Source organism: Nicotiana tomentosiformis, chromosome 6 (assembly GCF_000390325.3).
Source record: "Nicotiana tomentosiformis chromosome 6, ASM39032v3, whole genome shotgun sequence".
NCBI classification, from domain to species: Eukaryota; Viridiplantae; Streptophyta; class Magnoliopsida; order Solanales; family Solanaceae; genus Nicotiana; species Nicotiana tomentosiformis.
The window spans coordinates 120,114,627-120,258,805 of NC_090817.1; the positions used below are offsets into that span (position 1 = coordinate 120,114,627).

The 144,179-nt window shown below is 38.3% G+C and overlaps 4 protein-coding genes and 1 non-coding gene across 7 annotated transcripts; 1 reads left to right on the top strand and 4 right to left on the bottom strand.

Moving 5' to 3' along the window:
• The first annotated feature begins 221 nt into the window (after positions 1-221).
• On the top strand, positions 222-46,188 carry LOC117281176 (FHA domain-containing protein PS1). Its single transcript, XM_070177750.1, has 9 exons — positions 222-717; positions 13,392-16,495; positions 16,686-16,801; positions 23,010-23,136; positions 34,061-34,127; positions 41,968-42,034; positions 42,618-42,690; positions 45,549-45,620; positions 45,721-46,188. The coding sequence occupies exons 1-2, from the start codon at positions 411-413 to the stop codon at positions 13,628-13,630; spliced, it is 546 nt and encodes a 181-aa protein (XP_070033851.1). The 5' UTR covers positions 222-410; the 3' UTR covers positions 13,631-16,495; positions 16,686-16,801; positions 23,010-23,136; positions 34,061-34,127; positions 41,968-42,034; positions 42,618-42,690; positions 45,549-45,620; positions 45,721-46,188.
• A 226-nt stretch (positions 46,189-46,414) lies between these two features.
• Positions 46,415-53,061, bottom strand: LOC104115175 (uncharacterized). The gene is made up of 9 exons (XM_009625758.4): positions 52,883-53,061; positions 52,593-52,714; positions 51,510-52,010; positions 48,585-50,851; positions 48,233-48,502; positions 48,077-48,157; positions 47,056-47,167; positions 46,894-46,960; positions 46,415-46,708 (listed from the first exon to the last, which is right to left on the bottom strand). The coding sequence occupies exons 2-9, from the start codon at positions 52,702-52,704 to the stop codon at positions 46,612-46,614; spliced, it is 3,507 nt and encodes a 1,168-aa protein (XP_009624053.1). The 5' UTR covers positions 52,705-52,714; positions 52,883-53,061; the 3' UTR covers positions 46,415-46,611.
• A 1,834-nt stretch (positions 53,062-54,895) lies between these two features.
• TRNAP-UGG (transfer RNA proline (anticodon UGG)) lies at positions 54,896-54,967 on the bottom strand. Its single transcript has one exon. It is a non-coding gene; the product is annotated as a tRNA-Pro (tRNA).
• A 4,653-nt stretch (positions 54,968-59,620) lies between these two features.
• LOC104115174 (uncharacterized) lies at positions 59,621-67,011 on the bottom strand. The gene is made up of 2 exons (XM_070177751.1): positions 66,876-67,011; positions 59,621-63,258 (listed from the first exon to the last, which is right to left on the bottom strand). Exon 2 carries the CDS (start codon positions 63,136-63,138, stop codon positions 59,935-59,937), a length of 3,204 nt encoding a protein of 1,067 aa, XP_070033852.1. The 5' UTR covers positions 63,139-63,258; positions 66,876-67,011; the 3' UTR covers positions 59,621-59,934.
• A 40,893-nt stretch (positions 67,012-107,904) lies between these two features.
• LOC104115173 (bifunctional 3-dehydroquinate dehydratase/shikimate dehydrogenase, chloroplastic-like) lies at positions 107,905-117,428 on the bottom strand. Of its 3 annotated transcripts, none has more exons than XM_009625754.4 (11): positions 116,920-117,428; positions 116,408-116,649; positions 114,007-114,112; positions 113,355-113,582; positions 112,066-112,412; positions 111,690-111,753; positions 111,444-111,549; positions 111,222-111,359; positions 110,990-111,138; positions 108,519-108,681; positions 107,905-108,417 (listed from the first exon to the last, which is right to left on the bottom strand). In XM_009625754.4, the coding sequence occupies exons 1-11, from the start codon at positions 116,926-116,928 to the stop codon at positions 108,377-108,379; spliced, it is 1,593 nt and encodes a 530-aa protein (XP_009624049.1). In that variant the 5' UTR covers positions 116,929-117,428; the 3' UTR covers positions 107,905-108,376. The 3 variants fall into 3 exon arrangements, with proteins under 3 accessions (XP_009624049.1, XP_009624050.1, XP_009624051.1); XM_009625755.4 differs by having other exon boundaries at positions 113,364-113,582; positions 116,920-117,416; XM_009625756.4 differs by lacking the exons at positions 116,408-116,649; positions 116,920-117,428 and adding an exon at positions 114,620-116,361.
• Between the last annotated feature and the right edge of the window lie 26,751 nt (positions 117,429-144,179).

Below are 144,179 nucleotides of genomic sequence, written 5' to 3' on the forward strand. Positions count from 1 at the left end.
AGTCAAAGTGCATCAAATAGGATTGGAGAAGTAATAAGTTTTAAAAAAGAAAAGAATGAATTGAACTAAAAATAACATGCAATTGTATAATATATGTGCAATTCATATATAATACCCGTGTATGATCATTGTATAATTTAGATATACAAATAAGAGAAGTAAACAGTAAACTCCACTGTCATTTTGGTAAAAGTCCCCAAAAAGAAAGTCCTAAGTGCCTCGACAAAAAAACAAAAATTACAAAGCTTAACATGTAATAATTCTGCTAATTAAAAGGAAAAGTTAGCCCGTTTCACACAAGCAGTACTCCCTCTATATAAAATAAGCTAACGGTCACATTTGCAACATTTCGTTCAAAAACACCCCCCTCTCCCCATCTCTTTGTGACAAATTCTTTCTGTTTCTCTTTCATGGCAGAGAATCAAGAATCTTTGGAAAAACCCAATTTACAGACTGAATTAGAGAAGAAGATTCCACTGTTTACAGTGCTAAAGAATGGAGCCATCCTCAAAAACATCTTTCTTCTTGATAATCCCCCACCTATAACCACAGCTTCTATTGAAGAAACGAAACCAGATTTTGAAGAGATTTTGTTGGTGGTTGGACGACATCCAGATTGTAACATAGTCTTGGAACACCCAAGCATCAGCAGATTCCACCTCCGCGTTCATTCTAATCCCTCTACTCACTCCCTCTCTGTTATTGATCTGTCTTCTGGTAATTCTTTAATTTCTCTTATCTTATTTAGACTATATATTCAAGCTCTGCCTTTGTAAGCCATATTTAAAAGAAGAGGGTTGTGGAAATTTTACTACTGTTTTTTTTTCTTCATAATCTTGCATATTGGTGATTTTATTAATGCACTAATGTTTCTTTATTTTTATTTTTTTCTTGATTAAGACAAGAATTTTTATGCTTAGTATTTCTCTCTATCATTTTGCTTCAGCGTACTATGAATTCTCTGTATAATTTATTGTTTAACATGCTTCATTTCTCTTTGCTCTAGACATTTTGATTGATTCTTTTTTTTTTTTTTTCTGCTTTCCTTCTATATACGGTCGAAATAAACTTCGGCAATCGTACGATTGATCGAGGTCGAAACATAATGGATCGAAGAAAGACTTCGTAATATCGAGATGAGTTTCGAAGATGGTATGAACGAGCTTCAGATTTCAAGTATAGGTCAAATAACGAGTTCGAAGTCATTATCGAGCTCGGGTCCGAATCGTACTATGATGAGATGATTTCGAGCTTAAGGGCAGAGGGCAACCGATACCGAGCCCGAATCGTCACCTGATCCCGAGTCCACATCGAGCTCTAGAAGCAATTCCGACCTTCATCGAGACATCGAGCTCGAGCTCACACACAAGAGCCGTTGCAAACACACTAAGGGAGAGAATCTCGGCGGAAATTAGGGAAAAGTTGATTTATCATGGGTTCTCCACTATGCATTTTTAATTATATCTAAAGTAGGATCCTCCACTATAAAGACGATGACTACATTTTTGTAAAGGGCAGTTTTTTGCTTACATTGTAATTCAAGCACCATATTCTCCTATATTCAAGGATTATTCTTTTAGGCTTCATTAATTAACTCATTTTGCTGAATCCTAAAAATTATTTTCTTTCCAACCTTGTTTATTTTGCATTCTTTGCAATCTATATTTGATATTTCTATTTATCCTTACGATTTGTATTAAGCTATACCACATATCCTTAGAACTACGTACAAATTAAACTCTATCCGTTTTTCGGGTAAATAGTTTGGTGCCAATCGTGGGGCTAAGGGTAACACTGATTATTTGATACGAATCTGCAAAAACACACCGTTTTGCGCTTGTTTCCGGAAGTATCTTGGATTTCGGATTAGCAACGACTAACTACCAATCAAATGGCCTCACCTATCGACAACGAAACTGGTCTTCAAGATGAGAACAACAACTTGACACCCAGTACCGAAAGACCAATTGTCAACGCCGTTGGAGCTCGAATCGAAGTGCCGATAGATATCAATTCGCATGTGGCCATTGAGGCGAACCTACATTCTGAACCTGAAAATAGCATTCATGGTAGCACTCGATCTGCAGCTCGAGATAACCATAACGTCGAGGAAAACGGAGTCAACTTGCGTATGATTTTCGAAATGTTGCAAGCTCAACAAGCAGCGATAGCTCCGTTGCAGAGCCAAACCCAGCTACCGAGCAGGCCGGAGCCCAGTCCACCTCGAGAAATTGCTCACAGAACGGAGCCAACCATAGTGAGGTCAAATGAGCAAGAATCGCGGACTACTCCCGAAATTGCTAAAATACTCGAGGAGCTCATGAAGCGAGTCGAAGCCAACGATAAATAAGTAGAAACATATAACTCCAGGGTCGATCAGATCCCGGGAGCTCCACCAATGATAAAAGGGTTAGATTCCAATAAATTCGTGCAAAAGCCTTTTTCCTCGAGCGCAACCCCAAAACCAATCCCCAAAAAATTCCGTATGCCCGAAATTCCTAAATATAACGGAACGACCGACCCCAACGAACACGTCACCTCTTACACGTGTGCCATCAAGGGCAATGATTTAGAAGACGATGAAATCAAATCTATGTTGTTAAAAAAATTCGGAGAGACCCTCTCGAAGGGAGCAATGATTTGGTATCACAACCTACCGCCGAATTGCATCGACTCGTTTGCCATGTTAGCAGATTCTTTTGTAAAAGCACACGCTTACGCCATAAAAGTCGCAACAAGGAAATCGGACCTTTTCAAGGTAAGTCAAAAGGATAACGAGATGCTAAGAGAGTTCGTATCTCGTTTTCAAATGGAACGAATGGATCTGCCACCAGTCACAGACGATTGGCTGTTCAGTCTTTCACTCAAGGTTTGAACGAACGAAGTTCGACGGCTTCACAGTGGTTGAAGCATAACCTGATCGAATACCCAGCCATCACGTGGGCCGACGTGCACAATCGGTACCAATCAAAAATTAGGGTCGAAGATGATCAGTTGGGGTCTGAACCCGCTGCTCGAAGGGATATTAATCGAGAACAAGGTCCGATCAGGGATCGATATCAATCATATAACAGAAACCACAAAATCAATGAATCGAGACGTAACCCCGGACAAAGCAACAAAAGAAGTGATCGAGGTCAAGGACCTCGGGGGCTGATGAACAGAAGTGGGTTCGACAGGCCTACCGGATCTAAGGAAGCGCCTCGGTTATCGGAGTATAACTTCAGCATTGATGCATCCGCCATTATGTCGGCTATCGGACGCATCAAAGACACTAAATGGCCTCGGCCCATGCAGACCGATTTTGCCCAGTCCCAATCAAATGTGCGAATATCATGGCACCCATGGCCACAGAACGGAAGACTGCAGGCAACTAAGAGAGGAGGTAGCCCGGTTATTCAATAAAGGGCACCTTCGAGAATTTTTAAGCGACAGGGCGAAGAACCATTTAAAAAACAGGGATTTCGGTAAGCAAAACGAACAAGAAGAACCACAGCACGTCATTCACATGATCATCGGCGGGTTCGATACCCCTCAAGGGCCGGTGCTTAAACACACTAAGTCATCGATTGTGAGAGAAAAACGATCTCGAACTCAGGATTACGCACCCATAGGAACTTTGTCCTTCAATGATGAAGATGCAGAAGGAGTCATACAACCTCATAACGATGCACTGTAATATCGTAATTATGAATAAAACTAAAGTTAAGCGTGTGTTAATTGATCCAGGTATCTCGGCCAACATCATTAGATTGAAGGTCGTACAACAGCTCGGTCTACAGGACTAGATCGTACCCGCGACCCTGGTTTTAAACGGATTCAATATGGCATGTGAAACCACCAAAGGCGAGATAATTCTGCCGATAAACATGGCCGGGACCATCCGGGAAACGAAGTTACACGTAATCGAAGGCGACATGAGGTACAACGCCATTTTTGGAAGGCCATGGATCCACAACATGAGAGCTGTATCTTCGACCCTACACCAGGTTCTTAAATTCCCAACATCGAGTGGGGTCATAACAGTGTACGGAGAACAACTGGCCACGAGAGAAATGTTTGCCGTCGAGGAAGCGAACTCAAAAGAGATCGAGCTAAAAAGAGGAGCAAGATGCCAAATAGCAATCACAGACACCAGCTTTAACCCAACCAAAAAATCGGAAGATCGATGAAGATGATGATCAAATGATCCCTAGATCCTTCGTGCTTCCCGATGATTCCAACACTACCCAATCAACGATTGAAGAGTTGGAGCAAGTCATATTAATCGGGCATTTGCCCGAACGAAAGGTATGCCTGAGAACGAGATTAACCTCCGAACTCAGGGACAAGCTTATTCAATTTCTTATCGATAACATGGATTATTTTGCTTGGTCCCATTTAGATATAACAGGGATCCCACTGGATATAACGACGCATTGGCTAAGCCTGGACCCTAGGTTCTAACCAATAAAGCAAAAGAGAAGGCCCCAATCCCGAATTCATAAAGGACGAGGTAACTAAACTTCTCAGAATAGGGTCCGTTCGGGAGGTAAAATATCCCGAATGGTTAGCCAATGTAGTTGTAGTCCCTAAAAAAGGGAACAAACTTAGAATGTGTATAGATTACAAGGAATTAAACAGGGCATGCCCCAAAGATTCTTTTCCACTGCATAACATCGATCGCATGATAGATACTACGGCCGGCCACAAGATCCTTACTTTTCTCGATGCCTATTCTAGGTATAATCAAATCCAAATGAACCCGGAAGACCAGGAAAAGACTTCATTTGTCACCAAATATGGAACATATTGTTATAATGTGATGCCCTTCGTGCTAAAAAATGCAGGAGCTACTTACCAACGCCTAGTAAACAAAATGTTCGAGGAATAAATAGGTAAAACAATGAAAGTTTATATTGATGACATGCTAGTTAAATCTCTGCGCGCAGAGGACCATTTGACCCATTTGCAGGAAACATTCGAGATTTTAAGGAAATACAACATGAAACTCAACCACGAGAAATGTGCTTTCAGGGTCGGTTCGGGCAAGTTCCTCGACTTCATGGTGTCAAATCGGGGGATCGAGATTAACCCTGATAAAATCAAGGCCATAGAAGACATCGCCATCGTGGACAGCGTAAAAGCCGTGCAGAGGCTAACGGGACGGATTGCCGCCTTAGGCCGATTCATTTCAAGGTCGTCAGATCGAAGTCACAAATTTTTCTCTCTACTAAAAAAGAAGAACGATTTCGCTTGGACCCCGGAATGCCAACAGGCATTATAGAAATTAAAACGATATCTATCGAGCCCACCACTGCTTCATACTCCAAAAACAGACGAAAAACTTTGCTTGTACTTGGCAGTATCGGAAATCGCGGTAAGCGGTGTCCTAGTTCGAGAAGAGCAAGATACGCAATTTCCCGTCTATTATGTAAGTCGAACCTTAGGAGAAGCAGAAACTAGATATCCACACTTAGAAAAATTGGCACTTGCACTGATAAGCGCCTCTAGAAAGTTAAGACCGTACTTTCAATGTCACCCCATATGCGTATTGACCACTTACCCACTCCGTAATATTTTGCACAAGCCCGAACTATCAGACCGATTGGCCAAATGGGCCGTCGAACTCAGTGGGTACGATATCGAATATCAACCCCGTACGACCATCAAGTCTCAAATTTTAGCGGACTTCGTGGCCGATTTCACGCCGACCCTCGTACCCGAAGTTGAAAAAGAACTCTTATTGAAATCGGGTATGTCATCGGGGGTATGGACCCTTTTACGGACGGGGCTTCGAATGTGAAGGGGTCCGGGCTAGGCATCGTTTTAAAGCCACCCACGGGTAACACTATTAGGCAATCTATCAAAACTACTAGGTTGACTAACAACGAGGCCGAGTATGAGGCCATGATTGCAGGTCTCGAGCTAGCTAAAAGCTTAGGAGTAGAAGTCATTGAAGCCAAGTGTGACTCTTTGCTGGTGGTAAATCAAGTGAACAAAACCTTCGAAGTTCGAGAAGATAGAATGCAAAGGTATTTGGACAAACTGCATGTCACTCTGCACCATTTCAAAGAATTGACTTTACAGCATGTTCCACGAGAGCAAAACAGTGAGGCCGATGCACTTGCAAATTTGGGATCATCGGTCGAGGAATCGAGATAAGCTCAGGGATTGTCGTTCAACTCTCGAGATCCGTGATCGAAGAAGGTCATGCCGAGATAAATTCTACAAGCTTAACCTGGGATTGGAGGAATAAGTATATTGAATACTTAAAGACTGGAAAGCTCCCATCGGACCCTAAAGATTCGAGGGCCCTACGAACCAAAGCTGCTCGATTCACATTAACTGCAAACGGATCGTTATACCGAAGGACATTCGATGGACCATTGGCGGTATGCTTAGGTCCAGGAGACACCGACTACGTCCTACGTGAGGTGCACGAAGGCACTTGTGGAAATCACTCCGGTACCGATTCATTAGTCCGAAAAATAATCAGGGCAGGGTATTATTGGATCGATATGGACAAAGATGCAAAGTAGTTTGTTCGAAAATGTGACAAATGTCAAAGGTTTGCACCGATGATCCATCAGCCCGGAGAGCAACTTCACTCAGTCCTATCCCCATGGAACGTTATACCGAAGGACATTAACTGCAAACGGAACGTTATACCGAAAGACATTCGATGGACCATTGACGGTATGCTTAGGTCCAGGAGACACCGACTATGTCCTACGTGAGGTGCACGAAGGCACTTGTGGAAATCACTCTGGTGCCGATTCATTAGTCCGAAAAATAATCAGGGCAGGGTATTATTGGATCGATATGGACAAAGATGCAAAGGACTTTGTTCGAAAATGTGACAAATGTCAAAGGTTTGCACCGATGATCCATCAACCCGGAGAGCAACTTTACTCAGTCCTATCCCCATGGCCATTCATGAAATGGGGAATGGATATCGTCGCCCCCCTGCCATCGGCCCCAGGTAAAGCTAAGTTTATTTTATTTATGACTGACTATTTCTCTAAATGGGTTGAAGCACATGCATTCGTGAAAGTAAGAGAGAAAGAGGTTATAGACTTTATCTAGGATCATATCGTATGTCGATTCGGGATACCCACTGAAATAGTGTGTGACAATGAAAAACAGTTTGTCGGCAGCAAAGTGACGAAATTCTTCGAAGACCACAAAATAAAAAGGATATTATCAATACCGTATCACCCCAGTGGGAACGGACAGACTGAATCAACGAACAAAACTATCATTCAAAACCTAAAGAAGAGGTTGAACGACGCTAAGGAAAAATGGAGAGAAATCCTACCCGAAGTTCTTTGGGCATATCGAACAACATCAAAATCCAGTACGGGGGCAACCCCGTTCTCCTTAGTATATGGCTCCGAAACCTTGATTCCAGTCGAAGTCGGGGAACCCAGTGCCAGGTTTCGATATACAACAGAAGAGTCAAATAACGAGACTATGAACACTAGCCTCGAATTATCGGATGAAAGACGAGAAGCTGCTCTCATCCAATTGGCTGCCCAAAAGCAGCGAATCGAAAGATACTATAATCGAAGAACCAAGCTTTGCCATTTTAAACTCGAGGACTTAGTGCTAAGGAAAGTCACCCTCAGTACCCGAAATCCAAACGAAGGAAAAGTAGGACCGAACTGGGAAGGATCGTATTAGGTTCTCGAAAACGTCAGAAAAGGATCTTACAAGCTCGGTATTATAAACGGCAAACAACTATCAAGCAATTGGAATGTGTCGCACCTAAAACGATACTACTGCTAAGGTATGACCCTCCCATATTCGTTTACATTTCGAAACTAACCCCTGCAGGAGTCCGATCAGGAGCTAAGATGGATCCTTCAATACGAAGCCCTAGGTTTGAAAGCACGCGTTGCACTCTTTTCCCCTTAGACCGGTTTTATCCCAAATGGATTTTTCGGCAAGGTTTTTAATGAGGCAACCATTGATCGTGCTAAACATAGAAACAATTTGACAGTATCCGAGGCCTCTTTACAATCGACCTCGAATACTGGGGGGCATTTGCCCTCAAATATATCAAGTTCTGATGCAAGAAAGTTATTTCGTAACAATAGGGTTCCAATAGGAAAAGTTGTAAGAGCCAAATAGTCAAAACGAACCATGCTCATGTAGTTGGCCCGAGCCCTGACGCAAAATATGAACACATGTATAATGACTTGCAAAGAAATTTTTCTTCTTTACCCAAATCTTGTATCCAAGAAAAATTCCTCAATTTCGAGATCTATTATGCAAACAGGATTGAGATAAATCTCCGAGTTCGAGCAAGCACCCACTCGACTATTACGCCTATGGGCTACATTACTTCGAGTTCGAAACATTCACTCGACTAATAAGCCTACGGGCTACTCTTATTTCGAGTTCGAGTAAGCACTCACTCGACCATTACGCCTACGGGCTACATTACTTCGAGTTCGAAACATTCACTCGACTAATAAGACGGGCTACTCTTATTCCGAGTTCGAGCAAGCACTCACTCGACCACTACGCCTACGGGTTACATTACTTCGAGTTCGAATCATTCACTCGACTACTAAGCCTACAGGCTACTTTTATTTCAAGTTCGAGCAAGCACTCACTCGACCATTACGCCTACGGGCTACATTACTTCGAGTTCGAATCATTCACTCGACTACTAAGCCTACGGGCTACTTTTATTTCGAGTTCGGGCAAGCACTCACTCGACCATTACGCATACGGGCTATATTACTTCGAGTTTGAAACATTCACTCGACTAATAAGCTCACGGGCTACTCTTATTCCGAGTTCAAGCAAGCACTCACTCGACCATTATGCCTACGGGCTATATTACTTCGAGTTCGAAACATTCACTCGATTAATAAGCCTACGGGCTACTCTTATTCCGAGTTCTAGTAAGCACTCACTCGACTATTACGCCTATGGGCTACATTACTTTGAGTTCGAAATATTTACTCGACTAATAAGCCTACGGGCTACTCTTATTCCGAGTTCGAGCAAGCACTCACTCGACTGTTATGCCTATGGACTACATTACTTCGAGTTCGAAACATTCACTCGACTAATAAGCCTACGGGCTACTCTTATTCCGAGTTCGAGCAAACACTCACTCGACCATTATGCTTACGGGCTACAATACTTCGAGTTCGAATCGTTCAATCGACTACTAAGCCTACGGGCTATATTACTTCGAGTTCGAAACAGTCACTCGACTATTACGCCTATGGGCTACATTACTTCGAGTTCGAATCATTCACTCAACTAATAAGCCTAAGGGCTACATCATCTCAAGTTTGAGCAATCACTCAACTCGACTACTAAGCGTGTGAGCTACCTTATTTCAAGTTTGAGTAAGCGCTCACTCGGTTATAAAGGCTACGAAGTCCAAATTCGATCAAATTGCCTAAATCCTTATGAAAATATTCATAAGGCATGAATAAAATCTTCACAAGGCAGGAAACAAAACAGAAGCAAGTCGGTAAAAGAAAAAGATATTTATATATATACAAAATTGTTTACATGATTGATTGCAACGTAGAAACTAAGGGCTAAGTTTCTTGGTTATCTCCGGGAGCGGTCTCTTCTCCACCGGGCTCCCCCCCGTTCTCGGACACGCTCTTATTCCCATCATCATCATTATCATCATCATCATCATCCGAAGCCAAGGCTTCATCATCGAAAGCCAAGGCTTCAGCATCGGCTTCGAGTTCTTTAGCCCTTTTTATCTTTTCAGCGAGATCGAAACCTCGAGCATGGATCTTCTCGAGGGTCTTCCTCCGAGATCGGCACTTAACAAGTTCAGCGACCCAATGTGCTCGAGTATCAGCAGTTTCGGCTGCCTCTCTTGCTTGGACCTGGGCAGCTTCAGCATCGGCCTGATAGACGGCCACGAGCGCATCCGCATCGACCTTTGCCTTTTCGGCGTCATATTCGGCCTTAGCAAGTTCAGAGGCCAATCGAGCCTCAAGCTCCTCTATTCTTCTTGCTTGAACCGAGCCTTTCTCCTTCATTCTTTGGAGTTGGTTTTCGGCCGATGATAATTGGGCTCGAGCAGCTTCTTTCTCTGCAGCAAAGCGGTCCATACCTTATTTCCACTTCAAAGACTCTGCTTTTATAACATCGACCTCTTCACGAAGTTTTTCGATCATCTCAATTTTCTGCTGCAGCTGTGAGACCGAAAAATTAGCCATCGTTCCGGTATCGAGCCCATAGGCTTTTAAAAGTATTATTACCTGCTTGGATAGATCGGTCTAATCTTGGTGAGCCTTGGCCAACTCAGCTCGGAGGTTTTTTATTTCCTCTCCCCTTTGCCCTAAGAGGAGTTTTAGGGAGTTTCTCTCCTCCGTAACCCGTTGAAGGTCGGCCTCGTATCGACGCAGCTTGGTTCGGGATCGAGAACATGCTTCTCGATGAACTGCCGCGGCCTGCAAAGAAAGAAGAAAAGAAGTTAGAAAAGAAAAGCAAACATAAAGGTAATACCAACAAAATAATTTAATGCTTACCTAATTCAAATCCTGCTGCACCCCGTGAAAAAGATCCGATGCATCACTAGTACCGGCAACGTCCTCGACACCGGTAAACATGTCACGAAAAGGATCCTCTCCATCATGAGGCCTGTCTAGTTGGAGGGCCCCCAAAGCTTGGGCTTCCCGAATCGCCCCTGCGGAAAAAGCAGGAAAGGTGGGCGAGTCTTCGATTGCTAGTGCCCCAAAAGAATCACTTGGAGCATCCTCTTCGGTTCGAAGATATTCGAGGAGAGCCCCTTCAGACATATCCCCCATCCGTTGGCTTCGATGGGAAGCATCTTCGATCTCTAACAACTCAGGGACTCTGCCCGAATCTTTCTCCGATATATCCTCAGTTCGAAGCGGAGCCTTATGAACCACCATCGATCCAGTTGCCTGTGGAAACGTCGGTGGTCTTCTTCGTTCGGGCCGCCAGCGCGGCCATCATTTTCTTCTTCTTCGTCTTCATCCCTTAGGCGCAGAACTGATTCTACGGTCAAAGGAATGGTATTCTTGTTCGGCTTACGAGCCGTCCTCTTCTTCGGTTTTGGATCTTCGGAAACGGAGGGCCTTTTCCTCTTATTATCTTTCATCGGCTTTGGGACAGAGGCCGAAGCCTCTTCCTCGACGGACGAGGGCCTCAAAACCGCATCTTTGCCCACACCTACATACGGGAAATTTTATCAAAGTGTACGGAAAGCATCTTGTTCGAACTACCAAAAAATACGAGAAAGGAGCTTACCATGATTTTTGGCCTCCCATCGGCCCTTTGACAAATCACGCCATGAGCGCTCGACGTATGTGGAGGTCGAAGCCAGAGCACGTACCCAGTTCTTGAGATCGAAAATTGCGCCGGGCATCCAGGGAACCGCTGCATCACAAAAAGGGAAATATCGGTGAGAAAAGAAATGAAAGGGCAAAATAGAAGGAAGTAACAACAGAATTACACTTACGCTTCATATTCCACTCCTTGGGAAAAGGTATCTTTTCAGTCGGAATCAGATCCGAAGTCCTTACCCGAACGAACCTGCCCATCCAGCCTCGATCCCTGTCCTCGTGGCTCGAAAACAGAGCTTTGGTAGCCTGACGCTGAAGTTTTATTAACCCTCCTCGAAAAAGGCGGGGACGGTACAATCGGATGAGATGGTCAAGGGTGAACGACACCCCCTCGATTTTGTTCACAAAGTATCGGATCAAAATAACGATCCGCCAAAAAGAAGGATGGACCTGGCCTAGGGTTATTTGGTATTGACGACAGAAGTCAATAATAACAGAATCAAGGGGACCTAACGTGAAAGGGTAAGTATACACGCTTAAAAACCCTTTCACGTAAGTGGTGATATCTTCGTCAGAAGAAGGGATTATTATTTCTTTGTCTTCCCAATTGCAATCTTTCTTTAGTTGTTTGAGGTGCCTCTCGGTTATCGAACACATGTACCTCGATACTAGCTCACATCGGCCGGGAACCGATGAGCCTTTATCGACCTTAAAATCAGAGGTAAGAACACACGCCCCAGGAACACACTCCTCAGGCCGTGGCTCTACCGGTGTTTCGTCGGCGGCAGACTGTGAAGATGAAGCTTTCTCTTTCTGAGGAATGGTTTGTGATGTTTTCGTCATTTTCAAATTTAAAGGTCAAGAATAGAAGAAAGTGACAAAGATTTGGTAGTTTTGAAGAAGGACTTTTGCAAAGAAGAATCACAGATTTGCGAATAAACTCAAAGGGTATGAAAAAGAACTTGGGAAATTTGGAAGATTGAAGATGTAAAAGTGGTAAATGGTAAAAGGAAGGGCTATTTATAGATTAAAGCAATGGCGGTTCAATATCAGCGGTGGCCGACCACCGTCTGACATGCATTAAATGCCTTGAATAACTAAATCGACGGGACAGCTATCACGTGCGTCATGATCGAACCCGATGTGAACGTCAGCTTATAATCCAATCGAGCCATTGAGAAATCATATCGTTTCTCACCACATCCTTCCCGAGAAACGAGGGGACTATCTGTATACAGTCGAAATAGACTTCGACCTTCGTACGATTGATCGAGGTTAAAACATAATGGATCGAAGAAAGACTTCGTAATATCGAGATGAGTTACGAAGATGGTATGAACGAGGTTCAGATTTCAAGTATAAGTCAAACACTGAGTTCGAAGTCATTATCGAGCTCGGGTTCGAATCGAACTATGATGAGATGATTTTGAGCTTAAGGGGCAGAGGTCAACCGATACCGAGCCCGAATCATCACCTGATCCCGAGTCCACATCGAGCTCTAGAAGCAATACCAACCTGCATCGAGGCCGATCGAGCTCGAGCTCACAGATAAGAGCCGTTGCAAACACACTAAGGGAGAGAATCTCGGCGGAAATTAAGGAAAAGCTGATTTATCATGGGTTCTCCACTATGTATTTTTAATTATATCTAAAGTAGGATCCTCCACTATAAAGAGGATGACTACATTTCTGTAGAGGGCAGTTTTTTGCTTACATTGTAATTCAAGCACCATATTCTCCTATATTCAAGGATTATTCTTTTAGGCTTCATTAATTGATTCATTTTACTTAATCCTAAAAATCATTTTCTTTCCAACCTTGTTTATTTTGCATTCTTTGCAATCTATATTTGATATTTCTATTTATCCTTACGATTTGTATTAAGCTATACCACATATCCTTAGAACTACGTACAAATTCAACTCTATCCGTTTTTCGGGTAAACACCTTCATTTGATTTTGATTTATCTAGTCAGTTAATTTTCTCTGCATATGTTGGTGGATTTTCCAGTTAATTCACATTTCTGTTGTTGTTTATTACCTGAGCCTTGTTGTTTGTTGTTTATTACTGTAGTAGTTTCTGACTGTGGTTTTGCTGTTGTTTTAGTCCATGGGACATGGATTTCTGGTAACAAGATTGAACCAAGGGCAGCCAAGAAGAGAGCAATATTGCAACCAGTAATGGATTCAATCCTCTCAATGTTAATGTTAGAATCCAATCGACAAACTCCAACTCTACTGGAAGCAAGGATGAAGGGCAATGTAGCTACAAGGGGTATGAAGCCTTATCAAATTCCCAATCCATCCCAGTATGATAGTCACATGGATTGTGAGAGGAGTGAATAAAGCACACAAGCAAAAGGAGTTAAAACTATAAAGGAGAAACAAATGAGGCCGATAGCTATACTTGAGCATAGAGTAACTGAAAATAAAGAAGCAAAAATTATCCAAAAAATAGCACCAGGATGGAGTTGGGTGTCTAAAGAATAATATGGATACTATGGAATCCTAGATTATGTGACTTTAGTATGATTGACAATGATGCACAATTTATCTATGATCAAGTTAGGATGCATGAGATGAAGCTGGTATTCGACTTCACTGCGATCTATGGACTTCATACAATACAAGAAAGCAGGAAACTATGGGGGAAATTGCAGGGATTGGTGAATGTGCAACAGGGACCATGGTTAGCTATGGGGGGATTTCAATACAATCTTGAATCAAGAAGACAGACAACATGGAACACCAATACAAGACTATGAAACAAGGGACTATAGAGAATTCCTGCTGAATACAGGACTGACTGAGGTTAAGGACCTTTGGTAGGAAGTACACATGGACAAATAACCACACTTACAGTAGAATTGACAGAGCCGTTGCTAATGCAACTTGGATGAATACAATGTCAACAGTAACAGTGCAAATAATAGAGCCAATGTTCTCGGATCATTCCCCACTTGGAATCAGTTTTGATATGGCCAACAAGATGCAAGGGAAAGCCTTTTAGGTTCTTTAACTGTATGGCTGAACACCAACAGTTCTTGACACTGATAGAGAACAACTGGGAGAAGCAAATAGCAGGTAACTACACGAGGAAGGTGTGGAGCAAGCTGAAATAGATTAAGCAAGATTTGAAGAAGCTTAACTCTGAGCAATCTATAAGAGTAGAAAAGAAGCTGAAGCAGATCAGACAACAATTGCATGAGGTGCAGAAGAAAATGGATACAGAATATCAGAATAGTTCTCTGATTGAAGAAGAAAGAGACCTAAGAAACCAACTGGAAAAATGGGGTGGGATTAAAGAGAGCATCTACAAACAAAAATCCAGGGTACAATGGCTTAAAGAGGGTGACTCAAACTCTATTTATGTCTTCGCAAGCATGAAAAATAGATGCTCCCAGAACCATATCAGAAGGCTTAAAACTGATCGAGGGGACATCATACAGTCTGATGTTGAAATTGAAGAAGTTATTGGTTTCTACAGGGGACTGCTTGGAACAACAACAAGTACTCCACCTGCAATTAATCCTAATGTGATCAAGGATGGACCAACCCTGAACAGGGAACAACAAGATTGATCAGACCAGTCACAAAAGAGGAGATATACCAGGCACTAAAAGATATAGATGATATGAAAGCACCAGGGTGTGATGGACTGAATGATGTATTTTTTAAGAAAGCATGGCCCATTATAGGAGAAGAAGTTACTGACGCTATTCTTGAAAGCAAAAGGAATCTTTTCACCTTTTTTTCCGAACGTGTGTCTTTGTACATGGTATATGTACCTCTACTTATACAAACAAAGGGGAAAGATAAAGAGACAAAGACCCATAAGGCCATAACCAATTCTGTACAAAAACAAAAAAAAAAAAGGACAAAGACCCATAACCAACTATATTTTATACAACTAGACAACTATATGTACTATGTCTTGATATTGCTTCTGCTTGCTCAATATTTGAGGCACCTTTTGTGAGAGCTCTGTTAACACCCCCTTCAAGTGGGAGCCCGTAGATCGGACTCCCAACTTGCCCAAAAAAACTCCGATGAAGAGGTCCTGCCAATCCTTTTGTGAAGATACCGGCGATTTGGGTTGTAGTTGGAACAAAAAGACAAAGAAATTAGACCATCGAGCAGTTTTTCGCGGACGAAGTGACAATCAATTTCGATGTGCTTTGTTCGTTCGTGAAAAACTAGGTTTTTCGCTATGTGAATCACAGCTTGATTGTCACAATGGACAGAGACTGGAAGCGAAGGGGAAATGGATATGTCAGCAAGAAGACGAACAATCCATGAAAGTTCTGCTACCAAACGTCGGATATATCGATATTCAGCTTCTGCCGAAGACAAAGAAATCACTTGTTGTTTCTTCGATTTCCGGGAGACGGGGCATCCACTTATGCTCAAGAAGAAACCACTAATTGATCTTCGAGTATCCGAGCAAGATGCCTAATCTGCGTCACAATAACCCAAAATCTGAAATGAAGGCTCGGATGAGAAGAAAAGTCCCAAACTTGGATCATTTCGAACATATCAAAGAGTATGTAAAGCTGCCTGATAGTGTCCAGATCTTGGAGATTGCATGTATTGACTCAAGGTATGTATAGCAAAGGATAAATCTGGTCGGGTATTTGTGAGGAATTTAGCTTCCCCAAGAGCTTCCGATAAATGGTAGGATCAGGCAAAAGCTCACCAGAATCAGCAGTAAGCTTAATGTGTGAATCAAGCGGAGTGCAAACATCTCTCGATTGTAGAAAATCAAACTTAGAAATGAGGTCAATTGCAAATTTCCTCTGAGTCAAAATGATATCTCCAGGCTCGTAAAAGTTCCATACCTAGAAAATAACTTGCTTCTCCTAGGTCCTTAATTCAAAATTCAGAACCAAGGAATGATTTTATCTCACTGATTTCTTCTTGATTGTTTCCTGTTAGGAGAATGTCATCAACATATACGGCTAATATAGTCGTTAGAGTCCCAGATATTTTGAAGAACAAGGAGTAGTCATTGACCGAGGAGGTGAAACCTCTGGATCGTAAAGCAGAGGATAGTCGAGCATACCATTGGCGCGATGCCTGTTTCAAACCATAGAGGGACTTGCGAAGACGACAGACATGGGAAGAGCTTGGAGGTGCAATTCCTGGTGGAAACTTCATAAACACTTCCTCGTGCAAGTCGCCATGTAAGAAGGCGTTATTAACATCTAACTGGTATATGTTCCATCCCTTCTTCACTGCAACAATTAACAAACATCTGATAGTTGTCATTTTCACCACCGGTGAAAATGTCTCTGTGTAGTCTACTCCCTCTCGTTGTGTATCTCCTCGTACTACTAGCCTTGCTTTGAGTCTTTCCAAACTTCCTTCAGATTTGAGTTTAACTTTGTACACCCATTTGCAGGGCAATGCTTTCCTTGCAAAAGGGATTTGAACTACTTCCCAAGTGCAATTGGATTCTAATGCCTCAAGTTCTTTTGCCATAGCTGCTTGCCAACCGGGATGAATGGCTACTTCTTGGTAAGAATTTGGCTCAGAAATTTGGCATATAGAGTTAACAAACTATTAATTTGGTTGAGAAAGTGCAGAAAAAGAGTAAGAGTGAAACGGGGTAAAAGGTGGGTTTGGTGAAATTACTGAATAAGCAGCATCGCATATGTAGTCTGATAAATATTTAGGTGCATTATGCTCTCTAGAAGATCTACGTAGCCCATCTGCTGGAGCTGATTCAACTCTAGATGTAGACAGAGTAACAATGGGGCAATCTTTGCCTCTAGGACTGGAAGATGATAAAGAAATAACACCTGGTGTAGTTACATTAGGTGAATTAGATTCCTGTTGTGAAGAAAAAATATGTATTCCCTCATCAGAGACAGGAAAACTGACTGGAAACAATTTTGACATAGGAGTGGAATAAGAAAAAGGGAATATAGACTCAAAGAATTTGATATCCCTAGAAACAAATACGTGATTCGATTGAATGTTCAAAATTCTATATCCTTTATTTCCAAAAGGGTAACCTAAGAAGACTCTAGGGATTGCTCTAGGGTGTAGTTTATCTCTATTTCTAGAAAGAGTAGAGACAAAGCATAAACAACCGAAGGCTTCAAATGAGAGTAATCTGACAATTTGCCAAACAAAACTTGATAGGGTGATCTATTATTTAGAACTCTTGAAGGGAATCTATTAATCAAGTAAGTTGATGTTAGCAAACAATCACCCCAATATTTCTTTGGTAAATGAGACTGGAATAATAAAGCTTTACATGTCTCTAATAAGTGTTTGTGTTTTCTTTCAACTACCCCATTTTCTTGTGGGGTTCCAATGCATGATGTGTGATGAACTATCCCTTTGGAAGTAAAGAAATCTGAAGGAGTTATTCCTGTCCCTAACTCATATGCATTATCTGATCTTATGATCTTAACCTTGGCTGAGAATTGTGTTTCTATAAGAGCTAAAAAGGATTTAAGGGTAGGGAAAGCATTAGACTTTGTAGATAAAAGATAGGCCCAAGTTGCCCTTGAAAAATTATCCGCAATAGTAAGAAAATATCTTTCTCCCTTGTAAGTGGGAACATTATAAGGACCCCAAGTATCTATGTGTAGTAATTCAAAGCACTGTTTAGAGCTAATAGAGCTTGTTGGAAAAGGCAATTTAGACTGTCTTGCCATTGGGCATATGTCACAAGGAAAAACCTGTTTATTTTTTGATGAAAGAGATATATTCTTTATATTTTTCATTGCATGATAAGGTAAGTGCCCCAATCTTAAATGCCAAAGTCTGTTGGAATTCATAGAATCAGAAACTGCAGTTTTATTCATTTTCAAACTTTCATTAGATGGAAAAATTCCTCTTACAGATATTTGAATAGACTCTGGGACATAACTACACGATTGAACAAAAGACTCCAAGTTGGCTGCACTACAAGTCTTCACATGATTTTTAGGAAAAAGAAAGAAAGGCTCATTGGACACTCTAGACTTAGTTGAATCAACTCTCAACATATAGAGACCAGCAAAAGCTTCACCAAGTACCATTTGCCTCTTCAGAAAAGGGGCTTGTGCAAGACATTCAGATTTAGTAAACAAAATATTAGAATTTAGCTGCTTACACAATTGGTTAACAGACAAAAGATTATGGTTGAAAGAAGGAATATAAAGAACATTATGCAACTCAAGTTCAGGTGAAATTAATACACTTCCTAAACTGTACACTTTGACTTTATAAGAATTTGACACAATTGGTTAACAGACAAAAGATTATGGTTGAAAGAAGGAATATAAAGAACATTATGCAACTCAAGTTCAGGTGAAATTAATACACTTTCTAAACTGTACACTTTGACTTTATAAGAATTTGGTAGTGTAACTTGAATAGGGAAAGGGAGTTGTTTGAAATTGTTTAGAAGTGTTTTATCATGAGTCATATGTTGTGAGGCTCCTGAATCAATTATCCAAAACTTGGATGTGATAGTTGTAAAACAAGAAATAAAGGCGTGAAAAGCAGTACATTTACCCACATAGTTGGCACTTACATTAGCATCAGAACCTGAAGTACCTATGTTTCCAGCTTGCACAGATTGTATCATCTGAATCAACTGCTCACACTGTTCTTTTGTGAACCCCTGTGGATTCATTAGGCTAGGTGCAACACCTCGAGTGATAACTGCTCCTCCTCCTGATGTTTCACCTTCCTCAATCACTGCTGCATTAGCCTGAATATTTCCAAAGTTTCTCTTTGGCTTAGTGAACTTGAAAGACGGTGGGTACCCAACCAGTTTATAATATTTCTCTTTCTGGTGTCCCTACTTCTTACAGTAAGAGCAGAAGTTGTTTTCCTTGCTTCAGTGTTACTGTTATAATTTCTACCCCTGTACTCACTATTAGTTTTTTGTGCATTAACATTGAAAGCACTGGGCTCAACCGACACATGGTGATCAGAGCGTACCTCCCTTTGAGACTCTTCATGTAAAATGATTGAATAAGCTTGTGCTGTGGAAGGAAGAGCTTCATCATGAGGATGTTTCCCTTTACTTATCCCTCATTGAGCCCCATCAAGAACTAGATTAGCTTTTGATCTTTATTCATTTTGTGATTGTGAGTTTTTGCTCCACAGTTGCACTCACACCCACAAGCCATGAAGGTATTAAGAACTTTCATTTGATCCCAGATTCTTTTGAGCCTGGTAAAGTATGCTGCAACATCATTTATTCCTTGCAAAATGTTGTTAAGTTCTCTTTGTAGCTGGAATAACTTTGCACCATCAGCTTGGCCATATCTTTGTTCTAGCTCAGCCCAAAGTTCTCCAGCTGTTTGAGAGTAAATGACACTTTCTGCTATATCCTTGCTTAAGGAGTTTAACAGCCAAGCAATGACCATGTCATTGCATCTCCTCCATTGTGCAAACAGAAGTGAGTTCTCAACTGGTTTTTGACATGAACCATTGATGAATCCTTGTTTGTTTTTAGCAGAAAGAGAGATTAATACCCCCCCTTCTCCAATTTCCATAACTGGTTCCATCAAAACTGACATTAATAAGGTTCATTCCAGGAGAATCAGAAGAGTTGAGAAAATATGGATGAGTTCCATCCACCAAATTTGAAGCTACTACTGTGGTATTCCCAACAGCAGCATCAAGGATAGTCCCGGGTGTGACTTCTCAAGGATTCTGAAGCAACAACCATAACAAGGAAATGATAGAACAGAAAGATGAAGGAGAAAAAAAAAGGAAAAAAAAAACAACAACAAAGGATAGAGAAATAAGATCTCTAAATTAGAGCACCTGCTCCTGATACCATGAAAGCAAAAGGAATCTTTTCACCTTTTTTTCCGAACGTGTGTCTTTGTACATGGTATACGTAGCTCTACTTATACAAACAAAGGGGAAAGACAAAGAGACAAAGACCCATAAGGCCATAACCAATTCTGTACAAAAACAAAAAAAAAGGACAAAGACCCATAACCAACTATATTTTATACAACTAGACAACTATATGTACTATGTCTTGATATTGCTTCTGCTTGCTCAATATTTGAGGCACCTTTTGTGAGAGCTCTGTTAACAATTCTACACTTCTTTGCAACTACTGAGATGTTTAAAGCTATTGATTGCACTTCAGTAACACTTATTCCTAAAGTTAAGAATCCAGAATCAGTTAGGAAATACAGACCTATCTCATATTGTACCTTTCTGTATAAAATCATCTCTAAAGTCCTAACAAAGAGGCTACATGAGGTTATGGAGGTATTGCTAGATAACTGTCAATCGATGTTTGTACCAGGTAGACTGATAACTAATAACATAATACTCAGCCACGAGTTAGTTAAAGGCTATGGCAGAAAAGGGCTATCACCAAGGTGCATGATGAAGTTGGATATGCAGAAAGCATATGATTCACTCGAATGGGTCTACCTGGAGCAGGTTTTGATAGACTTGGATTTTCCTGATACTTTCATTAAATGGATCATGAATTGTGTGCAGAGTGTCTCTTACTCTATTTTGCTGAATGGCTAGCCAACAACACCTTTTGATGCAAAAATAGGTCTAAGGCAAGGGGATCCCTTATCTCCATTCCTTTTTGTTTTAGCTATGGATTACCTGACACGAAACTTGAAGTCACTAAGGCTGATACCAGATTTCAATTTCCACCCCAAATGTGACAAAATGAAGATAGTGCAGTTTGGTTTGCTGATGACCTGCTTCTATTCTGCAGGGGTGACATAGGATCAGTGAAACTATTGTACGATTGTTTCCTCTAGTTTTCTCAGAGTTCAGGGCTCACAATTAATAAAAGCAAAAGCTCAGTTTTCTTGGAGGTATACCGGAAAAGGATCAATTCGATATTCTGACTGTGATGGGATTCTCTAAAGGCACTTGCCAGTGAGATATCTAGGAGTACCACTTTGTATAAAGAGGTTATCTGTATCATAATGTCAGTCATTGCTCGATAGAATAGTGGGAAGAGTTACCTCATGGACTACTAAATTCTTGTCTTTTCCAGCTAGACTACAACTGATTAAAGGCATCTTGTTATCTATGCAAACATTCTGGTGCCATATCTTTGTCTTACCAAAAAAGATCATTCATAAAGTGGAGCTTAGTGGTCCAGCCTCTTGCAGAAATACAGGGTAAGGCTGCATACAATAGACCCTTGTGGTCCGGCCCTTCCCCGGACCCCGCGCATAGCGGGAGCTTAGTGCAATGGGCTGCCCTTTCATAAGGTGGAGGCTATATGCAGAAGCTACCTATGGACGGGAGGAAATGATATATCTAAGAAAGCTCCATTGTCGTGGGATAAAGTATGCTGTCCAAGAGTAGCTGGTGGACTCAATGTCATTGATATCTACGCTTGGAATAATGCTGTCATTTGTAAACATTTCTGGAACTTATGCAAAAAGAAAGACAGAATGTGGATCAAATGGATCCACATCTACAATGTAAAAGAAAAACAGATATGGGAGACTAATCCTACGCATGCTTCTTGGATGGTGAGGAAGATACTGAAGGCTAAGGAGACAGTTGATGAAGCAGGGATAACACACGAGGAGCTAATGAACATAAACTATTTCTCTATTAAGAAGTTGTACCTACAACTCAGAGGGGACTTCCCAAAGGTGGCCTGGAAGAGGTTAATTTGTAATAATTCTGGATGCCCTAAATGACTCTTTACAGTTTATAATGCATATAGCTGCTCTTGGCAGGCTAATTACTAAAGATAGACTTAGCTAGATGGGGCATGGTAATAAATCCAATTTGTTCTTTGTGCGAAAGGGAGGAGGAGTCTACTGATCACCTATTCTTTAAATGCTAATACTCATCAGTTGTGTGGTACAAGATGCTCAGTTGGCAGGGAATACAAAGAGCACCAATGGGGCGGCAACAGAAAGTGGAATGGACTGTCAAATATACGAATGGGAATAATGCAATGGTTGAGATTTATAGAACTGTGATGGCTGGGAGTGTATACACCTTATGGCAAGAAAGGAATCTAAGAATTTTCCAAGGCAAGAAGAGAAGAATTGAAGATCTATGCAAATTGATAATTCAAGACACCCATGGTCGAGGGCAATGGAACAAAAAGTTAGCAGGGAGATTGAGTAGGATGAACTTCTACCCATAGCAGTGTTGGAATGAAATTTGTACAGGGGAGGAGGGATAGTAGCAGATAGTAGTTGAAATACTTGGGGTTGTCCAAGTATTATGGGTTTTGTTCTATTTTGTAAAATATTTTTTTCCTGGGAAATAAAAATACTTAATTACCAAAAAAAAAAAAATCAAATCTAAGTTAAATTATGATGCAATTAATTTTTATATAAATATCTGGTTCGACAAACTTCAACAGATAATCTAATGTTTTGTATATAACATGCTAGTCAAGTCAACCTGTTGATCTTTGGGTTAGTCATACTTTGTCATACACACTAAGATAGGAATTAATGCCACAGAAAAAGCAATAATATTTTGGAAGCCGGCCTCGTTCTGCTGTATGTTCAGTTATCTAATGGCCAAGAAGATCTACTATCATTGTAAATGTTTAGAAACTCACTTTTGAAAGGAATTGTAATCTAAAGTTTATCCTCTTTCCGTCTTCTCGCTGGAACCTTCTACCAGTTAGGAGGCCATTAACATATTAGATGTCTCCTACTTGTAATGATAATAGCTGTTACATCTAATGGTTTCTCTACTTTCCATACACTAACTCATGTCTGTCTTGTAATTCTGTTTGCAGTCATCGCGGATTGGGGCATCCAAAGCTAGCATGTCAAGGTCTCTTTCTGTGCCTGGGAGAAACTTTGTCATTGTTAGATCAATGTCCTTTGCTACCCATGAAGAGCATGTTCCATATACTGGAGATGGTAAGTCAGTGTTTAAGCTGTGTGCCTGAATCATCAAAAAAGAGTGTACCATGTTTAATCAAGTCAAACTAATTATGAAGCTGTATGATGTTAAGCTTATCCATATTCTACTGTATTCGTCACAAATGTTTAGTGAAGCCTTCCAAGTAAATAAATCAATAATGTAAAGTAACCATTTGTTCACAGACGTGTTACTATCTGATCCAACTCTGGTCTTTACTGGTCTATAAAATGATTTCTTTTATAAGTTGATTAATGAGTCCCATGCATCTGAATCTTTATTCTTCTCCTGAATCAATTGAAATAAGTGTTTCAAAAATTTTAGTGACTTCTAATTCCTAGTGTATTCGGAAAACCTGCTTATCTAAAATAGCCACTGGTTCCTCAACATAAGATAGATCCTTGTCCAACTGAACCGAACTGAAGTCTAACACATGAGACGGATCGCCGTGATATTTCCGAAGCATAGAAACATGGAATACCGGATGAACCACAGAAAGACTAGGTGGTAGTGCAAGTCCGTAAGCCACCTCTCCAACTCTCTCAAGAATCTCAAAAGGCCCAATATACCTAGGGCTCAACTTGCCCTTCTTCCCGAACCTCATCACACCCTTCATAGGCGAAACCCGGAGGAATACCCGCTCACCAACCATGAATGCAACATCACAAACCTTTCGATTCGCATAACTCTTCTGTCTAGATTGGGCTGTACGAAGTCAATCCTGAATCAACTTAACCTTTTCCAGGGCATCCTGAACCAAGTCTGTACCCAATAGCCTAGACTCGCCCGGTTCGAACCAACCCACTGGGGACCGGCATCGCCTACCATACAAGGCCTCATACGGAGCCATCTGAATGCTTGACTGGTAACTGTTGTTGTAAGCAAACTACGCAAGTGGTAAGAACTGATCCCAAGCACCCCCAAAAACTATCACACACGCACGAAGCATATCCTCCAGTATCTGAATAGTGCATTCGGACTGCCCGTCCGTCTGAGGGTGAAATGTTGTACTCAACTCTACCCGAGTACTCAACTCACGTTGTACTGCCCTCCAGAACCGTGATGTAAACTGCATACCCCGGTCAGAGATGATAGATACCGGTACGCCGTGAAATCTGAAAATCTCGCGAATATAGATTCGAGCCAACTGCTCGGAAGAATAGGTAGTCATCATAGGATTGGAATGAGCTGATTTGGTCAATCTATCCACAATCACCCAAGCTGCATTGAACTTCATCTGAGTCCGTGGGAGCCCAACAACGAAATCCATAGTGATCCTCTCCCATTTCCATTCTGGAATCTCTAACTTCTGAAGCAATCCACTCGGTCGTTGATGCTCATATTTCACTTGTTGACAATTTAGACACCGAGCTACATACTCCACTATGCCTTTTTTCATCTTCCTCCACCAAAAATGTTGCCTCAAGTCCTGCTACATCTTCGCAGCACCCGGATGTATGGAGTACCGCGAACTGTGAGCCTCCTGGAGAATCAATTCACGAAAACCATCTACATTAGGCACACATAACCTGCCATGCACAGGGCATTTTGCAACAATAGTGTGGAGAAAATTTGGAGAAGCAGTTTGTATCCAAACAGCAGGATTACCTCACAGACTACTCCTAATGAAATGGGGGCTGCTTAAAAGACCTGGAACCTATGGAAAAATAGATGCAGTGCAAAATATGGTATCAAACAGTCCTCCTTGACTAGAGTCTTGTTTGCCATCAATTCTGATATCCATCTCCTTCTCAAAACCAACTACCCCTCTATTAAATGGTCACTGCAATGGACTGACTTGTACCAAGCCATTGAAGATATATCTCATTACACCAATGTTCAGCAAGTTACCTGGAGGAAACCAGCACAAGAATTTGTTAAAATCAACAGTGATGGCAGTGCACTTACAAACCCATAGAAGATAGGTGTTGGGGCCATCATCAGGGATCACAGAGGTACATTTATCCATGCCTTAGCAGGCCCATTGGGTGAAGGTACCAACAATTAAGTAGAGATAGAAACAACAATTATTGGGATCACATGGTGCTTGGACAATGGTTACACCAAAGTGCACCTTGAAGCAGACCCAACTTTACTCATTCATTGGCTCACCAGTGAGACTACACCACCATGGGCACTGAAAATGTTGCTACTGAAACTGAAACAGTTATGTGATCAATGTGCAGCAATCAGTTTCTCTCATGTCTACAGAGAAGCTAACTTTCCAGCAGACTCATTGTCAAAGCTCAGCCATAGTCTCACAACACTCACCAACTTTCATTCTTTCCACTCACTGCCCAGTCAGATTAAAATCCATCAAGATTTCCTTGAAACATCGGCATTCAGACATAAGAAAACCAATAAAATCATCATCCCACTACACCTAGCCTCTCCTTTTACTTCTCATGGGTATGGATGACAGTCACGCAACAATGGGAGCAGACCTAATTGTCCAAGGTCGAATGAGCTACAACAACAAAGAAACCAGTAGCAGCAACAACTGCCTTAACAGCAGACAAGCACTGTGTGTGCCCAGTTCACTAACCAGTTTGTTCTTTTTTGCAGGTACATGGTTCCATCTCAGTATATTGGTATGTATTTAAGGTATGGTATTAGCACTTCATGTGCTCAATCTGTTGAATAAATATCAATATACATGGGACACCCAGGATCAATCCTTTCTACATTTAGGGCACCTTAATGGCAGATTGGCGTCCCGTAGCTCCTGCTGCCCACTCTCTCCTATCAACAAATCCTTTTGGCCAAGGGACCCGTGATGTCAACCGAGGGGTTGAAGAGGTTGGACAAGTTCACCAAGTTGTTTCCCACTTGCTTTGGCGGTACACCTTCTAAGGACCCTCAGGATTTCTTGGACCGTTGCCATGAGGTATTTCGCAACATAGGTATAGTGGAGTCCAATAAAGTTGACTTCGTAGTGTATCAGATGCATGGCTCTGCCAAGAGGTAGTGGCAGGAGTATGTTCGGGGCAGACCAGCAGGTTCACCTCCTCTCACTTGGGCTCAGTTCTCACTACTACATTCGCCTTTCCTGGATGGTATAAATTATCAACATCATAGTCTATTAGTAGCTCCAACCATCGCCTCTGACGTAAATTCAATTCCTTTTGCTTGAATATATACTGAAGGCTCTTATGATTCGTATAGACATCAACATAAATTCTATACAAATTGTGCCTCCACATCTTTAGTGCATGAATCACCGCGGCTAACTCTAAGTTGTGGGTCAGATAATTCTTCTTGTGCTTTCTTAGTTGTATTTAAATATAAGCGATTACTTTTCATGTTCGTTCTGCCACTTGTTGCATGATGAATACATGGCTTATCTCATTGCCCACAAATACTGGAATTTCCTATAACTCTTCTATCAACCACTACAAGGATCACTTCTTTGTTCTTGGATTTGGGCAACCCTTCTATGAAGTCCATACTAATGTGGCTCCAAGCTTGGTTTGGAATGGGAAGAGGCTGCAATAGTCCAGGATAGTCCATGTTGTCATCCTTACTCTTGAGGCAAATATCAGAGCTAGCCACAAAGTCAATGATCATCTGTTTCATCCTAGGCCAATAGAACACCTGTGACAACCTTTTAAGAGTCCCAAGCTGTCTTGAATGTCCACCTACAGGAGAGTCCTGGAATGTGGAGATCAGCTGAGTTCTGAGACTACCACTAGTACCAATATAGATCTTTCCCTTTCTCCTGAGTATGCTGGAAGTGTAATGCCAGATGCTAGGCCCTTGTAGAGTCACTGCTGCCTGACTGATCAATTCTGTAGCTTTAGTGTCTCCTTCATAACTGTGTGCTATCTCCTGCATCCAAGAAGGAACTGAGACACTGATTTCCTGCAGTGTTCCTTGGAATGGGCTTGTGTTGCATTCTGATCCTTCCTGTTGCCTAGAAAGGGCATCAGCTACCCTATTTTCAGCCCCCTTCTTGTACTGTACTTCATAATCCAACCCAAGTAATTTGGTCAGTCCTTTCTGTTGTATAGCAGAAGTAACTCTTTGTTCAAGAAGGTATTTTAAGCTGTGGTGGTCAGTTCTGACCACAAAATGTCTGTACTGTAAATAGTGCCTCCACTTGTCCACTGCATTCAACAAGGCCATATACTCCTTCTCATAGATTGACTTACCCATGTGCTTTTGAGCCAAAACCTTGCTAAAATAGACTACTGGTCTACCTTCTTGCATTAGCACAGCCCCAATGCCACTTTGACTAGCATCTGTCTCAACTATGAACTGCTTAGTGTAGTCAGGTAAGGCCAACACTGGTGTAGAAGACATAGCTCTCTTGAGGGCTGTAAAGGCTAGGTCAGCTTCATCATTCCATTTAAAAGCATCCTTCTTGAGTAAGTCAGTCAAGGGTCTACAAATAGCTCCATAGTTAGCAACATACTTTTCTATAGTACCCAGTCAACCCCAAGAATCCCCTCAGTGCTCTCAATTATTTTGGTCTAGGCCAATCAACCATAGCATGTATTTTAGAAGGATCAGTTGATACTCCCTCTGAAGTTATGATATGTCCTAAATACTCAACCTTAGATTGACTAAATGAGCATTTAGACCTTTTAGCAAATAAGGAGTGTTTCCTTAGGGTATCAAATACAGCAATTAGATGAGTCACATGATCCTTCTCAGACAAACTGTAGATAAGGATATCAACAAAGAAGACCAAAACAAACTTTGTAAGGAAAGGTTGTAAAACCTGGTTCATCAGAGCTTGAAAGGTAGCTGGTGCATTTGTTAATCCAAATGGAATCACATTGAATTCATAATGGCCTAAATGAGTTCTGAAAGCTGTCTTGCATACATCTTCTAACTTCATTCTGATCTGGTGATAACCAGCTCTTAAATCCACCTAGGAAAAGATCACAGATCCACTCAGTTCATCTAGGAGGTCATCCACAATAGGTATAGGATACTTATCCCTTACTGTGATGTCATTCATTCCCCTATAATCTACACAAAACCTCCAGGTTCCATCCTTCTTTTTGACAAGCAATGCTGGTGATGAAAAGGGTGATTGACTATGCTGGATGGTGCCATTGGTGAGCATCTCCTTAACCTGCCTCTCCAGCTCATCCTTCTGGTAGTAGTTGTACCTGTAAGGCCTCAAACTGACTGGTCTGGCTCTAGGTTTCAAAGGAATGGTGTGATCTAAGGCCCTGACAGGAGTCAGAGATTTAGGTTCTGCAAACACATCAGGATATAGATGTAACGCCTCCTGAATGGCTTCTCCTACTGGTTCCTGACCTTCTGTCACCAAGGAATTCATCATGAACAGATGAGCTATCAGAGCTTGGCCTTTCTTCAGCATCTTCCCCAGTGTTCCACTTGAAATCATATTCAGCTTACCTTCCTCAGAGATACCCTGCAATATTAGTTTGTTGCCCTTCTTGCCAATGGTAACACACATCTTTTCATGGTCAAATTTATTGGGATTATGCTTCTTCATCCAATCATTACCCATCACCATGTCACAGCCTCCAAGTGGAATGATAAGTAAGTCTTCCTAAAAGGGTCTACCTTTCATTTTCCACTGATATCCTGTGCAAATGGAAGTGCACATGACATAATTTCCATCAGCCACCGTCACTCTCACTGGTGGGCAATGCCTAGCTTGGTAGCCTGTCTCTGACTGTGATAACATCAATGAAACTATGAGTGTTGCCAGAATCAATTAGCACTGTCAGTTTCCTGTTCCCTATGGTACCTCTAACCAATATGGCATTGACTCCTCTGTTGTCACCTGATAGAGCATTCATGTACACAGCTTCCATGACTTCTTGCTCCAGCTCTCCTTCAATAATCAAGTTTGTACATGGTTGTTCTTCTTCTATCTCAGTACCCTCAGGAAGTGGTTCTGCTGCCCCTATCATGCAGTTCAACTGCTTCTTCTTACATTGATGGCCTGGAGCATACTTCTCACCACACCTATAACACAAATGGTTGCTCTTCCTGTATTCATAAACTTCAGGACTAAGCCTGAAGGAGTTTGGTTTAACTGCAGCTGCAGCAGGTGCTCTTGTATTAGCAGAACTGCCAGCCATAAAGGAGGGCTTTGGAATGCCCTTGGTCTTCCTGTGAGCAGCTTCTATTGCCTTCTCCTGTAGTCTAGCTTGTTCTACAGCAAACCTTAGAGTTGTAGGTTTGAACAGCTTCACCCCAAACCTAATCTCTTCCTTTAAAGCGCCAATGAAACTGGATATAAAGTGTGACTCATCCAAGTGAGGATTCCTTATCAACATTTGAGCCTTCAAGTCTTCAAACTTGCCTAGGAATTCATCAACAGATCCTACTTGGCTCAGCTTGTTAAATTCATCCACTATATCCCCCATTAGTTCCTCCCCAAATCGAATAAGCAACTCCTCTTTGAATTCAGCCCAGCTCACTTCACCCCTGCTTAGTACTAATGAGTCGTACCAAGTGTCAGCTAATCCATTTAGATAAAGTGCAGCAGCTTCGGCCTTCAGATTGTCTGGGGCTCTATACAAATTGAAATATCTTTCACACTTTCGAATCCATGCCTTAGGTTCATGGCCTTCAAAATAAGGCAGCTCCCATTTAGGGGAAGGAGCCTGCACAGCTTGAGGTCTGTTCTGCCTCATTTCCTGACCTGGTATGGGTAAGAGCTCATCTCCTTGAGGTCTGTCACCTTGAGCTCGTTGGGGAACTCTCTCCAAATTTGTCAACCTCTCTAAGATCAGCTCTAGGGTACCCTTGTATTCTAGTCTGAGTGTTGCGTAGTTCCTCTTGAGTGGTCAGAACTTCATTCAAAACCTCATCGTGTCTTACTCGCTTATCATCCATAACTTTCAGCCTAGTTCCTTCAACCATCACCACCTTCACAGTCGCAGGATTGAGGCTTTGATACCAAATGTAATGATCTCAATAAGAGCCAAAGAAATTAAACAACTAAATTGCGAAATTAAGAGAATTTTGGGACAATTTTCTGTTTATATTAAATGAAAGGAAGAAGTTGAACTACAATAACCAAACTGAAAATAACTATCTCCTAAAGTTGAACTCCATAGCTGGATAAGATCTGCAGAATGAAGAAGGAAGAAGAAGAAGAAGTCAGAAGAGAAGAGAAGAGAAGAGTAGAGGCAGAGATCGAGTGAGGAAAGAGAGAACGAGAGAAAATGACCTGGGAATCGTTGGCTTCCTCTTTCAGTTGAAAGTTGTTATAACAACTTCAGCTGACGTGGCTCGATCCTAGCCCTTGTAGCTCATTAACTCGAAATTAATCCTAGCCGTTAATTTGAATTTCTGTTATTCTCTTTCACAGATTCTGTTACTGCTTATCTTCAGCTTCTTCTCATCGAACCTCGCTGGCAACACTGATCTTGTGATGATTATTGGATCATTACACAAAACTTGTGATGTTTGTCGACAAACAGTTTCTAATTTACCAGTGACTTTGCTTTGGGTCCCAAGTACTAGTCAACGAGATAACAGACAGGAGCACAACAACTCTAGAAGAATAAGGTGAACATCACGTGGAAATTATGATTTCTTTCACACAGTTGTGTTACTGTAATGATCCGGCCGGTCGTTTTGAGTATTATAACCCCGTTTCTCCATTTACTGCTCAATTTATACTTTACGGTCGTTTTATGACTTACCGGGTTAGTTGGTTCGGGTCCGAAAGGATTTCGGAGTGAATTGAGACACTTAGTCTCATAATTGAAAATTTAAGTTGGAAAAGTTGACAGGATGTTGACTTATGTGTAAACGACCCCGAATTTGAATTTTGATGGTTATAAGTATTATGATATTTCAAACAAGTGATAAGTAAGAGTCGTGAAGGTCAGAGGGTAAACGAGTTGAAGAAAATGAGGTTGGTCGAAGTTTCACATTTTGGGATAAAATACGGTCCAAGCTATAATACCCCATATTTATGGACTAGTGCTATACCATATGGCCTTGATAGTAAGATATATGAATTATATTAGTATTTAAGTGAAATGAGATTTAGAAATTAATTATATGGGTAATTAGTTAAATGCACTTATGTAATTAGAGATTAGTGGAAGACAAGTGTCCAAAATAGGGGACAATTATGGAGTCCACGTAGGACTACTCAAATCTCCACTTTATGACTCATGTTCCATGGAGGATAGGTATATCTCGGTGGCTGCTCCATGGCCAAGCTTCGTTTTCTTATTAAATGATTATCATGTGGGCCCCACAACCCACTAAGTATTAGTAAACTTCAAAGTTTCATTTTCAGAATATGTATATTATTAACAAGCATCACCACCTAGCCTTAAAAGCACAAAAACGTGAGAGATTGAGAGGCAACTTTGGGATTTTATTTTCAAAAAATTTCTATCTTTTAATGGGGCAAAACGTGGGCATCAAAATCATAATAGAGAATTTATCCTTCCATCTCTCATAGATTAGGTTGTCGTAGCTGCTTATGGCATGACTGTTTGGAGCATAATTGGCAGGTCCTAGTTTATCTCTCCTACATGTTCTTGAGGTTGTTGTTGTGTTATTATTGATATGCTTCTTGAAGTTGGAAGAAGGAAGTGTATAAGGTACCGTATAAGAAGCATTTATTGAATTATCATCGAGTATTTCGACTAGATTACGTAGTTTTGAGGTGAAATTAGAGGATTTGGGCCTAGGGATTTGAAGGTCGAGTTTGTCACGACCCATTTTCTGAACAAGCCGAGATCGGCACCCGATCACTAAACGTGACCGAGCGAACCATCTGCGCCTATCAAATCTATTATAACTTCAAACTTTATATTCAACCAGGCAATACTTTAACCAAATACTTTTAATTAATTTAAATATCTAAAATAGATCAACTCCAAAACTCTATTCGTAGTAACCAATGAAATACTAAGTTATTGTCAAAAACATTTGAATCTTAACACACCGACTGTGTCTATGAAGCCTCTACTGATAAACTGACGCACTGCTGAGGTCATGAGATTTCCTAGCCAGTTCTCTAAGTAAGCAAAGAAATAGCTAAATAATTACGACTCAAAGGAGTACTCCACGAACAAAAGCGGAGCTCACCAATAGCACTGGAAGTGAGGGAAGTCCTAACCCGTAGTCTGCTCGCCTGCAAAACCGGTTCATACGTTGTACCGCAGACCAACGTAGGTTCCCAAAAAAGAACGTCAGTACCACCCATTGTACTCAGTGAGTCTCAACGACAGGGGACTAAACTTTAATAAAATATACATTACGAGCAAAGATTCTAAATGCATAGAAGACATAAAGCTTCTAAGAAGATTTCTAAAATAATTGCATAATAGTAGTTTATGAATATTCTAAAAGAAATTCTTTTTTTCTTTCTTATAAAAAAATACTTCAATTTATACTTCGGGAGTTCCAACTATCCTGACTTAATTCTGTCTCAGTCACCGTGTGATCGGCACGGGTTCGATCCCAACCTGATCGAATAGGCCCAATCCACGAGGTGCCACTCGCTTCATGGTTCTCAGCGCCCATGTGCCATACCTTAGCTTGGCTAGGCAAATTCTTAGCAACAAGACCCTCGGCTCGTGTGCTCCCTACTTTGTCACAAGTAGTTTCAGGAAGTCAACGCCTTGGTCAGGACCCTCGGCCTGGACAATAACCCCTGCTCAGATACTCCCAAAAATCTTTTCTTTCTAAAACTTCTTCTTGTGACTTTTCAAGTCTAAATCTTTTCTGAAACATCCTATACATACTCATACCGGTATCCTTAATTGTAAAGCATGGCATAAGAATGAAATAAATATTCAAAAGTATATCTAAAGATTCTTGCTCCTTCATGAATTTTCAACATGAAAATGGCATATAAGAATAACACAAAATTCTGAAAATTTATGCACATATATCATAATAAATCATCTAAACTTTAGCTAGAACAATTCTAAGTTAATAGGTACTCACTCGCTCCAATTAAGTACATATAAACCTTTTTTAAGCAATTCATCAAACACCTTGTATGCGTGCTTTTATGAGTTAAACCACTTTAGTAAAGGGTTATATCAATTCACCTCAAAACTACTTGAGCCAATACGTAGGCCCCAGTCCAATTTATACCCGTCAAACAATCGATTCTACAACAACCAGTGCATTTTAATCAATTTTAAAGTCTCTCACTTAAACATGAAATTTATTGTTGATATATAGAAAGAAGAAAATTAACTATTCAATTCTTACCTATTATACTACTGTAGGGTAATTGACAATAGGAAATTTTATATACCTGAGTTCAAGAATTAGTGATTTGTAAAGAACCCTAGAGTTTCTATTGCCTGCGTGAGTAAGCAGCCTCTGTTTCGTGGCTCTCTGTTTCGTGAGTGAACAGAACACTGGTTCTGTTTTTCGTTTAAGGATTTTGCCTTCTGCCCTTTTGCGTGAATGGCAGAACCAAGGTTCTGTTTTTCTTAAGGCTTGAAGCTTTTGTTTTCCAACAGCCCATTTTATGGGCTTTAGGCCCTTTTTCCTTTTTTTTCTTTTTTTTTTAACTTACCTAATAATTAGTGATACCCATTTTTAATAATTTATAATATTAAAATTATTAATATTCCCCTAATTGTATATCCAATTATTTATAAATAGAAAATTAACTCGAAAATCAATCACAAGAGTTTAAATCTATAATAGAAGTATAATTTAAGATAAAAAAAATTAAATTCTATATTTAGCGCGTCTTGAAACTTTTATAAATTTGAACAGTGTTACAGAGTTGTTGTCCAAATTTGGTAAATTTGGTATGGTTGGACTCGTGGATGAATGGGCATTCATATTTTGTAACTTTTGTCGGGTTCCGAGACGTGGGCCCTACGGACGATTTTTTGAGTGCAATTTCGGATTTTTGTTGGAAAATTTGTATTTTCATATGGAATTAATTCCTATAATTTGTATTGTCTAAATCGAATTATTTGTGGCTAGATTCAAGGCGTTTAGAGGCCGATTCGTGAGGCAATGGCATCGCAGAATAAAGAATACACGGTTTGAGGTAAGTAACAGTTCTAAATTTGGTTCTGAGGGTATGAAACCCCAGATTACGTGTTATGTAATTAGTTTTGAGATGACGCACTTGCTAGGTGACGGGCGTGTGGGTGTGCACCGTAGGAATTGTGACTTGGTCAATTCCATGGATATGTGTTGTTGAATAAATTATTGCTACCCGTACATTTTTCCACGTATTAGGGAAATTGAACTGTAAATCATGTTTAAACCATGTGTTGACACTATTGGAACTCATAGAGGCCGTGTACATGTTGAATTATCTGTTAAATTACTATTTAGTACTCAGTCACGGTTCTACTTGCATATTACATCTTAGTCTCTCCTGTTCATTATTGATGCATCATATAATTGTTGTTGGGCTGCTTATCATGATTTTTGAGAGCATGAGAGACTAGAGAGGTTGATGACTAAGTGAGGCCGAGGGCCTAATTGTGAGAATATTTATGGGATCGGGCTGCACGCCGCAGCATGTTTTATTGATTTATGCCATGATTGGCTTGTGATAGCGCTTGGGCTGAAGGAGCCCCTCCGGAGTCTGTACACACCCCCAGTGAGTGCATGTACCTACTGAGTGCGAGAGCTGAGTGATTGAGAGGAAAGAGTGATTGTGAGGTTGGAGTGAATGGGAGGACTGAGTGACTGTTACTCTGAGAGGATGCGTTGATTTCATTATTGGTGCATTTCAGCGGTCATATAACACTGTTTTGAAAATTTTCTGAAAGACATTATATTCTGTTTCAGTCGAAGTTGATATGAAATTACTGTGAAATTTTAAATATTGAACTTGAGAGCATGCCTACCCTTTTATGTTGAAAATTACTGTATTTGGACTTAGCTGTGAAGCTCGTCACTATCTTCAGTTTTTTATTTAGTATTGTTACTTACTGAGTTGGTTGTACTCATATTACACCCTGCACTTCGTGTGTAGATCCAGGTGTTCCCGGATATAGTGGGTGTTGATTCCTTCGCACAATTGATTTTTCGGAGATTCCAAGGTAGCTGCCGTGTTTCGCAGACCTTGTCTCTCCTTCCCTATCTTTTGTTTACTGTATTTGGTCTCAGACTATTATAGACCGTGTTTTCGAGACTAGTGCTATATAGATGCTCATGTACTCAGTGACACCGGGTTTTGGGAGTATATTTATATCCAGTATTTGTGGGATTTTCTCTTAAACTTTATTATTATGTTTTTCGTATTTAAAAGAAATTGTGGGTTATTGATGTTGTCGGCTTGCCTAGTATTGAGATAGGCGCCATAACGACGGGTGAGATTTCGGGTCGTGTCAAGTTGATATCAGAGTCTAGGTTACATAGGTGTCACGAGTCATGAGGAGGTTTAGTAGAGTCTTGCGGATCGGTACAGAGACATTTGTACTTATCTTCGAGAGGCTACCGAACCCTTAAAAAAAATTCATTTTCTTGTATTCTGTCGTGCGAATTTGTTGATTCCGGAGACTAAATTTCTGTTAGTACCACTAGTTGCTCCAACTCAGGAGCAGATTCCAGATATAGTTGCTCCACCAGCTGTGCCCATTGTAATTCCAGGCCTTCAGGCGGCTTTGGCCCAGATATTAACAGTTTGCACTGGCCTTGCTCAGGTGGTTTCGGCTCAGGCCGCACCAACCACTTCTCAGGCCGGGGGAGGTACTCATACCCGTGTTGCCCGTACTCCAAAGCAGGTAGTGCAAGGAGTTCAGATACCGGGGGCACTACCAGCCCAGCCGGCTTTAGCTGTTCAGGCCCCGGTAGTCCCTGTTATGGCAGATGATAAGTAGAGGAGACTTGAGAGATTTGGGAGGCTTCGACCTCCATCATTTAGCGGTGTTGAGTCAGAAGATGCTCAGGATTTTCTGGATAAGTTCCAGTGGATGCTTCGGACAGCAGGTAGTCTGGAGACCAGTGGGGTCTCGTTCACTACTTTTAAGTTTTCTGGGGCTGCCTTCAGATGGTGGGAGGCTTATGAGCGGCGCAGGCCGGTTGGTGCAGTACCACTTACATAGCAGGAGTTCTATGTTCTCTTTTTGGAGAAGTTCGTGCCGCAGTCTCGCAGAGAGAAGCTGCGCAGACAGTTTGAACAGTTACATCAGGATGGCATGTATATGACACAGTACGAGATGAGATTTTCTGAGTTGGCTCGTCACGCAGATTGGCTGGTTCCCACTGATAGAGAAAGGATTAGGAGATTCATTGATGGCCTCACGTATCAGCTGTGGTTGCTTATGACTAGGGAGAGGGTATCTGGTGCTACTTTTGATGAGGTAGTTGACATTGCTCGGCAGATAGAGATGGTCCGTAGCCATGAGCGTGGAGAGAGGGAGGCCAAGAGGCCTCGTGGACCGGGTGGTTTCAGCGGTATTCCTTCAGGGGGTCAGTTTTACCGCGGCAGGGGTCGTCCTTACAGACACGCTCAGAGGGGTCGTCCAGCTCACTGTGGTGCATCATCCGGTCATGGTTCATATAGTTCTCATCAGGGTCAGTAATCTCTCAGTGCCCTTCCAGCCCAGAGTTCGTCCCGTGCTCCTTCAGTTCAGGGTTCATTTGCACCGGGTGCTTCTAGCGGTTATTCTGGTTCTCGGGGCCCGATTCAATCCTCACCACCACCAGTACCGGGGAGTTGCTTTGAGTGTGGGGAGTTTGGGCATATGTGGAGGCAGTGTCCTCGTCGTCTGGGAGGTCCAGTGCAGCAGAGGAGTCAGACTACAACTTCAGCACCAGTTACTTCGCCACCCACCAAGCCAGCTCGGGGTGGGGCTCAGTCAGCTAGCGGTCGCCCAAGAGGGGGAGGCCGATCAGGTGGCGGTCAGGCCTGATTCTATGCTTTTCCTGCCATGCCAGATGTCGTTGCTTCAAATGCAGTGATCACAAGTATTGTCTCAGTGTGCCACAAGGAAGCTTCAATATTATTTGACCCTACTTCTACTTATTCGTATGTATCATTGTACTTTACTCATTATCTGGATATGCCCCATGAGTCCTTAGTTTTACTTGTTCGTGTATCTACGCCGGCGGGCGATACTATTATTGTGAACCGTGTATATCGGTCTTGTTTGGTAACTATTGGGAGACTAGAGTTGATCTCTTACTGCTCAGTATGGTTGACTTCGATGTAATCCTTGGTATGGATTGGTTGTCTCCATATCATGCTATTCTGGACTGTCACGTAAAAATCGTGACATTGGCGATGTTGGGGTTGCCTATGGTCGAATGGAGAGGTTCTCTAGATCATGTTCCCAGTAGGGTAATTTCTTATTTAAAATCCCAACGTATATAGTTGGGAAGGGGTGTTTGTCATATTTGGCTTTTGTGAGAGATGTTGATGCAGATACTCCTACTATTGATTCAGTATCGGTCGTGCGAGACTTTTCGGATGTATTTCCTACAGACCTGCCGGGTATGCCGCCCGACAGGGGTATTGATTTCAAGACAGCTTTGACTACAGCCCCAGTATTGGTGTTGCCTACAGGTTCAGGGTCTTATACTGTGTATTGTGACGCGTCGCGTATTGGTCTCGGCGCAGTGCTTATGCAAGACGGTAGGGTGATTGCCTATGCGTCCAGACAGTTAAAGGTACATGAGAATAATTATACAGTCCACGACCTTGAGTTAGCAGCTATTGTTCATGCCTTGAAGATTTGGCGGCATTATTTGTACGGTATCCATTGTGAGGTTTATACTGATCACCGGAGTCTACAACATCTGTTTAAACATAAGGATCTTAATTTGCGGCAGCGGAGATGGTTGGAGTTGCTTAAGGATTATGATATCACCATTCTTTATCATCCCGGAATAGCCAATGTGGTGGCCGATTCCTTGAGTCGTAAGGCGGATAGTTTGGGCAGCTTAGCATACTTACCGGTAGCAGAGAGGCCTTTAGCCTTGGATGTTCAGGCCTTGGCCAACCAGTTTGTTAGATTGGATGTTTTCGAGCCGAACCGAGTTTTGTCTTGTGTGGTTTCTCAATCTTCTCTTTATGATCGTATCAGAGAACGTCAGTATGATGACCCTCATCTGCTTGTCCTTAAGGACACGGTTCAGCACGGTGATGCCAAAGAAGTCAATATTGGGGATGGCGGTGTATTACGGATGCAGGGCAAGCTATGTGTGCCTAATGTAGATGGTTTGCGTGAGTTGATTCTCCAGGAAGCTCACAGTTCGTTGTACTCCATTCATCCAGGTGCCACGAAGATGTATCAGGATTTGACGCAGCACTATTGGTAGAGGCGAATGAAGAAAGATATAGTTGGGTTTGCAGCTCGGTGTTTAAATTGTCAACAGGTGAAGTACGAGCATGAGAGACGGGGAAGATTGCTTCAGAGACTTAAAATTCCGGAGTGAAAATGGGAGCGTATTACCATGGATTTCATAGATGGGCTCCCACGGACCTTGAGAAAGTTTGATGTTGTTTGGGTGATTGTAGATTGGTTGACCAAATCTGCGCATTTTATTCCAGTTGGTACTAATTATTCTTCAGAGCCGTTGGCTGAGATTTATATCCGCAAGATTGTTCGCCTACATGGTGTGCCAGTGTCTATCATTTCAGATCGGAGCACGCAGTTTACATCACAATTTTGGAGAGCAGTGCAGCGAGAATTGGGCACACAGGTTCAGTTGAGTACAACATTTCACCCTCAGACTGACGGACAGTCCGAGCGCACTATTCAGATATTGGAAGATATGCTACGCGCTTGTGTCATTGATTTTGGGGGTTCTTGGGATCAATTTCTGCCACTAGCAGAGTTTGCTTACAATAACAACTACCAATCGAGCATTCAGATGGCTCCGTATGAGGCTTTATATGGGAGATGGTGTCGGTCTCCGGTGGGTTGGATTGAGCCGGGTAAGACTAAGCTATTGGGTACTGATTTGGTTCAGGATGCTTTGGAGAAGGTTAAATTGATTCAGGAGTGGCTTCGCACGACGCAGTCTAGACAGAAGAGTTATGCCAACCGGAAGGTCCGTTATATTACTTACATGGTTGGGGAGAAGGTTCTGCTCAAGATTTCGCCCATGAAGGCTGTGTTGAGGTTCGTGAAGAAGGTAAAGTTGAGCCCTCGGTATATTGGGTCGTTCAAGGTGCTTAAGAAGATTGGAGAGGTGGCTTATGAACTTGCCTTTGTCACCTAGTCTATCAGGTGTTCATCCAGTGTTTCACGTATCTATGCTCCGGAAGTATGTCGGGGATCCGTCTCATGTATTGGATTTCAGCACAGTGTAGTTGGATGGTAATTTAACTTATGATGTGGAGCCGGTGGCCATTTTAGACCAGCAAGTTTGAAAGCTGAGATCAAAGAACATAACTTTAGTGAAAGTGCAGTGGAGAGGCCAACCAGTCGGAGAAGCTACCTGGGAGATTGAGTGGGAGATGCAGAGCAAATATCCACACCTATTTGAGGTTTCAGGTATGATTCTAAACCCGTTCGAGGACGAACGTTTGTTTAAGATGGGGAGAATATAACAACTCGGCCGGTCGTTTCGAGTATTATAACCTCGTTTTCCCATTTACTGCTAAATTTATACTTTACACTCGTTTTATGACTTACCATGTTAGTTGGTTCGGGTCCGGAAGGATTTTGAAGTGAATTGAGACACTTAGTCTCATAATTGAAAACTTAAGTTGAAAAAGTTGACCGGATGTTGACTTATGTGTAAACGACTCCTGATTTGAATTTTGATAGTTATAAGTATTATGCTATTTCAAACAAGTGATAAGTAAGAGTCGTGAAGGTCAGAGAGTAAACGAGTTGAAGAAAATGAGGTTGGTCGAAGTTTTACATTTTGGGATAAAATACGGTCCAAGCTATAATACCTCATATTTATGGACTAGTGCTATACCATATGGCCTTGATAGTAAGGTATATGAATTATATTAGTATTTAAGTGAAATGAGATTTAGAAATTAATTATGTGGGTAATTAGTTAAATGCAAGGATGTAATTAGGGATTAGTGGAAGACAAGTATCCAAAATAGGGGACAATTATGGAGTCCACGTAGGACTACTCAAATCTCTACTTTATGACTCATGTTCCATGGATAGGTATATCTTGGTGGTTGCTCCATGTCTAAGCTTCTTTTTCTTATTAAATGATTATCATGTGGCCCCACAACCCACTAAGTATTAGTAAACTTCAAAGTTTCATTTTCAGAATATGTATATTATTAACAAGCATCATCACCTAGCCTTAAAAGTACAAAAACGTAAGAGATTGAGAGGCAACTTTGGGATTTTATTTTCAAAAAATTTCTATCTTTTGATGGGGCAAAACGTGTGCAGCAAAATCATAATAGAGAATTTATCCCTCCATCTCTCATAGATTAGCTTGTCGTAGCTGCTTATGGCATGACTGTTTGGATCATAATTGGCAGGTCCTAGTTTATTAAAGTAAGATTCCATCTCTCCTACATGTTCTTGAGGTTGTTGTTGTGTTATTATTGATATGCTTCTTGAAGTTGGAAGAAGGAAGTGTATAAGGTATCGTATAAGAAGCATTTATTGGATTATCATTGAGTATTTCGACTAGATTACGTAGTTTTGAGGTGAAATTAGAGTATTTGGGCCTAGGGATTTGAAAATAAGATTTGAGGATTTGAAGGTCGAGTTGTTGTCGTAATTTGGTAAATTTGGTATGGTTGGACTCGTGGATGAATGAGCGTTCATATTTTATAACTATTGTCGGGATCCGAGACGTGGGCCCTACGGACGATTTTTGAGTGCAATTTTGGATTTTTGTTGGAAAAAATTATATTTTCATATGGAATTAATTCCTATAATTTGTATTGACTGGATCGAATTATTTGTGGCTAGATTCGAGTCGTTTGGAGGCCGATTCGCGAGGCAAAGGCATCGCAGAATAAAGAATTACACGGTTTGAGTTAAGTAACAATTTTAAATTTGGTCTTGAGGGTATGAAACCCCGGATTACGTGTTATGTGATTGGTTTTGAGGTGGCGCACTTGCTAGGTACGTGTGGGCGTGCATCGTAGGAATTGTGACTTGGTCAATTCCATGGATCTGTGTTGTTGAATAAATTATTGCTACCCGTACATTTTTCCACGTATTAGGGAAATTGAACTATAAATCATGTTTAAACCATGTGTTGACTGACACTGTTGGGACACACAGAGGTCGTGTACATGTTGAATTATCTGTTAAATTACTATTTTGTACTCAGTCACGGTTTTACTTGCATATTACATCTCTGTCTCTCTTGTTCATTATTGATGCATCATATCATTGTTGTTGGGCTGCTTATTATGATTTCTGAGAGCCCGAGAGACTAGAGAGGTTGATAACTGAGTGAGGCCGTTGGCCTAATTGTGAGGATATTTATGGAATCGGGTTGCACGCCGCAGCATGTTTTATTGATTTATGCCATGATTGACTTGTTATAGCGCTTGGGCTGAAGGAGCCCCTCCGGAGTATGTACACACCCCCAGTGAGTGCATGTATCTACTGAGTGCGAGTGCCGTGTGCTGAGTGCTGAGTGATTGAGAGGAAAGAGTGACTGTGAGGTTGGAGTGAATGGGAGGACTGAGTGACTGTTACTCTGAGAGGATGCATTGATTTCATTATTGTTGCATTTCAGTGGTCATATATCACTGTTTTGAAAATTTTCTAAAAGACATTATCTTCTGTTTCAGTCGAAGTTGATATGAAATTACTGTGAAATTTTAAATGTTGAACTTGAGAGTATGCATACCCTTTTATGTTGAAAATTACTGTATTTGGACTTAGGTGTGAAGCTCGTCACTATCTTCAGTTCTTTATTTAATATTGTTACTTACTGAGTTGGTTGTACTCATACTACACCCTGCACTTCATGTGCAGATCCAGGTGTTCCCGGACACAGTGAGTATTAATTCCTTCGCACAGTTGATTTTCCGGAAATTCCAAGGTACCTGCCGTGTTTCAAAGACCTTGTCTCTCCTTCCCTATCTTTTGTTTACTGTATTTGGTTTCAGACTATTATAGACCGTGTTTTCTAGACTAGTGATATATAGATGCTTATGTACTCAGTGACACCGGGTTTTGGGAGTGTATTTATATCCAGTATTTGTGGGATTTTCTCTTAAACTTAATTATTATATTTTCCGTATTTAAAAGAAATTATGGGTTGTTGATGTTGTCGGCTTGACTAGTATTGAAATAGGCGCTATCACGACGGGTGAGATTTCGGGTCGTGTCAAGTACACATTCTAAATTTTTCTTAGTTTTCGCATTGATTGTTACATGTTTGCCTTGTGAGATTTGAAGAAGTTCTATCTCCAGTTTCCGTTTGATCCTTCCAATTGGTGCTTCTTCAACATCTGTCTGCATTTATTATTAAAAATTAAATTGAATCCATAGTTGTGAATAGTGGGAAGAAGCTCTTGTACTGGATGATGGAGCAACACTCTGTGCAACGTTGTTGAACTAGTTTCTGAGTTACTGTGTCTGTTTTTGGAATCTAATCAAAATTTGAATTTCTGTCATTTCAGTGCTTGGCAGGACTTTGTGGTGCTTGTTTTGATCAGCACAATATGTTATTTCTTCTTCCTTGAGAAGTTACTGGTTAGTATTTTAGTTTTAAATAGAATTTTAAAAATAACTTTGGCTTGAGACCCCCCCCAAAACACACACACACACACACACACAACTGTTGGAACATAGAAAGGTAAAATTCCTGATCCTTGGATGCTCTTATTTCCTGTTCAGCTGCTTGTTTATCCGAGACTTGGGTAGGAGTAATTGAACAGGGTCTTTTGGTAGTGTTATTGTACTAAGCAGGAAACACCACTTCGCGGAAAAAATACACTGTGTAGGTAGGTAAAAAAAATTATATGTATATATATACTATGTATTGACTCCCCTTAATTTCCCGGTATATCTACTTTTGTACCGAAGGAGCAAAGTAGGTAAAGCCACTGCTTGGTTCCTATTGGATTGAGGTTTACCATATCCAAGAAAAAAGAGAGAGGATTCTGAAACACAGATAGCATGATCTCTATTATAAATTCCCCACTGTAAGTACGTCTATCCACTAGACAAAATGACATTTTTTTACTTTGATTGAATATTGGGTTTTGAGCAATATCCATTTGATAATCATTTTTATATAATTATACCCAGTGAGCCTGGTTGGAAAGGATGTCCCTTTAGAACATAAGGCAGGCCTGACCTCTGCTTGCATCTTGTTATTACACTGTGCTATCTCATTATGTCACGACTTTAAGAGCTATGATGCTAGGTCCTCTGTCCTGAGAAATAATTGAGCTCAGATTTTTGAATAGCTAGAAAATGAAAAATTACAGCATACTCCCTCCGTTTCAATTTTTTGAGATGGTAACATTTGTGTGTATTAATATATAACGGTACATAGGTTGTACTGAAACCATAATTACAAGAGAACAAAAGGAAAGAATAACTGATCTACAATCCGAGCAGTATTCTAAAACTTCTAGGATTGATACAGTATCTTCTGGGCACTTCTGTTTACACCAAAAATAAAAAAAGAAGAACACTATTCAGTTTGTCTTATGCACTGAATTGCTACTGTCTTCAAAACAATTAGAGTTCCTCTCCTTCCAGATTGTCCACCATATACATGTAGGGACAGTCCTCCATCTATCTCTGTTTCCAGCTCCAGTTCCAGCTTCATCCCAACTAGTAAGCACTTTAGTAATCTTAGAGGGCATTGTCCATGAGATACCTTTGAGATTAATCAATATCTTTCATAGTTGATCTGTAATCCTGCAGTGTAAAAATAGATGGCTAATCCCAAATAGAAAGCACGAAGTTTAATTTAGATGAGGTAATTTGACTCGGCACGGGTTTAAGAGAAAGAGGGATACTTTTGAAACTTGTGGTCTTAAAAGTTTAAGGGGTAAAAGCTTTGTGGAGCCATGACATTTGTGTTGTTATAAAAGCTTCTTATTAAGGGTAAAATAAAAAGTTTAAAGTTGAATTGTTTTCAATTATAGAAATGTGTCATTCTTTTTGAAACGGACTAATAAGGAAAGTGTGTCATCTAAATTGAAACGGATGGAGTAATATATTCTAGATGAGTAAAGCAAAGTGCAACTATATGGCATTTCTTTCATTTTCCCCAACTTGGTTCCATAATGTTGGAAAAGCTTAAAATTTCCAACAGTTCCTCTATCTCAGTGTTGCCTATTCTTCCCTGGTGATGCATTCAAAAACAATAATTTTTCTCCTAACATATCGTGTTTGCTTGCTTCACTGAGGCGAATTCAGGATTTTGTGTTCGTGAGTGTTTAAACTTTATTTGACGTAAAGTTACCACCAATCAAATCGTATAAGTGCACAACTATTTAAACACGATAAAAAATTAATGAGAAACCCATAGAATTAATATTACAAATGCCATAAAAACTGTGATGGATAACGCAATGGACGAGAAAGAAAATTAGTGAATTTTACCGTTCCGGAGGAACTCTTTATTTTTTGAAGCAAACTTTCATTTTCTTTCTTTCCTATGGTGAATTAGATGAAGTAGAAGGAAAAGCAAAGAAAAAAAGTCAGAATCAAAAGAAATAATAAAGCAGTAGTATTGGATAAAAAAAAATAGCTGGTGAAAAGCAAAAAAGATGACCTAATAATTGGGGCAAAAGAAAAATAGTGCTTGATAATATAAGAAAAGAAAAAGGGAGTAAAACAATCTTAATCTTGCTAGGATTCAGCTTCGGTCTCTCAACCTTCAACTTTCATAACCCTCCAGCACTTACTTGCGTGCTTGTTGTTTAATTATATCCGTTCGCTTAAATTTTCTATGTAATTATACATACTCCGAGTCGAGGTTAATGGGTGCTCGAGCACCCAAGTTTTACATGTAAATCCGCCCCTATTACCTCAGAAATTAGACCATTATCTTGGTCCTTTTATGTAACATTTCATTAGAGTTTAAACTTTAAACTACTAAACAATAAACATAATAAAATTCATTATTTGCCTATAAAATCCACCTTGCTTAGGAAGCAAAAAAAAAGGGTCATAAAGTTTTATCAAACAATAATTTGTAGAATTGATTACCTTTCCTTTCTCAATTAAAAACATTAGTGTGTGTGTCAGCTGCATTTTGATGTCAGCTTTGGAATAGAATATATGCACATCCATCAGCTTTTATATCTTTTGCCAACTCTTAAGTAGAAAGGTGGAATTTGATGACGCCAACTACGTGGAATGTCATGTCATCCATCAACTTTTATACTATATTTTTATAATATTTTTATTATTTGTGAAATTCATATTTTAAATCTGTCTCTTGAACATGAAAAGTGAAAACTCAGACGCTTGTGATTACTGCACCATTTGCGTTTAACACTAGGTCTTTTGGCATCTATTTTTGCGCCTAAATTTTATTTATCAAATACTAGAAGACTTACGTTATAGATTTTTCATTGGAAATGCAGCTATTAGAGAGTACATATGCCGCTCTAGAGTTTTCTCTTGTGGCCATTACTCTACATGTTTTCTACTCTATGGTAAGATTATGCAGTTGATATTTGATAACTCTTGGATAATTTCTAGTCTGTTAATCGAAGATCCTGTCTTTAAATTGTGCGCACACAACACTTTTGGCAGATATGAAATGAGGAGTAATCTTGGCTTTTGGCAGCTTCAGTTGCAGGCAGTCTATTCAGTAATGATAGATAGCATCAGTATTGGGTTTTGGTGCTTCTATGAGTCAATGCAATGTACATTCCATACCATTCTAACCCTGCATGAAATGAGTATGATGGAGAAATGATGAGGCTGTATAGGAATATTGTAACAACAACAAACCCATTGGATATTGTATATGCTTCTTTTTCACGTTAAAAATGTATTTTCTTTGTATTATTTTCTCTTATATCTTTTCCTCATCATCTTATGTGATGAGGTGGTTGATACCTCTGGTAGTCAAATATGTATACCGATCTAGGTAAGGTAGTTATCGCTTGTCTTCTTTTTGTGTCTAGTACTAGAGGATAGTAGCTCAATGTAGATGAAAAAAGACCATGTGACATTTGAACCACAGTAGATGAAAAATTGCTGGCATCTAACTTTAATTATCTTTTTTAGATGTCCATTATTAGTCGGAATCTGAAGCCAGTTCAAGATCCAACAGGACAAACTGTTTGAAAAAAGACCAACAACAACATACCCAGTAATATCTCACACCGTGGGGTCTGGGGAGGGTAGTGTGTACGCAGACCTTACCCCTGGCTTGTGAGGATAAAGGATGTTTCCAATAGACCCTCGACTTAGGAAAGTATAAGCACCACATTAATAAAAATATAGGCAAGGGACGGTACCAAGAAGCCATATAAAAGCAGAATAAAAACAAATTACATAGCACAAAATTGCATGAGAGAAGACTGAAACGCTATACATTAAAAACAAATTAAATTTACAGATACCTACACTTATGATACAACTGCCTCTTAAAGGAATGCATACGCCACTCTTTTAAAAGACAACTAAGCCTCAAGCTTATTTGCATTTCGCAACAGCGAGGTATTGATTGTTATTTTTCTTCACCCATACTGTTGAACGAGTTCTCTTAACATAATCTGTGAAGAGGCTGTACCTACAGGACAAATATGGCTGGTTAGACAAGGATATTCATCTTCATATCAGCAACTAAAATTCGGAGGCAAATGGGATCACATATTGCAATATTTTGGCTGAACCATCCACACATTCACAAACCCAAACATAAGGACTTATCATCATTATCATAAATAATCGACGCAGTTGAAATTAAGATACCACCTGTCAAACTCCAGTCTCTGAGTAACTATCCCATTCAATAGGAGCTCCGAACTATATACTGTTGATCCTGTAGATGTAACATGGGATTGCATTTGCATGATTATTCAAATTTAATACAAAACTTCTTACTGATTTTACAAGGCAAAAGAATAAGAAGTCTACCTTTCTCAAGGAAAGGGATGCAAACTTCATAGTCTTCTTCACAAGATAAAACTAGAAGATCGTCAGGAACAACTTCCTCTTTCATAACCGATCTACCAAGTCGCTCCACTGCCTGAAAAACATTTGGAACAGGCGTTACCAAGCACGAACAAACAGTCAATAAAATAGTTATAATTACGGAGAGAGGATTATTCCTGAACAAATACAGATTGATTATGGAACTCTCGCATGGAGGATGCGATAATGATAAACACTAGAAACACTAGTAGACACTAACTTCAAATTATAGGAATTCCAAAATATTTGACGTACTTTTACACATAACCATAGAGTATAAGTTTCAAGAATTCAAATCCGCCCATCTTTAGTGTGGATTATAATCCATACCACTTGTTTTCCCTATCAAAGAAACCTTCCATAAAATTGGTTACAAATGTTTGCTTCAGCTACCGTAAGTCAAACTAATGATCTTTTTTCTCTTCTGAAAATGGTAACAGTGTATTCATCAGCATTAAGGAAATGCTGGCCATCCTATTTACAGATCAAAGTCAAAAGTCAAAACTAATGAAGATCTTAATATTAAAAAAGTCAAACTAATGATCTTTAATATGTCACCACTTATCACCTATGTTACCATGGGCATCATCTTGAGCACACATTCAAATATATGATATCCAACATATTTAATTAGGCTGGTTCTAATCTTTCATAACTAATCATGTTGCATTTATAGCGGATAGGAAGCCTACACTCTACCATATCCTCCTGACAATACTAATGAAAGACTGGTTTTGTCTCAGGTATTCACAGAAGCACCAATATATGAGAAGATAGACTGAACATTTTGAATCTGCTTGCTTTGGACTTGACACCACTTTTTTTCTCAAAGCGGAACTTAGAACGGTACCAAATTGTGGCATCGAAGGTGATTCAGGTGAATGGATAGAGCATATGAATATCTTATCCAGGATGGTTGAATTTTAAAGTGAAATAAAAAAGGGGTAAAGAGTAGAGTACACACCAAACCATGAACTGCCTTCACCAAACTTGCCAATATATCTTTACCAGGCTTTGTATTTGGAGTGGTAAAAACTCTATATCCCTGAAAATAAATTACTATGAGAAAAGGAAAAGCACAGCTGCTGCATCTAAAAGTCACCTAAGGCAGCATGTTTACCTGTAAAAGGGGATGTTGGCATGCTCGTGCTAATGAAACTGGCATGCTGAAGCCGAACTCTTTTTCTTTTCTTGCATCTCTCAAGATATAATTTTTCTCATCAATAAGACAGCTAGCTTGTCCACAACTCTCAAGCCATAGATGTGTCACCACAGGTTTCCCTACAGCAATAGCTTCTAGCACGTTTCTAGTGCGAACAAATTCATCAGCCACAAAATGAGTGGCATCGGACATACATGATACGCTTGAGGCTCCTAACCGGGCTAAGATCTGCAAGAAGAGATGATAAAGTGATTCCGGTTTAAAACATACAATATTTGCACAAACAAAGAAAAGATCATAGCGAAATTACCTTCTTTTGCTGTTTAATAATATCTGCATCCAGGTGCTGACTGAACAAGACTCGAACATTAGTCATTTCTCGCCTCTTCCTAGAATCTTTTATGGTGGAGCCAATTTGTGTTCCAGTAGAATGTAAGGAAGTGATTTCTCTCAAAAGAGATGATCTTGACATATTCTTCCTGCACGATTGTTTATGATACTCATCACCCATACAAATAGGTGACACAGCATTCTTCTGGATTTTTGAATTGGTGGGAGTGGTGCACGCTGAAGCTGACGCTTTACACTGCTCTCCTGTTGAAGATTCTGTTCCTTGTGCTTCATCAACAGATCTTGTTATCTCTACATTAGTTTTCCTATTAGAATCTTTTATGGACTTATGTAGAATTGTTTTTGCACTTCCATCAGCAAAAGCATCATTAGTGCTGTTACCATCCAGATGTCTTTTATCTATGCCTTCCTGTAAGAGCTTCTTATGAGACCCCCTCTCTGAGGATGCAATATCGGGGAGAGTGCATTCAGATGAACACTTTCTCTTTTTTGTGCTGACATTAATTGAAGTACTTGTCTGGTCACCTCTTAATCTCTTTGACCTTCTACAAGATTGAATAGTGGTCTCTTGCCCCATGGTAGGCATCTTCCGGTGACTTCTTCTTCCCTTGGGATAGTCTACAGCAGAAAGGCTGGCCCATGTTGATTCCATATTTCTTAGGTTGGCAGTTTGATTGGTAGCAAGTGTACTTCGATCCATCAAAGTCTCACAAGCCTCAGCATCTGTCCCGCTTCTATCAAAAGTGGCAGTGGCAGACAGACGTCTTTTTGGTTGACTCTCTACCTGGTGCTGCCTAGTTCGATGAGCTACAGGTGTGGAGTGACAATCCTTGACAGACATGGAACCTGCGCTTGCTTTTGGTGGTCTTTCCTCCTGTCTTATCTCTTCTTCTCTTCCCCTTGAAGCATGGAGTTTCGTCATATTTGGCTTGATCATTTTTAATCGGGCCCCTTGTTCTTCATTGCCTTGCTTCTTGATACTTTTCTGTTGTTTCACTCTTTCTTGATAGTTCTCTTCAACTAATCTGGCATCCTTCTGCATTGTGCTCATGGACATTCTTGAAGATCGTGCTTTTTTCTTGGAGGACCTTCGCTTTGACAGACTCTCATCATCAATTCGATCTTTGCAAGAACCATCCGTCAATGTCTTATCACCTTTCTTCTCATTGCTACAATCATTTTCCAGCACAGGAGCTCCAAAGCATAATGTTTGCATAGCTTCAGCAGCTATTTGAGTATCTAAACCAACATTTAGCATGTCAGGAACATCGTCTCCATTACCATCGTCAATCATTCCATCACCAGCCCCCGAATTCAGTTGTTCATCCAGCTTCTTAATAAAGTTTTTTCTAGATCTGGACTTTGATAACTCACTTTTCACTCTACTTCTACTAGACAATAACCTAGAATCAGAACGGGGGGAACCCTTCAACTTTTTGCTGCTCAACGGGTGCTTTTCCTTTTCTCCACTGCCTTTAACTCCCCGTCTTAAGGGATCAAGTGAAACACGCTTCGGAGGTTCAGTAGCAGGACTCCTGCCAACAAGAAGTTCCTTTTTCTTCTGGAAAAACTCTCCACCTCCTTCATCTTCACGATTGTCATCCCAATCAAAAATCTCACCCTCTGCATCTGCAATTCCCGCTGCTCTCCGAGCCAAACTTTTTGTCCCTTTTGCAGCAGAGACAAATTTCGATTTTCCAATGGAGGACTTCCCAAAGTCAATATGTTGATCAAAATCCAAAGGATTGAGCTTAAGAAACTTGTCAACAACATCTAGTGCATTGGCCTGAGACTCCTCTCCAGGTTCTTGAGAATCTACATAACTTAAACCTGCCAATCCATCTTCATAGGCAAATTGAGGCAAGTCCACTGTCTTCTGAGCATCATTGTTGCCATCTTCTGACCCTTTAATTTCAACAAGTATCTCATCTCTGAAAAGTTTCCTCACAGCTGAACTACCAACTTTGCATCGGTTTCCATTACCTACATCATTCATTTGTTCGTCATACTCCTCACAAGCATTCGGGTTAAGCTCCTTCCTGACTTCAGATTGAGGTCCAACCATAGATGTCCCATTTTGGCCTGCACTTTCCTGCTCCAGAAGATTGTCATTTTTAATAGACCATGTACTTCCTTTTGTCCCTTTATGGCTCATGTCATAAGCAGCCAAACCAGAAGCCCTGACAGATGCAGCACGGATTGAAGTAAACCCTCGTTGCAGAGATCCTGAAAAAAATACATGAATATAAGACCTCCAAAATTCTGAAGCAGCTTTGTTATCAAATCTTCAAAGGCATTCTGTCTGATAACGAATATGGCTAGAATATAAAAGCTGAAAACATAAAAGGAATTCATCAACCACCTAAAAGTACCAGCATACAAGTGTATATTAAATACTTTCATGTACCGCATAAGAGAAGAGAAATCCAGATTCTAAAATATAAAACAGAGAAAGCGAAGACAAAGCCTCTCTTTCAATAGTAAAACTTTTCTTGGATACAGCAGAAATGACCAACTGTAGACACATAGAGTTCAGAACCAAAGTCAGCAATTACATACTAAATATCAAAATACATGATAGTTGACGCATTGGCAAAGAATATACAGATCCAGCTAAGTGAGGAGGCCTATTTACAGTGAATTTTAAAAACTGGATGACGCAAAATGTTGTCCAACTTTACACTAGTAGAAGAACATTTCAATTAATTGCAAATTTAAGGAATGGATTAAGAAAGGGAACTATTTGCTCAGTTATAGTTCCATGCAGATCCTGCATAATCAAAATGGAAGAAAAGAGATGGTAAAATGATAAATTTAGGCCAAACATGTATAGCGTTAGAACTTGATTAAAACAAATTATCTCATGATAGCGAAACCAATTTACCTGATTGATGCTTGTCATTGCTTAGAACATCTGATTGTGAAATCGAACTCTTATCACCTGTGTTGGAATTGCTGCTTTTAGTAAACTTCACCTGATCAATAGAACTGTGTTTCATTGAATCATCATCTGATAACTCTTCAGTATCGCACAAGACCTCAGTTCTATCACTTCCTTCACTATCTACGGCAACTTCGACGTTGCACTTTTCAGAAGTCCGGATGCGTTCATTTTGTAGACCATCATGATCTTCCACCACTTGGGTTTCACCACCTAAATCCACCCGTTGAGTTTCACTACAAAAATCCACCACTTGTGTTTCACCACCAAAATCCACAACTTGCGTTTCACCGCCGAAATCCACCACTTGTGTTTCACCACCGAAATCCAAAAACTGGTTTTCACCACAAAGATTTACAAGTTGGGTCTCAAAGGCATCATTGAAGAAAAGACGGTCATCAGCAGGAACCATACATTGGTTACGGTACAACTCAGGATCCTTCCCTATAAATATAGACCAAATTGTATCTTTAGGGGAAAAAGCAATTTCAAATTAGAGTTCCAAATCTTAGAGAGAAAAAAAGTATCTCCCATATATTTGACTAACTTTGCATTTTCTTAATCTTCTGAAACCCCCTTCTCATCCTAAAGAAAAAGGTAGTACTCCCTCCCTCCCACTTTATGTGATGCGATTTGGAGTACAAGGGTCAAACTATCTAATTTTAGGTGTAAATTCGAACATAGAATCTTCAAATTTTTTGAAATAAAATTAACATATTTGGAAACTACGTAAAAAGTAGTAGTCACAAAAAAATTACAACATTGAAAAGGCGTCGAGGTCAAAGAATTTTTTTTTTGACTCTCCGAATTGTAACTGCATCACATAAGGTGGGGCAAAGGGAGTGAAGATGTCTTCTTTTTTTTTTTTTTGATAAGCAGTGAAGATATCTTCTGTTAATAAAGGATTCAATTTTTTTTCTTTATCCTTAACAAGCAAGAAAATTAAAACCCTTATATTAACATTTAGGAATAATCAACATACCCTAATTTACCCAAAAAAATTAGAAAAAATAAAAATAAACTTGCCTGGGAATGACTCGGATGAAATTTGAGTGTCCACTGGTTGTGTATTGTCATTACTCAAAATACCCCTTTTCGGGTCAGGATTGTTCGCATTCTTTTTTCCACCGTCTACCATTTTAATTCATCTACAATTACATACCAAAAAATAGTAAATAAATCATAATCACAACAATAGTGATAATATTAATTGACACCAAGCCAAAGACTATGCCTTTAGAACACAATATCGCAATTGAAGAAATAAATTTAGAAGAAAAAAAACTGGAAAAAGTACACAAAAATAAAATACTAACTGCATCAAATCGGATTGAATCGGAAACGTCGGAGAAATCCGCCGGAGAGGTTGTGGGTATAGTTGTGGGGGGGGGGGGGGGGGGGTAAGTATAGGTTTAGAGATTAAAGGAGGGAAAATAGGGAGAAGTGGGAAAAATTCTTAATTTGGAGGGAAATTTCTGCGTTTTTATATTCTCCCGAGTTTCTACTTCTACACACTACCATGGCCTTTGGTAAATGAGTACTTTTATTAATTTACTTCTTCTTTCCTTTTCCTTTATTTCAATTTGTACAATTAACCCGCTTTGGTTCTTTGGAATAAAAATGCGTTTTGAAAATGTTACATTAGAATGTTTAAGCCACTTCAATTTTTCTTTAACAGAAATTCGTTCCTTGAAAAAAATTGGGTCAAAATTTTATATAATATCATACATCAAGTCTTTAGGTTTTAAATATAAGTATATACTCCCTCCGTTTCAATTTAGATGAGGTAGTTTGACTCGGCACAGAGTTTAAGAAAAAGAATAAGACTTTTAAAACTTGTGGTCTTAAAAGCTTAAGGGTAAAAGTTTTGGGGGGGCCATGACATTTGTGTAGTTATAAAAGTTTCTCGTTAAGGGTAAAATAGATAAATAAAGAGTTTAAATTTGAATTATTTTCAAATTTAAAAATATATAATTTATTTTGGAACAGACTAAAAAGAAAAGTAACTCATTTAACTTGAAACAAAGGGAGTATATTTTGAGTCGCAACTTTTATTTAAAATGCTTCTCTAATAGTATTTACTAAATGAGACATAAGAGTAATATATAGTAGTATCAATTATGGATCTTGTCTTTTGAAGAACAAAATTTATTTTAATACTCTTGTTGTAGTATTACCTGCATTTACCATGCAAACATCACTATATTTCTCTTACAAATAATTGGATCTTGTCTTTTAAAGAACAAAATTTATTTTAATACTCTTGTTGTAGTATTACCTGCATTTACCATGCAAACATCACTATATTTCTCTTACAAAAATGAAAACAAAGGCTTGTTTCACGGCCAACAAAGAAAGGTAAAATAGGTTGGATTTGCTTGTAGAAGTTACAAAACAGGTAAACATGTATATGCTAGTGTTGAAATTGAGCCAAAAAAATTATGTGTTGTACAATTTGTACAATTAACCCGCTTTGGTTCTTTGGAATAAAAATGCGTTTTGAAAATGTTACATTAGAATGTTTAAGCCACTTCAATTTTTCTTTAACAGAAATTCGTTCCTTGAAAAAAATTGGGTCAAAATTTTATATAATATCATACATCAAGTCTTTAGGTTTTAAATATAAGTATATACTCCCTCCGTTTCAATTTAGATGAGGTAGTTTGACTCGGCACAGAGTTTAAGAAAAAGAATAAGACTTTTAAAACTTGTGGTCTTAAAAGCTTAAGGGTAAAAGTTTTGGGGGGGCCATGACATTTGTGTAGTTATAAAAGTTTCTCGTTAAGGGTAAAATAGATAAATAAAGAGTTTAAATTTGAATTATTTTCAAATTTAAAAATATATAATTTATTTTGGAACAGACTAAAAAGAAAAGTAACTCATTTAACTTGAAACAAAGGGAGTATATTTTGAGTCGCAACTTTTATTTAAAATGCTTCTCTAATAGTATTTACTAAATGAGACATAAGAGTAATATATAGTAGTATCAATTATGGATCTTGTCTTTTGAAGAACAAAATTTATTTTAATACTCTTGTTGTAGTATTACCTGCATTTACCATGCAAACATCACTATATTTCTCTTACAAATAATTGGATCTTGTCTTTTAAAGAACAAAATTTATTTTAATACTCTTGTTGTAGTATTACCTGCATTTACCATGCAAACATCACTATATTTCTCTTACAAAAATGAAAACAAAGGCTTGTTTCACGGCCAACAAAGAAAGGTAAAATAGGTTGGATTTGCTTGTAGAAGTTACAAAACAGGTAAACATGTATATGCTAGTGTTGAAATTGAGCCAAAAAAATTATGTGTTGTGAAAAAAGGGGCATTCCGAGAATCGAACTCGGGACCTCTCGCACCCAAAGCGAGAATCATACCACTAGACCAAATGCCCATTTTCTTTTAAAGGCCAATTATTTTGTTCTAATCAATTTTAGAAGACGGATGTATCATTTCAGTCTTATCTTTTATGTAGATACTTCTACACAAGCTTGAGTTAGACTTTGATTGGATAACGGTAAGCTAATTGGCTTTTCTGATGATATATTCGGTATGTTACTCTCCGAATATTTGTGGTTTGATCATTTCTTCAATTACGGTGCTCCTAATTCATTTTCTTCTCTTTTTTTTCGCACTTCCTATATATGTAATTCTAAGAAACTTATCATGTATACTAACGATCGCATCTTTATCGTGATTAAGATAATAAACTACAATAAAATTATCAACCGCATGGAAATATACTTTTTATTTTTTTGTAAAGTTGATGTCATGTAACCAGCGGTGTAGCCACCCTGTGTCAAGGAGATCAAGCGCATACCCTTCGTCGAAAAATTATATTGCGTGTATAAGTTAAATACTAGTACGTTATATGGTTAGATATTATAATTTGAACACCCTTAACACAGTTGAGTGAGACATTCTAGTGGTTTAGGGTATTCAAAGTGAAGTGTTATTAATGGGTTCAAAGTTCTGCCCATTTTATTTTGCCATAACTAAACGTAGACCACCATGCGTGGTCTATTTGATTCTTTTTCAATCTAAAAAAAATCTTAATAAAATAACTCTTCAAACTTAAAATTTGTAAATAAATAACTAATCTTAAAAGTAACTTTTTTAACTAAGAGTCTGTTTGGAAAGTCACTCAAGGGGAAAATGAGAATTGGTGATACTTACATTGTGTAATTACAAGGTTACTTTTTAATTTCTTTACCTTTTGTTTTTATTTTAATTTATTTTCTTTATAATTTTTTATTTCCATTATTTTAAATTTCTTCATATTTTATTTTTACTTATAAGTTCTTTTTTAATTTTAAAATATACATTTCCTTGTACATTATTTATCTATTATTTCTCTACCTTTACTTCCTGTGATTCCATGTAATTGCTCGTATATTTTATTTCTTATTTGTTTTATTTTCTTCATTTAGCGTAACTGCATTATTATTCTAGTTTTTAAAACTACACCTCCAAATATTAGAAATAATGAGTCATTAACAAACTTGGCATATAATGAGTCATTAAGGTAGAATTTTGTTGCTGAACGAGGTTATAAACTTACTATGTTTCTTAATCTTAAGTTGTATTGGAACTTATTTTTATGTTGGAATTTGACATATATTAAACTACTTTTTTTTTTATTTTGAAATTGTGTTATATTTATGTCACATTTACTTGTTTTAGTAGTATCGACTTGTTATTTCACATTGCATGTTGTTCGTTTTTTAGTTAGAATTGATAGATTGATTTTGTCAAACACTTGAATAATGTTATGACATTATATTTATAAATATTAATTTTTTTTATCAAACATGCATTTCATGACGTTCTTACAAAACATATATTTTTAGTTTTTATAATTAATTAAACTAAATATTATTAATTTGAAAAATATATTTCAATTATTTTTATAATATCAGTTATAAATATATGATTAGTAATTAAGGTATATTCAAGAAAAAATATGCATATTAAATACCAAATCTAATATCATTTATACTTATAAAAAAAAAAATTTATAAGCATATATTTATTATGTTAACTTTTAAGTTTTGATAATTACGTAATTTAAAATTTAATTTGATTGTGTAATTATACTTGTGCAACCAAATAGTACGTTTGTAATTACACTGTAGTTATGTTATGGCAAATAAACAGGCCGTCGTAATTACTACCCTAGTAATTACACAAATTTTAATTACCGGGTGGCTTTCCAAACAGACCCTAAAAGTTATTTTTTAAATAATTTTATAATTTAAAAGTCAAGCTCTACAATAATTTCTTCAACGAAAGCTTTCTACAAACTCTAGATCCTTTTGGCTCTATCATGTCTTTGGTATGCTTACTTTTATTAGTAAAATTTATAATGTATAATTTTGTTATTTTTAGGCAGAATAATCTAATAAACACTTCTACTTGTCCCGCTTTGTCATCCCGTTCTCGATACTCTACGAAGTTTTCATCCATACACTCTAGTTTTCAAAACACATTACTTTAAACTCCTCTGACCGTTGACCAAGCATATGTGGCAACTTCATGATTGAGTTGGACAAAATACGTGAATTTCACGCGTATAACGAGAGTAAACATAAAAAAGTTAGACTAAAAATGATTAAAATAAGAAGAAAAAAAGTAAACGTAAAAGACAAAAAAATAATATAAGAAAAAAATTAAATATCTTTGTTCTTTCTTCTTTCCCCACCCCTACCCCCATCCCATTTCTTTTTCTTTTTCTACCCTTCCCCTTTCCCTTTCTTTCCCCACCCCTCCTTCATTTCTCTTTTCTCTTTCTTCCCTTATTCCTTTTCCGTTATTCCCCTCCTCCGTTTCTCTTTTCTCTTTCTCCTGTTATTCCCGACCTCCCTATTTTCACAAACCTTCAGTTAATATTTGAGAAAAAAGTAATAAATCTTTTTTGAAGAGCAACCACCATTAAATTTTTTGAGATGTATTAGATTCGTTTCTATTGCTAGTGTTGAATTTGGTTTGGGTAACAATCATTTCAGGACTAATAGATTCGCAGGTGGTGGAGAGCATATTTAATGGTGGAATTTTATTTGATCAGGGAAGCTGAAAATATAATTTTTGGGCAGTTTATGGTGAGGTGCTGGTGAAGAGTGGTTTTGGAGGGTGAAGAGTGGTTGACGAAGGTCTTTGTGAAATTAAGTGAGGTGTACAATGTAAAATTATGTGGCATATGGGAATATTAAGAAATTTCAGTGGTGAAAGAAGTTCAAGGTGATTTACATGGTGGATTTGAAATAGTGAGCAACGATGTTTGACAAAATCTTTGAAAGGGAGATGAACGATGAAAAGTTAAAAAATGGTGGGTTTTAGTGGTCCACCGTAGTGCTGCCCACGGTAAAGACGGTAAAATCGTGGTGTTGTTTCTGCTCTGTAAAATAGAGATAGGTGGTCAAGGGTGGGGAGTAGTGGAGTGAAAAAAAGGAAAAAATTAAATTTTTGAAATTAAAGTAAAAAAAGAAGTGTCATTAAAAATCTGATGTGGACTATGATATATCATCCATATCATGTGTTTGAAGAACAAGCGAGGCTGGAGGGATTTAAAATAATGAGTTTTAAAAACTACAAGTGTGTGGATAAAATTTCGTAGGGTATCGGGACCGTAATGACAAAACGGACAAGTAAACGTGTTTATTAAGCTATTCTGCCTTATTTTAATTTTGATTTATAAAATTATAGTTCTATTAAAAGTTTTTTTATTATTTAGCTAAATGTTGCGTAGTTTGATCTAAAAATTCCGGTACACCATTCATCCACAAAAAAATTATTGACTTGTGTAAAGTTTGAACACCCTTACCGAAATTTCTGGCTACGCCGCTGCATGTGACCAGGAGATCATGAGTTTGAGCCGTGGAAACAACCTTTTGTAAAAATACAGAGTAAGGTTGCGTACAATAGATCATTGTAGTCCGACTATTCCCCGGACCCCGCGTATAACGGGAGCTTAGTGTACTTAGCTGTTCTTTTTGGTCATCTTTTCTCGATTTTTTTTTTTTTTTTGAAAAGAGAGAAGCTTGTTTGCACAAGGAATGTATTGCATCAAAGCACAAACTGCGAACACTATGTGAACTTGAACCGAAAGAACAGAGTAACTTACAATGTTGAAGCACAGTTTTAACTAAAAAGGGAACAATATGGTATTCAAGTAATAACAGAAACAATCACCACAAAGATCGTGTACCTCCTTGAGCTATTGACATGTGACAAAAATGTAAGATCCAAGGCAGGGTACAGTTGCTCAAAATCTAGTCATATTCAAACTGAACATCTATTTTCAAAAATACTTGCTCATTAGCCTTGCAATAAAGGATGTGAATTTGTCTAATTCATGGCATTTTTCATGTGTTTTGTTTTCTGAAAAAACCATATGAAAAGAACCTGCAACCCATACGATGATGTATGGGTTTTGCTTTGCTATCATACGATGTAACTTGGACCCAAAGGCGAATTCAGGATTTACTCCGTGTCAAAAGTTATGGGTTCAGTTCAGTTGAACCCATCGGTGGAACACTACATATGCCACTGCTTGGACCACATGATTGTGAAATTGCTCAAGATTATCGGTGCTGTCACTAACATCAAGATGGATCACACTAAAACATCATCAATCTTAAGGAGTCTTAACTTTCCCTTGCTGATACACTGTCATAACCCAGTAAAAGAGACCTCAAGCAAGGAAAAAAACCGCTAGTACAATAACTTAAACGAACAAAAAAAAAGAGATATTAAGGCATTAGGAGACTGTATAGTTTACAAGATATCTTTTATATACCACCAGAGGTTGTTGTGGATTGGATAGGATTCCTTCACCTTTAACCGGAGATCTCGGGTTCGAGCCCTAGGGATGAAACAAATCCTGATAAAAGTATCTTGTATATAGCTAACTCATGCACATGTACTAAAAATGTAGTAAGCCTTGGCTTGGAAACAATACAGAAAGCATGATTACCTTTCACTGTTTCACATCTAATGTTTGCAATGTAATACTGATCAACTGTGAAGTAAGAACCCAGAGAAGCTAAAATTCAGGACTTAAACATAACATTCAACTGGTAACAAGGCAATGAGAACCCATTACTCATAATTTAGCTGTTCACAAAAGCTGCATATCAGTTCAAACAAAGACTATTAAACTAAGTTTAAAGGCATAGCCTGGGGAGCATTTCAGCATATGTATCAAGAGTAAACTAACTCTTGTACAAAAACCCTCACATTCTGGGCTAGGATATAAACTAAGAAAAGATAAGTTAATAGGCATGACCATCCTGTACAAATATCTTCACATTTTGGGCTAGGATAAACAAAGAAAAGCTAAATGCTGCTTCACGTCACCTTTGTTCAGTCTGTACAAAGGAAATAAACAGGCATTGCTGCTGGATCGAACTCCCAGAAACCTCGCACGATGCCACCTCTCTCTTCTGTCAGGCGAAAAGCAGGAATTTGATGAGAGAACCTGAGCTGCTCGGCTAGAGATATTTTCACCGTTCCATTTGCCTCTTCTTCCACTTGAGGCTTGTAGACAGACTTAAAACCATTTACCTGTATTAGGAACTTTAAGGATACGTACTTATCAGTAACATCCACAACTTCAACAATTTCATACTCACAATCTTCCAGTTTGTCACATTTCAGCTGAGCACTCCAGTTTTTATAAACTGCCCAAACTTCACCTGTTCTGGGGAAGATCTTGTAGACACCCTTCTTCTCCATAGGTTGTGGTCCTACTTGATGCGAAAAAGCATTGGTTTCCGTATATGTGTTCAGCTTTCTATTTTTAAACTTAAACATTCCACAACTAATTGGCATTGTTTTATCACGCCACTGTATTATGCCTTTAGGTGGTGGACAGGCATAAAACCAAGCCACGTGCAAGGTAAAATTAGGGAAAGGATCTATCTTCTTTATCTGGCCATAGTATCTCGGCATGGCATCTTCATCACCGTAAATTGCCCAAAATTGACCAACTTGAAACTTCTCCAGTGATCTCTCAACATCAAAGTTGTGGAATTCGGGTTCAGGAACCTCATTAGCTACTGATGCAATACAGTTTTCTGCAGAATTTACTGAATCCATGCGACTGTACATCATACAGTTAGCTGTCTCTCTTTGGTCTAAGGATAAATTATTTCCCAAGTTAATTCTGGATTGTCTATCAGCGGGATGTGCATTTCCTTCAGACTTCCCCTTCAGATCAACAGAAGATGTATCTCCTTCGGATTTTAGCTTCACTTCCACCCCATCTGCAGGAGATAAAACGTCATGTGGCTTATCATCCCATTGTTCCATCATGTCTAGAGGTGATATATCTTTATCAGACTTTGCCATCGGTTCCGAATTCATTGAAGAAAACAGATAGTTTTCAAACCCTGCGTTTGATTTTGGCAAAGAAGGTGCCTCTCGCCTCACCCTCTTTGCTGGAGATCTAGGACAAGAGACATCATTGTATGCATTCCCATGCTCGACGTCAAGATCTGCAGACACAGAAATGCCTAGTTGGTCAATGGGTAAAGAAGCAGGGTCTAGTTCGAAGGATCCTTCAGGAACATCATTCCTCTCCATGCCTGTCATCTTAAATGAAGGAACTCTATGAGAGAATCTAAATATCTCCTTTGCAGGAATTAGAAACTGGCCACTTTCCCCTAGTTTTGTTGCAGCTCGATGAAAAAGACAAGTGAAGCCTTTTACTTTACCCAAGTATGCAACATGAGCACCAATATCATCAGCATAGTCTGACAGCACCTCAACAAACTCATAATTGTACTTTTTCTTGCTCTCAATATGAGAATACCAGTTCATATCCCAATCTTTAAAGATTGCCCAAGTTTCTCCTTGCCGTGGAAATATCTTCATCGTATTGGAACAGCTGCTTTCATTTTTTGCACAGGCCAAATGTGAGAACATAGGATGATCTTCAGCATATTCTGAGTTTCCCAATTTGAACCTACCACAAGAAGCTGGAAAGCCCTCAGATAGCCATTTGGTTTCATTTTTATCCAGCGGATCGGGCTCTAACCAAGTAATGCGCAACTTAAATGCAGGAGAGAAAATCTTCCTGATGACTGCATAGAATCTCGGCATGGCATCCAGAGTATCATAAACAGCCCATACTTGTCCAACCTTAAAGCAAGATTCCTCCCTATCCTTTTCAAAATCATTAAAATCTGGGTCCGGATATTCAAATGATTCTGGCTCAGTCATAATAGAAGGCCCTAGATCTGAGGGAAGATCAAAGGTTTGTCCACAGCCTTTTTCAGGTACAGCCGCTCTTGCATTTGCATTCTCAGCTTCCTGCTCTGTGTTCTGCAAGCTCTCTTCAGAGGACAAACTTTCCTTTAGTTTCTTCTTCTCTTCATTGGGAGTTGCTGTCTCAGACAAATTCTGAATCGAAGGGTCTTCTTCTTCTTCTTCTTCACCACTTAGATTCGCGCAGTAAGTGACACGCTGTCTGGACCGAGTATATCTTCGCCGTTTCTGGTCACCAAGACATTGAGAATTCTGCCCAGGCGGATGATCACACTCTTCAAAATTTACATCTTCTTCAGAATCTATGCTCGTTGATGAATCACAATTTTCACTAGATTCTACTGATATCTTCTTTCTCTTTGTGTTTTTCCTTTTACATTCCCCTGATAAGCCCTCCTTATTAATTTTTCCATATGCATTTTCCGAGTTTCCATTGCTATTAGACTCCCGACCAACCTCTGAGGGAAGTTTTGACTGTATAAATTCATCAGCAGCCTTCTTCTGACTTCTTCTCTTGGTTGCAGGGCTCATACAAGTGTATTGGGAGCTAACTTTAATATGATCTTGGTTTGTTGTATCATTCTTCTTGGAAGTAGGCTGACTCCTACTGGTTCCGGGTGTTGCATCTGAAGCATTTACTTCATGACCTGTGTAGGACTTTTTACAATTTTGACACCACAAAAGCTTATTCAGCATGGTCTTATAATACTTATACTTAACAGAACAGAATGGGCATACGGTCCAAAAAGTTGGTTGGCTTCTAGGAACTCCTGATTGAGTGTCGTGCTGATTCATGAATTCTGATTTGACATTGAACTTGTTTTGTACCCAAGGATGTGACCTGATATCTGGCTGGCTGCTGCTTGTTTGCTGCATTGGTACTTGAGATCTTCCTGAAGGAATGCGTCTATTGTTATACAACATTCGTTTTTCTCTATCCAAAAGCACCATTTGAGCTTCACCAATCAGCGTAAAGGCATCAGCTGCACCAGGGAACTTGTTCTTATCAGGATGTAGCAAGAGAGCTAACTTGCGGTATTGCTTCCTGATAAGAGAATCATCAGCTGTTGGCTCCACTTTAAGAATATCGTACCAGTTTCTCTCGTTTCCAAAAGTTTTATTCTCCGCAGAGCAATGCACGTCACAAACCAAAACCATCTGCGCAATGTTTTCCAGATTAGGAAAGAGCTCCTGGGCTTTAGATAAAAGCTTTTTAGCTCCAATGAAATCTCTATTTTCCATCTTCTTTTCAGCAATCCCTCTAGCCCTGATCGCCTCTTCTTTGTTGCAGTCCATCATTGGTCTACAATTTGATAGTAACGCTCCTCTATTTACCTTATGCTTCAGAAGGTAGAATTCAATAGAAGCAAATGTTTAAGAAACTATAATATCCAGATCAGCTGTTCAAGTTCGTGTAACCTGAAAAAATATAGGTCAGCTCTCAGCTTAATTGAGAAAGAAAAAACTAAAATGATTAGTTGTTCGGAAATGCAGGTCATGCAGCTAGACGTTTCCTATTTTTACAATTTTAATGAGAAAAAGCAATGGTAACACTCTAAGCAGTTTAAATCGAAAAGGATTCACATTTGACAGTGGAAAAGAAAGAATTGAAAAGGTGTTGCCAAGCATGGGGTGGGTTAGATATCAAAATCAGTTACTGTATAATTTCATCTAATGACTACACAATTCAACCCCAAAGTGATCATCTAAATACCTCGCCAATTTAAACAGTACCACGATCCATACTGGCTTTCAGTGGGGAAATAATATTTAACTCCCTTTATCACTTTCCTTCTACCCAACTTTACAAAATATTAATTCTGACTTAATCCAATGCTTTGCTCTATGAATAATCCTCTTTTAGCCCGTAAAATTCAAAGTCAAGTTAAAGAACATACACCAATATAACAATTAGAACCAAGCTTCTAAAGATGTGCTTTCTCAATCAGATTATCCAACAAACTAATTATGATTGAACATAAAGAAAAGATAGATAATCTACCATACTAATCACCAAAAAAATTTCTCCTACTCAACAGGAAGAGCAATCCATTTCTAGTTATCTACCAGAGAGGAAAATAAAACGAGGTGACGCAGCTCTAAAAATGGTTGACTTGGCCAAGAATATGCTTTAAATTACTACACACTCACATCTAATCTGAAAGCTTAATTCTATTCATTTATATTTTCACACATATTACCATGTTACTGATTTTCACAACCAAAATATTGCTGCACTAAAGCAGACACTCATTCTCTTTCCATGCTTTCCTCAATACCAATTGCTTAGATTTCTCTGTTAACCTGAATTCTATCAAGACTTCCCTTGACTACAACAAAGCCTATGCTTATAATTCAAGGAACTACTAATTTGAACAGTTGCAATGTCTGAAATAGATTCTCTATATTTCCAATTTGTGATAGCAAACTTTTCAATCTTTGATACTCAACTAAAACACTTAACAAACCTAAAATTGCTCTTCACTGTAAAAAGAGAGCAGATCAAACCTAAAATTGCTTTTCACTGTAAAAAGAGTAGGCATCAAGCTCATTTGAATTACATAAATACACACATGCAAGTATGTGTGCGTGTACACATACATCCATTGTTGAGGTTTTAATTTTTAAGATGAAATAGTCTTAAAATGAGGGTGAATGGGAAATGGAGAGAAAATAAAATTTTTGAGTAAAATTTTAAGTTTTCCCCCTCTTGACAATGAGACATTGTCCCATATTGGAAGAGGAAGAGATTTTTGGTGGGTATATATATAATTGCTCTTCTTGTAGCTCTTAAAGAGTTAAGAAGAAAGCAAGCCTCGCGCCGTCGTCGTCGCTCGCTCGGCTCGGCTACGGCTTCGGCTTAATGTGCTTGCTCCACCATGGAGGGTGGACGATTGGTCTTCTTCAACACTGGCTGCTATATATATGTGCAGCAGCTGTTGAAGAAAGACACACAACACACAAACTGAAATCCTGAAAACGCTCAACTTTGGCTATACATTGCACTCCTTCCTCTCAGCATTTCCATACGATTTTCTGAGTTTCTACTCCTTCGTTCTGCATTGTTTTAACTTCAAACAAAGCAACTATAAGTGTGATTTGCTACCGAACTTTGTGTTCGCTGAAACACTGGGGTTTGAAGTACCGCTACACCAGTGTGTGATTCGTTCTCCTGGGAGGAAATAATCCATTACCTTGGGTACTAGGAGGGGATTAAATTCCTTAAGGAAACACTGTGAATTCAGTGGGCTCGAATTAATTACTGTTTCATTACGTTAACTTATATTTTGCAGAATTATTATTTACAAATACAGCAATATTGGCGGGACTAACATCCATATGTATGCAAGTATGCATCACTATCATAACAATAGATGCAGGATGTTTATCAAGTATTAACAAACTTTTATTTTGCCAGAAGTATTTCATCAAGCTCATCCAGATATTATCTTGTAATTTTTTGGATATAGTATCATTTTACTGGCTATAGAGGAAAAAGGGAGTTGAAACCTGAGCCAAAGGGAAGTTTATGATTGAGGTCTTGCTATAAAATTAGAAAAGCAATTTACTTCTATACTCTCCGTCCCAAAACGAACGTCCAATTTGCTTCTTAGTTTTTTTTTCCATATTATGTGCTAACAACCGACTTCTACCACATACTACTATTATACTAAACCAAAAGTTACTTGAATCCCACCTTTACCTCGCTTTAAAGAAGTTTTTCTCTTTACTACTTTTCAAAAAAAGTAATAAGTAGAAGCAACTCGTGCACCTCAAATATTCCTCCTTTAATGTTAAATGACCCACATCCTGGACTTCAAATTCAATTTAGAAGGGAAGTTAAACCAACAACAACTAAAATCTAAAATCCTAAACTAGTTGGGGTCCATTATATGAATACTCTTGCATCCATTGTGCCCTATGTGAGTCCATTCCATCTTCCTACTCAATAAATTGCCCTTTACAACAAATTATGGGTTCTCCTATGACTTTGGTGCATCGGCAAAGGTAGTACGGCGCAAGATGTCTGCTAGGTACAGTTCACTAGTAAAAAACTTGGTATTGCGTAAAAGGCAAGCCAAAAGACTTCTCAGTCATCAAAAGGAGATTTTTTTTATGGTTTTTCAAGAAGGTATTGTTTTATCTAAGTTTCTTCGAGTGCATTAGCTATCTCCACCCCCACCCGGTGGTGGAGCTGGAAGGTTTACGTACAGATTCGGCCAATTCGTAGTTTCAGTCAAAACCCTCATTTGTATTAAGAAATCTACTAAATACCTATAAATATTAAAATCAGACCTAGTTACTAACACCTAGAACCCATAAATTTCAAATTCTAGCTCCACCTCTGCCTCCGACCTAATCATAGAAGTTTTAAACTAGAGGTTCTCTAAAATCTCTTATTTTTACTATAATAACATACAAATCTCCAACCAAACTGAAAAAACTCCTATAATGGACCGACAAAAAACTAAAATCAACAACTAAAATGGAAGCATGGACAATTTTACTTGCATGTATTTCATACCCAGTAATCCAGCACTAATGGGAAAGAATCTCACTATTCATGTATCAACAAGATCACAACTTTCAAAGAAAATGATTAAACAGCCAAACAAAAAATCTCACCTTTCTCATATCACGGCAAACAAACAAAGTGGGTGTTTTCAGAAACTAAAGGAATTAGACAAAGACGCCATTTTTAGTGCTTCCCATTAACATGCAACGCTATAATTAACATTTTCACGCAGTGTACTTAAACCAAATACAATAAACATTCTAAACAGAGTAAGTAAAAATAAGTCATTCTCGCCAAAAATACAACTAAAATAAAACTTAACTTGCACAAAAAACCATACTTTCACCCGGAAAATCAAAATTTTATGCAAAAACACAAACCCCAAACTGGCGGATCAAAAAAAAAACACAAAGAAAAAAAAAGACAAAAAATCACTTTTATATGTAAACAAACAAGAAATGGCTTTTAATCTTTTTCTTTTTTTTTAAGAAAGAAGCATAGAGTGTATGAAGAAGCTTACACATTGGGTTTAACGTGGAGTTGATGAATTGTTTGACGAAAAGAGAATGCAAAATAGAGTAGTGGCAAAGGGACTGAAAATTTGTCTGGAAGATGAACAATGAACAGAACGGGATGAGTATAAAAAAGGTCCTTAGAGTTGGGCTTAATTACGGCATGTTTCTGTTGGTCTTTTTGTTGTTTTGCCTAAGTTCAGGGGCTAGGAAAGTTTTAGTCTTTTCCAATTATGCCCCTGACAAAGCAATTAATTTGAGTTTTTTCGTCGAGAATGGCATTGAGTATATAATTTTGCGTGATTGTAGAACATTTACTTTTAATATATACTATGAAACGTTTTGTATAATTTAATTATACTTTTGAACCCCCAAATATTGATAAATTTTGATTTTAATCCTTGAGATATTTTACTAAGTATTTTATATATAAAATATGTTATATTTAGATTATTTTTAGAATAATATTATTTTTAAATATAAAAAATTAACAATACATTTTTAACTTAACACACGGATAATAGAATAGTTCAAAAGTTAATAACTTGTATAATTTGTGAAACTTCACCAACAAAGGGATCAAAATTGTGCATTTCAAATAATTAAAGGTGGAATGTGAGTATATATACTTTTTTATTATTTTATCTTCTTTGATATTAATTAATATGAAATATACGTGCTTTGTGAGTGTATTATGCACATAAATTGCACGCACATAAAGATTAATATCGATAAATAATGGTGATGATAATAATGGGGTTGGAGAAACTAAAAGTCGTGCTTGGATTCCAAAATTTTAATTGAATTACTTTTTCAATTGTATTCACATCGTTCAAACACAACCTAGTTTTCTTTACTGTTAAATTAAGAATCATTATTCTTTTAGGAAAAAACAATAGAAGTTTCTCAAATTTGCTATGGAAGAATAACACACTAGAAACATTACTCATGGATAGTAATGCTTTCATAGAATTTCTCAATCGATCTTCGGACACCTAATCTGATACGGAAGCAATTGACATATAAGAGAATTGATGAAGGGGACAACTTCACATAAAATATTGTGAGAACCCCAATATCCCTCTGTAAGATGTCGTGACTCGTGATGACACTTAATCTCTAAGACTAAATAAGACTAACAAACATGCGGAAGTGAATAAAAATAATAATCTAAAATCTCAAAACTCAATAATATATATATATATAAAAAGGGAAATCTCTACATCTCAAAGTGTATACAATAGCCCAAAATCCGGCGTAATACAAGTCACAAGCTCTGTGACCATGCCAAATCATTCCTATACAACTGTGTCTAATAAGGAAGGAAAATATAAAAAGGGATAGAAAAGGACTCCGAGGTTGCGACGCGGGTTGGTGTACCTTGAAGTCTCCAAATGCAAACTCAGCTCACTAGTGTCGGGACTGATAAGATGTGCATGGATCTGCACAAAAAGATGTGTAAAAGCGTAGTATGATTACACCACAGCGACACCCAGTAAGTGCCAAGCCTAACCTCGGTAGAGTAGTGACGAGGTCAGGTCAAGACCCTATTGGAAATAATAGGAAACATGACGAAAGATATAACAATACAATGATAATAATGGAAATGAAACAAATACGGAATTTATGAAAAGTTAACTACACAGAATCAAGGCAAACAACACAACACGAAAGAAAACAAGGATTGACATGCTAAGAAAACACACAACCAAGACAAGTACAACAAATAGAAGAAGATCATCGAGGGCCATTATCGAGGTACCGTCTCGTAGTTCCAAATCATAAAAGTAACTCACTGTCTTTTTTTATATCACCGCGGGGGCCTTTACATTTAGTTTATTTTTTTTTTCGAAATAACATCTCACGTTTTAGCTCTACTAGCCACGCGTATCAAGCCCACCTTATCTCACAGCATGTGTTTCAACACTCAGACTACCACCGCATGCGTATCAATATCACAATGTATCACAATTTGCACCTCAAGTGCCCAATATCACAACTTGCCAGGAAAGCCAAACAATAACAGAATTTCACAATAAGGAGCCCACGGCTCAACCACAATATACACAAAGTCTCAACAATAACAATCGGAGAGTAACTCAATAAAATAATATTTCATAACTTACACTTTGCCTCAATAGGAATCACAGCCTTTGCAACTCAATACCAAATTCAACAACAAGATATTCCAAGAATAGCAATTTCAAGTAAAGAATTCAGCAGTCAAATAATGAATACGGAATAAAGGAAGTAAGTACTTCAACTAAATATGATAGACAATTTGCAAATAAGAGATAAGACAGTAGACATGTGAAATTAGACTAAATATGATGACTATAATATGTTAAAATAACTCAATTAAAGCATGAAAGGAAGCTACATAGCTAAAAATTGGAATTTTAATATTTAGCCCGTGTACACACTCGTCACCTTACGTACACGGCTTTCACATATCAAAATTATCACAACAATACCCAATCTTAAGGGGTAATTCCCCCACACAATGTTAGACAAGTCACTTATCTCAAACCACGCTAAATCAATCAACTAGAAGGTCTTTTCCTCGATTTTTCAACTCCAAACGACTCGAATCTAGCCAAAACAATATCATACTATAAATATAACTATATGAAGCTAATTCAACCAATAAAATTACGATCCTTGCAAAGAATTGAAAAATCGCCCTAAAAAGTCAACCCAGACCTGCATCTCGGAACCCGTCCAAAATTATAAAATTCGAACACCCATTCGATATCGAGTCCAACCCTACAAGAATTACTCAAATACGACCTCAATTCGCCTTTCAAAACTCAAAAATTTAGCCTAAGGAGTTTTTACCATTTTCCCCTAATTTTCAACTCCAAAGCACTAATTAAATGAAGAAATTATCAATAGATTCATATGGATTAATCAAAAACGAATTAGAATTCCTTACCCCAAAGATCTATCTGAAAATCCCTGAAAATTTCGCCTCAAATCGATCTCTCTAAGTCCCAAAATAAATTATGAATCAAAACCCTCGAATTATCCCCTTTTCTGCCCAATTAAATCTCACATGCGACCCAACTGCCGCATCTGCGACTCCGAACCTGCGCAATTTCTATCGCAGGTGCGGATTTCACTTAGCTCAGAAAACTCCGTTTCTGCGGACAAAATATTGCACCTGCGAGTGCGCCCCTGCGAAGGATTCTCCGCTTCTGTGATGAACGACCAAGCAACCCCTCTTTCGCATTTGTGACTAATTCTTCGTATCTGCGGACGCGCAGATACGGTCCACATCTCGCACACGCGATCCCAGCTGGGCTAAGCCATATTCGCACCTGCGACTAGATTCTCGCTTTTGCGAGTCCGCACATGCGGTCAATCCCTCCGCAAGTGCGACGATACCAGAACAACCCAGCTTCAGCAGTCTCAAAAATTCAAACTTGTTTCGAATTCAATCCGAATCACACATGGAGCCCCCGAGACCCCGTATGAATATACCAACTAGTTCAAAAATACCTAACAAACCTATTCGGGGCTAAAAATCACATCAAACAATATAAATTCTACGAGTCACAACCCAAATTCAAGCCTATAAACTTTCAAATTCCGAAACCAACATCAATTCATATCAAAACAATTCTGATTGACACCATATTTTGCACACAAGTCATAAATGCCATATACAAGCATTAAGAATGACTTACTTATTTCATAATAAGTTTGCTGGTCCAAGTCCTCGCTGCTTGAGTAACATAAGTAACCTAAAGATAGCTTTTCAAAAACCAAGACATGGTTCCATTTGCCACAACTTGGATCCAATTTTCCTCCTTTGACAAATTATCTTGATTATCCTCCTTTTGAACTAATGCTAGATTTTTTCTTTAAAGATCAACTTGAAGTAGAATTCACAATAAAATTATTTTTCCTTAATTATGAAGGTAGCATCGTATAATTCTTATATGCCTGGAATTAATCTTTCTTTGAATCAATTAAGTGGTGAAATTCCTATTGAGCTTGAAAACATAGGTGCCATACAAGTTTTAAACATTTCGTATAACAATCTCAGTAGAGCAATTCCAATTGTTTTTTTAATTTGCATGAAATTGGATGCTTAGATCTCTCCTATAATAATTTGAGTGACAGAATATGTGACGAGAAACTTGAGCTTCATTCATTGATAAACTTCAATAAACAATAATTTATTAGGTGTTATTTTCATACCTAAAGGCCAGCTCAGTACATTTGATGAGATTATCTACGATGACACTCCTTCTCTTTAAGGACCATAATTGTATATTAATTACAATAATATTTGATAGAAACATCTCTTCCAATCAAGTAGTGGAAATGAAGAAGGTGGGTTCGTAAATATGGAGATATCTACATAAACTTTTTTAGTGACTTATCCTATATCATAATTACTCTTTATTTAAGTTACTATGAGTTAATGACTTAAAACCCCCAAACTATCATATTTTTGCTTGTTTCATACTTTAAACTATACCTTATTCCCGTTACCTCCATAAACTTTTAACTTTCGAGGTTAACACCTCCTCCCCCACTCGCTTGACATATGGTAAAGTGACGTTAATACTTCCTTGGAGACACTTGTATAATTTGTGAAATTTCACAAACAAAGGGATCAAAAGCATGCATTTTAAATAATTAAAGGTGGAATGTGAGTGAAAGTGTATTTTTTATTATTTTATCTCCTTCGATTTTATTTTAATTAACATGAAATACAAGTGCAATGTGTGTGCATTTTTTGCACATAAATTGCACGTGCATAGAGACTATAGTATTGATAAATGGTGATTATAATATTGGGGTTCGAGACATTCTAATATTCCAATCGAATTACTTTTTAATTTTGAATTATATTCACGTTCTTCAGACACAACCTAACTTTCTTTACTTTTAAATTGAGAATCATTGATCTTTCGGGGAAAAAATAGTGAAAGTTTCTCAATTTTTCTATGGAAGAATAACACACTTGAAACATTTCTCATTAGTAGTAATGCTTTCATAGGATTTTCAATCGGCCTTCGTACACCCAACCTAATATGAAAGCAATTGACATGTCATATAATCGATTATGTGAGTAACTTCACACAAATATAAAATCAGTATTTTCAAACCTTAGATGTCTCGAGAGTCATATATCTTCCAGTATTTATAACAGGACAAATCTAGAAGTATTAAATTTATCAAACAATTAATTTTCAGGTGAACTACCGACATAACTTGTCATCTAATCGTCATTCGAAAATTTATATTTAAATGACAACAAATTGATGGGTGAATTACCAAAAAACCTTTCTTCTTTAAATTTGCATATACTCGATATTAACAACAATGACTTTTCTGGCATGTTATCGAAGTGGAGTGATCATATTATAGGAATGTTAGTACTTGCCATGTCTCAGAGCCAACTTCAAGTTCATATTCACATGGAATTGTACAACTTTGGTGTTTATCTCAGGTTCTTAGGCTTGTCAAAGAATCAATGCTTCGATGTGATAGACCCTAATTTTCCTCCTTAGAATGTCGCGATGGCACCTAATCTCTACGACTAGTCAAACCTAACAATAATGAAAACTGAACAGATATGAATTAACAAATTGCGGAAAATAACTGAACAATATATGTAAACCTTCTGAAAATCGAGTCTCACACTACACACACCAAAACCGTCGGAACTGAGTCATAAGCTCTACATAGTATAATAAGAGTAACTACTACATCACCGTCTAGAAGTAAATACAACAGTAAATGAGGATAAAGGAAGGTGACTCTGAAGCATGCGGATGCCGAGCAGGCATACCTTGAAATCTCCGATAAAATAGCTAGCAGGAATCTCTATCTACTGGCACGAGCAGACGTACCTGGATCTACACAAAAGGATATGTATAAGCATAGTATGCGTACACCACAACGGTACCCAGCAAGTATCAAGCCTAACCTCAGTAGAGTAGTGACGAGGCCAGGTCAAGACACCTACTAGGATATGAAATAGACAGTATAAAATAAAATACAGATATAAAATAGAAAGTAAGAAAATAACTAATATATAACAAGATGATAGCATGATCTAATACCGGAAAAATCAACAGTAGAAATAGCATGAAAGAAGCAACCGAAGTGATACAAAGATCATGTACGGACTACAACTACTAGAATGATAGCGAATGGAGCAACAAAAATATTACTTTCATGACACTTTGCAATATGAAATAACAACAAGAAACACAATGAGGTACCGCCTCGTGTATAATGAAATCAAACCGAGGTACCGCCTCGTATTCACATTTCTCAATTTCAATCACAATCCTTCCTTATGCCGCCGCGTGAGCCTTACATTTGAAAATAGGTTTTGAAAACAGTTTTTCGAAATAGCTACGCACACTTTAGCCCACCTTATGACGTCGTGTGGCTTCAGTAGTTCCCCTATAAGCAATCACGCACATAAATCCCACTTTATACCACCACATGTACATCAACCCAAGCCTTATATCGCCGCATGCGCATCACTATCATATCACAATAATAACTCGCACCACAAGTGCCCACATATCACAACTTGCCAACAACAACAATATCAATATTTTTACAACAATAGCCCATGGCTCCAACACAACGTATACGAGAATATAAACAACAATAATGGATGGAAAATTCTTAATAGGATAGAAGTTTCAACAATAACCAACATCGCCTCAGCGTATTAACAACTTCCAAAACCTCAACATTAAATAAATCAACAATGAGAAAATGACGTGTAACCACGATATTAGATAAGACTAACTCACAATAAAAGAAATAATCTTCAACAACGAGTATCAAATAACGGAAGTCAACAAATAAAGGGGCGACATGAATAATTAATTCAACAATTCTAATTAACAATGAAGAGATAACATGTGACAATAAAAGGGGACAACAAGTTCAACTAAAGCATGTGAACAATTTAGCAAGTAGGATATAGAATAATTACTAAACAAGTCAACTAAGGCATTTAAGTATAGTCTAACACAATTAAGGATGATATAACTATGAGAATCTAGAACATAATATGGCATTTCAATTAAAGCATGAAAATAGTCTAAGTAGCCTAAACCGGTCAAATACTACGTACAACTCGTGTACTTACTTGTCACCTTACGTACACGGATTTTACTTAGCATAATTAAATCAAACAATACCAATCCTAAGGGGTAGTTTCCCCACACGAAATTAGGCAAGATACTTAACCTCAATTAGGCCAATTCAACACTCAAAAATAACTTTTCCTTTAAAATCTGCCTCCACACTGCCCAAATCTAACCGAAATCAACTCAAAAATATCAAACAATGCTAGGGAATTCAATTGCAATAGATAAAGTTAAAATTTTTACACTTTTCCCAAAAAGTCAACAAAAGTCAATCTGGGGCTTGTCCGGTTAAAACCCGGGTCCAATGGTAGATTCCCTCTACCCATGACCCCACGAGTTCATATATGTGATTAGTTTCAAAGTCCGAGTCCAAATCGACTCTCAAAACTCAATTTTCTTATTTTTCAAAAACTAGACAAGTTTCATAAATTTCAACTTTGATTCACATGATTTTGATGTTAAAATCTAAGATATGTTGATGAAATATGATTAGAAGTGGATTAGAATCACTTACCCAAGGTTTGTAGGTGAAAATCCCCTCTCCAAATTGCCTCATACCGAATCTAAGGTTCAAAAATGAGAGAATGAACTCAAAAATTTCGTCCCTTAGCTATTTGATCAGTCGCAGATGTCGCAAATGCGACCTGGGATTCGCAATTGCGAACCCCGCAAATGCGAAGACCCTCATATCTCTGCTATCATCGCAATTGCAAACCATGGACCTTCGCAATTGCGACCAAAGCGATCGCAAATGCGAACTAGCTCATTCACAGCACACTTCGCAAACGCGAACACTAGGTTCGCAAATGTGAACCCAACAGGCTTGGCCAAACTTCGCAAATACGAACTTAGACCTCGCAATTGCGAGATTTGAGGCATGTGTAGAAACGAGCAACTTAAAAATTCCAACAACACTCCGCTAATCTTCCGAAACTCACCCCATCCCTCGGGGCTCCAAACCAAATATCCACACAAGTCTAAATACATCATACAAACTCGCTCGCTCGATCAAAACACAAAAATAACATCTAAAACACATTATTTTCAAAGAGAATTTCGAGAACTTCTAAAATTATAACTACGCGTTCGATTCTTATCAATTCAACTCTGGATGACGCCAAATTTTGCAGACAAGTTCTAAATGCTATAACGGACCTATTCCAAATCCCAAAATCAAATTTCGAGCTCAATGGCTAAAAGTCAACCTATGGTCAAACTTTGTAACTTAAAATTGCCAAATTTCGGCAAATCAACACAAATCAACCTACGGACTTCCAAAATCAATTCTGGACATACTCCCAAGTCCAAAATCACGATACGAAGCTATTGGAGTCATAAAAACACAGTTCCGGTGTCATTTTCATAAAGTCAAAGTTTGGTCAATATTTTCAAATTTAAACTTCTAAGTCTAGAATCAAGGGTCCAAATCAACCCGAAAGCCTCCCGGAACGAAACTAATCAACCCCGCAAGTCATAAAGAAATAAACACACGAATGTGAAGCAATAAAAGGGTTAATTACACAAGACGACCGATCACGTCATTACATTCTCTCCCTCTTTAAACAAACGTTCATCCTCGAACGTACATTAGGATATACCTGAAGTGGTGAATAGATGAGGATAACGACTCCATATGTCGTGCTCGATCTCCCAGGTCGCCTTCTCAAACGGATGACCCCTCTATTGAACCTTCACTGAAGTAATATCCTTTGATCTCAACTTTCGAGCATGTCGGTCCAAGATGGCCACCGGCTCCTCAACATAAGATAAATCCTCATCCAATTGGACTAAGCTGAAGTCTAACACATAAGACGGATCACCGTGATACTTCTGGAGCATAGAAACATGGAATTCTGGATGAACTGAAGCTAGACTAGGTGGCAATGCAAGCTTGTAGGCTACCTCTCCGATCTTCTCAAGAATCTCAAAAGGTCTAATATACCTAGGTATCAACTTGCCCTTCTTCCCGAACCTCATAACACCCTTCATGGGCGAAACCCGGACTAAGACCCTCTCTCCAACCATGAATGCAATGTCGTGAACCCTCCGATCTGCATAACTCTTCTGTCTAGATTGGGCTGTGCAAAGCTGATATTGAATCAATTTGACATTTTTCAAAGCATCTTGAACCAAGTCTGTACCCAATATCCTAGCCTCGCCCGACTCAAACCAACCTACTAGAGACCGACACTGCCTCCCATATAAGGCCTCATATGGAGCCATCTAGATGATCGACTGGTAGTTGTTATTATAGGAAAACTCCGCAAGCGGCAAGAACTGATCCCAAGAACCCCCAAACTCCATCACACACGCATGAAGCATATCCTCCAATATCTTAACAGTGCGCTCAGACTGTCCGTCCGTCTAAGGGTGAAATATTGTACTCAACTCCACCCATGTGCCTAGCTCACACTGTACAACCTTCAAGAACCGTAGTGTACACTGCGTACCCTGGTCAGAGATGATGGATACCGGCACACCATGAAACCTGATGATCTCGCGAATATATACCTGAGCCAGCTGCTTTGAAGAATAAGTAGTCTCCACTGGAATGAAATGAGCTGGCTTGGTCAACCTATCCACAATCATCCATACTGCATCGAACTTTCTCTGAATCCGATTGAGCCCAAAAACAAAATCCATAGTAACTCGCTCCCATTTACACTCTGGAATCTTTAGCCTCTTAAGCAATCCACCCGGCCCCTGATGCTCACACTTCACCTGCTGACAATTTAGGCACCGAGCTATACACTCCACAATGTCTTTCTTCATCCCCCTCTATCAATAGTGTTGCCTGAAGTCCTGATACATCTTAGCGACACCCAGATGAATGGAGTACCGCGAACTGTGAGCCTCCTAAAGAATCAACTCACGCAACCCATCTACATTAGGCACATACAGCCTGCCCTACAAGCATAACACACCGCCATCCCCGATAGTGAACTCCTTGGCATCGCCATGCTGAATCGTGTCCTTGAGGACAAGCAAATGGGGGTCATTATACTGACGCTCTCTGATACGGTCATATAGAGAAGACCGAGAAACCACACATGCAAGAACTCGACTAAGCTCCGAAATATCCAATCTAACAAACCGGTTGGCTAAGGCCTAAACCTCCAATGCTAATGGCCTTTCTGCTATAGGTAGATATGCTAAACTGCCTAAGCTCTCCGTCTTTCGACTCAAGGCATCTGCCACCACATTGGACTTCCCCGGATGATATAGAATGGTGATATCATAGTCCTTAATAACTCTAACCACCACTGTTGCCGCAAGTTAAGATCCTTCTGTTTGAACAAATGTTGTAGACTCCGATGGTCGGTAAAGACCTACACCGTACAAATAATGCCGCCAGATCTTTAATGCATGAACAATGGCTACTAACTCCAAATCATGGACTGGATAATTCTTCGTATGAGTCTTCAACTATCGAGACGCGTATGCAATCACCCTACCCTCTTGCATCAACACCGCACCAAGGCCAACACGTGACATCACAATACATAGTATAAGTACCCGAGCCCATAGGCAACACCAGTACTGGGGCTGTGGTCAAAGCAGTCTTGAGCTTTTGAAAGCTCGCCTTACACTCCTCGGTCCATCATAAAGGATCACCCTTCTAGGTCAATCTGGTCATAGGTGCAACAATAGATGAGAAGCCTTCTACGAAATGAAGATAATACCCGGCTAAACTAAGAAAACTCCGGATCTCAGTAGATGAAGACGGTCTGGGCCAACTCTGCATCGCCTCAATCTTCTTCGGATCTACCTTGATACCCTCGCTCGACACCACATGACCCAAAAATGCCACCGAATCAAGCCAGAATTTACACTTTGAGAACTTTGCATTTAACTTCTTCTCTCTCAAGGTCTGGAGCACAATCCTCAAGTGCTTCTCATGATCTTACCGACTACGGCAGTATACCAAGATATCGTCAATAAACACAATGACAAATTGTAATGATCCGGCCGGTCGTTTTGAGAGTTAGAGCCCCGAACCCCTATTAACTGCTTTCCCCATATCTATTTCTGCTATTGTGACTTTCCGAGATGATTGGTTTTGAGTTTCAGAGTGTTTTGGGACACTTAGTCCCTAAATGAGAGCTTAAACCTTAGAATTTAGACCGTACTCGGAACCGTGTGAAGACGGTTCTGGAATGAAATTTCATTGGTTCCATTAGCTCCGTTAGGTGATTTTGGACTTAGGGGTGTGTCCGTAATATATTTTGGGGACCCGTAGCTCATTTTGGCTTGAAATGGCAAAAGTCGAAATTTTAGAGTTTTGAACCGATAGTGGAAATTTTGATATTGGGGTCGGAATCTGATTCTGGAAGTTGGAGTAAGTCTGTAGTGTTGAATATGACTTGTGTGCAAAATTTGGGGTCAATCGGATGTGGCTTGGTTAGTTTCAACATCGGTTGTCGAATTTGGAAGTTTCAAGTTCTTTAAGTTTGAATCGGAGGATGATTTGTGATTTTAGCATTATTTGATGTGATTTGTGGGTTCGACTAAGTTCATATGGTGTTTTAGGATTGGTTGATATGTTTGAATAGTTGGTTAAATTTATATTTTTATTTCATTATTCCGCAAAGTGTTAGGCTTACCTAGTTGTAGAGACTAGGTGTCGTCACACAGAGGGGGAATTGAGTCGTGACAAGTTGGTATCAGAGCTCTAGGTTCGTAGGTGTCGTGAGTCACAAGCCGGTTTATTAGAGTCTCGCAGATCGGTGCGGAGACGTCTGTACTTATCTTCGGGAGGCTATGAAACTGTTAGGAAAATTTCACAACTTTGATTCCTTGTCGTGCGAAAATTTGTTGACTTCAGAGATTCTAAATTTCTGTATTCTATTCTCTTACAAATTGTGAGGACACGTACAAGCAGATCTGATGAACAGGAACCCGCCCCCTGCTAGAGCTGCGAGAGGACGGGGCAGTGGTAGAGGCCGAGGACGTCCATGTGGTGCAGCCAGAGCACCCGCACGAGTGCACGCCTGCTGACTATTGTCCGCTTCTGCGATCTCCTCTGCGCCTGCGGGTCCTTTAGCGCATCTGCGGGCATCGCAGATGCAACATTTCCCTTCGCACCTGCGACCCCTGACCACACACCCCAAATCCACTTCTGCGCTTGCCTCTCCGTACGTGCAATCACGCACCTGCGGTCTCTCCACCGCAGGTGCAAAAATGACAGATGCCTGAAGACTTCAGCAGCAACACAAATCCAACTTTTGATCTGTTAAGCACTCGAAACTCACCCGAGCCCCTCGGAACCTCAACCAAACATACCAACCAATCCTAAAATACCATACAAACATAGTCGAACCCACAAATCACATCAAACAATGCTAAAATCACAAATCATCCTCCGATTCAAACTTAAAGAAATTAAAACTTTCAAATTTGACAACCGATGTCGAAACCAACCAAGCCACGTCCGATTGATTCCAAATTTTGCACACAAGTCATATTCAACACTACAGACTTACTCCAACTTCCGAAATCAGATTCCGACCCTGATATCAAAATTTCCACTACCGGTCCAAAACTCCAAAATTTTGACTTTCGCCATTTCAAGCCTAAATGAGCTACGGACCCCCAAAACACATTTTGGACATGCCTCAAAGTCCAAAATTACCTAACGGAGCTAACAGAATCGACAGAATTCCATTTCGAACCGTCTTCACACTATTCCGACGACGGTCCAAATTCTAAGGCTTAAGCTCTCATTTAGAGACTAAGTGTCCCAAAATACTCCGAAACTGAAAACCAATCATCCCGGCAAGTCATAATAGCAAAAATAGATATGAGGAAAGCAGTTAATAGGGGTTCGGGGCTCTAACTCTCAAAACGACTGGCCGGGTCATTACATCATTGTCATGACCCAATTTCCCCTCCGTGTGACGTTGTGGCGACACCTAGTTTCTACAACTAGGTAAGCCTAACACTTTGCGGAATAATGAAATAAAAATAAAAATTTAACCAACTATTCAAAAATACACAACAAATCCCAAAACCCGGAACATCGTGAATCACAAACTACAGAAGAAAAAAAATCTAGTGTCTCTATACCTCAGAATCTAACAAGGAAAAATACAGAAGATAATGGACATTAGAAAGAGTAGAAGGGGACTCCGAGGTCTGCGAACGCGGAAGATATACCTTGAATTCTCCAAAGTTGTCCCGGCTCACTGATAGTGCGGCTGATAAGGTACACCTGGATCTGCACATGAAAAAAACATGTGCAGAGAGTAGCAAGAGTACACCACAATCGATACCCAGTAAGTGCCAAGCCTAACCTCGATCGAGTAGTGACGAGGTCAGGACCATACTGGTAAATATATAATAAAATAATATAGAGTGTAATACCGTAATAAAATAAAGGCTGAAATTTAACAATAATGAAATCATAGAAGGTAACAGCTCAGTACACAGAAATACAACATGGGATCTCCCGAGATACCGTCCCGTAGTCCCAAACTTAAATGTGCAGGGGGATCTCCCGGAATATCGTTCCGTAGTCCCAAAATAAATGTGCAGGGGGATCTCCCGGAATACCGTTCCGTAGTCCCAAAATAAACGTGCAGGGGGATCTTCCGGAATACCGTTCCGTAGTCCCAAAATAAATGTGCAGGGGGATCTCCCGGAATACCGTTCCGTAGTCCCAAAATAAACGTGCAAGGGGATCTCCCGGAATTCCGTTCCGTAGTCCCAAAATAAATGTGCAGAGGGATCTCCCGTAATACCGTTCCGTAGTCCCAAAGTAAATATGCAAGATAGGGGGGATCTCCCGGAATACCTGTCACGACCCAATTTCCTCTCCGTGTGACATCGTGACGGCAGCTAGTCTCTACAACTAGGTAAGCCTAACATTTGCGAAATAATAAAATAAAAATATAAATTTAACCAACTATTCAAAATACACAACAAATCCCAAAACCCGGAACATCGTGAGTCACAAACTATAGAAGGAAAAATCTAGTGTCTCTATACCTCAGAATCTAACAAAGAAAAATACAGAAGATAATGGACATGAGAAAGAGTAGAAGGGGACTCCGAGGTCTGCGGACGCGGCAGATATACCTTGAAGTCTCCAAAGCTGTCCTGGCTCACTAATAGTGTAGCTGATAAGGTACACCTGGATCTGCACACGAAAAATATGTGCAAAGAGTAGCATGAGTACACCACAATCGGTACTCAGTAAGTGTCAAGCCTAACCTCAGTCGAGTAGTGACGAGGTCAGATCAAGGCCCCACTAACAAATATATAATAAAACAATATAGAGTATAATACCACAATAAAATAAAAGCTGAAATTTAACAACAATGAAATCATAGAAGGTAACAACTTAGTACACAGAAACACAACAGGGGATCTCCCGAGATACCGTCCCATAGTCCTAAACGTAAATGTGGAGGGGGATCTCCCGGAATACCGTTTCGTAGTCCCAAAGTAAATGTGCAGGGGGATCTCCTGGAATACCATTCCGTAGTCCCAAAGTAAATGTGCAGGGGGATCTCCCGGAATGCCGTTCCGTAGTCCCAAAGTAAATATGCAGTACAGGGGGATCTCCCGGAATACCGTTCCGTAGTCCCAAAATAAATATGCAGCGCGAATGATAAAAATACAACTACATCACGAAATTCTTACAATTTAGACTAAGTACTAGTCAGGGAAGAAGCGGGAAATTCATTAAGCATGCTGCACATAATTCACATAACAATAAAAACACGTAGACATATTGTATTAGACTAAATATGATAGCTACACATATTGGAATAACTCAATTAAGAACTGAAAATAGATTAGTACTCATTAAAATGGTATAACTCAAAATAACAGGAAAAGATGTTGCTGCTCAGTAAGAAAATCAGGTTTTTCACAACTAGCCCGTGTACATACTCGTCACCTCACGTACACGGCACTCACATAGCACAATAGTTCCAAATCTTAAGGGGATTTCCCCCACACAAAGTTAGGCAAGTCATTTACCTCGAACCAAGCTCAATCAATCGGTCACAATGCCTTTCCCATGAATATTCGGCTCCGAATGGACCAAATCTAGCCAAAAGCAATTACATATCATAAATACAACCATAATAGACTCATCTAATTAATGAAATCAACATTTTAACAAAAATTCTGAAATTAACTCAAAAGTCGCTCGTGGGGCCCACGTCTCGGAATCGAGTAAAAGTCACAAAATACGAACACCCATTCATTCCCAAGTTTACTCGTGCCAAAACTGTTCAAATTCGATACCAAAATCTCGATCAAAACTTCAAAATTCGGCCTAAGAACTTTTCTCAATTTTTCACCCCAAATCCGAAATTAAATGATGAACTCAAGTATAGATTAGTGGAGTATAACCATAAAGGAGTTAAGAATCATTACCCAATCGATATCTCTGAAAATCCCTCAATCCCTCGTCCAAAATTCGAGCTCCCAACTCAAGTTTTTGATCCAAATGGCATAACCCCCGTTTTTGGAAACTTTAATACTGCCCAAACGCGTCCTTCTTCGCGAACGCGGCCACACCCTCGCGTTCGCGAAGTACAATTTACTTCGGCCCAAAAATCCTCCATCGCGAACGCGATGCACATGTTGCGAATGTGAAGACCACTCAGCTTGACCCTTCGCGAACGCGGGATCTTCATCGCGAACGCGAAGCACGAAATCTCGTCTGCCTCCAGTTCTTCTTCGCGAATGCGAGGACCATGTCGCGAACGCGTAGCTTCGAGGTTCCACACCTTCGCGAACGCGAGAGCTACATCACGGACGTGAAGTGTAATTCAGCTGCCCTTCCCAGATACCTTACACGAACGCGAGGACTCCCTCGCGAATGCGATGAAGAAAATGGCTGCAACAGAACACCAGAAATCTTCTATCTTCCATAGTCCAAAAGTGATTTGTTAAGCATCCAAAACTCACCCCGAGGCCCCCGGGACCTCAACCAAACATACCAACAAGTCCTAAAACATCATACGAATTTAGTCGAGCTCTCAAATCACATCAAAAAATGCTAAAATCACGAATCACCTTCCAATTCAAACTTAAAGAACTTAAAACTTTAAAATTCTACAACCGATGCCGAAACCTATCAAACCACGTCCGATTGACCCCAAATTTTGCACACAAGTCATCTTCGATATTTCAGACCTATTCCAACTTCTGGAATCAGATTCCGACCTCGATATCAAAAATTCCACTACCGGCCTAAAACTCTAAAAATTCGAATTTTGCCATTTCAAGCCTAAATGAGCTACGGAGCTCCAAAACACAATCCGGACACGCCCCTAAATCCAAAATCACTTAACGGAGCTAATGGAACCGACTGAATTCCATTCTGGAGTCTTCTTCATACAGTTCCGACTACGGTCCAAATCCTAAGGCTTATCTCTCATTTAGGGACTAAGTGTCCCAAAACACTTCGAAACTCAAAACTAATCATCCTGACAAGTCACAATTGCAGAAATGGATATGGGGAAAGCAGTTAATAGGGGATCAGGGTTGTTACTCTCAAGACGACCGACCAGGTTGTTACAATACCGTTCCGTAGTCCCAAAGTAAATATGCAGTACGAATGATAGAAATACAACTACATCACGAAATTCTTACAATTTAGACTAAGCACCAGTCAGGGAAGAAGCAGGAAATTCATTAAGCATGCTGCACATAATTCACATAAACAATTAAGACTTGTAGACACGTTGTATTAGACTAAACACTATAGCTACACATATTGGAATAACTCAATTAAGAATGAAAATAGATTAGTACTCATTAAAATGGTATAACTCAAAATAACAGGAAAACATGTTGCTGCTTAATAAGAAAATCGGGATTTCCACAACTAGCCCGTGTACGTACTCGTCACTTCACGTACACAGCGCTCACATAGCACAATAGTTCCACATCTTAAGGGGATTTCCCCCACACAAAGTTAGGTAAGCCACTTACCTCGAGTCAAGCTCAATCAATCGGTCACAATGCCTTTCCCACGAATATCCGGCTCTGAATGGCCCAAATCTAGCCAAAAGAAATTACGTAATATAAATACAACAATAATAGACTCATCTAATTAACGAAATCAACATTTAACGAAAATTCCGAAATTTAACTCAAAAATGCCCATGGGGCCCACTTCTTGAAATAAGGTAAAAGTCATAAAATACGAAAGCTCATTCACTCACGAGTCTAACCATATCAAATTTACAAAAATCCGACACTAAAATCTCGATCAAAACCCCAAAATTCGGCCTAAGAACTTTTCTCAATTGTTTCACCCCAAATCCGATTTTAAACGATGAATTCAAATATAGATTAGTGGAATATAACCATAAGAGAGTTAAGAATTATTAACCAAAAATTTCCTCCAAAAATCTCTCCAAATTCCGCCTTCTACCGAGCTCTCAATCAAATTTGTGAAGTGAACTTCAAACCCTCGAATCTGCCCCTTTTCTTCCCAGTTATTCCGCATCTGCTGACCTTGGGTCGCACCTGCGATGCCGCACTTGCGGAATTTCCTTCACAGGTGCAGAAATGACTTAAGAGGGCTGGGTCTGCTTCTGCGGAAAATGGGCCGCACCTGCGAGTGCGCGCCTGCGGACTATTGTTTGCTTCTGCGATCTCCTCCGCGCATGCGGGTCTTTTAGCGCATTTGCGGGCATCGCAGATGCGGCATTTCCCTTCTCATCTACGACCCCTGACCACACATCCAAAATTCGCTTCTGCGCTTGCCTCTTCGCACGTGCGATCACGCACCTGCGGTCTCTCCACCGCAGGTGCAAAAATGACAGATGCCTGAAGATTTCAACAGCAACACAAATCCAACTTTTGATCCTTTAAGCACTCGAAACTCACCTGAGCCCCCCGGGACCTTAACCAAACATACCAACCAATCCTAAAACACCATACGAACTTAGTCAAACCCACAAATCACATCAATCAATGCTAAAATCACAAATCATCCTCTAATTCAAACTCAAAGAACTTAAAACTTTCAAATTCGACAACCGATGCCTAAACCAACCAAGCCACGTCCGATTGACCCCAAATTTTGCACACAAGTCATATTCAACACTACAGACTTACTCCAACTTCCGGAATCAAATTTCGACCCCGATATCAAAATTTCCACTACCGGTCCAAAACTCTAAAATTTCAACTTTTGCCATTTCAAGCCTAAATGAGCTACGGGCCCCCAAAACACATTCCGGACACGCCCTTAAGTCCAAAATCACCTAACGGAGCTAACGGAACCGACAGAATTCCATTCCAAAACCGTCTTCACAAAATTCTGACTACGGTCCAAATTCTAAGGCTTAAGCTCTCATTTAGGGACTATGTGTCCCAAAACACTTCGAAACTCAAAACCAATCATCCCGACAAGTCACAATAGCAGAAATAGATATGGGGAAAGCAATTAATAGGGGTTCGGGGCTCTAACTCTCAAAACGACCGGCCGGGTCATTACATCCTTCCCCTCTTAAAACAATCGTTCGTCCTCGAACGAGTATAAAGACATACCTGAAACTGTAAAAAGATGAGGGTACTGGCTGCACATCTCCTGCTCGGCCTCCCAAGTTGCCTCCTCGACCGACTGTCCCCTCCAATGAACCTTTACAGAAGCAATGTTCTTTGATATTAGCTTTTTGACCTGCTTGTCTAAAATAGCCATTGGCTCCTCAACATAGGATAGATCCTTGTCCAATTGAACTGAGCTGAAATCCAACACATGGGACGGATCGCCATGATACTTTCGGAGCATAGAAACATGGAATATCGAATGAACTCCTGCTAGACTGGGAGGCAAGACAAGCTCATAAGTAACCTCCCCAACCCGACGCAACACCTCAAATGGACCAATGAACCTTGGGCTCAGCTTGCCCTTCTTTCCAAACCTCATAACGCCCTTCATAGGCAAAACGCGGAGCAAGAATCGCTCTCCAACCATGAATGCCACATCGCGAACCTTCCAGTCCACATAACGTTTTTGTCTGGACTGGGCTGTGCAAAGTCTATCCTAAATCACCTTCACTTTTTCCAAGGCATCCTGAACCAAGTCCGTACCCAATAATCTGGCCTCACCAGGTTCGAACCAACCCACTGGAGACCGACACCGCCTACCGTACAGAGCCTCATACGGTGCCATCTGAATGCTGGTTGATAACTGTTATTGTAAGCAAACTCCGTAAGTGGCACGAACTGATCCCAAGCACCCCCAGAATCTATCACACACGCACAGAGCATATCTTCTAATATCTGAATAGTGCGCTCGGACTGCCCGTCCGTCTGAGGGTGAAATGCTATGCTCAACTCAACCCTAGTACCCAACTCATGCTATACAGCTCTCCAAAACTGTGATGTAAACTGCGTACCCCAATCAGAGATAACAGATACCGGTACGCCATAAAGCCTGGTGATCTCACGGATGTAGATTTGAGCTAGATGCTCGGAAGAATAGGTAGTCATCACATGAATGAAATGAGCCGACTTGGTCAACCTATCCACAATCATCCAAACTGCATTAAACTTTTGCTGAGTCCGTGGAAGACCAACAATGAAGACCATAGTGATCCGCTCCCATTTCCACTCTGGAATCTCTATCTTCTAAAATAACCTACCCGGTCGCTGATGCTCATACTTCACCTGTTGGCAATTTAGACATTTAGCCATATACTCTACTATGTATTTTTTCATCCTCCTCCACCAATAATGTTGCCTCAGGTCCTGATACATCTTCGCGGCATCCAGATGAATGTAGTACCGTTAGCTGTGAGTCTCCTGAAGAATCAACTCACGCAAACCATCTACATTGGGAACACATAGCCTACCCCGCATCCTCAATACACCATCATCTCCAATAGCGACCTCCTTAGCATCACCGTGTTGGACCGTGTCCTTAAGGACAAGCAAATGAGAGTCATTATACTAACGCTCCCTGATACGATCATAAAGAGAAGACCGAGAGACCACACAAGCCAATACTCGACTCGGCTCCGAAATATCCAATCTCACAAACTGGCTGGCTAAGGCCTGAACATCCAACGCCAATAGCCTTTCTACTACTGGTAGATATGCTAAACTCCCCAAACTCTCTGCCTGACAACTCAAAGCATCGACCACCACATTGGCCTTCCCAGAGTGGTACAAAATAGTGATATCATAATCCTTAAGTAGCTCGAACCACCTCCGTTGACGTAAGTTAAGATCTTTTTGCTTAAATAGATGCTGCAAACTCCAATGATCGGTGTAAATCTCACAAGGAACACAGTACAAATAATGTCACCATATCTTCAAGGCATGAACAATAACTGCTAACTCAAGGTCATGGACATGACAGTTCTTTTCATGCACCTTCAGTTGTCTGGATGCGTAGGCAATCACCCTACCGTCCTGCATCAACACCGCACCGAGACCAATCTGCGATGCATCACAATATACAATATAAGACCCCGAACCTGCAGATAATACCAATACTGGGCTGTAGTCAAAGCTGTCTTGAGCTTCTGAAAGCTCCCCTCACATTCCTCTATCCACCTGAACGGAGCACCCTTCTGGGTCAGCCTAGTCATAGGTGCTACAATAGATGAGAATCCCTCTACAAAGCGACGGTAATACCCCGCCAAACCAAGAAAACTTCGGATCTCTGTAGCTGAGGATGGCCTGGTCCAACTCTACACTGCTTTAATCTTCTTCGGATCTACCTTGATCCCATCACAAGACACTATGTGGCCCAAGAATGCCACCGAATCAAGCCAGAATTCACACTTAGAAAATTTTGCATACAATATCTTCTCCCTCAAAGTTTGAAGCACGGTCCTCAGGTGCTGCTCATGATCTTCCCGAGACTGGGAATATACCAGGATGTCATCAATAAATACAATGACAAAGGAATCAAGATAAGGCCGGAACACACTATGCATCAAATGCATAAAGGCTGTTGGGGCATTGTTCAGCCGAAATGACATGACAAGAAACTCATAGTGACCATATCTGGTCCTGAAAGCAGTCTTCGGGATATCCGACTCCCGATCTTCAACTGATGATAACCTGTATGTAAGTCAATCTTGGAAAACACTGTGGCACCCTGTAACTGATCAAATAAGTCATCAATACGAGGCAATGGGTACCTGTTCCTCACTGTGACTTTGTTCAACTGGAGGTAATCAATACACATCCGCATAGAACCATCCTTCTTCTTCACAAATAAGATAGGAGCACCCCAATGTGACACACTGGGCCGAATGAAGCCTTTATCAAGTAATTCTTGTAACAGCTCTTTCAACTCCTTCAATTCAGGAGGAGCCATACAATATGGAGGAATAGAGATGGGATGAGTGCCCGACAACAAATCAATGCCAAAATCAATATCTCTGTCGGGCGGCATGCCCGGAAGATCAGCTGGAAACACATCTGGAAAGTCCCTCACTACTGGAAATGACTCAACTGTAGAGGTATTAAAACTGACATCTCTCACATAAGCTAGATACGCATGTCAACCATTCGTTGAGCTTTAAGAAAAGAAATAACTCTGTTGGGAGTATACTCTAAGGTACCTCTCCACTCTAATCGCGGTAAACATAGCATAGCCAGCGTCGCAGTTTTAGCGTGACAATCAAGAATAGCATAATAGGGTGACAGCCAGTCCATGCCTAAAATAATATCAAAGTCCACCATGTTGAGCAATAATAAATCGGCTCTGGTCTCAAAATCACTAAGAGCAATCAGACACGACCGATACACGCGGTCCACAACAAGAGAATCTCCCACAAGAGTAGATACATAAATAGGGGAACTCAAAGAATCCCGAGATACGCCCAAATACGGGGAAAAATAAGAGGACACATAAGAATATGTAGAGCCTGGGTCAAATAATACTGACGCATCTCTATGACAGACCGGAACAATACATGTAATGACAGAATCAGAAGCAATTACCTCTGTACGAGCAGGAAGTGCATATTATCTGGCCTGGCCTCCCCCTCTAGGGCGACCTCTACCTCCCCGACCTCCACCTAAAGGTGGTTGAGCAGGTGGGGTGGCAGCTGGTGCTGTAATCATAGCCTGAGGACCCGATGGAGCACGTTGTGGCTGAAAAGTCTGTGGAGTTGCACCCTCCTAATCCTGGGGAAATCCTTCACCATGTGGCGAGTGCTGCCATACTTAAAACAAGTTCTGGGAGGGCGTGGCTTCTGTGACTGGATCGGGCCAAGTCTACTGGACTGGCTGCTAGGAACACCCTATGTATGAGGCACACTAGATACTGGCAGTGCATAATAAGGCTCATGGGGTCTAGAATGAGCTGGAACACCGCTGGAGGCTGGAAGAGCTGAATGAACGGGACGACTCACATAACCCCTACCGTGGCGAGCTGCTGGGACATGAGCTCCTGAATAATAACCAGCCTCTCGAGACCTCTTTACCTCTCTCTCCTCTCTATCCCGGGCAAACATGCCCTCGAATCTCCTGGAAATACCCACAACCTGCTGATAAGAAATATTCATCTCCAATTCCCTGGCCATACTACTCCGGATGCTGGGATAGAGACCCTCAATAAACTGTCGAACCCTCTCTCGAACTGTGGCAAATAAGGTCGGTACATGTCAGGCCAAATCACTGAAGCGAACTGCATACTTTGACACAGTCATAGCACCCTAGAGCAGCTGCTCAAACTTCGCGCGCCATGAGTCCCTGAGGCTCTAAGGGACATACTCTCTCAAAAATATGTCCGAGAACTGAGTCCATGTAAGTGAAGCTGCCTCAGCTTGACTACTCAACTCATAAGCACGCCACCACTGATAGGCTGCTCCTCCAAGCTAGAATGTAGTAAAAGAAACCCCGCTCGTCTCCGCTACGCCCATAGTACAGAGAATACGATGACACTCCTCCAGAAAACCCTAAGCATCATCTGTAGCCAATCCGTTGAAGGTAGGTGGGTGGTAATTCTTGTACCTCTCAAGTCTGAGCTGCTCCACCTCAGAAGTTGCTGCCCTAACCTCAGGCTGAGCTGGAGCTACCTGCTACATTGGTACAATCTTTGGAATCTGGTCGACCTGAACACGCTACTCTGGAGTACCGGCGACGAGAGTCTGTGCTCCTCCCCCGGCCTGAGATGTGGCAGGAGCAAGTGGAATCAATCCTGCCTGAGCTAAGGTATTGAAGATGCTCAGAAACTGGGCTAAAGTCTCCTGGAGGGCTGGTGCAGCAACATGTATCTCATGTGTCTGCCCTCTAGCTTGAGCGACTAGGGGCTCCTCTGTAGGAGCTCGTGTGGGTGCTCTGGCTGCACCACGTGGACGTCCTTAGCCTCTACCCCGGCCCCGGCCTCTCGCGGTGCTAACTGGGCGTGCGGGTGCCTGTTCATCAGATCCGCTTGAACGTGTCCTCACCATCTATGAGAGAATAGAATACAGAAATTTAGAATCTCTGAAGTCAACAAATTTTTGCATGACAAGGAATCAAATTAGTGAAATTTTTCTAACAGTTTCATAGCCTCCTGAAGATAAGTACAGACGTTTCCGTACCGATCCGCGAGACTCTAATAAACCGGCTTGTGACTCACGATACCTACGAACCTAGAGCTCTGATACTAACTTGTCACGACCCAATTTCCCCTCCGTGCGACTTCGTGACGACACCTAGTCTCTACAACTAGGTAAGCCTAACACTTTGCGAAATAATAAAATAAAAATATAAATTTAACCAACTATTCAAAAATACATAACAAATCCCAAAACCCGGAACATCGTGAATCACAAACTACAGAAGAAAAACAAAATTTAGTGTCTCTATACCTTAGAATCTAACAAGGAAAAATACAGAAGATAATGGACATGAGAAAGAGTAGAAGGGGACTCCGAGGTCTGCGGACACGACAGATATACCTTGAAGTCTCCAAAGCTGTTCTGGCTCACTGATAGTGTGGCTGATAAGGTACACCTGGATCTGCACATGAAAACAAATATGCGCAGAGAGTAGCATGAGTACACCACAATCGGTACCCAGTAAGTGCCAAGCCTAACCTCGGTCGAGTAGTGACGAGGTCAGGGCCATACTGGTAAATATATAATAAAATAATATAGAGTGTAATACCGCAATAAAATAAAGGCTGTAATTTAACAACAATGAAATCATAGAAGGTAACAGCTCAGTACACAGAAACACAACAGGGGATCTTCCGAGATATCGTCCCGTAGTCCCAAACATAAATGTGCAGGGGGATCATTACCCAAAAAATTTCTCCGAAAATCTCTCCAAATTTCGCCTTCTACCGAGCTCTCAATCAAATTTATGAAGTGAACTTCAAACCCTCGAATCTGCCCCTTTTCTGCCCAGTTATTCCGCATCTGCGGACCCTGGGTCGCACCTGCGAAATTTCCTTCGCAGGTGCGGAAACGACTTAAGAGGGTTGGGTCCGCTTCTGCGATCTCCTCCGCGCCTGTGGGTCCTTTAGCGCATCTGCGGGTATCACATATGCGACATTTCCCTTCGCACCTGTGACCCCTGACCACACATCCCAAATCTACTTCTGCGCTTGCCTCTCCGCACGTGCGATCACGCACCTGCGGTCTCTCCATCGCAGGTGCAAAAAAGACAGATGCCTGAAGACTTCAGCAGCAACACAAATCCAACTTTTGACCCATTAAGCACTCGAAACTCACCCGAGCCCCCGGGACCTCAACCAAATATACCAACCAATCCTAAACACCATACGAACTTAGTCGAACCCACAAATCACATCAAACAATGCTAAAATCACAAATCATCCTCCGATTCAAACTTAAAGAACTTGAAACTTCCAAATTCGACAACCGGTGTCGAAACCAATCAAGCCACGTCCGATTGACCTCAAATTTTGCACACAAATCATATTCAACACTACGGACTTACTCCAACTTCCGGAATCGGATTCCGACCCCGATATCAAAATTTCCACTACCAGTCCAAAACTCCAAAATTTTGACTTTCGCCATTTCAAGCCTAAATGAGCTACGGACCCCCAAAACACATTTTGGACACGCCTCTAAGTCCAAAATCACCTAACAAAATTCCATTCCGGAACCGTCTTCACACTATTCCGACTACGGTCCAAATTCTAAGGCTTAAGCTCTCATTTAGGGACTAAGTGTCCCAAAACACTCCGAAACTCAAAACCAATTATCTCGACAAGTCACAATAGCAGAAATAGATACAGGGAAAGCAGTTAATAGGGGTTCAGGGCTCTAACTCTCAAAATGACCGGCCGGGTCATTACACGAATGAATTAAGATAAGGCAAGAATACACTGTTCATCAGGTGCATAAATGTTGTTGGGGCATTGGTCAGCCCAAATGACATCACGAGGAACTCGTAGTAACCATACCGAGTCCTAAAGGCAGTCTTCGGAATATCCAGATCCCTAATCTTGAACTGATTATAACTTGACCACAAATCTATCTTGGGGAACACTCTGGCACCCTGTAGCTGATCAAATAGGTCATCAATGCGTAGAAATGGATACATGTTCTTCACTGTAACCTTGCTCAACTGACGATAATCAATACGCATGCGCATATATCCATCTTTATTCTTCACAAACAAGACCGGAGCACCCCACGGCGACACACTAGGCCGAATGAATCCCTTATCAAGCAGTTCCTATAACTGCTCCTTTAACTCATTCAGCTCGGCCGGGCCATACGATATGGTGAAATAGAAATGGGCTGAGTGCCCAGTAACAAGTTAATACCGAAATCAATATCTCTGTCGGGCGGCATGCTCGGAAGATCTGCTAGAAATACATATGGAAAGTCTCTCACTATCGGAACTGACTCAACGGTAGGAGTATCAGCACTGACATCCCGCACAAAGTCTAGATAAGCATTACACCCCTTCTCAACCATCCGCTGAGCCTTTAGAAATGATATAACCCTACTAGGAACATAATCTAATGCACCCGTCCACTCTAACCGTGGTAAACTGGCATAGCCAGCATCACAGTCTTGGCATGAAAATCAAGAATAGCACGATAGGGCGACAACCAGTCCATACCCAAGATTACATCAAAGTCTACCATACTAAGTAATAACAGATCAACTCTAGTCTCAAAACTACCAATAACAACTAGACACGACCAATACATATGGTCCACAACAATAGAATCTCCCACAGGTGTAGACACATAACTAGGTGAAATCAAGGAATCACATGATATATCTAAATCGAAGCAAAGTAAGATGACACATATGAATAAGTGGATCCCGGATCAAATAAGACTGATGCATCTCTATGACGAACCGGGACAATACCTGTGATAACTGAGTCGAATGTAATCGCCTCCGTCCTAACAGGAAGAGCATAATATCTGGCATGATATCCCTTTCTAGGGCGACCTCTACCTACCCGACATCTACCTCTAGCTGGCTGAGTGGGTGGAGCGGCAACTAGGGCAACAATCATGGCATGTGAAGTCTGCGGACCTCACTGAATATATGGAGCCAGAGTAGTTTGGGAAGGTGCACCCCTACTAAGTCTGGGACAGTCTCTGACCATGTGGCGGGTAGAACTACACTCAAAACAAGCTCTCGATGGATGTGGCGGTTGGGACTGGTTCAGACCTGGTCGGCTGGACTGACCGCTGAAGGCACCACAATAGATGAAAACCTTCTGAAACCCAAGTCTCACACTACACACCACAAAATCGGTGGAACCGAGTCATAAGTTCTACAGAGTATAACGAGAGCAACTACTACATCACCATCTGAAAGTAAATACAACAGTAAATGAGGATAAAGGAAGGTGACTCCGAAGCTTGCGAACGCCGAGCAGGCATACCTTGATGTCTCCGATAAAACAGCTAGCATGAATCTCTATCTACCGGCACGAGTAGACGTACATGAATATGCACAAAAGGATGTGCAGAAGCATAGTATGAGTACACCACAACGGTACCCAACAAGTATCAAGCCTAACCTTAGTGGAGTAGTGACGAGGCCAGCTCAAGACACCTACTAAGATATGAAATAGACAGTATAAAATGAAATACAGATATAAAATGTAAAGTAAGAAAACAACTAATACGGAAAAAGATGATAGCATGATCTAATACTGGAAAAATAAACAGTAGAAATAGCATGAAAGAAACAACTGAAGTGATACAAATATCATGTACGAACTACAACAACTAGAATGATAGAGAATGGAGCAACAAGAAATATTCCTTCCACGACACTTTGCAACATGAAATAACAGAAGAAACACAATGAGGTACCGTCTCGTGTATAATGAAATCAAACAGAGGTATCGCCTCGTATTCACATTTCTCAATTTCAATCACAATCCTTCCTTATGCCGCTGCGTGAGCCTTACATTTGAAAATAGGTTTTGAAAACAATTTTTCTGAAATAGCTACACGCACTTTAGCCCACCTTATGATACCGTGTGGCTTCATGTAGTTCCCCTATAAGCAATCACGTACATAAGTCCCACTTTATACCGCCGCATGCACATAAACCCAAGCCTTATATCGCCGCATGCGCATCATTATCATATCACAATAACAATTTGCACCACAAGTGCCCACATATCACAACTTGCCAACAACAACTATATCAATGTTTCCACAACAATAGCCCATGGCTCCAACACAACGTATACGAGAATATCGACAACAATAATGGATGAAAAATGCTCAATAGGATAGAAGTTTCAACAATAACCAACATCGCCTCAACGTATTAACAACTTCCACAACCTCAACATCAAATAAATCAACAATGAGAAAATGACGTGTAACCACGATATTAGATAAGACTAACTCACAATAAAAGAAATAATTTTCAACAACGAGTATCAAATAACGGAAGTCAACAAATAAAGGGGCGACATGAATAATTAATTCAATAATTCTAATTAACAATGAAGAGATAACATGTGACAATAAAAGGGGACAACAAGTTCAACTAAAGCATGGGAGCAATTTAGCAAGTAGGATATAGAACAATTACTAAACATGTCAACTAAGGCATTTAAGTATAGTCTAACACAATTAAGGATGATATAACTATGAGAATTTAGAACATAATATGGTATTTCAATTAAAGCATGAAAATACTCTAAGTAGCCTAAACCGGTCAAATACTACGTACAACTCGTGTATCCACTCGTCACCTTGCGTACACGGATTTTACTTAGCATAATTAAATCAAACAATACCAATCCTAAGGGGTAGTTCCCCACACGAAGTTAGGCAAGACGCTTATCTCAATTAGGCAAATTCAACACTCGAAAATAATTTTTCCCTTAAAATCTGCCTCCACACGACTCAAAACTAACCAAAATCGACTCAATAATATCAAACAATGCTAAGGAATTCAATTACAATTGATAAAGTTAAGATTTTTACACTTTTTTTTCAAAAGTCAACACGGGGCCCGCCCGGTCAAAACCCTGTCCAACGGTTGATTCCGTCTACCCATGACTCCACAAGTTCATATATGTGATTAGTTTTAAAATCTGAGTCCAAATCAACTCTCAAAACTCAATTTTCTTATTTTTCAAAAACTTGACAAGTTTCATGAATTTCTACTTTGATTTACATGATTTTGATGTTAAAATCTAAGATATATTGATGAAATATGATTAGAAATATATTAGAATCACTTACCCAAGGTTTGTAGGTGAAAATCCCCTCTCCAAATCGCCTCCTACCGAGTCTAGGGTACAAAAATAAGAGAATGAACTCAAAAATCCCGTCCCTCAGCTATTTGATCAGTCGAAGATGTCGCAAATACGAAGACCCTCCTATCTCTATCATGGCAATTGCGATGAAAAGTTTGCAATTGCGAACCCTGGACCTTCGCAAATGCGAACTAGCTCATACCCAGCACACTTCGCAAATGCAAACACTGGGTTCGCAAATGCGAACCCAGCAGGCTTGGCTAAACTTCGCAGATGTGAACTCAGACCTCGCAATTGCGAGATCTAAGACCTATGCAGAAACCAACAACTTAAATATTCCAACAACACTCCGCTAATCGTCCAAAACTCACCCCAGCCCTCGGGGCTCCAAACCAAACATCCACACAAGTCTAAATACATCATACAAACTCGCTCGTGCGATCAAAATAAAAAAATAACATCTAAAACTATGAATTGAATTCTAAAACGTATGATTTTCAAAGAGAATTTCAAGAACTTCTAAAATTACAACTACTCGTCGGATTCCTATCAATTCAACTCCGAATGACGTCAAATTTTGCAGACAAGTTCTAAATGCCATAAAGGACCTATAAGTCCCAAAATCAAATTCTGAGCTTAATAGGTAAAAGTTAACCTACGGTCAAACTTTTCAACTTAAAATTGTCAAATTTTGGCAAATCAACACAAATCAACCTACGGAGTTCCAAAATCAATTCCGAGCATACTCCCAAGTCTGAAATCACGATACGAAGCTATCAGAGTCATAAAAATACAGTTTCGAGATCGTTTTCACAAAAGTCAAAGTTTGGTCAACATTTTCAAATTTAAACTTCTAATAGCCTATTTGGCCAAGCTTTTTTTGGGCCAAAAGTGCTCTATCCAAAAATTAACGTGTCTGGCCAAGCTTTTAGAAGAAAAAAAGTGCTTTTGAGGAGAAGCAAAAGCAGTTTTTGAGAACCAGAAAAAAGTAGTTTCTCTCCGAAAGCACTTTTCTGAGAAGCACTTTTGAGAAAAATACACATAGAAGTAATTTTTAAAAACTTGGCCAAACACTAATTACTACTTAAAAGTACTTTTTAAATTAATTAGTCAAACACAAACTGCTTATCACCAAAAATACTTTTTTAAAATGTACTTTTGAGAAAAGCACTTCTCAAAATAAACTGATTTTAGAAGCTTGGTCAAACATGCTATAAGTCTAGAATCAAGGGTTCAAATTAACCCGAAAGCCTCCCGGAATGAAACTAATCAACCCCGCAAGTCATAAAGACATAAACAAACGAGTGTGAATCAATAAAAGGGGTAACATGGCACAATTACACAAAACGACCGATCGAGTTGTTACATTCGAGCAAATTCCAAATATTTCTATTAATTGAAATATCTTTTTCTTAACAAGAATCACCTAACTGTTAAAAATACATGGACAATATTCTCGCAATGCTCTGGTTTGCTCACTTAGATCTCAGTGATAATAATCTTGTAGGAAGCATTACCCAATTGGCAACCTTTCTGAATTGAATATCTTTTTCTTAAAAGAAATCAATATTAGGTGAAATTTCAAATTATCAATGCCATCTTCAAGGATTAGGAATGATTGACTTGTCTCGTAATAAGTTTGCTGGTCCAATTCCTTGACGTTTGAGTAACATAATCAACATGGAGATGGCTTATCAAAATCCAAGACATGGTTCTGCTTGCCCCAACTTAAATCGACTTTTTCTTCTTTGACAAATATTGTTCTGCTTTTGAACCGATGTTAGATTTTTTCTCTAAAGGTCAACTTAAAAGTATAATTCACAATTGCTTTCCTTTAATTATGAAGGTAACATCGTACGCTACGTACATGGCAGGAATGGATCTTTATTAGAATTAATTGTGGTGAAATTCATATTGAGCTTGAAAACATATGTTCCATATAAGTTTTAAATATTTCGCATAACAATCACACTTGACAAATTCCAAAAATATTCTCCAATTTGCATGAAAATGGATGTTTAGATCTCTCCGATAACAATTTAAGTGGCAGAATACGTGATGAGAAACTGGAGTTTTATTCATTGACAATCTTTATTAAACAACAATTTATTAGGTGTTATTTCCATACCTAAAGGTCATCTCAGTACATTTGATGAGATCATATACGAGGATAATCCTTCTCTTTGCAAACCACATATGTATATTAATTGCTAACAATACTCGATTGAAATATCTCTTCTAGTAAAATAGTGAAAATGAAGAAGGTGAGTTGCTCAAATGGTCAGCACCCTTCACCTACAACCCTAGGGTCGTGGGTTCGAGTCAACAAAGGAGAATAACTCCAACAAAGAGGGATCAAAAGGGAATCAAAACGGAGGGGAATAAAAAAGGGGGTGAATTTGTAAAAACGGAGATATTCTACATAAATCTTTCCGTGACTTATCCTATTTTCTCCTCAGGGTCATCATTACTCTTTATATAAATTATTATGAGTTAACGGCTTAATAACTCCCTAAACTATCACATTTTTGCACACAACCAAAATCAACTATTAATTCACGTCTCTAAGGAAATGGGACATAAAATGAGTCTCTTTCCTTTTTATCTTTCTTATCTTTTTTTATTTATTTTACTTTTACATTTTTTTCCTTCCTAATTAATAATTTAACCAACTATTTTCAAATGAAATCTAAAAAGAATTAAATGACACATGTAGTGCCACTTGGCACTTTTTAAAGTGTTTTAGGAGAGTAAACACACACATAAAAAATATTGAACTAGGGGTTTAATCCTTGAAAGCTATAGTTTTAGTTTAAGCATAAAATATGCAAACATATAGTAATAATTTAGGAGGGTTTTAAGCCATTAATAAATGGTTTTTCTCTGCAGAGAACCTTGTATTCTTATGCTATTACTTTGTGGTGGATAATTTACCATTTCTTGAAAGTAATAGTTTCATGAGCTAACTAATCAACTTGTCATTTTATGGTATAATACACATTATTGGGAAATAAAGATAATTTGGAGTGTGTCCTTCAAACTAATTTAAGGTATTTCTGTTGTCCAAAGACAGAGAAATTGAAAATAAGTTTGATACTCGTGAATATATTGCCTATCTGGCCAAAATCAATCATTAATTGGCTAAAGCTTTAATAGATCAGGGGAGTGTACAAGCCTACTTGCTGTGGGGTACAAGTAAATAAAGTTATCTAAGAAACAGAAAGATTTGTAGTTGCTCAAACTATTTTAATGAGTAATGAGTAGATTTCTGGTTTCGTATAAAGAATTAATACATCAGTTCTTTCCTGCACTCCTCCTTCCAAGAAAATTAGACTCAAGAGTCTATGACAATAAATTAATTAATTTTATGTAGAATGTATATGTTTACGGAGTTTAAAAATAAAATATTTAACTTACAAAGAACGAAACTAATTAATTACTATTAATTAAGGGTTTTAATGTAAATATGAGAGTTGGTCACTTGTTATATATGATAAAGAGAAATTTCTCTTTTTTTCTTGGTCCCTTTGTTTTTCGGGGAAACTACACAATATACCCATTATGCTCAAATTAATTACCCATTTTTACCTATTTAAGAATTAATTACAATTCCTACCTATCCAACCCGAACCTATTACCCGACTACCCATTTCCTTTTTTCTCTTGAATTTGCTGTACCTGGTACATAAAAAATTCGGCCATCTCTGTAGACTTTGCGATTGACGGGAATTATTAGGTCATCGGAACTAGCTGATTGACAAAAAGTTGTTGCTTCAATACCATAGAGGGGAGGGATAAGCTGGATCGGCGACAGAAAAAATCGAATTGATAATTACTTATGAAAAAATGATTAGTAGAAGTAGGGACCTTTGTTGGAGGATCACCGGAAATGTAAAATTTTCAACGGTTGAGCCGACATATGTTAGGAAGAAGATTGTGTGCATACTGTAGGCTTTGGCCAATTTTGAGAATATTTGACTACAAAACTAATGGAAAGGTTATTTTTCAGTTTTAGGAATTATTTGTGCACCACTTTGTGGCGGAGAAGGCAGATAGCAGAAGCAAAACAAAACGAAAGAATTGAGTTGAATTAGCGAATAAGATAGATTTGTATTGTATACCAAAATGTTATAATATATATAGTATTGGTATACAATAATTAATTGCAGTAGTATACTACTAATTTTGTTTTGAAGGAATGAACCAATCCTCCATGATACTTTGATAATATATGATATATACCATGTGGGTATCATCTATATGAGTTCATTAGATTATATAACAGCTGATATTATTTCAGTTTAATAATTGAATTAATTTTTTTTTAAACTCTTTGCATACAATTGTATACTCTGCTAGTATAGCTATATGCTATACTGGTATCATATGTTAGTTGGAACCTTTTTTGGTTGTATTAGCTACATTTAATTGATACACTGTTTGATTTTTCTTTAGTAATAGTAGAATAGTACAATATCTTAAATTTTTTTAATTTTCCTTTATGCATGTGTATTATGTAATCATTTTGATTTTTTCTTTATGTGTTTGTTTTATATAATAGTATTATAGTACAATATCTTGAAATATATTGTTATATTAATATGTGGTACACTATTTTTTGATTTTTCTCTTTATGCATGTGTATTATATAATAGTAGTATAGTTATACTGAAATTAATTAGTAGAACTGTATACCCTATTAGTTTAATTATATATCATATTGGTATCATATGATAGTTGGAATATTTTTTTGATTGTTTTAGCTGCATTTTTAAGTGAATTCTATTCTGAAATGATTTATATGATCATGTTTTGCTGTGTTGGATTTTCTTGTACCTATGGACATAGATTTTGTGTATTATGTAATAGTTTTTATAGTTATATGCAGTTGTTGGAACGACCCCGTATAACTATATACCCAATTGGTATAGCTATATACTATATTGGTATCATATGCTAGTTGAATCCTTTTTTGGTTGATTAGTTGTATTTAATTGGTACACTATTTAATTTTTTTTTAATAATATTAATATAGTACAATATCTTGAAATATTTTATTATATTAATATGTGGTACACTATTTTTTTATTTTTCTCTTTATGCATGTGTGTTATGTAATAGTAGTATAGTCATATAGTTGCCAAAAATTAACCAGTAAAACTGTATACCACATTGGTATAGTTATATGCTATATTGGTATCATATGGTAGTTTGAATATTTTTTTTGGTTATTTTAGCTGCAATTTAAGTGAATTCTATTATGGAATTATTTATATGAACATGATTTGCAGTGCTGAGATTTTTTTGTGCCGATAGACATAGATTATGTGTATTATGTAATAATTTTTATAATTACAGGTAATTATTGGAACGACCCCATACAACTATATACCCTGTTAATATACAGAATGAGCAAGTTGCTTTGCGAATATTTAGCTTGCAATGCGAGCATGTAATTTTCTCATATTTTTATTGCATCCTTTAATATTTTGGAACAGTAGTATTGTCGTAGATAGTTGTAGCAATATTCTAGAGCAATTATATACTGTGTTGGTATACATGTATACCATATTGGTATCATATGGTACTAGAAGTCATTTTTGCTACTTATATTTTTATTGTATTTTCCAATATTTTACTATCATATCTATTCTAATTAGTATATATGGAGATTTGGTGGCCGTAAATTATATTTTCTTGCTCCATAACTACTTGTGTTACTGCTAATGGTAGAGTGAGTACTGATATTTGTAGAGAAGGAGATCATGGTTTACATGACAATCACGTGGAATTAGAAAAGGAACAAGAAATAAGAAAATAAATAAAAAGAAAAAATAAATAAAGAAGGAGTCCAATTTGAGTGTGAAATAAGTTATGGTAAAAATAAAAATAATACGATTTGGGCAAAAATAAATGAATAAAAGAGAAAAAAGAAGAAAAAAGAAGAAAACGAGAAAAAAGAAAAGGAGAAAAGAAAGAAAAAAAGGAAAAAGCATAGAAATAAAAAAGAATTGGAGAAAAAAGAGAACATTCCCCACAAAAACTACTATGGGTAAAAAACGTAATTAGTTTGATGAGTAGCGAAACAAATGAATAGATAAAAGTAAATAATTTTAATTTTGTGGGTAACTGTGCCATTCACCCTTATTTTTTCATTTACTTGATTTCATATGTGATACATCGATTTGAAAGAGCAAAGTAACCAAAGTTTGGCTTTTATTTTTTCCCCTCGATTACAACTCATGCTGTAATTTTGAAATTGTTTTAATATTAGATATTTGAATTTTTTTTTGAAAACAACATGACAAAGTTGTTGCTCTTTTCCATTTTTGTGTTTTCTTTAATATTTCAAGAGGGGCAATAAGATTTCAAGATTACACCTATCACAGGGTTTACATGAAGAGATAAAATACGACCAGCTATGATTTTTTTTTTGAATTACAGTACACATGCAGGAAAGGCTACTGTCAATTATTCTACTACCTGTACTTACAATGTTCTAATGTTTAAGCAGCAAGTAACTTTCTTCTTGACGGGAGAGAAATAGCCTTTTGTTATAAAATAAAAGCAACTAAAACATGAACAAGATATGTTGTTATGAAATAAAAGCAATTTAGTAAAACATGAACAAAAAATGGAGATAGAGAGAAGGAAGAGATTTTCTTCTTCAATTGTGTGTATTTTCCTATCTATTACAAGGCCTTTATATAGGCATGAAAAGTGAAGAAAAATATATCATTGAATATGTCATTAAGCATAGAAATATGTCATTGAATATGTCATTAAGCATTTGAGAAGATCATGGAGGAAGAGTAGACATCCACCATAATTTGATTTTTCTTATAACACTCCCCTTGGATGTCCATAGATAATGTACCTCGTTAAAACCTTATTAGGAAAAAAAAAAACCTATGGGAAAAAAAATTCTAGTGAGGGAAAAAGAGTACACATATTTAGAAATACGCCTTTTGGTTGCCTCGTTAAAAACCTTGCAAGGAAAACCCAGTGAGACAAAACCTTGTAAGGAAAAAAGAGTACAACGCGTATTAACTCCCCCTGATGAGAGCATCAATTCACATCCTTGAGCCTTCACATCCCAATCTTGTACACTAGTTTCTTGAAGATTGACGCCGGTAGAGATTTGGTGAACAAATCAGCCATATTATCACTTGAACGGATCTGTTGCACATTGATATCACCATTCTTTTGAAGATCATGTGTAAAAAATAACTTTGGTGAAATGTGCTTTGTCCTATCCCATTTTATGAATCCTCCCTTCAACTGGGATATGCATGTTGCATTATCTTCATACAAAATTATGGGTGGTTTGTCACACTTCAAACCATATTTGTCTCGAATAAGGTGTATTATAAACCTCAACCATACACATTCTCGACTTGCTTCATGAATATCAATTATCTCAACATGATTAGATGAAGTAGTCACGATTGATTGCTTAGTCGATCTCCAAGATATGGCAGTGCCTCCATATGTAAACACATAGCCTGTTTGAGATCGAATCTTTTGTGGGTCATATAAATACCCAGCATCGGCATAACCAACAAGATCGGGACTGCAATCATTTTTATAAAATAATCCTATACCGGTAGTCCCTTTTAGATACCGCAATATGTATTTGATTCCATTCCAATGTCTCCTTGTAGGAGCAGAGCTATATCTTGTTAAGACATTAACTGAAAAAGTTATGTCAGACCTTATAATGTTAAAAAGATACATTAGTGCACCAATTGCACTAAGATATGGTACGTCTGGACCAAGAAGCTCTTCATTATTTTTATGAGGTCGGAATGGATGTGCTTTATCCATATAAAATCGCTTTAAAATCATTTTAGTATATGTTGATTGATGGACAAAAAATCCATCTTTCATATACTCAATTTTTAGACCAAGACAAAATTTTGTCTTTCCAAGATCTTTCATTACAAATTCTGTCTTTAGATAGTCTACTACTTTAGGAAGCTCTACTGTTTTAGGAAGCTCCCTAGGAGTTCCAATGATATTTAAATCATCAACATACACGGTGATTATAACAAATTTAGATCCAGATCTTTTTATAAAGACACAAGGACAAATTGAATCATTCTTGTACCCTTCTTTCAACAGGTACTCACTCAGGCGATTATACCACATGTGCCCTAATTGTTTCAATCCGTATAAGAATTTTTGAAGCTTTATTTAATAAATTACTTGGAAACCTTAATATGCTTCAGAACAATTTAAATCCTTCAATGATTTTCATTATACGCATATCACGTTTTTCTTGTATTGCCAGATTAAAACCTGAAATGGCGACATCCACCACAGGAGAACATGTCTCTATATAATCAATGCCAGGATATTTGCAATTCTTCTTGTGACACAAGTCGTCTTTATGTCTATCGACTTGACCTTCTTCTTTTTTTCGCACAAGAACACATTTATACCTCAACTGACTTTATACTTTCAGGTGTTAGGACTATCCGTCCAACTTCATATTTTTCATATGAAATCAATTTTCATTGCGTATTTTTCATTTGGCCAATCATTTATCTGTCCAAATTTCATGACAGATTTGAGCTCAAGATCCTCGTCAATATTAATAATATTAAGCACTATATTATATTAACAATATCGTCGACGATCATTTTATATCGGTTCTACTATTATTCAATAAAGACATAACTTATTGAGATCTCTTTATCTTATTATTTTCAGGTACCTGAGCCTCTCCCATAAGGTCTTATGAAGTGTTATATCGTGGTGCTCTTCTAGAGCACTTACCTCCTTATTATGACCATCTTGAACATTTGCTCCTCTCCTTCTTCAAGGAGTTTTATCTTTGGAACCGATTAGTCTATTATGCTTTATGCATGCCATGGACTCTATTCATTATGGACTTTATTTTATTTGGAGCATTAGCAACTGAATATGACATTTAGCTTTGGGTCAGCAAATACGCCCGGCAATATTTTGCAAATGAATTATTACTTGAACTTCAAGTTCACATTTTCTCGTACGAGGATCTCGATGTACTCATAATAATTCAGTACATGTATTACTTTTTCAGCTGCCGATTTTCTCCCCCTATTGTTGGGATCACCAACACATATCCCTAGCCTTATTTGGGGATCCATCTTTGTGCACTGTGGTGGAACAATTAAATCATATAGCACATTCATATTTCTAGATGAAAATTATTTGGTTCCTGACCCTGAACCGATTGTGATAGGGAGAACTTATCATAACTTGGCTAGATGCTTACAAGTGTTGTTGTATATTAAATAATACATCAAATACCAAATTTTATTTTGGCAATTTTGTTCTCATAACCAATGGTTTAGATATAATTGGAGGCATACAATTTCTACTAAACCAACTTGGATTTAAACCAATATTATCAAGATAAATCATCATAATTTATATTCTGAAACTTTGCTCTAATAATTTGAGCAATCAATCTTGCAAAAGTCAAACTACAAGTTGATAACAAATGCACATGTGACCATAAAATAGATGCATCTATTAAAATCATATAATAGTAAACGGTCCACATAGAAGGTGACTGGGCCCATATATTTATCATCTTTTATTCGTTCCAGAAATCAAGGGATTCAACCCCTAACCTTAACTGGTATATCATGAGAATAAGCAACACAAGAGAATTCTTGAAGAATCTTATATTTCTTCAATATATGCCAATGTAATTCTCAATTAATTTTTTCGCATCATAATTTAACCGAGATGGTCAACCGGTCATGCCAACTAATATTTATTTTAGTAAACTTCTAGTTTACTTGTGGCTTGTGATTGCATCATCATGCTTATACTTGTATAGTACAAATAAAAGAAAAGTCAGGTAACCTTTCATATTTACCCGATATGATTATAGTAATATAAAGATATTCAATCTTCTTTTCATTTATAGTCTCAATATGCCAATCACTTTGGCTAATATATTTGTAAATCAAAATATTTCTTTTGAGACTTACTACAATATTAATGTTATGAACAATTTCATTTATCCGGGTAGTAACAAATTAGTTCTTTCAGAGCTCTTAACTGTTTTTGTACTACAAAATATTTTGTTACACCATCCATATAATGAATGTCTCCTTCACAAAGATAATCATATCATAATAATTGTAATGTTCAAAATCATCACAAGCAAAATAATTTCTTGCTTTAATTTTGCTTTTAATAACTTTCATAAGGCATGACAAAATATATTTTGGCGTATCATATGCATGCGACCAATGATATATTCATGTAACTACACAATAATATTCATTATCTTTCTTTGTCTCAAACCTCCCTTAGAGGTGAGTTGTAGTATTTATCCAACTATGCACAAGTACATTATTATGCATAATCTTTATCATATATATATTTTCACATTCACTTTCAGGAATGAGTATGCAATCTCAATGTTTATCACAAGTCACATTCTCTTCAAAGAATTTCTCCCTTTTTATAATTATCATAGTGATAACTATTATTATTTTGGCCTTTCGCACGCCCACATTCATTGGTCAACCACTTGTCTTCATTTAGACTTATCATGCACTGCTATCACATTCACTTCAAGAATGGAGCAAATCAAGTGGGACAAGCTTCATGCTTTTTCATAAAAATTACATTATTTTTTCTTTAGTTATTATTATTATCAATATGGTGCATTAGGACTCAAACCCAATGCCTTACCCATATAAAGGCATGTTAGGCCATAATGCGTTAGAACTTGAATCCAACGTCTTTTCATCAACATAGTGCGTTGGGACTTGAACTCATTGTCTTACCCTCAATCTTTGGCATAAAGGGCCAAAATTCACTAGGACTCGCACTCGAGCCTTTAAAATATTATTACTTCATAATTATAGGCATAAGTAAATTAACTTTCAAGAAGACATATATAACTATTTCAATCTTGAAACAGTTCCTCTGCAACAAAAATACTAGTTAGGATATATGCCTTTTTTTTTTCCAAATGATACAATCACTTTTATATTTTAATAAATTAATTAGGAAAAAGGTGCAGATAACCTATAACCACTTATATTTCAAAGACTATAAGAACTTCACCAAAAAAATCCAATACGGAGGAATGAGCCTTATGTTTCCAGCAAAAATATTTAAGGCTTAATGCATAACTATGACTATTATAAATTATAACTATAATGAGTTTATATTGATTATATATTCGAATGCCAAATTTGCAAGGTACTGTAAAATCACCTACATATTTGATAATTTTGCTTTCAATGAAATACATCATGTGATGGTAAAAATATTATTACTAAATTACCTTAATAATTATCTATCATAGTATGTAAAAGGTCAGAACATATATATACGTTGGAATATTATCTTTGTCCTATAAGAGATGTAGCAAATAAAGACATACCTTTCCAGTTCTTTATTTCACTGGATACAATTGAAAAAAATATTTTTACTAAACACTGCACATAAAGTTAATGCAAAGATATGAAAATATGAATGGGTTTAGATGGATGTAAAACTTATCTTTGTATTATCATCCAAGACATTTTTCAAAGTACTTGATCTCATTGCCTGCTTATAATTTACATAGTCTTGACATAGAAGATCATGAAATGAGCAATTCGTGCTGATAACGTGTTATAAAATAAAAGCAACTTAGTAAAACATGAACAAGACATGTTGTTATGAAATAAAAGCAATTTAGTAAAACATGAACAAGAAATGGAGATAGAGAGAAGGAAGAGATTTTCTTCTTCAATTGTGTGTATTTTCCTATCTATTACAAGGCCTTTATATAGGCATAAAAAGTGAAGAAAAATATGTCATTGAATATGTCATTAAGCATTTGAGAAGATCATGGAGGAAGAGTAGACATCCACCATAATTTGATTTTTCTTATAACACCTTTCAATTTCTTACAAGCAAATCATATAATAGCTAAGCTAAGCCTTAAAAATTAGTGTGTTAAAATACTTAGCAAAATTAATTCTATTGCCATTGTGTCACATGTAAAACACATTACAATAAGCATGTGCATCATGTTACCCACAATCACACCAACATTAAAATATCCGGAAATTACACCCAGCGATCTTGAAAATGGATGGTCTTGATTTTTTGACCCCCGCTTGCCTCATGGGCACTTTTGACCTTAAAACATGGCAGCCCAGAAAAAGTGGGACCGGCACGCAGACCTGGATTGGCTAAAATGTCAAACATGCAGTAGACCACGCTTGCTACTCAAAAGTCAAAATAAATCAATGTTGTATTCCCAAGACAATGAACTCAAGTAAAAAACTGTTTTGGTGTGATACAATAATGTGACAAGATTTAATAATAATGATAATCAAGAGGATTTCCCAGTATGGGGGTTACAATGATGAAACACTGGATAAATCTGTGTTTGATGACACCAGAATTAGAGGTACAAAAGAAATTTCCTCCCAAAGAACCATAGTTGTCAAAGAATGAGGTGCTACAAGAGTTTAATATAAGCCAGAATGATGGTGATTGTCCACTGGTATGTCTGACTGCTTTTTCTGAACATCCTCAAGAAGTTGTTTTGGTGAAAAACACGATTTACCTGGAACGAATTAATTCTTCCGAAGCACAAATGGTAGGACAGAGGAATCTAAGAGCATTGCTATTACAGAATCATGTAGGATTTAGGAGGAAAAGTAATTAGCAGGCCGCGTTGAAAAGGGAAAGAGACCTTGTTCTCAATATCCAGCCATAATTTTCTTGAAAAGTTCCTTTGGAGCTGGAGTTTCAAGAGAAGAATCACCATACGAAAAGGATAATCAGTGCCAGTGTTATGCCTTGACCAGTCAAGTTGAGGAATGAACTTATCTTAAAAATTACCTGGCAACCCTGTAAATCTCTCATATTGTTCATATGCCTGCCCGATAAACATTTCAACTCCTGTTACAATATTTACTCCACTCTCTTGAGCTTCCCGCAAGAGTCTAGTGATTTTGGGCGTATAAACAGCATCAAATACAAGTGAGTAGTACCTCAAAGCTTCCTGTAATTTGGAAGCAGTTCATCGAAATTTAAACAACGTTTTATCAGTACAAATAGCATGTACGAGCATGAAGCAAAAAATATACGTCTATTTGAATAATAAGAAGAATCTTAGATGACGGGAAACGGTTTCAGGAAATAGTGATGTAAACTGACATTAAACCTGCACGAGGTCACATAGAGAAAACTGACACCCCAGTATAGTATGTGCTGAAAAGTTCCATTAGCAAATGAGGCACATTTTGAAGTTCATTGCTGAAGAAAAATTAAGTAAAACTAAGAACAGCACTGAAGAATATCTCATGGGAAGCTAATTGGCATTGAGATGCCCAAGAATGTGATACACGTCTGTTTAACATTATCCTCCTTATAGCTGTCGATGGTAAGTTCAAGTTACCAGAAAGATATCTTGCTCATGTTTAAATAGACACCAATAATAGTTTCTCATTTGATCCGCTTCACTTTTCAAAATCATAAAATTGCGGTTATATCCAAAACCTGAGTGGCTAGCGGGCAGCTAAGTTCATGCCCAGGGTTATGTTTTACTATCCACAAGTAGAAGATGTAAGGAGTTGGACAAGAGCTTTTTGTGAATCAAGATTGGATGACAGTGTGTGTTTGCGTGTGTGCATGTATTGGTTAAGAAGATTGGCTAACAGTAAACTAGTCTTTATGTTATTGGCTGCAACGACCTAGCAACATGGAGATTTATTCTTTTAGCCACAAATGCTCTGCCCCGACTATATGTTCTATCAATTTCATGGGCTATTCTGCTGAAAATAGTGCATCCAGCTTCCTCAGGACCAAAGTTAGTTTTTTCTGACCCACAGAAATGTCGAACTTGAGCGTGCATTTTGTCTGTCTTATAGAAAATAAAGCATGAAATTATTTGCTGCTTTTGAAATGCCAGTTATCCGCCCACATCTTATATCAAACCTGTCAACGACACCCTATTTCAACAGAAGCAGCGTTAGAAGCATTTAACAATGAGTAAAGCTCAGATTGAAAGCAGCAGACCATGATCTTGAAGTGGATTCTTACAACCACTTCCATTTCTGACAGAACAGGTCTTATCTGTTTTATCCCATTATTCTTCCAATGGAAGAAATCACCAAAATACTCCTTACATAGACCAGAACTTCCGTTTAAACCACTCATGGAATGCCATTCCTCGAAGAACCGAAGAATAGAGGAGGAAGTTTGAGATTGTGAGCCATGACAACAAGGTATATAATTTTTTATAAAGACAACAGAAAATGGTCAAAACTACCCCTATCATTTGGTAAATGGTTTAAAATTACCCTCCGTCTACCTTTGGGTCCATAAACACACACAATGTTATATTTGGGCTTAGATTTACCCCTCCCGCTAACGGCACAATATGTGGGCTCCATTTTAATGTGTTGGCTGTGTTTTTGATATTGTGCCATTGGCGGGAGGGGTAAATTTAAGCCCAAAGATAACATTGTGTGTGTTTATTGACCAAAAGGTGGATGGAGGGTAATTTTACACCATTTACAAAACGATAGGGGTAGTTTTGAACCTTTTCCGTAAGGACAATAAAGGTATATATTTAGATACATCATCTGTTGACTAGGCAGGTTTGTAAGGTTATGAAAGGCCTACAATTGGGTTCTTTAACTTAAAGAAGGTTGATATCTATCTATATAGGAATTAGGATTACACACACATTATGGTCCGGAACATACATACACTTTCCTCAAACTTCTTAATTTCTTTATGATCAAAACCAAAGAACAACCCATATATCTTTTGCTACTTCTGTGAGAAAGAGATGAGCAATAAATACGGTTACCAAACATAGACTTCTTTACAAAGATACTTCAGGTTTATGGTTAGATCTCTATTCTTTATTAAAACAGTGTAACGTAAAGAATTAATTGTTGAATGCTGGATATGAAGGTAATAGACGGAAAAATATTTTTCCAAGCAAAAGAAAAGAAATAAAAGCTCCGCTCCCATTCAAATTTGTAAAGCATGTATTTCCAATATTGAACCCTCTGAGAAAACAGTGAAACACATGAAGCAATTCTTGAATGCTGGGTATGAGCTAATTGAGGGAAAAAGAAAATAAGAAAAAAAAAAGGGATCTCCACCGACCCCCCAAACAAAATGAAATTAAAAAATTCTGCCCCGTTCTAATTTATAAAGCTTGTATTTTTAATACTGAACCCTCTTTGTTTACCCATTTACTGTGCATGATATTAACCATGCAGCTGTTCAACTAATAAGACATGGATTCAATAACAAGTTGTTTTATCTAAGACGAGTAATGCAAGGAGGCAAACCTTAGAGATTGGTGTATCATCAACCTTTGGTTGCATGCCAATGGAGGTGGTATTTGCAAGAATCATGTCAGTTTCTGGATGGAAATTGCTAAGCTCGTCAAGAGACAAAGCCTGACCTCCAACTACATCAGCAAGTTCTCTTGCTCGTTCTTCAAGTAATCAGACAGCACATCAGTACAAAGTAACATAGTCAACTTCAGCAATTGTCATTAGCTACACGGAATTTCACTACCATAGGTACGGTTAGCAATCACCACCCGAGCCCCCTTTTCCTTTGCACCATAAGCAAGTGCCTTGCCAGCGCCGCCAGCACCAATGACTACAAACAATTTACCAGCTAAGGGTGACCCAGACATAATTGGCTGTGAGCCTGTACAAGGAAATAACAAAGCTCAAACATTAAGAAGCTCTAACTTCAGAAAAGGATGTTTGCAGCTGATAAAATGACTCTGACCTTGCAACACTTCTTCAATGGCGGAGATTGCACCCACATAGTCTGTATTGCAACCAAACAACTTCCCATCAGGTCGCCTTACGACACAATTGACAGCCCCTATCAACTGCAGGATAATTAAGAAACCAAGTAATTGCATGTGATATAAGAAATCATCAGAATATTTTGCAATATTGATCCCTGTAAAAATACAAAACAAATAAAAAACAACTGAAAAGCATTATAAGATCATGATATAACTAATACCTTAGCGGTAGGATCAACTTCGTCACAGCAGTCGACAATGGCTTCCTTGTGAGGAATTGTACAGCTGCACAACATAAAGTTGCATAACTACTTCTAAACAAGTAAACATGCATATGAATTATATTTATTAGGCATGGCCGACACACAAAAAAATTTGGAAGAACGCAAGGATGACCCATGAAAAACAAAAATAAACAGAAAGCAAAACATAAAAGAAAAATCCAGTACGTACGTTCAACCCCATGAGATATGGTATATACATGTAGATGTAAGTGATACTTTTTAAGATGTGAGAAAGGGGGGAATTTGGCATGACTACCCTGATGAAACTAAAAAGCAACTGTATAAACTACCAGTTTCTGTTTTGAGAGCAAACCTGAAGCCAGCAAAATCTAAAGATGAGTAAGTCCGAAACAAAGTTGCAACATCATCTACCAGCAAAGGCATATAAACACCATTAAACCCAACTGATCTGAAAGCTTCATTATACAATAAAGGTGATTTGCTATGGCTAACAGGCTTCCCAATAATGCCAAATATTTTGGTATCTGGTCCCAACTGTCTGAAATTGTATATATTCAAAAGATCTTTAATTGTTGGTTGCCCAGGAGCTGAAACCTTTCCCACTTCAAGAGTACCAAATGTGAGGTATCCACCAAATTTTGGACAAAGTATTCGAGACATCAAACCCTTCTCTCCCATGACCATGGCTATTATTGGTACCTATTTGAACAAAGTGCAAGAAATGCATTATTGTTTAATCATGAGAAGCATCTCAGAATGCAAGCAAGCTCACAGTCAAGCAGCAAACTCAAAAGAAAGAAAAAGAAAGCCAGAGGCTTAAGGAGATGGAGGACAAATATATTTTGCATAACAAAACCTAAATAACAAATAAATACATTTCTGCATTTATGCATGTTAATAATATTATAGTGAGAGCAGGAAAAAACGAACTTCAACATGATGACAACCAGCTTATGATTGGAGCGGATTATTTTTAAATTCAATAGAACATACAAGGTTGAGAGTGTCGGTCTCACAATATTAAGTCCCTAGAGCTGTCCAGCCTATTGGGTCTCACCAAATAAGAATCCATCAGTCTTAACTAGAATCCAGTGATGTTATAATCTATCACCCACAAATCACCTTATTTCAGCCCAACAACATATAATACAACCTCATCACTTGACATACGAAAGGCCCCTTAATTGACAAGGGATTTCAAATGTCATTCACTTGAGAAAATGTCTCAAAGGCATCGACACATACAACAATATTGTTCTACTATCTACCTTTGAGTTCTTCTTGCAATGGGAAAAATCATCAGATAATTAAAAAAAATTTAACAAACCCCCACCTTTTTCAGGGAGAGAAAGGGAGAGGGAAAGAAAGACAGTTAATTTTGGAAGCTATTCTCAATGTCTTTGTCCCTCTCATTGCCCTTAGCATATATCTAGGTCATAAATATATACCCGGCCTGAAGTTTATCCAACTATACCTAACTTATTGGTGTGTGTGGCCTAATACAAATCTACAAGAAGCAGCCTGCTTCTAGATTCAAGCTATTATTATCACGCACCAAAACCAGCTCAAGAGAAACCATGATTTATCACCAAACAAATTTGAAAGCAAGTTATGGCATAAAAAACTTGCTATACCACTTACGCTGCTTACTTGAGAATGTACAGTAATTTGGAATACACGTGCAACATCAGTGATATCCAGTGCAGTTGTTGCAAACTTCACAATGTCAGCTCCAGATGCCTGTATTCTTGCTACTAGATTGCCGAGCTCCTCAGATGATGGGGTATTATCATAGTTGTGAGAAGAAACAATAACTTTGCATTTTGCTGACTTATTTCCATGTAGAGCAGTATTGAACTCGTCAATAGCCTAAAGGAGTGGGAGAAAAAGAAACAAAAAGCAGCAATTATTATTTATTGATCAAGTGTCTGTCAAAGCAAAAAGGAAGAAGAAATGACGACTCAAAATATAAAGAATATCGATTTAAAGCTAGCAAAGGTTTAGATATCATATATTTAACATTTATGTAATAACCAACAGGAAGTGATCCTTAGTTTGCAAAATTGATCAATGTTTCTTCATGCAAGAAGCATCATAGGCCATACATTTCAAAAAAAGTCACGTTAAAAGTCTCAATACAAAACTGGCAAGTTAATACACCTATTCTTATGCTTTAACTGAATTCCGTTTGAGGACAATTAGCTGCAGCTACTCAGGGAAAGGCAATCATTTTATAATTTATTTTATTTTCTGGGATAAGGTGGGAAGGGCCATTGTTGTTTAGAATCAATACCTTTAGCTCAACATCAATGTAATCAGCTCCCAACTCCATTGCTAATCGAAGTGCATCCAGTCGACTAGCTTCATCACCAGCATACTGACCACCTTCCCAAGTGGGCCTAGAAACGGGGGCAACGTAGGAAAATTTTAGAATGCACTTCTCAATGTCTAGAAGTAAGAGAAAAACATTATTTGAAATGAAGTAAGAGGAGAACTATAAATCAGGAAGTAGAGCTAGAATTATAAACGTAAACTGTAATTATATGTCCCTTCCCTGGACCCGACATATAGCGAGAGCTTAGTGCGCCGGACTGCCCTTTATTATAAAAGAACAAATATTTGTTATCACTTGTTCGCAACAGCTGCTACAAATTCTATCATAAGGTTGAACTCAGAGCTAGTCAAGCCCTGAATATCTTGCATGAAGACATAGAAGTGTCCTAGTTTTATAAGGTTGAAACTGTTTAATAGTCATTACACCAAAATCCAGCACATGCTTATCCTGCTTGTGTTATTGAAGTGTGGTTCACAGATTTCCATGTGTAAACATGCATCATAAAACTGAAGAAGCACAGGTTGTTGACGAACAAGAATATCAATATAAATAAAGAAAATGGCTCATTTACGTTATACTAAGCCAGACAGAAAAATTAATATCCTTCTGAGTTCCTGCAATTGGTGTCCTGAAAAAGCCAATGATGAGAAAGTCAACGGCTCAAAACTTATATAGAAAAGATCCTAGAGCCATTAATGTCTTCCCAAGTGCAGGGACAAATTAGATAAAGTAGCAAGCAATCATACCTCTCTGCCTTTAGAACAGTCTAAGCTAGATTTTAATGCTCCTTATGTGTGTATCTACAGGATATGGATCAATATAAATAAAGAAAATGGCTCATTTACGTTATACTAAGCCAGACAGAAAAATTAATATCTTTCTGAGTTCCTGCAATTGGTGTCCTGAAAAAGCCAATGATGAGAAAGTCAACGGCTCAAAACTTATATAGAAAAGATCCTAGTGCCATTAATGTCTTCCCGAGTGCAGGGACAAATTAGATAAAGTAGCAAGCAATCATACCTCTCTGCCTTTAGAACAGTCTAAGCTAGATTTTGATGCTCCTTATGTTGTGTATCTACAGGATATGTCAGATATTACCTTGCTAATATTTACCCTCTGCCTCATACCAAAAGTATAGCTGCAAATCGAAGAACATACTGTGTACTAATCAAAGGTGAAGCGATCAACCAGGGGAAAGTATTTCCATTCCTTTTCATCCTATTTTTAAGGCAGTGCTTGCAAGTAGGGGCTCGTTCTGTGCTCTAATTTGTTGCAAGTCAAGCTGGTGACAAGTTCTTAACCGAAAGAAAAGAGATCACATAATAACCAAGAAATCCTCGAGGGCCCGTGGCGCACGGTTCAAAGCTCAGTGGATACTAGCCCCCCTCCCCAACCCTTATCCACTTTAAATACCAGGCTTTTGTTTGCGGCAGAGTTCAAACCCGTGACGTGCACCTAACCCGCACATCACGAATTGCGCTTTTACCACTAGACCAAAACCCTAGGGGCAAAGATTGCTTAACAAATAGGGATGTAACCTTCCATAGCAACAGATAAAAAATATACATTTTCAGTATGAAGTTGAACAGAAAAAGGCTTCAAAACAAACTGGAGGATGGAATGTTATAAAACTTCATTGTAGAAATTGGCTAGAGATTCGGTGGAGATTCGACATATCAGTCAATTTCTCTTTTAAACCGATGCATTACACTTCTTTATGACTACAAAATTTTGAAGCTATAGCATTTCTTCCAGCCAAAAGCTGACTACACTTGGCTAATCTTATCAACCTAAGCAGAGGTCATGCTTAAGGCCATTTCATTAAGGATCAGAGCATTAATCAGGTAAGTCTCTTGTTCAGTTCCAGAGTCCTTTTCTCTCGATACGGTAAACCCCCCACCCCCCAAAAAAAACTCTCTCCTCGGAATGGGGCAAGAATGGTTTTTCCTGCTTGTCCCCTTGGTGACTCAAACTCTCCAACTCATGGTTGGAGCCTTGAAGGTGGAGAACCTTTTCCACTAGCCTATCCCTCCCTTATCAAAACAAGAATTTGCTACTGTATGCTACATATCTCTCCCCCACTCATTTTCAATTTTTCTGTTTCAGCTTGCAGTAAGAAGTCCTGAATCCTTAAAATTAATACTGGTCAAGCTTATTCTCCTTATTATTTTTGGATTTCCAAGCAAAACAAGAAAAGAAGATAGAATCTTAATCATCGCTATCAGCTTCCAGCTATCACAAACACAAAAGAATCAACACACACACACACAAAGGAACAAACTTGAGCAACCCAATTCAGATATAACACATTCATTAGTGTAAAGAGACAAACTTTGGAGCTTAAATTTGGAATTAAAACCTGTAAGTGAAAAGGGTAGGCAAAGGGGACTGTTTGACAATAGTATCAATATCTGATTGAGGATTAAAGCTTTTCAAGCTATCCAACCGAACCTCCACAAGATCAGCACCACTAGTTTTAGCATTTTGCATTAGATTCAACATTTGATCCACTGTGTCAGCCATAATTGGTGCACAAATTAGAGTTTGGTTCCTCCTCATTGCCTCTCCCCCCTCCATCTTCTTCACCCCTGATTCCACAACCTGAAAAAAAAAACCTCACCCCCCACAATTCAAGAATCTCACCCCTCAAAATATAAAAGAAAAAAAAAAGAACTTAAACATAAAAATAAAAAAATGTTCTTTTTATTTTTTCGAAAGTTAAGGCAATGTGGGTTGGTACAAGTCTAACAAAGTTAGGTGACTGAAGGAAGCCAAACCAATTTCAAATTCTTTAACATTTTTTTTTTGAAAGACCAATATTAAAGGAAATTCAAAAATAGGGAAGTTGTTAAAGGAAAATGGAGGACTCACCAACTCCATTAGCAAGTAGCAACCAACTTCTAGAGCACAAAAATGGGAAGTGCGGACTCAGCAGCCAGCTTGAAAAAGTCAAGTGACAGGTATATAGATATATACAAGTGGGTGTGGTATTTCTTTAGCTTTTATATGATGATGATAGACAATGAGGGAAACAAAATCAAAATCAAGGAAGAACCAAAACAATTAAGGAGAACGAAATTAAACCAAGGAAGAACTCAAATAAGTGTAAAGAGCTCCGATTAACCGGTGATGTCGGAAGTAGCAGCAAAATTGGTAAACTTGAGATAAAAGAAAATTTAAAGATGAAGCAGAGAAAGAGGATGAACAAAGGCAGACCCAAGACAAATTAATTGCCCGAGAAATTTTATACGTGGTAGACATAAGTTGCATGAGAGATTCCTCTCATCTTTGGCATTATGTTTCTCTCAATTTTTAAACTATCCTCTTTCCTATTTTTCTTTTCTGTTCTTTTTATTTACTAGCTTAAACAAAAATCATAAAAATTTCTACTTTCTACATATTTAATCAGCATTGTCACATAATAGATGCCTATGCTTAAGAATTAATTTGTAAAATTGGATCTGATAAGTAATTGATTGAGTATATTTTTTGGTTGATGACTGGGTTTTTTTTCTTGGGATTCATGGTAACAACACCAAAAAAAAATCTAAAAAATATATAACAACCACCATTACTATTGTGTTGCCGTTAAGTGGCCGCAAGTAAGGTGGTTTTTATTGTGGAAAGCTGCTTCTTTGACGGTGAGATGATTTTTTGCATTATTCTTGCATGAAATAGTGATTTAGTGACAATTGGGGATCCTTGGGCTTTTTTATATTTTATGGAATGAAGGAGATCTTCTAAGGAGGCGTAGACGATGGTGTTTGGACGATGAATAGGGTGGGGCGATGAGATGATTCTGTTGATTAATGTTTATGGGTGTAAAAGAAAATTAGTTTATGGGTGTAGAAATGAAATCAAAACTCAAAAGTGGTAAAGAATAGAGGAGATCGGCAACTGAGGGTTTGGTGGGTGGAATTGTTTTGACAGATGTGCTCCATAGTACACTTGTCATAATGTAACGACCTGACCGGTCATTTTGAGATTTAGCGCGTCGTTCAACAGTTTGAGGCCTCGAGAAGCTTCATTTCAGGTATTATGACTTGTACGCGTGGTCGGATTTTAATTTCGGGAAATTCGGAGTTGATTTGGAAAGAAAATTCAAATTTCGGAAGCCTTAAGTTGGAAGAATCGACCAAACTGGGATTTTTTTGAGTAAACGGTCTCGAAATCGGGAATTGAAGGTTCCAACAGGTTCGTATGATGATTTTGGACTCGGACGTATGTCCGGATCGGTTTTTGGATGATCCGGGAGCGTTTCGACACCTATTATGAAAATTGGCATTTTAGAAGAATTTCAAAAGAATTGGGTTGGGGTGTATTTCAAATGTTATCAATGTCCGTTTGGGATTCCGAGTCTGGGAATAGCTCTGTATGGTGATTCTGGTATTGGAAGCGTGTCCGAAAGTGGATTTGGAGGTTCGTAGGTCATTTCGGAGTTATTTGGCGAAAAATAGAAATTTGAAGATTTTTGGAAAGTTTGATCGGGAGTGGACTTTTTGATATCGGGGTCGGATTCCGATTCCGGAAGCTTGAGTAGGTTCGTAATGTCAATTATGACTTGTGTGCAAAATTTGAGGTCAATCGGACGTGATTTGATAGGTTTCGACATCAAAGGTAGAAGTTTGAAGTTCTAAAGTTCATTAAATTTGAATTGGAGGGTGATTCGTAGTTTCGATATTATTTTGCGTGATTTGAGGCCTCGATTAAGTTCGTAATGTGTTTTGGGACATGTTGCTATACTTGGTTAAGGTCCCGAGAGCCCCGAGTAGATTCCAGATGGTAAATGGACCGAGTTTGGACTTGGAAGAAGTGATGAGGCAATTGATACCTGGTGCAATCGCACCTGCGTGAATAGGGCCATAGCTGCGAGCCCGCAAGTGGGGCGATTGGGTCGCAGAAGTGACACCTGGACGGAGCTGGGATGGCCGCAGATGCGATGATGTTTCCGCATCTGTGAGCCTGTAGATGCGAGGAAAGCTCTGCAGAAGCGGAATGCGAGCTGGCAGCTGGAGTCGCAAAAGCGGAAGGTCTCCGCATGTGCGAGACCGCAGGGGCGCGTTTGGCATCGCGAGTGCGGAGCTGTGCTGGACAGAGGGCATGCGCAGTTGCGAGGTTTTGGCCGCACCTGCGAGACCGCAGATGCGGTGAAGCGGCCGCAGGTGCGGGATTCGCTGGGCAGAACGGTTCTTTAAGAACGGGGATTTGGCCCATTTTCTTTCATTTTTCATTTGGTTGGGGCGATTTTGGAGAGCTTCAAAGGGAGGTTTCTATCAAGTAATACAAGGTAAGTGATTTTCATTTATTACAAGTTAAATACATGATTTTTTATATGGATTCAAGCATGGAAGTTGGTAGAAATTGTGAGATTTTTGATAGAAAACCTAGAATTGGTATTTTTGAATTTTGACCACGAATTTGGGCATGGAATTGGAAATAAATTATATATTTGAGTTTGTGAGGTTATGGGTAACAACTATCTTCAAAAAATTTCGGAATCCGGGCACGTGGGCCTGACGGTGATTTTATCGACTTTTCAAACGGAGTTGGAAATTTGTCTAAATTGATTTATCATGAGTATTAGAGTATATCCTTATTGGTTTGCATATTGTTTGACTAGTTTTGGAGCGACATGCATCAGTTTGAGGTGTTAGAGCGGCGTTGGAGCCGGTTATAGAACTTCGGAGCGAGGTAAGTCTCATGTCTAACTCTATGAGGGGGAAAACTACCCCTAGGTGATGTATTTAATGTGTGCAACTTGTTGCGGGGACTACGTATGCACGAGGTGACGAGAGTCCGTACGTAGTTAGATTTATGTTATTGTCCGGGTAGACTTTAGTTCACACCATGCTGTACTTGTACTATAGGAATTTTCCATGCTCGTTTAATTCTTTATTTTTCCTTTCTACTTAAGAGTAGACTTGCTATTATAGAGACTTCACGATTTCACGATTAGTCACCGAGTAACTTTACTCCTCTTACGGCATGTATGTGTATATATATATATACACATTTCATCGAAAGGGTTTTGTTAAAGAAATTATAACTCACATGTTTATTCGTGAGTGGGGTCAAGGACCTGTCAAAATCTCTTATTCTTATGGGATCGGGTCGTTCGCCTCGGCAGAAATTTATATTTCACTTCTTATGGGATCAGGTCGTTCGCCTCGGCAGGAATTTGTATTTCACTTCTTATGGGATCGGGTCGTTCGTCTCGGCAGGATTTATATACCACACTCTCATGGGAGCGGGCCGTTCTCCTCGGCAGGTTAATTGATTTATCATATGGTTCGGGACGTCGACCCTCGATAATGCACAATTTTATTATTATGTTGGATCGGGTCGTACGCCTCGGCATTTCCTATATCACACTCCCATGAAATCGTGCGTAAAACTTGGCAAGAAGCCAGTGTATCTGTAAATTCCGGATTTGAATTATGGTAGCCACTTGATGAGTTTTACTATACCTATATATATGCTCCGGTTAAGGAGGGAATTTCTAATGAAGAGCTTGAGTTCCTCGTAAAGAGAGGGAATTTGTACCACGTGATCTATATTTGTCTATTTCACTTACTTACTCTGCCTCATATTTACTACATCTTTATTGTACCTTATGTTGTTGGACCACTAGTGAGTGTCGATGTCGACCCCTCATCACTACTTCTCTGGGGTTAGGCTAGATACTTACTAGGTACACGTTGCTTACGTACTCATACTACACTTGCTGCACATTTTTGTGCAGGTACATATATGTCTAGAGGCCATGTGAGAGCAGAGGCGTGTATACATGCGGGGACCTAGGTGAGCTACATTCCATTTGTCGACCCACAGCCAGCAGAGTCTCCTTAAGAGTATTTACATTTTTTCTGTCCAATTTGTATTTCGGACAACTGCTGTATTTTATTTTATATTCCTAGTTAATGCTCATGCACTTGTGACATCGGGTTTTGGGATGATTATGGGTTGTTCTGTATTGAATTTGTTAAAAGTATTATTATTTACTCTGTAAATCCTCATTCTTTACTATTTAAATTGAAGGAAAATATGATTTCAAAAAAATAAAATAAAATAAGAAACTAATTAAATAATTATTGTTGGCTTGCCTGACAGTGATGTCCGACGCCATCACGACCTTTATGAATTTTGGGTCGTGGCACATATAATAAATCCCTCACACAAGTATTATGTGGCATATATCACACATAATAAAATTTCTTGCATGAGACACAATTTTATTATGCGTGAGACATAATTATTACATGGCAGACATAAGTTATATGAAATTCCTCTCATCTTTCGCCAAGTGTCTTTCGAGTCCCATTTTTTAGTGAGAGAAAAATATGATACATTTTGTTGGGACAAGAGTCTCCTCTCTCAACGTAGATCTCTCTCTCTCTCTCTCTCTCTCTCTCTCTCTCTCTCTCAATTTTTAAACTATCCTCTTCCGTGTCTTTCTTTTCTGTTCTTTTCATTTACTCAATAGCTTTCCTGCTATACAAAAAAATAGATCTTAAACAAAAATCATAAAAATTTCTCCTCTGCTATCTACGAGTAATCTAGCTTTTGGTATAGTTGATCAGCATTGCCACATAATGGCTTGTAATGACCTGACTTGTCGTTTTAAGCATTTACGCCCCTCTCAGTGACTTAAGGTCTCGAGAAGTTTCACAATATGTATTATGATCTGCGGGTGTGTTCGAGTTTGATTTTCGAAAGATTCAGAATTAAATTAAAAGAACAATTCTTATTTAGAAGCTTAAACGGAAAGAGTTGATCGAAGAGTTGACTTTTGAGCAAACGATCCCGGAATGGAATTTCGATAATGGCAATAGCTTCGTATGATGATTTCGAACTTAGGCATATATTCGGATTTGGATTTGGAAGTCTGTAGGACAATTCGACGCATTTTGGCGAAAATTAGAAAATAGAAGATTTTTGAAAAGTCCGACCGAAGGTTGAATTTTTGATAACGAGGTCGGATTTCGATTCCGAAAATTTGAATAGATTTTTTATATCATTTATGACTTGTGTGCAAAATTTAAAGTCATTCCGGATTGATTTGATATATTTCGGAATAAGATATAGAATTTAAAATTTCAAAGTTCATAGATTCGTGACTCAGTATTACCAGTATTCCAGATTGATTTGATATATATATATTAAAAAAAATGGCTTGAATTATAATTAAAATCGGCTTACTTAGTCTTAGAGACCAAGTACCATCACGACGCCTGTGGTGAGATTTTATGTCGTGACAAGTTGGTATCAGAGCTTTAGGTTCATAGATTCTACGAGTCACGAACGAGTTTAGTAGAGTCTTGCGGATCGGTACGGAGACGTCTGTACTTATCTTCGAGAGACTACAAAGCTAGTAGGAAAATATCTACTTCTTTCATTCCTTATCGTGCGGTATTTATTTAGCATGAAACATATATCTTATGTTCTTTTGCATCCACTTGTGTATGAAATTGCGCACTCGGTATCAACTATGCGCCAATGGTTCGTGATACTACAAAGGGGTTATAAGGGAGCCAGGGTTGCTCAATTATTGTTGTAACGTGTCGTCCAGATCGAGGATGCGGAAGTATTGAGAGATCATTCAGTTGTGCACATTGGGGTGCAGCAGGTTCTGACATCTGGTTAATAAGTATGATCTTAAGAAGGTTTAATTAATTGCCTAATCGTCACAATTGTGGTAGGGTCACGAGGTGGGTGTAGATCTAAAAAATTGGTGGTATTAGAGACTATGTAGTTCGTATGGGATTTCTATTTAGCGAAGGGTACATACTAGCAGCCAAGGCACTGGAGGAAGCGAGTTTAACTGTCACGAGGATGACATGCACCAAATAAATGGCTTGAGGTGTCTTATGACCGGTGTCGTACGAGCGATGAAGGTTAGTATTGTGAATCATCGGAATATGTCCTATGGAATTCGCGCCAAGTGAGGGGAGTCCCCTATCAACGATCAGATTGCGGGGTCATGTGTTATATCAGTTTTGACCTGAGATGTATTTATGTGGTATTGAAAGGTTCTCCGAAACTCGTATATTATTAAGAGGTGAGATTTGTATGGGATGATGTTGAGACTTGCGGTATTCTCGCGTCCTTAATAATTCTACATTTTAGTACCATAGGGGTCAAAAAAACAATTTCAGAATACTTGGAGTGCTCCAGTAAGTTTTTTTAATGCACCACCGACACAAGGTTCCTATAATGGTTATTCTAGTTATCTGGCATAGACTCAGTATGAGCAGCCGATCCTGCAGAGGGTTTGTTATCAGTATGGTGATACTAGGCACATCATGAGAGATTGTCCCAGACTAAGGAGAGGCAGATTTTATCAGAACACTCAGGCTATGGGCCCCAATGCAGTTACTACTCCACGTGCACAACCAGTTAAGGGTGGAGGGCATGCGGGTAGAGGGCATCCTAGATGGGGAGGCCCAGCCCGTTGATATAATTGTTATGGTGTGGCTGAGGCCACTACACCAGGTGGTGTTACTACAGGCATGATCCTGATCTGTTATAAAAGGATATATTCCTTAATTTGATTCGGTTCTGAATTTTGAGGCGAGTCCTCCTATTATGCTCCGCTTCTGGATGAGCTTCGTAACTTTTTGACCAACTTATATGTTATCCTTGTTGGGGAGATTTGATGATGTTAGCCCGTGTCTATCATTTTTATTTTGTACACCATTGAGGGTTATAAGTCCAAAAGTAATTTTATTATTCACTACAGTGGGTTTTGATGTGATTTCGGAATAATTGATTTCAATTTTATGAATTATATGACCTACCAGGATGAGAGTTCATTATGTGTTATGAAAACTGTTTACGAAATATATCGAAAAGAAGAAAGAAAGGAAATTGAAAATTTCAATTGGCACAATGTGTAAAATACTTGTGATTCGGAGTTGAGGACGAGATTCTTGCATTTTTATATGATGTGAAGTATTTAAATCGGGCTATAAGCCTCGGTGGAAGTTGTATAAGGACGAGGTCCTTGTGGTAAAATTTTTTATAAGTTTAAATTCTCCCTTTGCGAAATTTAAATTTGTACTATAGTATTAATAGGGAGTCATGCCTGATGGGCTTATTTGATAATTCTTGTATATCTTCTGTGCATATTTAGCCATAATTGTGCTATAATTATTGAGTTTTAACCTACGAGGTGAGTGCCCGGGTGGCGTTAAATGTGACTCGTTAATTCGGGTAAATAATTCTGAGGTATTCATGCCTCGCGTGTTGCTGTCAGTGTTACGAGAAGTTGAAATGAGATTTTGGTGAATATGAGATTAATTGAGGATGCTGAAATTAATTATAAACATCTATTATGACCAGAGATGTGGTTATGGACATGTGTGTGATGTGTGCGTAGGCAGGAATTTCTACAACCGGTTGGGACTAATACCGTGTGTTGATGTGAGGAATTTGAAATTTATTGGAGTGTAAGGAAATTGGCTTTAAAGCTTACAAGTATGAATAAAAGAAATAATCTCCACCGAGATGATATTGTCGGGCCCCTATTAAATTTACGGTGACGTAGAATCACCTGTGAGTATGTGTGAAATAATGCACTCAGTAATTTAATGTCATCAGAATAATTCTTGGCACGTTCAAGGACAAACGTATGTTTAAGAAGGGGAGAATATAACGACCCGACTTGTCATTTTAAGAATTAATGCCCCACTCAGTGACTTAAGGTCTCGAGAAGTTTCGCAATATGTATTATGACCCGCGGGTGTGATCGAGTTTGATTTTCGAAAGATTCAGAATTAAATTAAAAGAACAATTCTTATTTAGAAGCTTAAATGGAAAGAGTTCACTGGAGAATTGACTTTTGAGCAAACGACCCCGGAATGGAATTTCGATGATGGTAATAGCTTTGTATGATGATTTCGTACTTAGGCGTATATTCGAATTTGGATTTCGAAGTCCGTAGGACAATTCGACACATTTTGGCGAAAATTAGAAAATAGAAGATTTTTGGAAAGTCCGACCGAAAGTTGAATTTTTGATAACAAGGCCGAATTTTGATTCCAAAAATTTGAATAGATTCGTTATATCATTTATGACTTGTGTGCAAAATTTGAAGTCATTCCGGATTGATTTGTTATGTTTCGGCACAAGATATAGAATTTGAAAGTTCAAAGTTCATAGATTTTGATTTGAGGTAAAATTCTTCGTTTTGATGTTATTTGAGGCCTCGAGTAAGTCCGTAATATGTTTTGAGACTTGTTGGTTTGTTCGGACGGGGTTCCGAGTGGCTCAGGTGAGTTTCGGGGTAGTTTCAGACCATTTCTAGGCCATTTTATGTGATGACCCAAAATGTCATCTTTAAATTTAATAATTAATTATGTGTTCTAAGACCTCGAAAAGCATTGTTTTATCATTACTCGACTTGCGTGCGCAGTCCGTAAAATTTTTCGGAAAGTTTTTTTGCAAAAAATGAATTAAAATGTGAATTAGAGCTTTAAAACTCAACTAAGTTGACCTTGGTCAACATTTTTAGCAAATTGACTCAAATCAGTGTTTTGAAAGTTTCGGTAGGTCCGTATCGTGATTTGGGACTTGGGCGTATGCCCGGAATCAAATTCCGAGGTCCCTAGCCCGAGATCTGAAATTTTGAAGAAAAATTAAAAGTTTAAATTCAAATAGTGACCGGATGTCAAATTATGTGCAAACGACCCCGGAATGGAATTTTGATGATTCCAACAGCTCCGTATGGTGATTTTGGACTTAGGAGCGTGATCGAAATTTTATTTGGAAGTCCGTAGTAAAATTAGGTTTGAAATGACTAAAATAGGAATTTAAGTTTGGAAGTTTGACCGGGGAGTTGACTTTTTGATGTCGGGGTCGGAATTCAGTTCTGAAAATTTTAACAGCTCCGTTATGTCATTTATGACTGGTGTACAAAATTTGAGGTCAATCGGACTTGCTTTGATATGTTCCGGCGTCATTTGTAGAAATTGAAAGTTTCAAAGTTTATTAGGCTTGAATCTATGTGTGATTCGTGTTTTTAGTGTTGTTGGATGTGATTTGAAGACTCGTCTAAGTTCGTATAATATATTAGGACTTGTTGGTATATTTGGTTGAGGTCCCGAGGAGCTCGGGCGTGTTCCGGATGGTTAACAGATCATTTTTGGCCTTGGTGAGATAGCTGATATCTGCTGCTGCAATTTTTCTGGTTTCCTCTTTCGCGTTCGCGAGAGGAGCCTCGCGTTCGCGAAGAGTGTTCTGAGCTGGTGAGATTTTTGTTCTACGCGTTCGCAGAGGTGAGGACGTGAACGCGAAGGGTAGGGCAGTGTGTGCATCGCGAACGCGTGAGTGGTGTCACGTTCGCGAAGGAGAGTGAGGCAGCTGGGAACCCCAGTCTTTTGTTCTACGCGTTCGCGAGGTAAGGGACGCATTCGCGAAGGTCTGAGTTTGCAAAGCTTTGCGTTCGCGAAGCGTAGGTCACGTTAGCGAAGAATAAAGTCGGGCAGCACATTTTTGCACTTCGCGAACGCGGGTCAAGGGTCGCGTTCGCGAAGAAGAAACCACTGGGTAAGTGTTCTTAACTCAATTTTTGGGAGATTTTCAGAGAAAACATCGGGGTAAGTGTTCTTAACTCAATCTAGGTTAGATTACCTGAATCCATCACTATTGTTAACATTTAATTGGTAATTTAAGTTGGAAAAATTTGAAAAACCCTCATGGATAGATTTGAGGGTCGAATTGTTATTGAAATTTAGTCATTTTAGTATGGTTAGACTCGTGATTGAATGGACGTTCATATTTCGTAACTTTTTCAAATTTTTTTAAAGTTAATTTCGAATTTTTATTGAAAAATTGTAGTATTTTCTTATAGAATTAATTCTATAATTTTTGTTGACTGTATCGAATTAATTATGACTAGATACGATCAACCGGAATCGGAAAATCGAGGAAAAAGTATACTACTTGGTTAAATTGGAGCAAATCGAGGTAAGTGACTTGTCTAGCCTTGTGTGGGGGAAATTTTCCATAGGATTGGTATTAATTGTAATGTGATGAAAGTCGTGTACACGTGGTGACGAGTGTGTACATGGACTAAATGTGAAGAATTATGTTTTTAAATTGTGAAGATCACTGTTGCACATTAATTAAATTATTAAATCTTATTATATTCTTCATCATTGATTTGATTTGTATACTTAAAATTTGCTTGATCTTTTTCTGCTTAGTTAAAACTTGATTTCTTTTATTCTGTGCATTATTAGAAATTGATTTCCTTTAAATTAAATATTATTAATATGAAGTATTTGACATTTTTAAATTTGGTATTGAAGCAACGTATTAAAGATTTAAAATATTATTTTGCTAAATTATTTATTTCCGAATATTTTTGTAAGATTTTTGTACTCATTGTGATGGAGCCGTGAGCTCTTTATTGTAGAAAAATATTATTGATGATTTATGTTGGCATGAGCCGTGAGCTCTTTATTGTGAAAAAATATTGTTGTTGATTTACTTTGGCAAATTGAAATATTTGGGCACTTGAGGTGCAATTTGTGATATGTGGTAATATTGATACGCATGCGGTGGTATAAGGTCTGGGTATTGAAACGCATGCGGTGAGATAAGGGTGGCTTGATACGCGTGGCTAGTAGGGGGAACTATTAGAAGTCATGCGGTGTGATAAGGATGGCTTAAACGCGTGATGCTATTTCGGAAAAAATATTTTCTTTAAAATAAATTGTGAAGGCTCCTGCGGTGAGATAAGAAAATGAGATATTGTGAATTTATTTATGATTTGGGACTACGAAGCGGTACCTCGGGAGTGCCCTTGTTGATATTGATTTATGGCCGTAGTTGTCGTTGATTATTTGTTGAGATTTTCTTAAGTTGAAAGGAAATTTTGTTGGTTTCTACAAGATATTATTTGCCATTATTTTGCATAATTAAATGGTGACCTGCTACTTGATTCATTTCCATTGTCATTTTATCTTATTATATTGTTAAATATTTTACCATGTTATTATTTATTTTTCAGTAGGGCCTGACCTGACCTCGTCACTACTCTACCGAGGTTAGGCTTGGCACTTATCGGGTACCGCTGTGGTGTACTCATACTACACTTCTGCACATTTTTTTGTGCAGATCCAGGTACATCTTATCAGACTAGGTATCAGTAAACTAGATGTACGAGGAGACTTCGAGGTATACCTGCCAGCGTCCACAGACTCCGGAGTCCCCTTCTATCTTACTATGTTGCTTTCTTATTTGTTTTAGACTCTGATGTATAGAGACATAGAGAATAAATTCTTAGAAGCTTGTGACTTATTTTTATCGGGTTTTGGGAGTTGAAATTGTTTGAATTGTAGTTTATTTATTTCACATATTTATTATTATTCCCCATTGATAGGCTTACCTAGTCTTAGAGACTAAGTGCCATCACGATATCCTACAGAGGAAATTTGGGGTCGTGACATTTTAAGTTGCTAGTTTTTGGCCACAGAGGTATGCATCGCGATCGCGGACAAACGGTCGCGATCGCGATCGCGAAGAGCAATTTTGCTGTTTGGACACTGTGAATCGCGATCGCGGTAGCCTTTTCGCGATCGCGTAGAGGAAAATCCTGCTGTACTAACCCGAATTTAGAAGCTTATATCTCGCAATCTATAAGGAATTTGGAGATGATCCAAAAATAAAAGTTGTAGCTCTTTGTGTCTAGTTTTCATAAAGGTAAATCATTTTTCATTTGGAGTTGTATACAAAGAGTTACGGTAGATAAACTATAGGCTGTCTGGGAAGAGTTTGGAAATCTCTGTTGCACAGGGCTGGTTTTGAAAGATTATATCTAGTAATCTATAAGGAATTGGGAAATGATCAACAAATAACAGTTATATTCCTTGGTGTTTAGTTTTCAGAAAGCTAAACCATTTATAATTTGGAGTTTTGTACAAAACGATATGACCATTATAGTAGAGGCTATCGGAAAGAGCTGGGTACTTGTTCTTCGCGACCGCGAAGCATTTTCCGCGATCGCGAAAGGCAAATTTTGGGCCAAGAAAAGTTGTGCTTCGCGACCGCGAAGCATTTTCCGCGATCGCAAAGAGTAAATACCCGGGCAATAGCTATATTTCGAGATTTCAGCTATTTTTAACATATTTGGAGCTATGGAGCTCGGATTGAAGCGATTTCTGAGGCGATTTTCACCATATGGATTGGGGTAAGTGTTCTATATCTTAAGGTGTTTATATTTCACGAATATATGATTATATTCATCGTTTAATTTGGATGTTTATGGAAGAAATTAAGATTCTTGGCAAAATCTTCCAAAAACGAAAATTTAAGATTTGGAGGTCGAGTTGTTATCGGAATTTGATAAAATTGGTAAGGTTGAACTCGTATCGGAATGGGTGTTCGGATTTCATAAAAATTATGTTGGGTTATGAGAGGCGAGCCTCGCGTTGACTTTTATTGATTTTTGGAATAAATTTTTAAGTCGACGTATTATTATCCGGAATTATTTTCGATGAATTTTAATTAGGTTGTACAATTAATTTGGATATATTTGAGCTGTCCGGAGGTCAATTCAAGAAAGAAGAATATTTTGGAATATAGGGATAACTTCAAAAAGGTAAGTATCTTACCTAACCTTAAGTGGGGTAATTACCCCTTAGACATTGAGTCTTATGTGGAAATTGTGTGATTGGAAGCCGTGCACGCGAGGTGACGAGTACGTACTCGGGCTTATATGTGCAAAATATATTGGGTTAAAGTCTTAGACATATTGTGTAGTAAATTGGATAATGGTTGGCATTTATTAAATCATCTATTTGCCATGCCTCAATTCGCGTTTGTTGAATTTATTTTTATATGACAATTTGGTGTGATTATTACTTGTATAGTTATGTGAATTCCGTGAGTTTAATGATTTGATATTTCTTGGAATTTAATTTTATTACGGATTTTTTATCTGCAAATAATTATTGAAATAAGTTTAAACCGAAGCGTTACATAATTATCAAGAATTTGAATTATAAAGGTCGTGAATCATATTGAGCCAAAGTGCCAAATTGTGAAATATTATTCGGTTGAGTTGTTTACTCTCGAACATTTTGTTAAGATATTGTGCTCATTATGGCCGAGCCGTGGGCTTCTTATTGTGTAAAAAAATATATATTGTTGAAATTTGTGATATGTTGTAATATTTGAGCACTTGATGAGCCATTTGTGATATGTGAGCACTTGATGTGCAGTTGTTGAAATCATATTTACTTTGGGACTACGGAACGGTATTCCGGGAGATCCCCCTGCCGTGCATAATTACTTTGGGACTACGGAACGGTATTCCGGGAGATCCCCATGTCCTGCATATTTACTTTGGGACTACGAAACGGTATTTCGGGAGATCCCCCTGCCTTGCATATTTACTTTGGGACTACGGAACGGTATTCCGAGAGATCCCCCCTGCATATTTACTTTGGAACTATGAAACGGTATTCCTGGAGATCTCCCTGCCCTGCATATTTACTTTGGGGCTACGGAACGGTATTCCGGAAAATCCCCCTGTCTTGTATATTTACTTTTGGGACTACGAGGTGGTACCTCGAGAGTGCCATTTTGTTGATATTTTTCTATGGATACACTTGCCTTTGATTATTTTATTTTTTCGTGATATGTAAATTCTTGTCTTCATCGGTGATGTAATAGTTGACTTTATTATTATGTGTTTTGTGCTCCTTGTTGTATTATGTTGGATTTGACTTTTTAGTACTAGACTCTGAAGATTTATATTTATGGTTTTATTGATTTTTGATGACTGAATTATTTTAAATAAAAGAAAATTTCTATTATATTTTAAATTAATAAGTATTATATCCACATCAGTAGTTTATCTGATGCTTTAATTTAAGTGCAAATATTATTTTCTTCACTCAAACTATTTCTAAAGTAAATTGATCGTGCAGATTCTTTTATATATTGATATTTTTGGCACGTGAGTTGTCCATGCAGTTGTGATAGAAACATGGGCACAAGGTGCCATGAAAATATAAAAGTGGGTTGAGACCCATACTTTTATGAATATGAAATAAGGTGTCACCAGGTGACTTTTATTTGAAGAAATTATATTCCAAAATTATATTTGAAAGATATTTATTTGAAGAAAGTATATTCGAAATAAAATTATTGGAAAGTATTATATCATGCAGATTATTATTTGAAAGACTTATAGGTGAAAGAATTATATTTGAAGGACTTGATTAATTGGTTGTACTTGTATTCATTATTTGTTGAGCAATATTTATGGTGTTCTTGCCGCCCTGATGTTTATATCACTGGTTGATTATTATTGCCATCATTATTATTTGTTTTCTATTATTTTTGTATGCTATATTATACAGGTTATTAGACTAGTGGGTGTCTTGACTGTACCTCGTCACTACTCCACTGAGGTTAGTCTTGATACTTACTAGGTATCGACTATGGTGTACTCATACTATACTTCTGCACATTTTTGTGCAGAGCCAGGTGTTGGAGATATCGGACTCGGACATAGTTAAAGTGTGATCGCAAGGATTCAAGGTAGAGCTGCTTGGTCGTCGAAATCCTTTGGAGTCTTTCCATTTTATTATACTGTTAATTATTATTCGAACAATATTGAGTATTCAATCCTTGAGATCATTCCATATATTCAGTTAGAGTTCGTGACTCAGTATTACCAGTTTTGGGAGATCGTTATATTTATAATTATTTCCGCTGTTGATATATATATATATATATATATATATATATATATATATATATATATATATATATATATATATATATATATATATATATATATATATATATAAAATAAAAAAGATTTGAATTGTAATTAAAATCGGCTTACTTAGTCTTAGAGACTAAGTGCCATCACGACGCTTGTGGTCGGATTTTGGATCGTGACATAGCTGCCTGTGATTAAGACTTAATTTGTGCTAGAATTATTGACCTAAGTGGGTTTAAAATTGGATCTGATAAGTAATTGATGGAATATATTTTTTTGGTTGATGACTAGTTTTTTTTTCTTGAGGTTCATGGTAACTACACCAAAAAGAAAACTAAAAAAAATATATAACAACCACCATTACTATTGTGATGTCATTAAGTGGATGCAAGTAAGGTGGTTTTTATTTTAGAAAGTTGCTTCTTTAGCGGTGAGATGGTTTTGGGCATTATTCTTGCATGAAATAGTGAGGTAGTGACAATTCGGGATATTTGGGAATTTTTGATATTTTATGGAATGAATGAGATTATTGAATGAGCCATAGACGATGGTGTTTGAACGGTGAATGGGGTGAGGCAATGAGTTGATTCAGTTGATTAATGTTTATGGGTGTAATGAAAATTTGTTTATTGGTGTAGAAATGAAATTAAAACTCAAAAGTGGTAAAGAATGGAGGAGATCGGCGGTTGAGAATGAGGTAAGTGAAATTGTTTTGACAATCGTGCTCCACAGTACACTGGTCAGTGGGGTGCTTCTAATCCGAGGCTTAGCCCATTTTTCTCACATTTTTATTTGGTTGGGCGATTGTTGGAGCTTTAGAGGAAAGATTTTCATCATCCATGTCAAGGTAAGTAATTCCCGCATATTGTGAGTTAAATACATGGTTTATATATGAATTTAAACATGAAAATTAGTAGGAATTTGAGATTTTGGTAGAAAACCTAGAAATTGATATTTTTGGATTTTTACCACAAAATTGGATATGAAATTTAGGATAAATTATATATTTGAGTTCGTGGTATTATGGGTAAAGTTTATCTTCGAAAATTTTCGAAATCCCGGCACGTGGGCCCGAGGGTTGACATTATTAACTTTTCGAGCGGAGTTGGGAATTGTTATAAATTTATTAATTATAAGCATTGGAGTATATTTTGATTTATTTGCACATTGTTTGACTAGTTTCAGATCGTTTGCCTTTGAATTGAAGAGTTAGGGGCATTGGAGTCAGTTATGGAACTTCGGAGCGAGGTAAGTCTCCTGTCTAACCCTGTGAGGGGAAATTTACTCCGTAGGAGTTATATTTTTATGTGCTACATGTTGTGGGAGCTATGCACATATGAGGTGACGAGTGTCCGTGCGTATGCTAGAATTCCTGATTATGTCCGGGTAGACTTAGGTTCACGCCATGCTATAATCATACGATTTGAGTTATCTTTGCTCGTTCAATTCCTATATTTCGCATTGCGATTTGAGACTAGACTTGCATAGAGTTATAGACTGCTATTGCAGAGATGTGACGAGCTACTTGATTAGCCGCAGAATAATTGTGTTTTCCTTACAAAATTCTCGCGCGTTGTGCGTTTTTATTGAAAAGCTTCTTTACATTTCATAACTCGCACGTATCTTCGTGAGTGGGGTCAAGGACCCGTTAAAGCTTCATATTCTCATGGGAGAGGGCCGTTCACCTCGGTAGTATAATAGATATATCTATGGTTAGCGTCGTTCGACCCTCGGCAGTGCACACACTATTATAGGATCGGGCTGTATACCTCAGCATTTCTATAAACACTCTTATGGGATCAGGTCGTTCGCCTCGGCAGCGTCGTACGTAATATTTGGCAAGAAGGCATCGTATCCGTGAGTTTTTCCTCATTTGAGTTGTGACGATCTATCTGGCGGGGAAAAGTTTCCATATATACTGCGGTTGAGGAGGTGACCGATAATTGAGGGCTTGCGTTTACTGTTCAGAGGAGGATCGTACCATGTGCTTAACTTTGTTTACATTATTTTTACCATGCCTCATACTTGTTTATTTTCGATTGTACTTGATTTATTGGACCACTAGTAAGTGTCGATGTCGACTCCTCGTGACAGCCTTGCTCCACAGTACACTTGTCATATAATAAATCCCTCACACAAGTATTATGTGGCATATCTCACACATAATAAGATTTCTCATGTGAGACACAATTTTATTATGCGTGAGACTTAATTATTACGTGGCAGTCATAAGATGTATGAGATTCCTCTCATCTTTCGCCAAGTGTCTTTTGGGTCCCACTTTTTAGTGAGAGAAAAATATGATACATTTTGTTAGAACCAAAGTTTTCTCTCTCAATGCAGATCTCTCTCTCTCTCTCTCTCAATTTTTAAACTATCATCTTCCCTGTCTTTCTTTTCTGTTCTTGATTATTCACATGTGTGTTGTGATCCCATGTAGCTTGTGGTATTATATGAGCAGGATAGCTCTCGAGATGTAGGTTATTTATTGCATCTTGTCGTGCTTGGGTTTTGTAGCATATGGCACTATCTGTCTCCCAGGGTTTTATTATGCACTTGACGTGTTTGTGGCTGATATTCAGGTATTTCGTAAGTATAAGCATTATGGCTGATGGGTGTTTCCTTCTTGGTTGTTGTTTGGATCGGGTGTCACACCGCCACTGGTATATTATTTGGATCGGGTTGCACGCCGCAACGGTATCATGTGTGGATCGGGTTGCACGCCACAATGGTGAGATGTTGAGTACGGTTCCCTATACTTATTTCTATATATTGTGTTTCTCATTCTCTAAGAAAGGTTCATATTTTTTTGGCTGTTTTATTCGTTACGCGACTGAGTAGTTCCTTATCGGAGTTTGTTCTTCCTTATGAGTCATATTCGAGTTGTAGCTTGATGGCGCTGTATGAGATTTTAGACGGTGTTAGAGGTGGCTTATTGCCCGAGCAGCTTGTACGGGGTGAGACGGGGTTATTGGACCTGAGATCGATGTGATCAAATTTAAGTAGGGTATATTAAAGAGAAAATATCGTTATTCAATTCAGAATGAGGTAATGGTCCTTCTCAGGTGAAGAGACTCCACGAATTATCGTTTTGGCAGGTGGTTATGAGTTTCTACACATCTCTTTCGTCATGGCGGTATTGCGAGAGTTGGAACATGGCTTACATGTGTTATGAGGCATATTGCGGGCATTGGATTCGTGAAATTGCAGCTATTGTGGTCGAAGAATATTATTATGGGCATGCGAATTACGCAGTGCGTGGTGTGATTTCAGCAAAGGTGCATGATCACGTTTTGGTACAGTGTGTAGTGATTGATGCGGTGTTCGTATGTTAGAATCGAGTCTCGTGGAGAATTTCGGATGTTGGGATTTGGTTCTAAGGCTTGTTACCTAAGGTTATAGGGAGGATCTTCAGTATGGCTCGAGCTAATGTGCTCACATGGGTTGTGGTGGCAAGGGCAGGTGCACGAGGTGTTAAACAGTGATTTTGGACAACTCCGGAACAATTGGTATGTTCGGACGGGGTCCCGAGGGACTGGGGTGAGTTTCAGGGTGATTTCGTACCATTTCTAGGTCATTTCTAATTGTTGGTTTTTGTCTACAGAAGTGTGCATCGCGATAGCGGACGTTGGATCGCGTTCGCGAAGAGAAAAATGGAAGAAAGGGGTTTGTGAATAGCATTCGCGGAGACAAATTCGCGTTCGCGAAGAAGAAATTTCTGCTGCACACGGCTGACTTTGGAAGCTCATATCTTGCAATCTATAAGGAATTTGGAAATGATTCATAAATAAAAGTTGTAGCCCTTGGTGTTTAGATTTCACAAAGTCAAACATTTTTCATTTAGAGTTTTGTACAAAAAGTTATGATCATTATACTAGAGGCTGCCTGGAGGAGTTGGGCAGCTTATTCTTCGCGATCGCGCTTGGTTTTCCGCGATCGCGAAGGGCAATTTTGAGCATAGAAAAGTTGTGCTTCGCAATCGCAAAGCATTTTTCGCGATCGCGAAGGGTAAATACCTGAGCAGAAGCTATATTTCGGGGGTTTCGGCCATTTTATCATATTTGGAGCTATGGAGCTCGGATTGAAATAATTTTTGAAGCGATTTTCGCCATATGGATTGGGATAAATGGTATCTACTCGGTTTTGATTATATTTCATGAATCTATCCTCGTTTTTGGCATTTGGTTGATGATTTAAAAAGAGAAATTGGGGGTTTTTGTTTAAAGTTCCATAGAGTGAATTTTTGAGTTTTGAACGTCGATTGAGAGTCGGATTTGAGTGAAAGTAGTATGGTTGGACTCATAATTGAATGAGTTGTCAGATTTTATGAGTTTTGTCGGGTTATGGGCATTTGAGCCCGGGGGTTGACTTTATTGACTTTTCGAGCGGAGTTGAGAATTATTATAAATTAATTTATTACGAGTATTAGAGTATATTTTTATTGGTTTGCACATTGTTTGACTAGTTTTGGAACGGTAGGCATCGGTTTGAGGTGTTAGAGTGGCGTTGGAGCCGGTTATGGAATTTCGGAGCGAGGTAAGTCTCCTGTCTAATCCTATGAGGGGGAATTTACCCCGTAGGTATTATATTCTTATGTGCTACATGTTGTGGGAGCTACGCACGTATGAGGTTATAAGTATCCGTGCGTATGCTAGAATTCTTTATTATGTCTGGGTAGACTTAGGTTCATGCCATGCTATAATTGTACTATTTGAGTCATCTTTGCTCGTTTAATTCCTTTGTTTCGCGTTACGACTTAAGACTAGACTTGCATAAGGTGATAGACTCGCTATTGTAGAGATGTGATGAGCTACTTGATAATCCGCGGAATAATTTGTGCTTCTCTTATGAATTCCTCCAGCATTGTGCGTTTTCATCGCAAAGCTTTTCTTAAAGTTTATAACTCACACGTTTATTCGTGAGTTAGGTCAAGGACCCGTTAGAACTTCTTATTCTAATGGGATCGGGACGATCGCCTCGGCAGGATTATGTATCACACTCTTATGGGAGCGGGCCGTTTGCCTCGGCAGTATAATAGATGTATTTATGGTTCGTGGCGTTCGACCCTCAGCGGTGTAAACATTATTATGGGATCAGGCCGTACGCCTCGGCATTTCTATAAAATACTCTTATGGGATTGGGTCGTTCATCTCGGTAGCGTCGTGTGTAATATTTGACAAGAAACCAGCGTATCCGTATGTTTTTCTGATTTGAGTTGTGACGACCTATCTGGTGAGGTCCATTTTATATATACTCCGGTTGAGGAGGAACTGATAATTGAGAGCTTGAATTTACTCTTCAGAGGCTGATTGTACCATGTACCTATATTTGTTTATACTGTTTATTACCCTGCTGTATATTTGTTTACTTTCTATTGTATTTGAGTTATTAGACCACTAGTAAGTGTCGATGTCGACCCCTCGTCACTACTTCTCCGAGGTTAGGCTAGATACTTTCAGGGTACGCATTGATTTACGTACTCATGCTACACTTGCTGCACTTATTGTGCAGGTATATACATATATATGTTTGGTGGTCTTTTGGGCGCAAAGGTGCGACTGTTGTGAGGACTTTACGATGAGTTGCATTCCATGTTACGATCCGCAGTATACAGAGTCTCCATCAGAGTTATTTATATTCTCATGTCTAACTTGTATTCCAGACAAATGTTGTATTATTATTGTACTCCTTAGTAGATGCTCATGCATTTGTGACACCGAATTTTGGGGTTCCTACTGGATGTTCATTGTTGTAGTTCACGTAATTATTATCATTTCACCTTGTAATTTATATGTTATACGGAAATTGGAAAATATAATCACGGATTTTCTGTGAGTACCAGATTTTACTCTACTTATTTAACGGGATTCATGATTTCGAAAATAATAAAATGAGTAACTAAGTTGATTAATCACCGTAGGCTTGCCTGAAATTCCTCTCATCTTTCGCCAAGTGTCTTTCGGATCCCACTTTTTAGTGAGAAACAAATATGATACATTCTCCTCTCTCAACTCAAATCTCTTTCTCTCTCAATTTTTTAATTATCCTCTTCCTTGTCTTTCTTTTCAGTTTTTTTCATTTACTCCAATTGCTTTCTTGCTATACAGAAAAGTAGAGCTTAAACAAAAATCATAAAAATTTATTCTCTGCTATCTACGAGTTATCTAGCTTTCGACATATTTGTTCAGCATTGTCACATAATAGTTGCATGTGATTAAGAATTAATTTGTGCTAAAATTATTGACCTAAGTGGGTTTAAAATTAGATCTGATAAGTAATTGATGGAGTATGTTTTTGGTTGATGACTGGTTTGTTTTCCTGGGGTTCACGGTTACAACACCAAAAACAAAACTAAAAAAATATATAACAACCACCACTACTATTGTACTGCCGTTAAGTGGCTGCAAGTAAGGTGGTTTTTATTGTGAAAAGCTGCTTTTTTGGCGGTGAGATGGTGTTGGGCATTATTCTTGCATGAAATAGTGAGGTAGACAATTGGGGATCCTTGGGAATTTTTTATATTTTATGGAATAAAGAAAATTATTGAAGGACGTGTAGACGATGGTTTTTGAACTATGAATGGGGTGGGGCAATGAGATGATTCAATTGATTAATGTTTATGGGTGTAACGAAAATTTGTTTATTAGTGGAGAAAGAAAATCAAAACTCAAAAGTGGTAAAGAATGGAGGAGATCGTCGGCTAAGGGTCTGATAGGTGAAATTGTTTTGACAACCTTGCTCCACAGTACACCTGTCATATAATAAATCCCTCACATAAGTATTATGTGGCATATCTCACACATAATAAAATTTCTGGCGCGAGACACAATTTTATTATGCGTGAGACATAATTATTATGTGGCAGACATAAGTTGTATGAAATTACTCTCATCTTTCGCCAAATGTCTTTGGGGTCCCACTTTTTAGTGAGAGAAAAATATGATACATTTTTTTGGAACCAAAGTCTCCTCTCTCAACGCAGATCTCTCTCTCTCTCTCTCTCTCTCTCTCTCTTAATTTTTAAACTATCCTCTTCCGTGTCTTTCTTTTCTGTTCTTTTTATTTACTTAATAGCTTTCCTGCTATACAAAAAAGTAGAGCTTAAGGAAAAATCATAAAAATTTCTCCTCTGCTATCTACGAGTATTCTAGCTTTCGGCATATTTGATCAACATTGTCACATAATAGCTGTCTGTGATTAAGAATTAATTTCTGCTAGAATTATTGGCCTAAGTGAGTTTAAAATTGGATCTGATGAGTAATTGATGGAGTATGTTTTTTGGTTGATGATTTGTTTTTTTCCTAGGGTTCATGGTAACAACACCAAAAATAAAATCAAAAAATATATAACAACCACCATTACTATTGTGTTGCCGTTAAGTGGCTATAAGTAAGGTGCTTTTCATGATGGAAAGTTGCTTCTTTGGCGGTGAGATGGTTTTGGACATTATTATTGCATGAAATAATGAGGTAGTGACAATTGGGAATTTTTGAATTTTTTTTTATATTCTATGGAATGAAGGAGATTATTGAAGGAGGCGTAGACAATGGTGTTTAAACGGTGAATGGGGCGGGGCAATGAGATGATTGAATTGATTAATGTTTATGGGTGTAATGAAAATTTATTTATTGGTGTAGAAATAAAATTAAAACTCAAAAGTGGTAAAGAATGGAGGAGATCGGCGACTGAGGGTCTGGTGGGTGAAATTATTGATAAATAATTGATGGAGTATATTGTTTGGTTGACTGATTTTTTTTTCTGGGTTCATGGTAACAACACCAAAAATAAAACTATATATATATATATATATATATATATATATATATATATATATATATAACAACCACCATTACTATTGTGCATCCGTTAAGTGGCTGCAAATAAGGTGGTTTTTATTATTGAAAACTGCTTCTTTAGCGGTGAGATGGTTTTGAGTATTATTCTTGCATGAAATAGTGAGGTAGTGACAATTGGGGATCCTTGAATTTTTTTTATATTTTATGGAATGAAGGAGATTATTGAAGGAGGTGTAGACGATGGTGTTTGAACGGTGAAAGGGGTGGGGCAATGAGATGATTTAATTGATTAATATTTATGGGTGTAATGAATTTTTTTTTATGGATGTAGAAATGAAATCAACACTCAAAAGTGATAAAGAATAGAGGAGATCGGCGGCCGAGGGTCTGGTGGGTGAAATTATTTTGACAGCAGTTCTCTACAGTATACCTGTCATATAATAAATCTCTCACACAAGTATTATGTGGCATATCTCACACATAATAAAATTTCTCGCGCGAGACCCAATTTTATTATGTGTGAGACATAATTATTACGTGGCAGACATAAGTTGTATGAAATTCCTCTCATCTTTCGCCAAGTGTCTTTCGGGTTCTACTTTTTAGTGAGAGAAAAATATGATACACTAGTAAATTTGTCGCGCTTCGAGCGATCATATAAATATTAGTTGATATACGTATTTCTAATATCAGCTATAAAAACTAGTCCTTTATATGCTAAGATTCTTTTTAATTTTCAGATTCGGATAGATTAAAGTTCATGTTTTTATTCATTTTATTATTATAACTTATTTTTCTAATTGTTTTATCACTTAAGTGTGTTTAGACTTCTAGAGACATTTGATTTTTGTATAGACTATATAAGTGATGTTATATATATTTTTTAACTTTTCTTAAAAAGACGTGTAAAGGAAGAAGAAGATCTCAAAAATTGATCTCTTCAGTTTATACATTTAATATCTACTAGTATACGTACCCGTGCGATGCGCAGATTGATTCAAAGAAAAAAAGATCGAAGATTAAATTTAGATAATAAAACAAATAGATGAATTTTATCGGGTTGTTTCTATATTATTGTTGCCAAGGACTACCAATCCCAAGTGACTTGTGAAAAAGGGGCTTGAGTTAAAAACTTAGCAGCAAGAGAAGAATAAGTGAAAAAATTAACCTCAAAAAGTTTAATTTCTTGATGAGGCGAAAAACCAACTAATTCATTTAGCTTTGCTAATATATCCATCGGCTTGCCACTTCCTGTTAATAAGCTACCTGACAACAAAAAGAAAATTAAAGAGAGAAAAAATAAATACTCTGACTAATCCATAAGGACTTAAAGTATGCTTTTATATTAGTTGATCAAATAACTCGACCAACTTACTTGAATTACCATCAATAGAATTTTTAAGTACCTCAAATATCAGGGGTTAAATTGGATAAGAACTACTTCATTATAGTCTGCTCTATTGAAGGCTATAGTCTGCTCAGAATCTTGTAACCACAAAAGCTGCTAGTAGCATATGGAGTCTATCCGATATTAAAGAATAGATGTGATTTACTGGAGAAGTTCTTCTCCAGTAAATCATCCAACATTTTGCAATTATCTTTTCAATCATTTCTTCATCAACGATATCAACTAACGCTGAAAGAATAGTACTTGTATGCAAGAAACACTCTGCAATTTATGAAAAGTATAAAACGTAATTAAATGACAATATAAGACTGCAATTTGCAATTCAGTCTATAACATAAGATTTACATCATCTTCCTCTAATTGGAATACTAAAAACATGAAGCAAATGAATTGGTTTAATAGAATTGCAAATAAACAGTCCAGAGTGAGATTTGAACCGCCAACTTCACTCGTAGAGGTGCACCAAATTGTGTCCTTTAAATGAAAGGAATTTAGATATCCAGATTCAATCATTAAAAGAACGGTATGGTAGATGAAGATGTAATACATAGAATTCAAAACCGAATGACTGAAATGGAGGAGCCTTGCTGGCTAGCAACGTGAGTGCGACTTATTAGAACAATTGGAAGACCAACAATGTTACATGTGTGTAAATACTGGGCCTAGGTGTCTTAGAAATTTGAATGCTATGAGGGTAATACCAGATTATACGGGATTAGAGATGATTGCGTTAGCAGAGAATGCAACTAACCACGTACATGTATATGATAAAATGAATAAGTAAGCCTAAGATGATTTGGTTATGCTCCACGTATTCCTACAAAGACATCATTTCATAGCTCTACTTATCCTCAGTTTAGGTTCTTCAAAATTAAACTGACAGTGGTGTCCAGTGACTCTGCAGGACAATTTAGTTGAAGGTATAGTTGTATCACTGTCCCTGGTCTATTTTTCTTTACAACTTTGATCTCCCACCAATTTTGTTAACCTGCATATCATCATTAAAAACTGGCAAGACAGTCAATATTCTTCACTTGTATGCTTAAAGCCTATTCCAAGGGGAACTTTCTTAGCAATGATGAACAGTGTGGAATTTTGGTTTGAGAGTTGATGTTTATGCCATCCTTGGGCTTGTAAATGGATTAAGACGTCATGAAGTACAGTAAATCGTAAAGATAGAACTTGAACTCTTTTTCAAGCCAAATTCAAATTGACAATGAGACATTGTCCCATATTGGAAGAGGAAGATATTTTTGGTGGGTATATATATAATTGCTCTTCTTGTAGCTCTTAAAGAGTTAAGAAGAAAGCAAACCTCGCGCCGTCGTCGTCGGCTTCGGCTTCGGTCAAATGATTGATTGATTAATTTTTTGGACCAAATTTATTTGTTAATAGTAAATATTAAGTAAGATTCACCAGTGTATTATTCGTTCTATCCTGGGAGGAAATAATCCATTACCTTGGGTACTAGGAGGGGATTAAATTCCTTAAGGAAACACTGTGAATTCAGTGGGCTCGAATTTATTATTGTTCATAACGTTAACTTATATTTTGCAGAATTATTATTTACAAATACAGCAATATTGGCGGGGATAACAGAACATCCTCTGTATCAAACTTTCCCCCTTCTCACCTCTCGGGGCCCAAAGAAAGAGGAAAAATAAAAATAAAAATTTGTTTTCTTTCTCTCTTTAACTCCTTTGTCTTCCTTGCTTGTGGTACTGTATTCATCTTTGATTTGTTACTGCTTCTATAGTTAATGAAGATAGGCACTTAGAATAATAGGAAATTCTATAACATTGTGATAGAACATGCCTAGAATAGAAAGGATCGAATTTGATGGTGTTTTTTTTTGAATTCTAATTTCCAAAAGAACCTCTTAAATATAAATATAACATTCAAATATATTATACAACAGATATTATAATATTATTGTCCCAGATATAAATTGCTTAAAGAATATCTTGAGGAAAAAAGTAATAATTAGTCACATCTTGGATCACTTCATTAGAAATGGACACCACAAATGTACTTGCAAATTGCAATGCAATTTGTATAACAAAAACACCTTACGTATCCGAAATTTACATATCGGCAACACGTATAAGATAGTTAAAAACAAACAAACAAACACCAAAAAAGGGGGGAAAAAGAGAAAAAAAAAAATCAGCAATTCAATATTCAAACAAATCAGAGTTTCTGAAATCATAACCGAGTTAAGTTGGTAAGAAATAATCAACTCAATTCTAAAGGAATAAACTAGAAAAAAAAAAAAGAATTATAAAGGACAAACTGATAAAAAGGAATTAGGAGAGAAAACTAAAGAAACTTATCACCATGCAATGAATAAAGATTGATATGAGAAAGTAGAGGCCTTTTTCTTTAATAACAAAAGAAAAGAAAAAAACGTGAGTTATCTTAGACGTGGGAGGGGAAGGGGCCTTTTGCTTTTACTAATACAGTTAATACAGATTAATCACATTAATTATAGGGCAAGGAGATAAGAGTAACTGAAATATTTAGAAACTTTTGAATTTTTTAAAATAAGATAAAGGGAAACTTAAGGGGGGAAAAAACCAAAAAAGGAGAAAAAAAAAGATAAATGAGTTTCTTGGCGTGCCAAGTAAACATTTTTTTTCCATCTTTATATATATATATATATATAGATTTTGTTGGAACCAAAGTCTACTCTCTCAACACAGATCTCTTTCTCTCTCAATTTTTAAACTATCCTCTTCCTTGTCTTTCTTTTCTGTTCTTTTCATTTACTCAATTGCTTTCCTGCTATACAAAAAAGTAGCGCTTAAACAAAAATCATAAAAATTTCTCCTGTGTTATCTTCTTGTACGCTAGCTTTTAGCATATTTGATCAGCATTGTCACATAATAGCTGCTTGTGATTAAGAATTAATTTATGCTAGAATTATTGACCTAGGTGGGTTCAAAATTAGATATGATAAGTAATTGATGGAGTATGTTTTTTGGTTGATGATGGTTTTTTTCCTGGGGTTCATGGTAACAACACCAAATAGAAAACTAAAAAATATATAACAACCACAACTACTATTGTGTTGCTGTTAAGTGGCTGCAAGTAAGGTGATTTTCATTGTGGAAAGCTGCTTCTTTGGCGGTGAGATGGTTTTGGGCATTATTCTTGCATGAAATAGTAAGGTAGTGACAATTGGGGA

Coding starts and splice junctions, on each gene's coding strand:
- LOC117281176 (XM_070177750.1), top strand. CDS start 411: ATGGCAGAGAATCAAGAATCTTTGGAAAAACCCAATTTACAGACTGAA. Junction 718..13,391: donor TGTTATTGATCTGTCTTCTG/GTAATTCTTTAA, acceptor CTGTTGTTTTAG/TCCATGGGACATGGATTTCT.
- LOC104115175 (XM_009625758.4), bottom strand. CDS start 52,704: ATGGTAGACGGTGGAAAAAAGAATGCGAACAATCCTGACCCGAAAAGG. Junction 47,168..48,076: donor TGAAGGCAGTTCATGGTTTG/GTGTGTACTCTA, acceptor AATGTTTTTCAG/GCAGTGGAGCGACTTGGTAG. Junction 46,709..46,893: donor CAGAGACTGGAGTTTGACAG/GTGGTATCTTAA, acceptor TTTGTCCTGTAG/GTACAGCCTCTTCACAGATT.
- LOC104115174 (XM_070177751.1), bottom strand. CDS start 63,138: ATGATGGACTGCAACAAAGAAGAGGCGATCAGGGCTAGAGGGATTGCT.
- LOC104115173 (XM_009625754.4), bottom strand. Junction 111,360..111,443: donor CATTGAAGAAGTGTTGCAAG/GTCAGAGTCATT, acceptor TTCCTTGTACAG/GCTCACAGCCAATTATGTCT. Junction 111,139..111,221: donor GATTGCTAACCGTACCTATG/GTAGTGAAATTC, acceptor GATTACTTGAAG/AACGAGCAAGAGAACTTGCT.